The sequence below is a fragment of the Dermochelys coriacea genome, chromosome 3 (assembly GCF_009764565.3).
Source record: "Dermochelys coriacea isolate rDerCor1 chromosome 3, rDerCor1.pri.v4, whole genome shotgun sequence".
In the NCBI taxonomy this organism is placed as follows: Eukaryota; Metazoa; Chordata; order Testudines; family Dermochelyidae; genus Dermochelys; species Dermochelys coriacea.
The window spans coordinates 200,188,322-200,332,500 of record NC_050070.1 but is presented as its reverse complement, the minus strand read 5'-3'; the positions used below and the strand labels follow the sequence as shown (position 1 = coordinate 200,332,500).

Sequence of the window (144,179 nt, the reverse complement as noted above, 5' to 3'; positions counted from 1 at the left end):
TTTTCTTATAAATATGCAAACATATTAAAAATACCTTTGTCACCACAGAACAGATGCTGCCAGTTTTCCCAGGGATTTGTAACAGATGATCTGGATGAACAGAGGCAAGAGTGAGTCTAATAGAAGCGTGTAGGTTGTTTGATTCTGAGTGGAGATCTGCCTTGCTCTATAGCTTCAGATAACCTGTATTTTACTATCATAAGGAATCATATGTAGGGATTTATTTAAAATAGACAGCACAACCTTCTTTAAAGTCAAAAGGAAAATTACATTCTTATGAAGGACAAGACAGGCTGAAGCCTATATTACATTGTGACCTGAAACCACTATCTCTTAAGTAACAAATACAACACCATGAAACAAAAACACACATGAGGTTCAGCTATCTTCTAGGCACTGGAACACTCAATATTAGTAGTGGCACCTAACATTAGTATTATACAGCCAAATGTTTAAAAGGGAAATCAAATCGATTGTTATAGAACTTAGTGTTTAACCTTTATAAATATTAGAGGAAGGGCAGTGAAAGCAGAGCTGTGCAAATATTTTCTGATGATATTTATTTGCCAGTTTCAGGTTGACCAAAACTATTCGCAACTGTAACTCAAATCTGGCAAATGGTTTTAGCCAAAGTGAAAAACAAAATTTTTTGAAAGCCAAAACACTTCATTGCAACATAATCTAAATGAAACATTTCAACTTTACATTGCAGAATGGCATTTTGTTTTGAAATTTAGCTAGATTTATTTAAAAAGAAACAAAGAAACGTGTAAAAAACCACCCCCAAATTAAACAAAATGAAAAATTGAAAAACAATTGTTTGGGGTCTTTTTTTTTTACTGTGCACTAATTGTAAGAAACTTTTATATTAAAGTTTGCTTAATCCCAAAGCCACACCTAAACAAAGACCTAAAACGACAATTCTATTCTGAAACTGTCTATGCACCATAGCACCTTGTGCCTGAAATGCGCTGTTCCTCAGATGGCTTCAGACAGATCTGCTAACTTCAATGACTAAAATGTTTTTACTTGAGGTTGGTGACACAATTGTTTCAAAACTTTTTGCAATAGAAAATGGCTTTTTGATTAAATGGAAACTGTCATGGAAGTTTCCATTTTCATCGAAATTTGCAGGTCCTGATGAAAAAAAAATTGTGGGAGGTTTCACTGCCATCTCCCTTCCCCCTAAAAATGTTTATTTTTCCCTCTAATTTTCAGGTTTGATGAAACCCCCCAAAAGTGAGCAAAAGGTTTTGAAAAACAAAAAATTATTCTGAGAAAAATAAAATACATTTTTTTACCAGCCCTAGTTTTTACCAGCCCTCTAGTTTGTTAGCCCTCTGGTTAGTCACCTTGCATCTCGGAGCCCAAGGGCATGCTGGGCTGGTGCTTAGTACAGGTATCTCTCTGTAACCTGAGCACATTTGATATGGAGTTGCTAAACCATGGTACCCTACTGTAGCTTTCATGGAGTCACTTTTCAGAGCAGAGCAGCACTTTCAGACACAGCCACCGGGGTCTCTCCAAGCCACAATTCCTCCCAAAGCTTCCTCTGAATGGGCAGCCTACCTGAGCTCCCACCCAGTATTCCTGGGTTGCTCCAGGGGCTGGTGGATGTGTGGGGAGGAATGATCATGGTCCTACCTCTTTTCAGCTTCTTTTGGGGCAACATGCACTCCTGGGTTCCCACAAAGGGAGCGGTTCCTGTGTTGCTCCCAAGGGCAGAGACCATGGCTGTGATTTGTCCTTGCACGGAGCATGCACCAGGACTGGGAAAAGGCTACTTTCTCTCCTCTCAACTCCTCTCTCACATACCTACATGATAGCCAGTCACAATCTGGCCCTTTGTTTCCATGTACTGAATGACTGAAAGACTAAGTTCCATCAAAAGCTTCCTTGGAGGTATAAGGAATTGAGAGAAAATAGATCTGAAAATCCTCTTATGTAGCTAAAAGGCCTCCAGTCAGATGTAGCTGCCAACTGCTCTTTCCTTTGCTCTGTTGCAACATGATCAGTCTTTTTTCCTAGCCTTGAACTTCTGGCTCATTACCACACTCTGCACCTAATTTCCCTTCACTGTGTAGGGCACATGATGCTTAGCCTTAAACCTTCTACCCACACTAACCACAGCATCCCATAAATGTAGCTGTGCTCCCTGTCTGCATGGATTTTCACAGCTGCCTATGGAACAGTGATAGGGGATGAAGGGTTTTTTAAAATTTCAGATACAAGCCTCTCTTCCCCCTCCATTAAGCTCTGGCTACTCCCTATGTTGTGCCACTCATTTTATCACGTCAGCTATGACAGCTGGTCTGCTGGGCCCTGGTGACTGCTGAACTGAAAATGTTGACATTTGGGACTATGATTCCCAGAATCAAAGATGGGGTCCAGCACAGAGGCTGCAACAGATCCTTCAAAGGTGGCTAGGGGCTGACTAGTCATTGTGAGGGACTCATAGCCATGTTGATACCAGGAGAGGGGAGAAGAAAGCATCCAGAACTTAGCCAAACCAATCCAAAGAGAAAAGGTTTAGCTTCGCTTTGGAGGACAGGCCACAGCTCTGCATAATTCTTAGACCAGGTCTACCCTAAAAAGTTAGATCTACCCAGCTATGTCGCTCAGGGATGTGAAAAATCCACACCCCTGAGTGATGTAGTTTAACCGACCTAACCCCCCAGAGTATACAGTGCTAGGCCGAGGGACGAATTCTTCTGTCAATCTAGCTACAGCCTCTCGGGGGTGGATTAACTACAGCAATGGGAGAACCCCTCCCTTTGGCGTAGGTAGTGTCTATACTAAAGCACGACAGTGGTATAGCTGCAGCTGTGCCCGTGGAGCGGTTTACGTGCAGACATGGCCTTATTCTCTCATCCTTGCTTCTCATTGATTAATTCATTATGTGTTGTAATAACTGCAATACTGCCCCGAGACCCAACCCAAGAAAGTGCCCCATTTTGCTAGGTGCTGCACAAACCTATAGGAAGAGCCCATCCCTGCCCCAAAGATCTTACCAGACTGACAAATGGTTGGAGGAAAAAAAATATTTTCCCCCCATTTCACAGATGAGGAACTGAGTCAGAGAGAGATTAAGTGATCTGTCCACGGTCATAGAGCCATCCATTGCAGAACTGGGAACTGAACCAAGAACTCCTGGGTTCTTCACCAGATCATCCTTTTTGATCTGAGCATAGTCATTTAGGGCCAAATTCTGCCCTCTGTTACACCTGTGAAACCCCACTGAAGCCAGTGTAATTGCATGCATGTAAATGAGAGAAGAATTTAATCCTTAGTCTGCCCTTTTCAGCCCTGTCAGATTTCTTTGAAATTCACTGTTTTATCTTATTGCCAAACAAAGCTTCTCCAATCTGCAGCCAGCACTATTTAGTCAGGGAGGTTGGGTGAAAATCCCAGCATTCAGCAAAGATTCCTTGGAGTATCTTTAAAATCTGGGATCGCATAAAACAGTCCCCTCTCATAAAAACACACACAAACTTACCATTGTGGAGTGTTTCTTTCATAGAATCAGAAACAAATTTGTGACCTTGTGGCCCCAAAGTGGGAACACCAGCTATAAACTTGCCTAGACATAGAAATGCATTCTGCCTGTCAGTAGGAGTTTGCCATTGAACATGTGCATTCAAAAAAAAAAAGAAGACAGTGTTAAGTTAGGCCAACATTTTTTAAATGCCATGCTCACTTTATATATTTTAAACCTTGTTAATGTTGCTAACAAGAAAGTTAAAGACGTAAACCTATAAAAATAGGAATGCCACTGCTAACTAACTAAATATATGTGTGGATCAAGGGTTCAGATATATGTTCTGGAATGGCTCACGTCCTCAGAGAGGAAAAAGAAAGCTAATCTTTTTGTTATAAAACCTTTTAAGCAATCAACAGAATTGCCTCCCTTTAAGTGTATTTCTTATGGTTTGAACAGAGCACAATGCTTCCAAGCCTTCAAGGTTATGGTGACTGGGCATACTAGCAACAAAAGCCATACCAAGGAGGTGTATTCAACTTGCTAGATTGGCATGGGGTTTCTACATGGGATAGGGTTATTCCTGTCCCACACAACAACAAAAGCTGTCAACGTGGCACGACTGTGGAACATGCTTCCTTCAAATACAGGCCACCTACTTATTCTGGCCTCTATTGCTGGCTTTGGATTGAAGTTAACAGACTCAGCTCTTTGGACTCTTGCATGCAGTCTGGGATTTCTAGTGAACCTTTTCAAAGTTCACAACTCCATAGTGATAGAGGGGCTGGATCACCCAATATTTATTCCTGGCCCTTATACTCTGTCTATAAATAATATATTTGGCATCTCTCATTGATATGGTTTGTCAACTCTGTAATGCAGGAGTATGGATCTATTCCTAGCATTTCTGGGAACAGATGTGCTGACATCAGGGCGGTATGTTGTGTTGTTGCCTCTATTTTGTTAGCATTGGCAGTTCATTTTATATCCCCTGGTCTGTGCTCGCAAAGAATGACTCGCTGGTCCTATTTTTTTCAGCCTTTGAAAAGAATTTACAAATGAAGGTCTCAACACATATGTAAATTGCTCAAAAAACGGACACTTGTTTAAAGATTTTGGAGATGCAAGAAAATAATACACTGGTCAATCAGTGCTCTGCAATGGAAAGCAGCCAGAATGATAACAGAGCTAGGGTGATGTAGTTTCATCTAAAATGACACAGTTGGATGCAAGCCTATCTTTGCTGTAAAGTAGTTTGTCTAGATACTTACTGAATGCTGGCTTGTGTGTGTCCTGGACTTCGTTCTGATGTGCTGTATTGTGCTGTCACTGACTATATCCATTTCAAAATATATTTTCCTGTCCTTAGTACATAGATCATGTCATACTTCGCTAGGCATGGGAACCAGATCTGAGCCTCAACTTGCATGGACCACTCTACCCTGTGACATAACTCCTGTTTTTCTTTCTGAAAATAATGACAAGACTGATCAGCAGAAATCCAACAGGAAGATCTAGAAATTGGAGAAAAGAGCCTTTCCACAAAGGTAGAAGTCATACCCAGTTCTTGTATAAAGTGTTCACTCCGAATGACTTTGGTGCAGAAGGCCTGGTTTTCTTAGTTACATTTTTGCTGAATTGTCATACACAACGTTCCAGCCACTGGATATACCAGGCACGTTTAAGCAAATGCATTTGCAACCACTAGACTGCTAAACACATTCTACTTCAGTTTAAACACACACATGGGGAGATTTATATGTTAATCAATGTACTCAGCATGATAACATCATTTAAAATCTGTTATCCAAGGCCAGTGCCACACTTTAAGTCTAGAATAAATAGTAATCTGTCCAAACCCAGAGCTTGTATATGTAGTATCCATTTTTCTTGCCCATAGCAAGAGGACAGAACACTAATATAACAGTATCATCCTCTTTTCTCACTGAGACCTGGTAAACTCATTATGTAATAACCAACAATGGGAGCCTATTTACTGCCTTCTGAAAGTGCAATAAATGAAAAAGATTGTATTGATTCTCTCATATGACATTCCCAGGATGCAGAAAATACATCTTTTTGCCCCAAATGTACATGGGTATTTTTATATTATTGATATAATCAGTTTGAGTCCACCAAGCTTGTAAATTTTAAAGTTAATCTGATTGTGTATAAAATAAAGATGGTCTGGCACTGATTGATTCATCAAATGGTGTTCGACCAGCCCCAGAATCAAGTCACACAATCTGGTTAATTATTATTTATTCTTGGTTTGTAAAAGTGGGATTGTAAAGGTTTCTTTACCGGCCACAAAGAGAGGGACCACATGCTATACAGACATATCCCCTGGGTTATTTCTGTCTTCATCTGCTGTAGTTCTGGATCTGAACTTGTCAGTTATGCCACGGGAGTATCTAGAGCATTAGGATAGACCCCCCCCCCTTTAGCATGCATAACTCTTTAGAAAGAAACAACACATAAAGAAATAGAGAGGGAAAAAGAAGATGAAATTAATTCAACTCTTTTGTAGCCCAGCCCTTAGCTTCTTCTAAGCAAATACTCAAAGCCATCTCATCTTTTGCAAGCAAACACAGTACCAAGAGTGTGACCATGTGGTGTCATCTTCAGTTTGACTTCTATAAAACAAGTTTGTTTGGTCATTAAAGCCCTGATGCAAAAGCCGTTCCAGTCAATGGGAAGTCTTTCTGTGGGCTTTTGATAAGGCACCAACTACAGTCCGAAGAAGACTGATTCTGTTGCATTATCTACAACTCCCAAATACACTCTCATTTCCAAGAGATTGTTCGGGGTGATATATATATATTAGATATTATAATATAATATATATATATATATATGCAGGGTTTTGCAAAGGGTTGATGTTAGCAATGGCCAAAGTTCAAGAAGTTTGGAATTTGGGTTTGGCTCAGAGAAGCACCCTAGAGTTTGGCTGCTTATCTGAAAGTCTTCACAGACCCAGACCTCTGGAATCTGCAAAACTGGATTCTATCTGCATCCAGTTAGACTAGCAATACTTTGGGAATAGATTCCAACAGTGTTCAGGTGCATTTAGTCATACAGAGCTTTCTTCTTCTGCACTCTGCCAGGCCTCAGCAGTTGGGAGACTTGGGGTTAGCAATGGGGGGTATGGGGCAGTCCCTTCCTTTACTTCCCTGTAGTGCCAGTTTTGGGGGGGCAGGTATGTTAGGGATACACCCTCTCCTCATTCATTGTTGGGCTGTGGTGGCAGAGAGGAATCCTCTCTTATCCCTGTCCACTTATGGGACCAGGTGTGGAGTGGGACTGGGAGGTACCTTTAGAACTATAGTACAGTCCCTACAAGAGAAAGAAGTATCTGTTTGATTCTGATCAGTCACCTGCAGCCTTTGATTCTGGGATTAAAGAGATGAGCTATTTAAATAGGAGTTAGTTTAATGAGAACGCTTCAACCTTGGCAGTGAAAAGTTACCTAGCTGGACTACAGTTGGGGGCTTAAATTGCCAATGGACATGGGTTTCAGTTGTCCAAGAGAAGTGAATATTTAGGTGCTCAAATACCATGGTGATGGGTATTGGTAGAAGAACCTGAAGATCATACTGAGGAGAAGATCAGGGACTTTTGTATGCAGATGCCAGGGGCATGAAGACGCAGAGGACTTTGCTTCTCGCTGCCTGGGGCATGGGAGTGAAGGCATTGTTTGTAGTAGCAGGTGAAGTGGAAGCTTTTCCGTGGTCCAGTAAACACTACACAACATTTTACATATGTAGAAAATGAGGCACAAAGGCGTGGAGGCCATGATTTTCGAACGTAGCTTTGTGAAGTTAGGTAACATTTCAGGCACCTGCAGAAAAGTTTCCTAATTTTCTAGAGGTGCTGAATGACTGCAGCCACCTTTGCTCAGCCCTTCTGGATTCTGGTGACAGACTAGGCACCAAAGCCTAGCCTACATGAGTTGGCAAAAGCCACAGAAGGGATCCGTGTCAGCACTGGGATTAGGGTAGTGATCTCAGTCCCATGCTTAGTCTGCTGGACCATACCATTTCTTGTGCTGTTGAGCCACCTCGCCTATGGCTCAACAGATCCGCTTTGCATCTCCCATTTGCGGCTGAACATCCCTTCCAGTGTCTGGCTGAGATGAAGAGGAGAGAAAACTGGTCAAACCTAAATCCGGATAAAATTGAGGTAGTGGAAAGCAGTCAGACTGAGTGGTCAGATCATACCTGCCCCCTTGGTGGAGGGTGTGTGTGTTCGCCAATGGTTACCCAAGTTAGCCATTTGGGCATCTTGTTAGAGTCCTGGCTGCTTTTTGGTGGTCAGTTAGCAGCAGTGAGTAGGAATATTTTCTCCCACATATCTAGATGGTCATGAGGTTGCTACTCTTTGTCTCATGGCTGCAAATCCGTTCCACCATAATCTATTCCTGTATCACCTTGCATTTTAAGTGCACTACTGTTGCCAGCTTGTAGACAGCAAAGACCAGTGGTGGGGAGGAGTCTGGGCTCAAGATGCAACAATTGGGTGGAGATCCCTCAGGAACCCCTGAGTCTCTCATGCCAGTGAGACCATAGGGCCTGCTCTGATTAAACGGCTGATGTTATTCATATAACTCACAATTTCCTTACTCCTGCCTGGGGGCGGTGAACTAAGTACATCTGAGAAGAAGAGGATCAGGCAGTCCCTTTGTTCTGAAAAGGATCTCTCCTCTCTTGCCTCAGGGTCCAGTCGCTGGCCTGGAATTTTCCTAGAGGTCCTTACCAGCAGTATAGAAGCACGTTGGGTCCTCTGTGGAGGATCAGGGTCTATGTGGCAGTGCCACTCCAATGGGAGCTTTCAGAGGATGATTTAGTAATGCTGGCTGGCTCCTTGGCTTCTCTGGCTGACTCCCTAACTTCAGGGCTGCTTCCCCCTCCCATACTTTTATTCCCATTTCCCCCTGGGGAAAGGTCCCTATCTTTGCGATCACTCAGAAGGTGACCTTTCCTATCCTCCACGGTTCACATTCTGAAGCAGGCTCTCGCAGAACTATCAATTGATGCCAAACCCATAGATCCCTCAGAAGACTTTGAGGGCAGCTTTTGTCCTGGATCCAATGTTGCGTGTGTGGTTGTATTTACTCCATTGCTCTTGGCCCTGTAAGGAAAGGCTGACAGGGTTCATAAATAAATGTTAAACTCCATGGGGGCTTTTGACATGTGCAATCCATCTAATTGCGTGTCTCCCTGACTTGGGCCTCTTGTCAGACCTCATTATTTTCCATCAGAGATCAAACTGCCTAACTGCTACTTAGTGCAAACTGAGCACCTCCCACCGCATCGCATGAACCCACGAAGCCAAACTTCCTGTACTTTGGGCCCAGTCCAATATCCATTGATACTGACCTCCTCTGTAAAGCGCTTTCAGAGCTACTGATAAAAACGCTTCAGGAAAGCTCAGTAGTATTATTATTGAAATGAATGGAAGGAGCTCCCTTATCTTCAACGGACACTGGATCAGACCCTGGGAAACATTTTAAATTTTTTTCTACCTATACAGAATACTTTTTTCCCCGCTCAGCACATTCTTCTTATTGCCGCACTTGGGCCAGGACCAAAGAACAATAGGAAGATATAAAGTAACAGAGTGCTGAAAGTGACATGCTTAATTTGCCCCAAACATACCCAGAAGAGTTTTCATTCTTTCTGAAAGCTTTATACTTCTATCATTCCAACTTCAAGCTCACCTCCCTAACTAGAGAAGTGATGAGATGTTTTATAGTCTCAATCCTGCTCCTTGTGAAATCAACACTTCCCATTAACTCCAATAGAAGTAGGAGAAGGCCTGAAACATATTTAAAGCACTATCTGTTCTGGTATCATCAATGGGAAGGATACCCCTGGCTAGCAGCGTTAGACGATTGGATGGTGCTCTGAGTGGGTAATGCGTATCTTCAATGTATTTCTCACATTGTTTCACTAATCAAAAGCAAACTGCCTTCTCTAGCACTCCAGAGTTATCGTCAAACTTCCAAAAGCATTTTTGTGGCACTGCTTAAAGTAACCAGTCAATTATCCAGAAATCTTCATGGGGGGAAAAAAGAGAGAGAATGAATGTGGGATTTTGAACACAATTACATTTTTCAAAGGCCCTTACTGTAATTCATTGAGCAGGATCCAAAATCCTTTTTTAATATCCATACTAACTGGGATTTATTCAAATACTTAGGCAACATAATCTACTGAGATGCCAATTTTGTTCAAAGAGAAATCTTGACAGTGGCAGCCCACAGTCAAAGTTGCACTGAAACTGTATGCAGCATGGAAACTATCATAATCAAAAAACTTCACCAGTGAAGCTCAGAAACAATTCTAAGGAGGATCATGTTGCTTCTTGTTAAGGGCTGTCTGAGTTTAAGATGTATGTCTAGATAAATAAAATGATAGTACAAGATTTACAATCGCCTTGTTATTTTTTTCCCCATCAAACATGGATAATGTCCAGCCATTTGAATATAAACCAGAATAATCCCCATAGATCTAGTCCTTCAGCAATCTCATTGTACACTGTTTTTGATTCCTGATGTCAGGAACTAAATGCAATGCAGGGATGGCAACGTGTTGTATTATTTCCTGTATTAGCTGAGCTGGAATGCGTAACAGAACTGAGGGTAAAGCTGAGATCTGAATAGGCTAAATTCCAATGGGATGTTGAAGTGCATGAGAATCCCACTGCCCATTCTCATTCTGACTACGGTGGCCAGTCTGACATTCCTTTCTCCCTTCATCTCTGCAGCTAGGTTCCTCCAATCTCCACACTGCGGCAGATAGCACAGGTATATGCCTAGTTGTACGTATATGGCTTGTATCAGGAACCAAGTGGCCTTAACGAGTTAGGTAGAGTGACCCTGATACCATTACCGTTCTGAATGAATTCAGGGGAAGTTCCATGACCAAGCGCTGTATTTTTACACTCCTGTGTATGCAACAGAGGAAATCTCCACTGGTTCGCACTTAGCTCTGAACTGGCTTTCCCATGCTGCAGGACATTAGGAGTCTGTGGGTGTAAACAGCCCTCCTTCTTTTGCCCTTATTTTCACTGAGCTGTCTTAAAATTGCTATATCGCATTTCCTGCCTGTGCAACTCCACTGAGGGAGCGCAGGCAGGAGCATTATTCTAGACCACCTGCTGGCTTTTTTACCACCGTCTTGGATAAATTTACTCTGAGTAAAAGTGCTAGTGGTGGGGTCTACGCTTGCTCTCCTGCCAGACTACCATGGTATCTGCATTAGTGATAGCATGGGAAATTCGAAATAATAATTCAGCATAGAGTGATACAACATTAAAGCCCAAGAGACAGTACTATAATAATTTTTAGTGAAGCCGGCCACGCCAGTGGAGCTTACCTGGAGGGGCAGGAACTAGCCTGCTCATCATAGAATCATAGAATCTCAGGGTTGGAAGGGACCTCAGGAGGTCATCTAGTCCCACCCCCCTGCTCAAAGCAGAACCAATCCCCAACTAGTAATGGGGCTAATGCTGTTTACATGTATGGACTATCCCTGTGATGCATTTCTAGAATGTTCTGTGCCAATTATTGGGCTCCCCGTCCCCCGCCATGATACTAGTAACTGAGTGCGGCTGGCGCAGATGTTCCATGCTTATAGTGACTCCCTATGTTTGAAAGAATATATTCCCCCATCAAGTCAGTCCCACTAAAATGATGTGCCAAAGAGGCCTCGCTTATATCACACTGCCTTGAGGGCAATGACCCAGCGTATTGATTCCCTCAGCAGACCCTTGCAAGTGTAGACAGAACCTACAGGCCACGCAAACTGTAGAAGCTTCGCCAACTCTTATTGCTGTTGCAATTTGATTCCAACTAGAGAATCTCAGCTTTCATTTAAAAAAATCAAAGTTTCTAGCCCTCATCATTGTGGAGAAAAGCTTGAAAATGTTTGCCCCTAAACATGCCAACACCAGCAGGCAAAAAAAGAAACCCCAAATTATTATTTCTAAAACATTGTGATATTTAAGCCAATCTCATGATCTTTGAAGCTTGGTTCCTTTAAAAAAAGGACCCTTTGAACTTTAAGGGACTAAAAACTCAGAAGAACTGGTCCAGTGTGCTGGTGGAAAAATGCTGAAATCATTTCAGACAGTACTTGGAAGGGATTAGATAGCACTAGACTTAATCTCCCAAATAATACTGTGCCTTCACAGTCTCTTCTTGCTATCTGCCAATTTTGAAGGTGGAGGTTTGGGTGCGGGGGAAGCTGAATTCAGCCCTTATCTTCTGTGGTTTATGGAGGAATTTGGTCTGAAAGATTATGCAGGTTTGCTTGCCAGCTTGTTTGCTCCGTTTTTACGAGTAGATGTGATGACCGATGAGGCTCATAAGGGCTGTTACAGTGTGGATTGCAAAGATAAATGGAACATAGCAAAAGCTCTTAAATTCCTGGATTCCCCCACTGCCCCTTAAGCCCTGAATTCTATTGAGTGAAATAAAGTTGGAAAGAGGAGTCTGAAATGCATCTCTTCTAGAAAGCGAATATCATAATTTCAGGACAATTTTCCATTATGAGCCTATGGTATTGCATCCCTATTTATGAAATGTAACTGAAATTGTGAATCACTCTATAAATGCTAACTGAAAACAAGATGGCTCAGTTTTAAATATTTATGGTTTCTGTCTCTTTGGATTTCAGACCTCCAGGACGTCTTGTTCATGAGATTCAGAAGTTTAAAAGCCATTAGCTCTAAACTTTCTTCATAGACTCCGTGTCCCCTAGCGATGTCAGAAACCCTTGTCACTGAGGGAATTGGAACTCAGGGAAAGAAAGGTACTTATTGAGAACTTACTCGGCAAAAGTTAAAAACAGAAAGGTAATATTACAAACTAGCCCAGTGCACTCTGCTCTGTTACACAGGAGTAAATCCGGAGCAGCTTCTTTGAAGCCATGGATTTTCTTCAGTTTTAAGGCAGTTTAACTAAGAGCAGAGTTTCATCCGTGGCAAACGGAGAACAGCTACTCGCTAAAAGCATTTACAAAGAAGTATTTTAAAGCTCTGATATGCAATATTCTCTTTATATCAAAGCTTCAGTGGGTGGAGTATTCCTCTCCAGTCTCACAGATAAAATATTTGTTTCTTACAGTGAGTCACACAGAGATTATCTACTCAAGGAACCCGCCAAGGTGAAAGGATTTGTTCTGCCTTTTTTCTTCATCTGTTAAATATGTTTGTTTCTAAACAATTTGCACATGAAGCCGCGTTTACAGTACCTTATTTCTATAATCTCCATTCGGGTTTCTGCAACACAGTCTCTGGCAAGTGATTAAAAAGTTTAAGTGACACCTAATGCTCTGTTAAGTTGCTATGTCCTGAAAAGGCATCTGGAAATGATTTCTCTCTCTCTCGTTAGATGGATTCTTGGAAGAGAGCTTACATTTAGTGCATTTCTCCCCCGCCCCTTTCCCCTGAGAAGTTAACAAGGAATAATAAAGGCAAGGTGAAGGGTAACCTCAATAAAAACTCTGAGCATGCAGAACTGTTTGATTGCATGGTGCATTTATGAAAGCAAGACAAAAAACAATGATGGGAAATTAGCTGATAGGGACATCTGTAACTTTTTATTTTACCCGAGTTGCATCTGGAGTTTGCATTACTAAGAACAAAATGCAGGTGACTGAAATCTTAATAATGTTAATGAATCTTGAAGATGCATTCTCTAGGTAAGTCCTTAGAGAGAGAAGCATCCTAGTTGATGGATGAGTCTAACTGATTCTTTGGAAAGGAGGCTGACTTGATTAGCATAATATTACAGACAAAGATCATTATATCCAGCCGGGGCCAAACTTTAAAGCCAAGGCTTTTAGAAGTGATGTTTACAACATTACACAAGAGACACATGCACCAAACTTGGCAATCTCCTCCTTATATCTTTTGAGGGCTAGTTGAAGATAGGGAGCGATAGTCAATAAATGGTTGCCAATTCATTTTGTGTGGTTCTGAGGGTGCTCAATTCTCCAAGATTGTCAGAGGAATAAAAGTGAGCTTGGCGCTTGACATTTTGAATCCTCTACAGCAGTGGTTCTCAACCAGGGGTCTGGAGCCCCTCAGGGGGCTGAGAACAGGTTTCAGGGAGTCCGTCAAGCAGGGCCGGCATTAGACTTACTTGGGCCCAGAGCAGAAAGCCGAAGCCCTACCACATGGGGCTGAAGCCCGGGGCTGAAACCGAAGCCTGAGCAATGTAGTTTCTTGGGGGTCTCTGTGCCATGGGGACCCATGCAATTGCCATGCTTGGTACCCGTTAATACCCCTGTCTTTTATATGCAGAAAATTAGCTGTTGTGGCACAGGTGGGCCATGGAGTTGAGAACCCCTGCACTACAGTTCAGTGTTTCAGGAGAAATGACCAGGAAAGCTATATTTGGCAATTTACAGCAGTGAAGAGATGAGTGGGAGGGCTAGCGTAACTCATAGTAAGTCACCTTACCATTTGTAATATATTCTATACCCATATGGATATACACAAGGTAAGAGGCACCCCAGCTCTCACAGGCCTGGAAATATCTGGAGACTCTGATTCTATCTTAAGACATGGCATGGTAATTTGTAGACAGTCGTCCAAAACAAGGAAATGTGACTCCAAATCAGACTCCAGGGCAGCTGGCTTAAGGAGGGTGATTTTGTGGCTGAGGGCATAATGGTGGTTGGTGGTATTTTTATCATGGAGTGGCAGGAAGTAAAGCTAGCCTGTTTCTCAAACAGAACCCTACGATGTACCTATAGCATCTCTATTTCCTATGACCTGTGCAATCTGACTGCAAGGGGGAAATCAAATATTAAACATGCAGCCCCCAGCATTAACATAGCCAAACTCCATGTAAAAGCACACGGCAACCCAGCCTCACCATGGCCAAACCACATGTAAAAGCAAGCTGTAAAGCAGACTGAACTTAGCCAAACCACATGTAAGCAGCATGTGGAAAGCCAGCCTCAGCATAGCCAACTACAGATAAATCTAGTGATAGTGGAACATTCAGAGTCTGGCTGTTTATCTGGACTATGCAAAGCTATGGAGAGCCCCAGGATGCTCTCTGTCTCCACACACTATACCTCCAAACTTACTTTATGTTGTCTCTCTATGTTGTCTACTCTAGAAAGCCCACCCAGCTTCTTCAGTGTCTCCCCATCCAGTGTCTTCAGGGAGCCACTGGGCAGATCTACCAGCTCCTTAACATGCTAGATGGTTTTCGCAGGGCTGATAAGCAGCCATGCCCTCACTTTTTTAGCAGGGATCAGCACAAAGCCCATCTCTGGAGATGCCCAAATCAGATGTTTTTCCCTGAATGATTTAGCAGAGTCCACTAAACTCAACCACACCTTCTGACCAATGAGTAAGGCTTCCACTAACCTTCCTGACCAAACTGGGGTATGCTAAGCCAATCAAGGAGCAGAACAAAACCATGTGACTCTTGTGACCAATCAATCCACTTTGAAAAGACAGCGTAACAAAAATTTATCAGCAGCGTTTTCAGCCGTCCTAAGAGCAAAAATATTGCGCATGAAATCTCATCAGAAAAAATTGGAATTTTGAAATAAAATAGTTTTCATTTCACAGATGGTTCATGAGTAGAGCCGGGTGAATAACTGATTTTCAGTTCAGCCAGCAGACTGAAAAATCAGATAAATTATTTGGGTCAGCTCCAAACCTGTTCAGAATTTGTCAGTAAATCGAAAAGTCTGCTTCAGGCCAGCAGCCTCCCTGTCTGGGTGTGTCCCTGGTTGGGGCCTTTGCCTGGGCTGTCACTCACTCTCTGCTTCTGAAGTTGTTCCACTTCGTATAAATGCCCATTAGGCCAACGAGAAAAATTCTATAGCCTGGTGATTAAGGTATGCCTGTGGGAGGTAGGGAATGTGGCTTCAAATCATCTCTCTGATTCATTAGCCCACTGGATATTTAAATATGTGAAACTGCTTCAGGAGGAGAGCTTGAGCACAGAATAGCCTCCAGCCTGGTGGCAAGGCTGCTCAACAGGTGGGTATTCTGACTGCAAGGCTCTGCTCCATGGTGGAGATTCAAACATGAGCCTCGCACAGCCCAGGCAAGCGTCCAAGCCACTAGACTAAAGGTCACAAAGGGAGCTGGGTGCATATATGTTCAGTAGCCTGAAAAAAGGGTTTTCCAGCTGTAACTAATGTCATATTTGTAAACAGGGTTGGAGCAACCCAAACTGCATTTTTTGGCAAATAAACTGCTCCCCCAAAACATTTCACCCAGGTCTATGTATGAGAAAAAGCATAAGCAATTTTTAGTTAGAAGGCTTTTCATTAGAAAAATATTTTATCCACTTACAATCTCTGCATTCAGGGCCAGATTCATAAAAGGGATAATGGGTAGGTAATAATAATAATGTCTAGCTTTTATGCAGCCCATTTCATCAGCAGTTCTTAAAGTGCTTTAAAAACAAGGTATATATCACCATCAGATGGGGAAACTGAGTCACAGAACGGTGCAGTGACTTGCCCCAAATTACTCAGCAAAACAGTGCTGGGCATAGCTTCCTGAGCCCTTCTCTCTAGCGTTCTAGCCATTAGGTCAATTAATAGTATTCATATTTACCTATTTTAAGGAGAAATGTTTCAGTAATAACTGTGTTGAAAAGCAGTAGTTTCTTGTTATGTTAACAGAAAGGTAGCACATCTGTACAGTATGCACAGCACCATCAATGTACATGTATGAAACGCATCAGTTCTGTGGCATACTCAGAAGGGTTAATTTGAAAACAGTCACTTGCAGTAGCTGCTAGAAACAGCTCTTCAGGGTTTGCGCACGCCAGGAGACTTAGTTTTGCTTCCGATTTATGCTTTATTATTTGAACATGTTTAATATGCCATTGGAGAGATTGGGAGTTGACTTCTGTTAGATAACCCGGGGTCCCAGTACTGAAGTCCTTTTACAAGCAATATATTCATTGAACTCATAGGCCACATCTTCAGCTGGTGTAAATCAGCATAGCTCCACTGAGTTCAATGAAGCAATGCCTATTGGGGATCTGGCCGAACAAGCCAAATTCAGTCTCAGTGTAAGCAAGCACAGCTTAATTAAAGTCAGGTCTGAACTTTGCCTGACTAAGAAGCCAAGTAAGCAGCTCAGGGCTGAGTAGCAGAAGCTTTTCTTCTCCACATGTAGTTCTGTTCAGCTCTTATTAAACTCAGTTTATTTTTCCAGTTTGCTTTGAGACTAGAGCAGGTCATGTAGTGTATTAGGCAAAGTTTCCAATATTTAAAAAAAAATAAAGATCAATTATTTGATAAATAGGTTTTTCCCCCCATTACCCACTCTCTGGTCGAATAATTTGGGAGGCTATCCATACAATAGTCTGCACATGTAGTTGAGTTTTCCATATGGAATGTATGCTGGATAGATTTTTTTCTCTATTATTTACGCCACACTCATCTTTGCTAACATGCCAGAGAACATCTCCCATAAATGTAGAAATGTGGGCCCAAGTTATGGCTGTTCCAAGCATGGGTGCAAAAAGAATTATGGGGAGGATGCAAGCTGCCTCCCCACCTCTGCAATAGTAACCACTGATTAGTCGCAGTGGGTGTGACATGTTCCCCATGGTATCTGATCCACAGCGGATGCGAGTTTGTTAGTGTGCTGTAGCTCAAGTTGTAACAGTGCTTTTCACTCTAAAGAACCCTAGTTCAATCCCTAGTGCATTGACCAACATGGTAATTGTCACACAACCACATGTGGGGTCAGCCAGCAATATCTGAACACAGGGATTGCCTATGGGAGGAAAGCCATCCTGAAGGGGAAGAGAAGGGCATGAAGGCAGTACAGCCAGCCACAGAGGAGAGTGTACAGTGCATCCCCTAAAGTAATACAGAAGCTGATGCACTTCTCCTGTATGCCTAAGAGGCATGTATCTTCGTGGGACAGAGTGGTGTGATAGAATGTACCCCTGTGTCCACAACCTACACAGCGTTGTAATAATCTTTGTACAAAATCTGCCTTGTGAGGTATCATCTGAAAACTCAGAATCTGATGGTCAATATTGTCCTGATAAAACGTGTGGCAGTGGCAATAGCAACACGGTAGGTGAAGTTATAAGATTTCCCTGTATAATGTTTTTAACACATGTTCCAAACCACAGCAGAAGTTGGCAAACAGGTCTGTCTCAAACAAAGGACTGTGTGCTCTGTTTAATTTGCATTTTAGCAGGAAACAGAGTAGTCAAGCAAGAAGGATAGCCAAAGAAATCTCAAACTGGTGAGGAAAGGCAGCAGGGAACATCCTTCCCCATAGACTTTTTGTTTCCAGAATATCAGAGCTGGAAATGTTTTCCAAGAGGGGGACTGACACTCTAAAAAGCCGGGCAAACACTCCACGGCACCCCTTCTCTCTCTCTTTCTCTCTCTCTCTCGATCCATTCATTGCATGGTAAGGGAAAAAGGAGTCCTGACCTAGAAGGTTTGGTTAGTAAGAAACTTTGCTTGAATCTAATCTAGTTTGTTAAATTAGGCACCAGTTGCATTTTATCTTTATTTTTCTTGTAACTATTTCTGAATTTTGTGCCTCATTACTTGTACTCACTTAAAATCTCCCTCTTTGTAGTTAATAAACCTGTTTTATTGTTTTATCTAACCCAGTGTGTTTGAATTGAAGTTTTTGGGAAACACCATTTGAGGTAACAAGATGTGTGCATATAATTTCTATTAATAAAATAATTGACTTTATATAAAATTATATTGTCCAAGAGAGGGCTGGGCAGTACAGAATATATATTTCTGGGGGGATATATTTCTGGGGGGATAGGACTGGGGGTGAGTTGGAGTCACCCTGCAATATAACCAAGGCTGATAAGGGCCAAGGTGTGGCTGTCTGGTGGAAGTACACACACAGAAAGAGCTGGGGATGACTTGCATGCTGAAGGCTGTTTGTGAGCAGTCCAGACTTTAAACTACAGCTACAAAGCAGTGTAAAGGGCACTCCAGGTTAGAGAGCAGGGGTGACATAGCTACTCATTAGTCTAGATTGTACCTGGATATGTCCCAAGTGGCTATACACTACCACTTATACAGATGTCGCCTGAGCCCTTATTATTTCATTATCCTTAATACAAAAAATGAAGACTCTCTGGACATCTAACACTAGGTATCTAATTAACAGAAGTAGCCTTTCTTATGTGTTGCAATATATTTTAAAAAGCCCAGTATCTCCGTAACAAGTCCTGTCTATTATTTACACAGTAACGTTCTGGCTGTCTGTAACATGAAACATGCTTCCATTAATATAAATGATTTCCTCACTGATGATCCCAGTGAAAATGCACATATATGGTAGTACACATGGTAGAATACTGTAGGCTTCAAAAGCAATTCTATAAACCTCTGTGATATTGTGGTGACTTAGCACAGCAATAAGCCCAAAGTGAGGGAAGAAACAGAGACGCATAACAACAGAAATAGGAAAGGGAAACATCACTATATAGAGTCTGTAAAATCAGTGGGTGAAATCCTTGACACCAGTGAAGTCAATGGGAGCTTTGCCATTGATTTCAACAGGGTCATAATTTCAACCAGGGAGTAGGAATAGGCCAAAAGCGATGGGATATAAAAAAAGAGGATCTACAAAAATTGTTAGACATGACATGTGAAAGACATGGGATGTCTTCAATATAATTATGGCAGCTGTGTTCATTGCTAAATGGGAAAGTAACTTATGTCCCGGTCTTTCTTTTTCGTTCCATTGGAAGTTATAATTTGTACTTCTCCTTATCTGATGTACTTTAATAAAATATGTGAACTTAAGAACAAAAATGTCAAACATGGCCCATACTCGCAGATGGCAAGTCTTATCTCTATCTCATATATGATTCACTGTTCATGTGATTTTGAAATGTACACACACACCATTAAAAATAAATAAAAGAACCCTTCTGCCCTCATTGAAAATGCGTACTATAATCTACATTTTACCTAACTCCACCACCGCCAAATCAAGATGTGCTTGTGCATTTCCAGTGTTCACAATGATGGATGAGTGCAGATCATGGAATAGATTAATTTCTTGCTAAACACAAGTCAGTTCCAAATTCTATCAGATCAACGTGGATGGAATTAGTTCTTCCCACTGTGGAACTTGTTCTTAGGGATAGACAATCTCTCTGCGCACAGGGGCATCTTTAAGGAATACTCAACTCAAAATTGCTTAGTTCTACCAAAAATCTGCAGTGGGGAATTGATGCTGCCGTATGAGATAGAGTTGGTCATAGAGGAAAATTAGCTGGAACTTAGAAACTGAGGTCCACTTTCATCCTCGTTTTCTGTAGTAACCATTCCTGCCATACACTTAATAAATGTCCTTTCTTTTATTAATCCCCTCACTAAGATGGTGGATTTTGCTAGGGTTGGGAGCTCCAAAGATTTTATCAGGGTTCCATCTACTCCTGCCAGTTGCAGCACCTGATCTGTACTTGCACTTGCTCATTCTTAAGGCAGGAACCAGAGGAGGTGGAGATCTTCAGGGCACATGTCACAGAAGAAGTAAGGTTAGAACTATGTCTGGACATGCTGGGGCATGCTCATCTTCCATGACGACCAGGAAATGTTTGAAACAGTTGGAGCCAGTGAGGGATTGACCACTGCAGGTCATGTTGTGAAAGGGGGCTCCATCACACCTCATCTTCCATGAGGCCAGGCAGAAAAGTAGCAAAGATCTCTCTCTACATAGGACACTGATAGTATTTCAGAGTCAATATAGCTATGGAAGAGCAAGCCCAGTGTTATTTGCCTCACTCATCTAAGTCCTGAGTGCAGAATCTTCATGAGGACATCAGAGGCAGAAAGAACACAACTTGATATCCACCTGACAGGCTGAGTTTGCAGAGCTGGCACTTAGAAAAATTGTCTTTTGACTTGTGAACTGGACAAATATAATGTAGGGAAAACTTGGGAGAAAACAAATAGCGAACTCCACAAAAGACTTTATACAATCACTTTTCTGACTATCTGCAGGTCAACAAAATTAGACAATCCCTGACAAACTATTGTCTAATTCAAAGCCCCATGACGTCAGTGATTCCCACTGATTTCCATTGGTATGGGCTCAGGCACAAGATCAGGTTGGTAGGTAGAAAAAAACTAAAACTCTTGATTTTATTTTTCCAGTTAAAGAAAAAAATTCTAGCAACAATGACCTTGATACAGAGAATTTCTTTCACCTTGAGCCTTCAAGTTTCCCAGCCAGTTATTAATCCAAAGGAAATGCCCTTTGCCTCCATCCTTATTGCTTAAACAATCCATCCTATTTCTGTTCTAATGGTAATCTACAGGCCGATAACCCTAAGTATAAACCCAGGAGAAAATCAGAAGGGTTTACTTTAACAGGGAAAATGCTGTAGCCAAAAAGTAGTCCTTATTTACTGTAACAAAGGCCACATCTCATTATTACCTCTGCATTGGATTCCAAGTCTTAATATCCTGCTGATTTTTTAAATAATGAACCAATATATTTCTAGAAATCTTTAATTGACTCATTCTGATGTTAAATTATTTTACTTTTCAGTGCTGCCTAGGGCAAGTATTACAGGCAGTTTCAAATATGACTGTCAGCTCCTTGAAGAAGAAATGTTTCTTTTGTACCTTAATCAATTACATGCATCCTTAAAAGTTTGCCAATGGGCCCATGGTACAAAGACTTTAGAGCAGTACTCCATTAAGGTATTTTTACAGTATTTTCCAACGCTATCTTTATAGTATTCCCCAATGGTATTTTTGCAGCAATAAAAAGTAATAAAGAAATTAACATCGATCAAAGCAACTAATCAGAACAAAATGCTGATCTCAGTCTCATGTTCTGTTTCTTTTTGGATAGAGTGGATTTGCCGATATGTATGTTAGTCTTCTAATCCTTTAATGGGGGCACAGTCTTTTGAAGACTCCCTCTCAGAGGTGCTATTACCAAATATATGCTTCTAATTTAACTTCCCATGCCGTATTACAGTAGCCTGAGGCAAGCATAGGTGTTGGGTTTGTGAGAAAAGCCCAGTGTTGATGTTTATCAGATGACCTTTTAAAGGGTAATGCGGGGGTTATCCACTGAAATGATTAAGACCACATGCAGGTCAGTTTTCCCAGGCGTTCTTTACTGCTTTTCAAAATCCCAAGGATTTTCCCCTAAATTCAGCCAGGTACCATCCATCTCCGATATTTATAGGCATCACATTGGGGTTGAGCCAAAGTGATCTCCGCTTTTGAGCAGTCACCCATTCAAAAACTAAGAAACCCACATTCACACATGTATTTTGATTAATAATAGTGATGGTATCTACAGGTCCCAAGCAGGATTAGGTGTAGTAGGTGCTGTACAAACAAAACCAAAGATACTACTACCCTTGTCTTAAAGAGTTTACAGTCTAAGAAGACAATTGGCACAAAGGGCTGTGGGGTGTGTGTATGTGAGGGATATAATCATATAATTACAGTTTTAGATACATAATGTCCAATTTCTTTTCTTTTCTTGATCATTATAAATAAATATAGTAACCACTACTGCCCGTCTTGATTTATTACAGAAATCACAAAGGAGGTTTGTCTTTTGTCTCCTAAGATTTCACAGGAAAGTGTTGTAATGTTGAATCTGGACTGACACCAACAACTTAAAACATTAGCTAGCTAGACACGCTCATTTTTTAATCTGCTGTGGTCCATTACAACACCCTTCAACGATCAGGGGGATTTCGGTTCTGAGCACTGATGGAAACAATCTTGCAAGAAGGTCCAGTTATGCAGCTGCTAGGACCTCTTTGGCCTCATCTGAGTACAGCTTGGTGGCAGACATAAATTCAGTTATTCTAAAAGGGATGGAGGGAACCTGTCTCCTTTAACTTCCGCTGTTTTCCCCCCAGCCTCACCCCTCAGCTTTCAGCTGGCAGGGGCCTGAAGAAGGGATGCCTATTCTGAGGGTGCTGATGCACATGGCAGCACTCAGCAAACTCCCTGTTGAACTGATTGCTCAGTTGGCAGGAGGCAGCTGGAGTCCATCTTCCTGGACACTCCGGCTCCTTGCTGGACAAGTAGGAAACTGCTGCTGGGATTTCTCTCTGGGCTGAATCAGCTCCCATCCTGCCTGGACCTCTCCCATCCTCCTCTGCCCAGAAGGAGAAGGGGAGGAACCGGCTAGGGCAGGAGGGAGCTGAACCAGCAGAAGAGGAGATTCAGCATCTGGACCCACCTCTGACTCTGTAGCAGCAGCTGTCACCCCTTCTGTCCCCAATCAAAATCCAAGAAAAGGGGGGACCGAGGCAGAGAGAGAATTTGAGGGGCTCTGGAGAGATGAAGAGTCAGAGGCTGGGGGAATAGGGGAGCTGGGGGCTGTGACCAAGAAGAGTGTAACAGGGAGCGGCAGGAGCAGATGGGCACAAAGAAAGTGGCAAAGGCTGGGGGGTTGGGAGCTGATTGCGGAGGGGAACCTGAGGATGGCCTTGGAAATCTGTGCGTCTAGTCTGGGGAGAGGTCGATGAAGCTCGAGAATTAGGGATAGGGAGGGGCATTTGGAGGGAAGGTAGAAGAGACTGAGGGACTAGACAACAAGAGAGGAGAGGACTAGAGTGGGGGCCTTCTGCACCATTCCCATAACATGCCCCAAACATGGTAACTCCAGGACAATTTAGTACCCTGCTGTGCTGGAAATGGGGTCTGGCTGAGGGGCAGAGAGATTGCTGGCTCAGACCATTGTCTCAATAGTCAAGCAAATCTCCAAATTATGGGCCAAATCCTGCCAGAAGCTCCCACTGGCTTTAATAGGACTTCAGGATGCTGAGTGCTTCATGCTGTCCCACCCTGTTGGATGACCTGGCGACTCAAAGCCTGACCCCGAGAGGTGCTGAGTAAAGCTAGGCACATAATGGATGTTTGGAGTTCTCTGGCAACTGGGTCATGCAAAATGTTTTATTTCAACAAAATGGAAATGTTTCCATTTTATTTGGAATTGTGGCAGGGACACACCCATGAGTGCCTCGGGTATGATGCTACAAACTCTCCTGCACCAGACCTCTCCCAGACCAAGGCTGTTGACTTTACTAGGTGGGCCTTCAGTGATTCAGCCCTCTGGCCAAATCACACAGTCTAAAATGGATAAACCCTTCTGGGGTATTCAAGTCCAAAACAAACACAAACAAAAAAAAGTCTTCCAATCCCTGGCTCAAGCTGGAGTGAGGCCCTCCTTCCTGAGGGTTCCTTCTCTCTTCAGCCCCTCCTGGGCTCCCTTAAATCCAGCCCTCTACTCAGGCTTCTAAAGGAAACTTATCCCCTTCTTGGGGCTCAGTAATGAGTCCCATTGGGACCATGAGTCTACCCGCACCAGGATCTGTCTCTGAGCCCCTTTAAATCTAGCCCCTTTCCCTGAGCTTTTAATCTAGCTGTGTCCCCTTTCCAAGGCATAGGCCAATCCAGCACTGGCTGGAGGGGGGGGGGGGAGCGCACCTTGGCCCACCCACTACTCCAGATCCCAGCTTCCAGATTTAGCTAATGCAGCCCATCGAGCTCCCTCTAGCCACAGTGGACCATCCTTCCTTGCCCCTTTGGCCCCAGCCAGGAACTGAGCAACTCAGCCTAAACAGCTCCTTTTATCTGAGCCTGCTGGGCTCTGATTGGCTGCTGTGATTCAGCCTCCCTAGGCAGGCCTAGAGGACCCAGCTCTGCAGCTCCTTCCTGGGGTGAGGTGGTAGACGTAGGGCCTCCAGCAGGGGGCATTGAGGGCCAAGTACAACCCATCACATGACCATTTCTAAATGGTTTTGATTTATTTGAATCAATATTAAAGGACATTTTGAAGCAAAGGCCCTTTTTAATTTAAAAAAAAAATTTGTTTTGTTTCAAAAATGTCAAAACAAAACACTGATTTTTTTTTAAATGAAGTGCTTTTTAAAAGCTGAAATAACATGGCAAAACCAACATGAAATCATGAAACACTTTGGTGTTGCTATATCTAGTGCTGAGCGCTCTGGCAGGGTGCTCCGCAGGCAAGCACCAACAAGAACTGAGGGTGCCTGGCACATTGCAGGCTCTTTAGCTTGCTGCAGGTTTCTGAAGAAGTTTCCCTGTTCAGCAGCCTTTAGTAAAAACAACATCTTTTCTATGCAACTTTAATTACACGTTTTATGTGTTAGGAATGTAAATGTTATTCATGGATAAAAGCGGAGGGGGGGAGAACCCATCAAAGAAATTTATTAGGCCTTTACACTTCAGAGATCACTTTTTGGACATGAAGATGGAAACAGTAAAGTTCCTCGCTGAGATAAACTGACTGTTTATATTTTATTTTACCAAAGGTACCAACTCATTGAAGTTAAATGTCTCTCTTACAGCAAAACATGCCCTGGAGGATGCAAGCCCCAAAATGTCAATTATAAATATGGTGACACCGCCTGTTAGCAGACAACTACAGCATTGGAATGTCAGTCAGATCTGACCTCCCACGGACTCATTTCATTCCATAGGAAAACTGAACCCAACACAACGGCAAGTTCCTGCAAAGTGCAACATGTCTCTGGCTTCCATTTTCTTCAGTGGAAGTTCAACATCACTGCATTGCTCAACGCCTAGGCAGAATAATCTGTTGCTTCCTGGAAGTCTTCGAAAAACATGCTATTTTGAAACAATTCGGTTTCTACTTGCCATAATGTCTACCTCTCGCTTTCCTCATTTAATAATAAGGAGCACATTTGCACAAAAATCAGAGCTTGGTGTGATTACTGTCTCTGCTTTCTGCACTGAGTAGAGTGGTAAAACCGTAGACCAGAGGTCCCCAATCTGGGGTGCGCCCCCTTAGAGGGGTGCTGAGGAATGTTTGGGGGGGGCAAAGCTGGGCCTGGGCCAGATCCTATGGCAGGACACAAAGGGAGTGCAACCCTGCTCCGCTCCTGGCCCCCGGGCACCAGCCCCAGCTGCCAGCCCCACGCCCGGGACTCTGCTCCCAGCAGCCGTGCCTGGGGCTTTGCTGCCGGCCCCGCACCCAGGGCCTCGGCTGTCAGCCCCACACCTGCCCTCAGATGTGGCCCCAGCCATGGCCCCCTTATCCCTGTCCATGGCCTCCCCTCCCAGAGCCATGGCCCTGCTCCCAGACACAGCTCTGGGGTTGAGGAAGGCACAGATGGGGTGGGGAGAGGCACGAGGTAAAAAGTTTGGGGACCACTGCTATAGACTGAGAATTAGAGCTGGCTGAAATATGTGGTGTGAACCCTTTTTTTCATTCATAATGCTTTTTTGTTTAAAATTGTACTGAAATTTTACACATTTATATATAAAAAAGGTTAAAAGCCCTGAAAATGAAATGAAAATGAAAAGGTTTTGTTCAACCCAAACCCATTTTTGTTTCAGCTCAGCCGCTGACCTGAAAAATCAGTTGGCACAACTGCACCTGGGATCAACGCCAGCAGAGCAATGGAGCCACACGTGATGCCTAGGGGCAGCCCAGAAGCGCATCTAAAGGGACACAGGGATTCTATACAGATGCCACAAGCTCAGTTTTAACTTGAAATGGGATAATTAGATCCTAAAGTATTTGCGGCAAGGATTGAACTTTAACGGACCTTACCAATGGGCCTGCAGTCCCTTACTCATGCAAGCAATCCCATTACTGTGAGTATTATTTCTAGGGATCAAAACGAGACGACGCATAGGACTAAATTTGCACGATTGGTTCCTGCATTTGTAAAACTCTGCATAAAGGTCTCACATTATCCAAAATACTTAACGTCATCAATAAATACAGACTCTAATTAAGAGTGAGAACCTGCTTATGCTTCGACCCCCTTATTTTACAGAATTTGCATTTCTCTAGTTGAGAGACATTGTTTCCACAGCATCAGCAAACCCTAGAGGTTATAACTTCAGGTGGGAAATAAGATGTAGGAGAATCTGAACTCTTTAGAGATAGCTCCAATGTTTATACATGTGTCAGTGCCAGTAACAAATTGGGAGAGAAGAGAAATCCTGGACATATGTGCCATGCAGGCCGAATTGGTTCTCGATACTGTTGAATGCCATTGAAGTTCTTCCTGTAGGTGTCAGAAGCTTTTTGGGGATTTGTCTGTCTGGAGTTGTTTTAGTCCAACACAAGTTTTCAAGCTTAGTACAGGGTTAACTGAGTGAAACTGAATGGCCTGTGACATGCACAAGGTCAGACTAGATGATCGAATGTCCTGTTCTGGCCTTAAAATCTATGAATCTGTGGAGCTTGTAGATTGAAAACTACAGCACTTGTTCAATTGGAAATGGCAAAGTAAGCTGTAAAAAAAAAAAAGAGGAGTACTTGTGGCATGCAATGGAAAATACAGCATCCGATGAAGTGGGTTTTAGCCCATGAAAGCTTATCCCCAAATAAATTTCTTAGTCTCTAAGGTGCCACAAGTACTCCTCGGTTTTTTTGCTGATACAGACTAACACGGCTACCACTCTGAAATGTAAGCTGTGTTCAACTACATTTTCTAGCCAGCAGGTGGCACTGTTACTTTACTCTGCTCTCCCGAAAGCAGGGAAATAGCTCCATTGGCCAGTGCTAAAGAAATCCATGTTTTTCAGGAAAGCACTTTGCAGCATCTCATGCCGTCATAACTCATGACATGCCTGTCACCTGCTGCACTCGTGGTGGCTTAGGAGATGGATTTACTGCACACAGGAACAAAGAACATGGAAACCACAAATTCTCAGTTTCTGCCCCATGACAGGTAAAACTTTGGCCTCTGTCCTGCTTCTGCATTAAGCACAGAACATTCAGAGTCATCACACCATACCTTGTGGACTCCACTCATTTGCCACATCTACACCGCAACAAAATACCCACTGCACGGCCATGGCTGGCCTGGGTCAGCTGATTTGGGCTTGCAGGGCTCAGGCTGCAAAGTAATAAAATTGTAGTGTAGATGCTCAGGCTCTGGCTGGAGCTGGGACTCTGAGCCCCAACCCCCTCGTGGGGTCTCAGAGCCCGGCTCCAGCCCAAACCCAAATGTCTACACTGCAATTGTATAGCTCCGCAGCCCGACCCCCACAAGCATGAGTCAGCTGAGCTAGGCTCTGACACTCAGTATTGAGGGGTTTCAGAGTAGCAGCCGTGTTAGTCTGTATTTGCAAAAAGAAAAGGAGTACCCGTGGCACCTTAGAGACTAACAAATTTATTAGAGCATAAGCTTTCGTGAGCTACAGCTCACTTCATCGGATGCATTTGGTGGAAAAAGCAGAGGAGAGATTTATATACACACACAGAGAGAACATGAAACAATGGGTTTATCATACACACTGTAAGGAGAGTGATCACTTAAGATAAGCCATCACCAGCAGCAGGGGGGGGGAAAGAGGAAAACCTTTCATGGTGACAAGCAAGGTAGGCTAATTCCAGCAGTTAACAAGAATATCAGAGGAACAGTGGGGGGGTGGGGGTGGGAGGGAGAAATACCATGGGGAAATAGTTTTACTTTGTGTAATGACTCATCCATTCCCAGTCTCTATTCAAGCCTAAGTTAATTGTATCCAGTTTGCAAATTAATTTATAATTTATAAATTATAATTAATTTATAATTTATAAATTAATAAGAGTACCCAGAAGTCACCTACTACAGGACAGGCCCAACAAAGAAAACAACAGAACGCCACTAGCCATCACCTTCAGCCCCCAACTAAAACCTCTCCAACGCATCATCAAGGATCTACAACCTATCCTGAAGGACGACCCATCACTCTCACAGATCTTGGGAGACAGACCAGTCCTTGCTTACAGACAGCCCCCCAATCTGAAGCAAATACTCACCAGCAACCACACACCACACAACAGAACCACTAACCCAGGAACCTATCCTTGCAACAAAGCCCGTTGCCAACTCTGTCCACATATCTATTCAGGGGATACCATCATAGGGCCTAATCACATCAGCCACACTATCAGAGGCTCGTTCACCTGCGCATCTACCAATGTGATATATGCCATCATGTGCCAGCAATGCCCCTCTGCCATGTACATTGGCCAAACTGGACAGTCTCTACGTAAAAGAATGAATGGACACAAATCAGACGTCAAGAATTATAACATTCAAAAACCAGTTGGAGAACACTTCAATCTCTCTGGTCACTCGATCACAGACCTAAGAGTGGCTATACTTCAACAAAAAAGCTTCAAAAACAGACTCCAACGAGAGACTGCTGAATTGGAATTAATTTGCAAACTGGATACAATTAACTTAGGCTTGAATAGAGACTGGGAATGGATGAGTCATTACACAAAGTAAAACTATTTCCCCATGTTTCAGAGTAGCAGCCGTGTTAGTCTGTATTCGCAAAAAGAAAAGGAGTACTTGTGGCACCTTAGAGACTAACAAATTTATTAGAGCATAAGCTTTCGTGAGCTACAGCTCACTTCATGCATCCGATGAAGTGAGCTGTAGCTCACGAAAGCTTATGCTCTAATAAATTTGTTAGTCTCTAAGGTGCCACAAGTACTCCTTTTCTATTTCCCCATGGTATTTCTCCCTCCCACCCCCACCCCCCCACTGTTCCTCTGATATTCTTGTTAACTGCTGGAATTAGCCTACCTTGCTTGTCACCATGAAAGGTTTTCCTCCTTTCCCCCCCCTGCTGCTGGTGATGGCTTATCTTAAGTGATCACTCTCCTTACAGTGTGTATGATAAACCCATTGTTTCATGTTCTCTCTGTGTGTGTATATAAATCTCTCCTCTGCTTTTTCCACCAAATGCATCCGATGAAGTGAGCTGTAGCTCACGAAAGCTTATGCTCTAATAAATTTGTTAGTCTCTAAGGTGCCACGGGTACTCCTTTTCTTTTTTCAGTATTGAGGGTTTTTTATTGCAATGTAGACATACCCTCTGTCAATACACTCGGGGGTGGGAGGGTCCTGGTTTGACTGAAGTCAATTGAAAAACTCCCATGGATTTCACAAGGGCCAGGACTTCATCCCAGGAAAGCCCCCTCTCACTCCCAGCCAGCCCCAACATGCCCCCTGCACCTGGGTAGAAGGAGCTAGATGAGAGTGAGGTAGATATAGCTTATGAACCCTCATTGTGAGCTGGGCAAATCCTTAGCTGCCCCTGTGACAGAATGCCCCCCTGTATTCACCCTACACGCTACTGTAATAATCTTTACACAAAATATGCCTTGTGAGATATCATTTGAAAGCTAGTAACTTGATAGTCAATAATATCATGGTGACATGTATGTAGTAATCTTGTGTGAAAAGTTATGAAATCCCCCCATATGTTGTTAAAGGCACATGTAGCCCCAGTTAGGTAGAACTGATCAAACAGGCCTATCTTAAAAAAAGGAATGTGTGTTTACCTGAATTTTTGTATAAGCTGTGAACAGAGTTCTCAAACAGTGAGGGGGAGAGGGGGAAGAAGACACAAAAAAGCTGCATTTCAGCATAAATAGGTGAAAAGAAACAGCACAACACCTCTTCTCCACCAGACTCCACGTCTCTTTGTTCTCAGCTCGGAAGAACTTTGTCGAGGGGTCACTCTCAGGAAAATGCATTTCAAAGGGTGACTGACCTATAAAAGTAAGAGGCAAAAACACCCCAATTTTTCTCTCCCTGTGCAACTCTCTCATTTCACCTACACAGACTGAAGAAATAGCTTTTGGACTTTGGGAGCAGATCCTGACCTGAAACTTGGCCAGAAATGCTACTGAAAACCTGTGATAAGAATTTCAAGTTGAACCAAGTCTAGTTTGTTAAATTAGGAAGTGTTTTATCTTTGTTTTTCTTGTAACCATTTCTAACTGTAATGCCTCAATACTTGTATTCACTTAAAACCCTACCTTCTTTTGTTAAATAAACCTGTTTTATTCTTTAATCAAAACTAATCCAGTGATGTGAACTGTGTGGGTAACTCCACTGAGGGTGGCAAGTTGTTATATATTGTTCCCTTCCAGGGACAATGGACCTAAAACTGTCCAGGAGGGTTTGAGTGCATTGGGGTCACCCTGAATGTAATAACCAAGGCTGGTGGGAGCCAGGATGTGACCTGCATGCTGTCAGGATGTTTGTGAGCGGCTCAGATGGGGGCTACAGCAGCAAGGCATTACAAGGCACCCAAAGTTGCAGGGCAGGGGTGACACAGCCCCACCCGCCACTGGTCTGGATTGCACCCCGGAATGTCATAGCTCCTTTATTATTATTAATTTGTATTACTGTAGCACCTATGAGCCCCCATCATGGACTGTTGTGCTAGGTGCGGTACAAACACAGAATAAAAAAGACAGTCCCCATCAGGGCAGCTTTAAAATTATTATGTGCTGCAGTGGTAATGCAGTAACCAAAGCAAGAGAATCCCACATTTAGTCACATATGTGATTTTGCATTTTCCTTTACAGTGAATGCAAATGGGGCTACTCAAGGGAAAAAGGGCTGTAGAAGTCGTCACATTGCTCGGCAGTGCTCGTGGATTGCCATTTAACTAGACTTAAAGTTTGCCCAACTAGTGCAGGGATGTTGAGTTATTTTTACAACTCTCTGTGATTTACTCTGCCCTGAAATTGAGGATGAGATTTTTTAATGGGACTCGGGTTTCTAAATACCATAGGCAGCTTTAACTGCCTCACCCTTAATAAATAACAAAATAATAAAATGATAAGCTTAACCCACTCTAATTTCCTCCCTCAATACAGCTACCTCACTACCACTTCCATGGCATTTTATCTCTTTACAATGGGTGTGGAAATTGTCCTCTTTGTTGCAACATAAGCCAGGAAGCTCCTACGCAGTGTGATGCAAGGAAAATGTATTATTTGAAAACACATTGTGTCATTTGCTTTGGTAGAAGGTGGTGAGATTAACTATTTTTAATCTGTAAGTGGGTAATAGTGAGAAAATATTTTAACACTTGAATGTTCCTCATCATAGCAAAAAACACAACAACCTGGCATATCCGCTTTTCATCATTCAGTTGTTCAGCCTATATGTAGGTAAAAGCTTTTTTTAAATTTATTAATGGATTTGCCACTTTTTCTGCATAAATAGGCCTAAGAATAGCTCATGGGTGGCAGGACCAGTAGCCATGAATGTTTGAGGCAATTTAGATCAATTATTTCCCACTGCACCGCTTGCAAGTGAAAGCCGCTGCATGAGCACTTCCATGATCATTCCCCTCTATTTGACATTGGTGAGGCCTCAGCTGGAGTACTGTGTCCAGTTTTGGGCCCCACACTACAAGAAGGATGTGGAAAAATTGGAAAATGTCCAGCGGAGGGCAACAAAAATGAGTAGGGGACCGGAACACATGACTTACGAGGAGAGGCTGAGGGAACTGGAATTGTTTAGTCTGCGGAAGAGAAGAATGAGGGGGGATTTGATAGCTGCTTTCAACTACCTGAAAGGGGATTCCAAAGAGGATGGATCTAGACTGTTCTCAGTGGTAGCAGATGACAGAACAAGGAGTAATGGTCTCAAGTTGCAGTGGGGGAGGTTTAGGTTGGATATTAGGAAAAACTTTTTCACTAGGAGGGTGGTAAAACATTGGAATGGGTTACCTAGGGAGGTAGTGGAATCTCCTTCCTTAGAAGTTTTTAAGGTCAGGCTTGACAAAGCCCTGGCTGGGATGATTTAGTTGGGGATTGGTCCTGCTTGGAACAGGGGGTTGGACTAGATGACCTCCTGAGGTCCCTTCCAACCCTGATATTCTATGATTCTATTAGCCAGTTGTCAGAACTTTCTCTCTTGTTTCCGTATCAGACTTTGCCCTGTGAAAGGGGTGTGTAGGCTGAAATGCACGGTGGAGGAACAGAAGCCATTGCTTAGCCAGAAGAACCTCCCGAGTGTAGTTCTATGAAAATGTTTAGTTCCTTCAATTTTCTGTCCTAACAAATCCCTGAGTGCCCTCACACAACACTGCTGGAACCTCAAGATGGTAAGATTGATTCTGCTAGGAGGAAAAAAGGTCCGATTCTTTACTGCTTCACCCCCTAAATATGCAATAATAATCCTGAACTTTTACAGGACGTTTTCACTGTATGCTCTACAAACATTCACTCATAACAGCTGTTTGAGGTAGGTATTTCTTTTTGCGTCTCTTTTACAGGCAGGTGAACCAAGACCCACAGCTCCAAATTTTTAAAAGGACTCAGCCCTGGAGCTAGGTGGATAATTGATTTTTTGGTTCAAATTAAAGAAAAAATTGGTTTAGGTCACCCCAATGGACATTTTAGTTTCTCACTAAAACATAAAACAAAAACCAAAAAAAACGTTTCTGCTTCATGGTTTTTGATTCTTTAATCCTTTTTTTTTTTTTAAAAAAAAGTTCAATCTAGCTCATTTTCAAAGTGAAACTTTCACGCTGAAAAGTGAAAAAGTTTGAAATATTTCACTGACATTTTAAAAACAATTTGGGGAGGCTGAAACTATTCAGCTAATTCAAGCAGAATTAATGAACAATTGTGGTTGACCTGAAATTTGAAAAATATAATATAATAATTCAGCCAGCTCTATTCAGCTACCATTTAGCCACCTATGAACTTAGCTCCCTGGCCACTCGGGCTGCAACACAAAGGGGCCAGATTGTCACAAATGTTCAGTGCCCTTAGTTCCATCTCTCTCCATTGGAGTTGCTGAGTGCTGATTGATCATTTCTGAAAATTGGGCCACTTCATTCAGGTGTCTTACTGGGAAATGCGTTCTTTTGAAAATCTGGCCATAAGATTAACAACAGGAGCTTCTGTGTTCTGACTGCTTTTGAAGCTCTGGCTCTAATTTAGGTGCTTAAAATGAGAGTTGAGGTCTTGCCCCACTGATGAATCCTGAACACTCCAGAAATCTGGTCCAGAGAGGTTAAAGTGACGTACACAAGGCCACAAATGAGTCAATGACAGGCCTGGAATGGCAGCCCAGACCTATGCTCTTATCATCGTACAACATTTCCTTTCATCCCAGAGCAATTGTGCCTCCAAACCCAAGTCAAACGCTGTTCTTATTTAAGGCTTTCAAGGTGTGGAACTTAGTGGGTAAAGATTTTTTTTTTTAAATAGAAATTTGCCTTTAAAGAAGCGATAGCTGAAAAATCAAGCGTTGTGGTTTTTAATTTCCCAGTTATGTTACTGTTCACAGGGGTTTTCTCATGTCAAAATCTCCAGCCCTGTTCGGATGGCTCTGGGGGTCCACCAAGGCCATTTGTCAATTAGTGGGCACTCAAAGGTTTTGAGCAGTGATTTTTCAGTTACAAAAATTGCAAGCCGTATGCTCTGGAAAGCCTGTGGGGATTTCTTCCTTTCGCAAGTTAAAACGAGTTAAAAGTAAAACTGATTTCTGCAAGTGTAACCCACACACCTCCTGGATGTGGTGTTCCGTCCCATCTAGTGGCACCGAGACCACTTAGAGAGAGTTAAGTGAGTTTTCTCTACAGCTTTAGCCAACAGCCAGTTGGCTTTTACCTCATGCGGTAGAGGCTCATGCACTAAGCTCCAGAGATCCCCGGTTCGATCCTGCCCGCGGATGACCGGGGTTTGTCGGTGTTACACAAGAATTACACAGTGAGCTCTCAGAGGGTGTAAACTGAATATGCAAGGTAGAGTGCTATTCACAGAGGTAATGAGCTGTATGCAGAATAGATCCAGAGTAAACTAACTATAGATCCCAGAAACGATGGTTAGAGCATGGCCATAACAGGGACTCAAATTTCCCAGTTTCTACTCCTGGCTCTGTGATTCACACATTCTGTGACCTCCGACTAGTCACTTACCATCTCTGTGCCCTCACAGTTTAGTCAATTGTAAAATAGAGATAATACTATCTACCACAGACTTAATTAATATGTGTTTATAAAGTGCTTTGAGATAATAATACTTAGTACTCACTACATACAGCTTTCTAGTTCTTCAAAGCTCTCTACAAAGATTAACTACCCCTTTGATGAAAGGCACTACAGACATCAGCTGCTCTCCACCCAAATCATCGGGGATCCACATAATGTTGTCTTTTTTGCTTCATGTAGTTTGATATTACCTCGTAAGTCACTGTGGGATGCTTGGATTTCATGCCGACAATGATAAAACCACAAAATTGATATCCAACCCAGTCTTTGCAGCCCCTCTCTCTTTTTCCTTTTTCCAGTGTCTGTGCACTATAGTTATTTTCTTTGCTTGCCTATGTCACACTCAGAAGAACTCACCATTTCTAAATGACTCTGTCAATAAACATCCAGAAGTAGTTATGCCACAAGTTTAATAGGGGCAATCTGGGAAATGTTCATCAGATCTGCTTTCCAATTTTTCCATCATATTTTTGTAGGAAACCTCTGATTATTTTCTATTCCCATCTTTTTAGGGTGCCTTGAGCCAGGCTTCCAAAAATGGAGACCCCCCCCAAATCACTCGTCACTTTTGAGAACTCTATTCAATGCCAGTTTTTGTGTCTAAACTAAGCCATGCCTTTCCTTTGGCTGTGACCATGTTACTGGATAATGCATTATGGGTGTGATGTGTTACATGAAGCATAGATTTATTTACACTTCATTCATCATCAGAGCTATTGGCTGTGACGCTGTCACACTCTGAAACAGAGCAACGAAGTATTCCCACTATAAAACCTGAAAGGAACCCATTAGAGAGATAAAAGGAGAGAATCTAATCTCAGATAAGCACTGTGCTTTGCTGCGTGTCTCAGAAAATGCCACTGTTGTACTTGTACAATGGGATCTCTGTATAGAGCAGGTTTGCCTAAAGAAGTTAAATGTCATAGATACTCAAGCGCCTATCTGTCTCCCCAGGTAGATACATACAATCAAATCAAACTTTCTGAATTGTTTCATCACTATGAAAAGTTTATTTTAAAGGGGTGGCAAGCTTGGAAGGAGGATTATGGTTGATGCTTCCAAAGCTTTTAAGAATAACATTAACAAAATTAAAAAATTAACCTGTTTTAGAGGGGAAGTGAAGGCAGCTGTAAAAAAATAATTAAAAGAAATAAGAAATGGAAGAAAATGGACATTGATGGTAAAGGTAATAGTGTTGGCATAATAGATCTGGATTGCTTGGTAAATTGGGCACAAGCAAACAATATGCATTTTAATATGGCTAAATATTAATGTACACATCTAGGAACAAAGAATGTCGACCACACTTATAGGATGAGGGACTCTGGCCTGGGAAGCAGAGATTCTGAACAAGATTTGGGGATCATGGTGGATGATCAGCTGAACATGAGCTCTCAGTGTGATCCTGTAGACAAAAGAGCTAATGCAATTCTGGGCTGCATAAACGGAAATCTCAGGTAGAGATAGTATAGAGGTCATTTTACCTCTGTATTTGGCATTGGTGCAACTGCTGCTGGAATACCATGTCCAGTTCTGGTGCTCACAATTCAAGAAGGATGTTAATAAATTGGAGAAGTTTCATAAAAGAGCCACCAGAATCATTAAAGAATTAGAAAACATGCTTTATAGTGATGAGCTAAAGAGATTGATCTCCTTGAGTTTAACACAGTGAAGGTTAAACGGTGACTTGATTGCAGTGTAAGCATCTGCCTGGGAACAAATATTTAATAATGGGCTCTTCAAGATATCAGAGAAAGGTATAAATCATCAAATGGCTGGAAGACAAAGGTAGACAAATTCAGTCTGGAAATAAAGTGTAAATTTTTAATGGTGAGTAATTAACCATTGAAACAATTTACCAAGGGTCATGGCAGGTTCTCCATCACTGACAATTTTGAAATCAAGACAGGATGTTTTTTCTACAAGATCTGCTCTAAGAATTATTTTAGGAAAGTTCTCTGGCCTGTGTTCTACAGAAAGTCAGACTAGATGATCACAGTGGTCCCTTCTGGCCTTGGAATCTATGAAATATGGACAGCTAGCCAGCTCCTTGGCTACAAGAAGAGAATGCACATTGCAGCCCAAAAGGGGTTGGGTGCAAACCTGCCCTTTTCATTCTCCCTGTCCTGATCCTTCTACTTTCTGGGCCAGTCCTACAGCATAAGTTAAGAGCAAATTCTGGACTACTTGGTATCATAACTAACCTGAGAAACAACCACTCACCAATTAAGCATATCATTCTGGAGGCAGAAATGCACAGGCCCAACCAGAGACTCCAAGGTACAATGCCATGGAAGGTGTACCAAGAGACCCTGCTCTGAGAAGAATGATACCTCATCCCAGCTACTACTGGCAAAGAGGGGCTGTAACCAATGTTCCCTCTAATTTTTGACAGGCCATGTGTGCAAAAGATTTCTTCTGTGCAAATTTTTGTGCGCGTGGTGTTTTGCCGTGTGTGCAGGGTTTAGGATCTGTGTATGCGCACAGCTTAGAGGGAACAGTGACTGTAACCCTTGGCTCCTTAACAAGGCCTTTGCTCTGAGCAAAAGCCTCAGCATGCCATGCTTGGAGATGTTCTGGGCCTCTTCACATTGACATTGCTGTAGATGGGGGCCATACATTGACTTCTGTGCTTCACAGCATTTGATGCATCCTAATCCCTCATGGTCATGCCACACTGACAGGAACACAATTGAGCTGATCAGGATGCACTGAGGACAAAGCTTCTGGCATCGGACAGTGCCTGCACAATGGGTCATCTGTGCGGTGGTGAATACTGCCGAGTCCGGCTACCCAAGGCAGAGGGTTGACCAAAGGCCAGCTAGGTCCAAAATCCCTTTGACTTCAGAGTGCAGCAGAAGCTATCACAGAGGAGATATCACAACAAAGCCAAGAGCCATATGAAAAGCAAAGCAGCTCAGCTAGGAAAACTAACAATGCAGAAAGGCAAAAGGCGCTTCTTTGAGAGGGCAGATCATCTCTACCTCTCATCATATGTATGCTCCTCTTATTTGAAACTGGCAGAAGAGAACCAAAGATACTGAAATAATCAGTTAAAATACCAGGGGGAAGCCCTGGAACAACAAAAATAGGTATACGGGAGTCCCACACCAGAATAGCCAGAGAGAGATTCTTAGTGATCAGTAGGCACCAAAGATACTGACAGCTAAAGGCATCAGTGGCAAGACTGGAATGTTCCATTTGATGACAGCTCATCAAACCTCTTTTGCTTCAGGAGTTCTGGTGCTGAGGGCTTGAGATTCAAGAATGAGTTTGCTGCGATGGTGTCCTTAAAGGAATGGACTTACCCATAACTCTGATGGGTGCATGGTTGCACCAAGATCATATTAAACCTCCTCACACCTTCGTGTTCCAGCCTCATAGGCCAGTTCCAGCCACTGTAAAAAAACTAGTGCTTTTGGAATAAGGGCAAAGGTGGAAAGAAATGCATGGAAATACAGTGGTCCACAAAGCCTGAATACCTGTAGCTAGAGGATAAAGCTTGTTACACTGTGATGGAGAAATAGGACGGTTTCCTTGATAAATTGTATCAATAATTTGTACCTCTCAAGACCTACATCATGCTACCTAAAAGCCTCAGAGTAAAAAATTGTTTTTTAAAAAATCATTTCTAATCACTTTCTTCTTTGATTATAGTCAGGAGTTTAGCAGAAGGACTTTAAGATGACAAAGCAGAAGTTGCATACATTGAACTATAACTTTGCCTGGTCAGATCCTGCATCTATAAACTCAGATTCCAGAGGACATGCTGTGCACATTAGAGATGTGAGGATGCCAGAATCTTTAGCCATCAAAATGAGGTGTAATCAGTGGCAGAGCATGAATTTGCCTATTGCAATGAGCCTCGTATCTTAACATTGAAAAACAAACTCTGATTTTGAACATATGGGTGCTTGTTTAAACCAGCCTTCCCAACCTTTTGAGACGTCCCTATCACTAATTGTTAATGCAGAGCAACACAAGGGGAGACAGAAGTATGGCTGGGATAAAAACCAAACTGAAATCTGTCAAGCATGTCACCTCCTCAGTAATTTTAGACTAAAATGAAAGACAAGAGACAGGTAAATGACTAGTAGAATTTTGACTAGTAGAATTTAGGGTATGTCTACACTGCAGTTAAAAACCCCTGGCTGGCCCATGCCAGCTGACTCAGGCTCACAAGGCTCATGCTAAGGGGCTGTTTAATTGCGGTGTAGATGTTTGGGCTTGGGCTGGATCGTCTAATCATCTCTGTTGGTCCACTGGGAACAGAAGAAATGGACATTGCAGGTAGGTAACAGTAACATCAAAACTGACTACATAATCTTAAAGCACAAGGATCCAGTGACCTGTTGGAGGAATGTACCCTCTTATCTTCCACAATAATTTGATGACTTCATTTCTCATTGTTTTCTTCTCAGAGTGAGCCAATGGAGATGACTGGATGATCAGAAGCAATACTGAAGAGATGGTGAACATGGTGAACAAGAGATGTGAACTGCTAAGCATGTCCACAGGCTAGTGAAGAAAACATTTCTAGGATTGCCTATGTTATCATCACCTAGGCATGTAATTGTCTTTCATGTTTAAAAGACAGTCACTTAAAAAAAACAGGATAAAAAAAGAACCCTACTGCCTGATATTAAGTTCTGTTCATTTGACAGTCTAGCTTTAGCATCAAAATATTCCTCTAAATTTGTATAAAGGTCTGGATCCTCAGCACGTGTAAATCAGCGTAGCCCTTGGGGGTCTGGCCCAATGCTCTTCCAATTCCAAAAACCACCACCAAAATATCACCAACATTGCATAAAGCTGCATCCAATCCCTTTGTCTAACTGAGCTCCGCAGGCACCTAAAGAGGCAATTCATCCTTGTAATGATTCTTCTCAGCTACTGGGTTACTTGGTAACAATCCTTCCATTAGGGAACAGTTGCATCAATAAGGCAACTGAAGGCGGAATAGTACAAATCAATCTGCCCCTTATTAGAGGAAGGAATAGAATGCATAATGGAGAAAGGAATTGATGAAAGAGTGACAAGGTGAGTTGAGAATTGGTGAAAAGCAGAAGTAATTGAAGGAGAAAAGGGAAAACATTTATGGTTTCAAACTGTAGTTCTTGCTTTTCAGATAGTTTAAAATAAAGGAAAAAAAACTCTAAACAAAAATACCTTGCCTCACATAAACAACGTTGCATGTGTCATACATGCATTTATAGAGCTTATTTTTCATATCAGATTGCTTATGTGATGTAAAGCTCGCTTTTTTGTTTTCAGAAAATTAATAATATATTTTAGAATATAAGAAACATTTTCTATAATGTATATTTTAAAATTATACATATGTACACCCCACCTCCATCAAACAAATTATTTTATCTCTGTACATAAAATGTGTATAATAAATGAGGAGCTGTTGCCTGATCTATGGATTGTGTATTAATTATATTGATTACTTAAGAATTCCCAGTTACCACACTGAGCTTTGATAGGTTCTTGTCCCAAGATCGGGCCCAATATTATTAAAATTACTGTTCATTTGGGCACCCCGTTGTGCACAGTTGCAACACTCTCACTTAGGAAAACCCTTCTGTATTTGTAATAGTTTTCTCGGCACAGTTAGCGAAGTTAGACACTCTAATCCAGCAGGGAGAAATAATACAGAATGTGCATTTGAGCCTCCTCACACCATCCCTTCCAAAAGGACACAAAGTGTTATTCATCCTCACCATTATCATCACCAGTGGTCATCATCCCGGCATCTCCCCAGAGTTACATCTCCAAAGGCACCCAGGTTGGGATACATCTTTTATAATGTGTTACCTTGACACCACTATGCCCCATTCTTATTAAGCATATATTTCATCCTCTTTTCCTTATCTGACTCTCCTCTGCCTACTAATGTCGGGATGCCCTTCTTCCATAGGTAACTAGGCCTTTTACCTGAAGGTTATTAGCATATATGTCATTAGTTACCATGGCACTCTTGTGGTCAGCCATCTGCTGATGTTCCTAACTTAAAATATCCCAAGTTGGTATAAACTAGCATCTTGTGGTTATCTGCCAGCAGTTTAGTCATTACACCATTCTACGGGCAGGTCTACGCTACAGCCAGCTTCAACGCTCTGAGATCAATCCACTGGCGGTCGATTTAGTGGGTCTAGTGAAGACCCGCCATATTGACAGCAGATCACTCTCCAGTCGACCCCTGTACTCTACTCCCGACGAGAAGAGTAAAATAAGTAGATGGGAGAGTTTGTCCCGTCAACCCCCTGCGGTAACTCCACCTAAGGTACATCGACTCCAACTACAATATTCACGTAGCTGGAGTTGCGTAGCGTAGGTAAACTTATCACAGTAGTGTAGACATAGCCTATCTTGTGATAGCTTATCATCTAGGGTTACTCCTGGTTATCTGCTTATGCGAAGGCTTCGGGGCCTAATGCCTTGTAGGCTCATTACATTACTACCTTACCTTATACCCATGTCTCTTACCTAGCAAATACCTACAGGCTCCAGAGCAGTTTCAAAGTATTCACTCATCTTTTCACTCCTCTATATAATATTATAGATTTGAACAGTTATTCCCCATACTTATGATGAGAACTACTTGCTAGACCCTCTAGTGTCCTACCTATAGGTAAAAAGGCAAAAGAAAACATTTTCATTGCACTCACTAGATATGTTGCCCCTCTGCCAAGTTGTAGCAAATTTCTAGGCTTCGCTGGTCAGTTTTGATCAGAGGAGAAATCAGTGACATGGAGTCTGGATATTTTCTTATTGTAATGTCTTCTCTTTACACTATATTCACCAGTCTTTGAACAGAAGTGGTCACAGAGCAGGCAGGCTAGCCATCTCTGTCAGCAATCTCAGCCAAAACACCAATGCCCAGTTCCCAGGGAGCAATTCTGTCCCAAGAATTGACTTTCATTCGAGGGAGATTAAGGTAGAGCAAACTCTCCTACTTGTTGCAGCAGCTCCCCATGAAACATCACCACAAAACTAATAATGCAGCATGTTCTCAAATAATGAACAGGGCTTGCACGCTAAGAAAAGGAACTTTTATGAATGTATGTAACAATGACACCCAGCAACTCCTATCTCAATATATATTCAAAATGTTTTAAGATAGAGAATGGGTATTGCAAATTGTTCTCATAAATACATCTACTTTCCATGGGTCTGATTGTGTCTGACTGATCTGTGGATACATAAGAAAAGAGGAGCATATAAGAAACCTCTCCTGGGTTTGTGCCCCCTGGTCAGTGCTGGGCATAATCACAGTTCGTGGGCTCCCTGAGAACAGCAACTGCTCCCTTAAATACCCCCATGGCTTCCCCAAGAATGGGTTGGGAAAGACAAGGAGAAGTTTAGCTGTTGCCCCATTCCACATCAGCCCGTGGGTCTTGCCAGGTGCACAGGGGAGTACATGTGCCATGGAACCTTTTAGGTTCTCTCACTGCCCATGTTAGTTAAGCAGCACAAGGTGTACGTTTTCCATTGACTGCAAAGGGAGTTTCATGCCTATTTGAAAATGAACATGGTCTAGAGGAGAGGACACTGGATTGGGACTCAGGAGACTCAGTTCATTTCCACCTCTGACACTGACCTTGGTCAAGTCATTTCTCCTCTCTGTGATTCTATGTCCCCTCTCATCCTTTATGAATCTTGTTTATTTAGATTGCCACCTCTTTGGTGCAAGGACTATTTGCAACCAGAAGTCTGTACAGTATTTAAAACAATGGGCTCTGATCTTACTTAGGGCTTCTAGGTGCTATTGTAATACAAAACAAACAATAATAATTTAGAACTTACATAATAGAAGCAAATGTGCTCTTCTATGCTGAAGTTCTCTAGGGAGAGGAAATCTTTTAATCATAGAAACATAGGGCTAGAAGGGACCTCAATAGGTCACCTAATTCATCTCGCTCTCACCTATACCTAGACCACCCCTGACATCTGTTTGCCCAATCTGTTATTAAAAACCTCCAATGATGGGGTTTCCAAAACTTCCAAAGGTAACCTGTAACTATTCTTATAGTTAGAATGTGTTTCCTGATCTCTAATCTACATCTTCCTTGCTTCAAACTAAGCGAATTATTTAATTTGCAGAACAATTGATCACCATAGTCTTTGTAACAACCTTTGCCATTTTACTGCCTAGCTCCCTAAAGTCTAGTGATTAGAGTTGGTTAGCATTCTGTGGCTGAAAAATTTCCTAGGCAAAAAATAGGATCTAATCCAAAAAATCATTTTTGGCTGGAAAATGTCTTGATTAAGGGTTTTGGTTTGTTGTTTGAAATGTTAATTTTGGCTTGAAAGGAAACATTCATTTAGTTTCCATTTTGAAAATGGAAATTTTTTTGAAATGTCAGATTTTTGTTTTTTCCTGTTCTGCCCTTTTCCCCTCCCCTCACCCTCATTTTGACACTAGCTGCAATAGATATTTAGATTTGGGGAGTTTTTTCCTCCTTTTTCCCTTGTTTCACTAATCCTTTTCCCACTCCAACTCTTCAAAACTTCCTCATATCAGGAAATTTAATAGTGACAGAGTTACAGGATTGATTGATTTAGATTCAAAATAAAGACACCTATCCAAAGCTCTAGGCACCCTAACATAATGAATCATATAATAAGTACAAATCTTCACAGCATTAAAATCAAGTTTCATTTTTCCTTTTGATGCATTGTCAATTTTCCAAAGTTAGAGAAGTTTTGTAAAGTTACCGCATGGGAAAAAGAAAAGGGGTGTGTGTGTTAAACTGGTCATTATTGAACTCAGCGAAAGGGAAACAACTTCAAAATTCAATTCTTTCCTTACTTTTCAACCTGATCTGCTTATGACTTGTGTCCGGTGTGTGTGTGTGCTGGAGTAGATAGAGGGACAAAAGGATCTGGACAGTCTCCTTCTTCACAGTTCACCTGTGCAGGAACAACTGGACTTTGTTTCTGTAAATCTCTAGTGGATGAGAGATGTTGGCCCTTAGAGCGTATATCAGAATTTTTGATCAACTGCAAACCCTACATTGGAACTTAAACATCTCAAGTTTCTCTGCTTCTAATGAAGATTCATTAGCAGATAGTGATAAAAGTGGTTAATTTCCCTTTTAGATACTTTTGAGAAAACTGAATCATTCTGAAATGTTTCTAAAATTAAAGAGGAATGCTGTTCATGGAAAGAGACACAGATCTGATGACAAATATTTATATATAGCTAGATTTTCAAAAGAGCTCAGCTCCCATTTAGGCACATAAATAAGGGTCAGATTTGCATCAGTGCTCAGCACCCAGAATCTCCCATTGTGACATGTATGGCTAGCACCCACTGTGCTGAGAGCTGTTTGCAAATCTGGCCCTCTGTTTTTTATATTATCATTCATATTATTTGCATATTGTGCAATGAGCAGGGCCACGACAAACTGCAGCATGGGAGAAAGGTTTTATTGTCCATAATTATAATCAATTGACATTTGTCTAGCAATATAGTCAAACAAACAAACAATGGCTGCTTGGGATTTTACTCTTTCTATGATTACATGGAGCAATCCAAAGCAACATGGCTACACAGCACAGAGTGTCTGCAACAGGCTTTCTGTAGCGTTATGGGTGGAAGAAACATGGAACAATCTGAAGGAAAATATAATCCAAAATAACAAACCGGCCAAAACAAAGAAGGTCAATGCTTAAAAGTCACTGTTGGGGAGAAGAAGAGACTCAGTGACTCTGTGGGCCCAAAGAATTCCTCTTTTGTGAGCAAAACAATGCGCTTGAACAATATATCTACTTGTAGTGGTTTCGAGGCAGAAGATGAATTTTGTTTCATACTGAATGAAAATTGGAACTGCTTCCGTAAATAACGAACACTAGCCAGAGAAGAAAGCATGAACTTTCATAGGGACTTGAAAATAACCCAAAATAAGGAGTGCATTGGCAAACTGTTCTGTTTTCTCTCTCTGCAGCCCAGAAAATGCAATGCAGCCAGGAGAGTTAATGATGAGAAAGGCTGAGAAGACAGATTAGAAGATATGATGTAGTTATCTTTAGCATGTCAACTCCTGTTTTATAAACCAGCATTTGAGGACAGTCACTTCTTGATGGGGATAAGGAAATTGATGAAAAGTTTTGCCAGCTCTTTTTCCAAAGATTTCAAATCTTACTTTATACTGTACCCCAATAGACTGGTTTATTCAGACCAATTAAACCAGCATTTATTAGACCCTCCTCCCCTGATTCAATATGGTGTTTAAAGCATATCCCTAACTTAAAGCACATGATCTTTAGGGCAGGGATCCATTGTTCTCTTCTGTGCCTGTATAGCCCCTAGCATTATAGGGCCCTGGTTCTTGAGTAGGGCTGCTAGGTGCTAGAGTAGTACAAATAAATAATACTGAGCCCATTGACCTCAACAAGACTACACACATTCTTAGGCCATGTCTACACTAGGGCCACGTTGTGGCATAGCTATACTGGTACAGTATACCTCCTAGTGTGGTTGCAGCTTACCCTGGCAAAATGATACTTTTGCTGATATAGTTTATTCCAGCCCTCGTTGTGAAATAAGCTCTACCAGCACAAGGGCAGTTTTACCAGTATAACTGTCTGCACAAGAGGCTTTTGCTGGCACAACTATGTCAGTCACAAATCACACCCCTGAGCAACACGGTTATGTCAGCAAAACTCTGTAGGGTAGACCTGGCCCTAAAATAAGGCATGTAGTTAAGTACTTTGCTGAATCAGGCCCTAAGCCTTGGTCCAAGCTAAAAGGGTTATACTGGTATAACTATGTTGGTTAGGGAAATGGTATTTCACCAGTATAGTTATACTGGTACAAGCCCTAGTGCCTTAGCCCTGGTCTACACTAGGGGGAGGGATCGACCTAAGATATGCAACTTTAGCTAAGTGAATAGAGTAGCTGAAGTCTACGTATTCAGGTCGCCTTACCTCAGCGTCTTCATGGTGCTGAGTCGACCGTTGCCACTCCCCCATCGACTCTGCCTCCACCTCTCAAGGCGGTGGAGTACCAGTGTCGAAAGGAGAGCGCTTGGAGATCGATTTATCATGTCTAGATTAGACACGATAAATCGATCCACGATAGATCAGTCACTACCTGCTGATCCAGCAGGTAGTGTAGACCTGTCCAGAGAGTAGTATAGTTTATTTTGTTTACCCGCACTTTGGTATAAGTGCCTTTAAACTAGTATAACTGCATCTACACTAGGGGAAGGTTTGCTGCTTAACTATATTGGCGTAGTTAAAGCAACAAAACTTTTTAGTATACACAAGCCCTAAGAGAAGTCACTCCCAAAAATGTTGAGGAAGAAGAAACACTTGTATTTTTGTGACTGCTACCTGACCTAATAAATACCAATTTAATTATTTTATACGAGTTGGGTTTGAAATGAATATAGTATAGCCGGGGTGGGGGGGTGTTCCTATTGGAAGCACAGCATTGTTGAGAAACAACTGTCATTTATAGGATCACCCTTGTTATTATTTCAGAGTGGTAGCCATGTTAGTCTGAATCAGCAAAAATTTGTTAGTCTCTAAGGTGCCACAAGTACTCCTCATTCCTCGTTATTGTGAATCTTTCTGTTAGCTATTTTAGAGTACCAAGAACTTCTTTTTTATTGTCTTTGAAGCTGAGCTTTGTAACTGTATTTAGAATGAAAATGTCTTTATATATACACAGTCATAGAGTTTAAGGTCGGAAAGAAAGACCAGAGCACCTACTTTGACCTCTTATACATCACAGACCACTAAATACCACCCAATTACCCCTGCACTGAGCCCAATAACCAGAATTAAATGAAACTATTACAGCCCTCTGGAGACTGAACTACTGAGGTACACCGATGCCCAAAGCCCTTGCAATGGCAGCGAATTGATTAAGTGAGATATACCCAGGTGATTCTATTAAGTGACCCAGGAACCTTCCTGCAGAAAAAGGTGAAAAACAAAAACAGGAAACAAAACCCAAGGTCCTTACCAATCTGACGAGGGGGGAAATTCCTTCCTAACCCCCAAAACGGTAATCCATTTGACCCTGAGCAGGTGAGCAAGAACCCCTAGCTGAGCATCTCAGAAAGATTTCTCTGTACTGCTTTAGATCACCAGCCCCTCCACCTGGTGACCCATTTCCAGCTAGAGCCTTCTTTGATGCTTCAGAGAAAGGAGACAACAAAAAAATGGAAAAAAAAAACCCCAACCCCCAGAATACATTGTGGGAAAAGTTTCTACTTGACTCCCTCAGGAGACTGGCTGAAGCATTGAAACATGAGATTTAGGAGTTAAGACACAGGGCCAGAAGGGACCCCCATGTGCCACCAATCTCAGCCCCACCATCCTAGGCAATCCAGTTATGCAATCACACTTATAAATTTAGCAAGTTCTATCTTAAAACTAATTAGGTTGTTTGTCCCCACTATTCCTATTGGGAAGCTGTTCCAGAGCCTCACCCCTCTGGAAACATTTTTTCTAATTTCCAGCCTATGTTTACTCATGGCCAGTTTATATCTATTTGTTCTTCTGCCAACATTGTCCTTTAGTTTAACGAGCCCTTCTCCATCCCTGGTGATTACCCTCCCACCCCCGATGCATAGAGAACAATCATATCCCTTCTCAGCCTTCATTTTGCGAGGCTATTTAGGCTCCTCTAATAAAATAGGCCCTCCATTCCCTGATAATTCTAGTAGGCCTTCTTTGCACCTGTTACAGTTTGAATTCATCTTTCTTGAATGAGGATGACCAGAATTATACACAGTATTCCAGATGAGATTTTACCATTGCTTTCTACAATGGCATTAATGTGTCCCACTCTCTACTGGAAATACCTTGCCCGAGGATCGGATTTGCCTTTTTTGCAACTGCATCATATTGATGGCTCATAGTCAAACTGTGATCAAATCATACACCTCCTCTGTCCTTTTCAAGTGATAAGCCCCCAGTTTATAACAAAAGTTCTAATTAGTCCCACAGAGCATAACCTTGTACATTGTACTGTTAAATGTAATCCCATTTCTGTTACTCCTATTGTCTAGGTCATCCAGTTCTTTCTGTAGAACATTCCAACCCTCCGCTGTATTGACAATGTGTCCCAACTTTGTGGCACCAGCAAACTTAATTAGCACACTCCAAGTTTTGTCAAACTCATTAATAAAAACATTAACTAAGATAAGATCAGTCCCAAGGCTGATCCTTGAGGAACTCCACTAGTAACCTCCCTCCAGCCTGATAACTTCCTTTACAGCACAACATCTTCTCTCCTTACCCACCTTAAAGTTCTTGTACGAATCCCCATCTTATCCAACTTATCTACTAATTCCCCATGTAGTGCTGTATCAAAGGTTTTCCTGAAGTCCAGATAGATTAGATCTACTGCATTTCCATTGTCTTAAAAAAACAATTCTCTTATCAGAGAAGGATATCAAGTGAGATGGCATAATCTACTTTTGGTACACCGCATTGAATTTCATACCATTTTCCATTTACCTCCATGTCTTTAAAACAAACTCTGAAGGAAAGAATAATTAAAGCCTTGAAGGCTATTGTAGTCACAGTAACAGGTGCATACCTGCCCAAAACAATCTCCACCCCACCTTCTTAAATATAGCTATTCTCCAGTCATAAGGCACCATCCTTGAGTTGATACGTTTTTTCTCATGTTTCTGCAGGCAGTAAACTCTAAAGCAGCTGCTGCACCATCAAAAGACTTTCTAACTAGCAATAATCTGCCATCTAAAAATACTCTAGAAACCCTAAATCATAACATGGAGGATCATAATGGACTTTCTTTAACATAATCCATGGGAAGCTAGATAGCAAATGGGATACAGATACTTCCACCTATAAATTGCTGCTTGAAATCTAGCCCAGCTTGGTGGGGAACATAAGAATGGCCATACTAGGTCAGACCAATGGTCCATCTAGGGCAGTGTCCTGTCTTCTGACAATGGCTAGTGCCAGATGCTTTAGAGGGAATGAACATAACAGGGCAATTATCAAGTGATCTACTCCCTTTTGTCCAGTCCCAGCTTCTGGCAATTAGAGGTTTAGGGACACCACAGCTCAGGGTTGAGTCCCTAGCCATCTTGGCTAATAGCCATTGGTGGACCTATCCTCCATGAATATATCTAATTCTTTTTGAACCCAGGTATACTTTTGGCCTTCACAACATCCCTGGCAATGAGTTCTACAGGTTGACAGTAAGTGAGAAGAAGTACTTTCTTTCTGTTTGTTTTAAACCTGCTGCATATTAATTTCATTGAATGATCCCTGGCTCTTTTGATATGTGAAGGAATAGAATAACTCTTCCCTGTTCACTTTCTCCACATCATTCATGATTTTATAGATCTCTGTCTCTTTTCTAAGATGAACAGACCCAGTCTTATTATGGGTACTGGTGTTAGGCTTACCAGCCTGTAACTACCAGGCTCGCCTCTGGAGCCTCTCTTAAAAATTGGCATTCCATTAACTAACATCCAGTCATCTAGTATAGAGGCTGATTTAAGCAATAGGTTATATGCCAAACCACAGTTAGTAGTTCTGCAATTTTATATTTCAGTTCCTTCAGAGCTTTTGGGTGAATACTATCTGGTCCTGACTTATTACTGTTCAATTTATCAATGTGTTCCAAAGCCTCCTCTCTGATACCTCAACCTGGGACAGTTTCTCAGATGGGCCATCTAAAAAGAATGGCTCAGGTGTGGGATTTCCCTCACATTCTCTGCAATAAAGACCGATGCAAAGAATTAATTTAGCTTCTCCGCAATGGCCCTATCTTCCTTGAGAGCTCCTTAAGCACCTCGATCATCCAGTGGCCCTACTGATTGTTTAGCAGCTGCCCTGCTTCTGATGTACTTAAAAAAAATTGCTGTTAGCAAATGACACAAAAGCTCATTGCTCTTCAAATTCTCTTATGGCCTGCCTAATTAAATTAAGGACTTAAAGTTGTTGCCTTCTGACAGATGGCAGATGTTCAATGGTGTGGATGGAATGATATCAGTCCAGTCCCTAGTGGACAAAGCCATCAGCACTAACTGGCACCCTCAGCAAGATTTCACATTTTTTAATGGAGACAGAACAAACCTTTGAGAAATAGAAATGGTGTCTTCAGGTTGGCACTGAGGCACATTGGCAGGAGCCTGCAATAGCTGCGCTCTAGATAAATAGAATGTTTGATTCTCCAGGGTTGCCAATCTTGCACCTTCCATGAACTGTGAAACATCAAAGTAATAACCTTTGTCCTGTCAGTACAATTAACTTCCCTTGCATTTCACGGTCTTTGAACAGAGGCGGAATTATTTTACCTCCATAGTCAACAGGAAAAACTTGCTTTTGTGAGCACAATGCCCTAATCAGCCACCTCAAAGTATGTTTTCATATATAGGGCAAGAGTTCCCAAACTTTTTCATTGCACAGAAAGCATTTAGATACAGAGATTGCCTGACGAACCATCTCTCATCCCATTCACAATTGTACGGACCACTACCTCTCATTCACAACTGCATTACAAATTTTTGGAAACTATTATAAGTGTTTACATAGGAAAGGAACATTAGCATTTCATGTATACAGAGAGATATTTTAATCCAGGTTAAGGCAGATAAGACAGCACCTTGTGACCAGCTAGGTTTGCAGGCCTCCAGTAACTGCTCTATGGAAAACAAACATAGATCCTTCCCCTACAGCTCATCATTGAAGACAACCTATGTAGCAAAGGAAAGCAAAGCATTTCTGTGCCCAACAATGTGACATCCTGCTGTCTACTGAGCCTTGAAGGCAGAGGACTATGTTGGGGACGGTGTAGTCGCACAGCCCCATTGGAAGCACAGGGGAGCATTGTACCTCTGAAAGACAGTACACCTGCTATGCAGAAGGAGCATGTCAACTGCCCCCCTCGTTAGGGGAGTGCTGTGTACTCCATTGGCCAGAGCAGGAGGGTGGATCTAATGGGGATCCACAAGGGTCAATGCTGGGTCTAACACCATTCAATATTTTCACGAATGACTTGGATAAAGGAGTGAAGCATATGCTCATAAAGTTTGCAGAGGGCACCAAACTGGGACACTTTGGAGGACAGGGTTACAATCCAAAATGACCTTGACAAATTGCGGAATTGGTCCGAATTAAGAAAGACAAAATTTCAACAAAGATAAGGGCAAAGCACTTCCCACAGGAAGGAAAAATATCCAATATGCAAACTACAAAATGGGGGAATAGCAAGCTAGCTGCTAGCATTGCTGAATAGAATCTGCGGGCTATAGTGGATCACAAATTAAATTTGAGTTAACAATGTGACGTAGTTACAAAAGAGGCTAATATTCTGGAGCGTGCTAACAGGAGTGTTGTATGTAAAGCACAGGAGGTAACTGTCCCGCTCCGCTCCACACTGCTGAGGCCTCAGCTGGAGTACTGTGTCCAATTCTGGATGTCACACTTTAGGAAAGATGTGGACAAACTGGAGAGAGTCCAGAGAAGAGCAACAAAATAAAAGGTTTATAAACCTCACCTATGAAGAAAGGTTAACTCCCCCCCCCAAAAAAAGAAACAACAACAACAAACTAGGCATGTTTAGTTTTGAGAAAAGAAGACTGAAGGGGGAACTGATAACAGTCTTCAAATATGTTAAGGACTGTTACAGAGAGGATGGCGATCAATTAGTCTCCATGTCCACTGAAGGTAGGAAACGACATAATGGGCTTAATCTGCAGCAGAGGAGTTTTAGGTTAGATATGAGGGGAAAACTTTTTAGCTGTAAAGGTAGTTAAGCTCTGGAACAGGTTTCCAAGGGTGGTTGGGAAATCCCCACCACTGGAGGCTTTTAAGAACAAATTGGACAAACGTCTGTCATGGGTGGTTTAGGTTTCTTTTGTCCTGCCATAGCACAGGGCGCTGGATTTGAAGACTTTGAAGTTCTTTCCAGCCCTACATTTCTATGATTTTATGAAAGAGGCTAGTTATTACCATCTAAGAGATTTTTTTCCCTTCTAAAGCCTCCCTCCAGCTAAAGGGAAAGAAACCAAGTGATGTTGTTAAAACAAATGCCTTATTTAATATTTTACATTTCAAATGCTTTAACTGTTTTCCCTTCTTTTTCTGTATCTTTACTAAAAGGCTACAAGATTTTTAATGATATTTGCATCATGGTACTGGGATCTCTGTATACCAAACCTTGAACCTTGTTTAAAAATGTTTAATGTTGTACAACGATGGGGTTATATTAACACCTTCAACTCTTTGAGCCGACCTGAATAAATACAACTCATACTGCAGAGTTATAGGTGACACTTTCTCCAAATCCTAGAAGGGGCAAATTTGAATGGCTGATGGAGGGTGCTATTAGTCAATCATCTAATTAGCCAAAGTTGCAACTGTTACACATGTAACTCCTATTGAAGTCAAGTTCTTCACGCACAAGAACTGTAGACTAAGACCCCCAATGCCGCAATTCTATAGGTCAGGGGATCCAGAAATGTTATCATTGAGAGCAGCAAGTATAACCCACACACCTTCTGGGTGTGGTGTTCTGTGCCATCTAGTGGTACCAAGACCACTTAGAGAGAGAGAGAGAGAGATAAAATGAGTCTATTCTACAGCCTTAGTTAAGAGCCAGTTGGCTTTTAGCTCATGCGGTAGAGGCTCATGTTCTAAGCTCCAGAGGTCCCAGGTTCAATCCCAGTTGCCGATGACCTGGTAGCATTATACAAGCATCAGTCTTGGAGGATCTGTTCTTCCTACTGCAGCTTCTGCGCCCAGTCAGTCTAATTACTCCTGATTTCTTGCCCATCAGGTTACGAAATGCTTCAGAGAAAAAGATCAAAATGCGGTCTAAACCTCAGGAGGAAGAAGGCATCTGTCAAGACAAGCTCCCACTAGAAATGGTATCAAGCATTCCTGTTCACTAAATCTTTCAACTAGTTCAAAGACAATTCAGAAGTCTCATTAGAAGGGAACACAAATAAAAAGCCCTCAAAACAGCTAATTAAAAGAAATTGCCAGTGTTGTGGCTTAGCAGAACATTATACCTTATAAATCCTTAAATGCCATAACCTGTGTAAGACAAACTTTGTTCAAGGAGATCATTTTGGCCCTATGCTAAGATGTCAAATGAACAAAGTGCAATGGATAGATTCTTTGTTTGCTTCTGAGTTGCTCTCATCACCTATAAAATATGTTACCGTACAGAAGACTTTAGACATCAATATTCACAAGGAACACAGTCAGTTCTTGTGTGTGTTAACATGAGCTATAAAGATCTAAAAGCTCTAAGAAAGCTGTTTGGATTTAAAATAATACTAGCTCAAAACATTCTGGATAAGTTTATGAGAAGAATTAAACTGGTATTGCAGTCTACTATGTATGAACTGGATATACACAACAATGCAAATCCCAGCTAAAACCTAGAGTTCAAATACAGTGTAACTGAAAATCAAAAACAAAGCAAGGATACAGAACTTGCCATGGTTTTTTGTACTAGTTTATTAAACAAGTGAACAAGTGATCCAGATTACCTCCTTCTCTGTGTAAACCAGTCAGAAGGGAATGGAGGAAAAACAATTTGCAAGTAGGGGGTTATAGATTTTGAAAGCTCCCAACAGCTTGGATCACAGAGAGCCTGATCCAAAAATCTATTGATTTCAATGGGAGTTTACATCAATGAGCGTTGGATCAGGCTTAGAAAGCAGAACTATGTTGCAAGTATGGTCTAGGCCAACTTGAAACATAGCTCCTTCAAAATCTTTTTTACAGAATCCCTGCAAGAATTTCATGACAAACTCATACCCTCCATTCTCCCCCCACCATACCCTCCATTCTCCCTTCCGTCATCCACAATCTCCAGGTTTTCCCCAGGCCACACTTTTCTCCTGGATGGTCATTTGGAACCTGACTGTGTCCTCCATGCTCAAGGCAAAACCTTGACACTCTGCTTGAGTTTAGAAGTGCAAGGCTAGAGCCATTTTGCAGCATATTTTCTTCCCCACTGCCTGTGTTATTCTTCTTTAAAGCCCTTTCACCTTACACTCTGCAAGTAATAAAAAAAGCATTGCCATATATATAACAATACAGCTCCCATAACAACTTAACAACATTGGACAGAAATGATTATTACTGTATATAACTCCTCCTTGTCCCTAAAGGCACAGAAAGAAAGGAAGAGGTTCAGTTATGGAACCTCAGTGTCATTCCCTTTGTGATCATACAAGAGATATCAGCATCTGTGGTCTAATACAAAAACCTCTTTGTCTAGAGTCTGAGAGTCGAGCCTACAGTTTCAAGCACTTTTCAGAAACAGGCAACAGGCACTCCTTAAGAGCAATTGTTTGAGATGGACAGGAAGCAATGAAAAGAATGCATGGTTAAACTTTTGCCCATACATCTGGCCTGTGCTCATCATGACCAGGTTATCTTTTGATAATAAATTAGTCAAGTGCTTCACCTGTTTTGCATTGCATTTATTTTTGTTTTGAATCTAATTACCAGCTACATATTAAATATAATCCTAGTTCTATGGAAAACCTTAGTTGTTAAATCAACTAAAGGTTTTTTTTTTATTATTAAAAAAAAAAGGCTTTAAAACATAGTTAGATCAGAGGGTTCACACTGCCAGTTATCTACAGCTGTGGTTTCTTCCATGCCTATGTTTGTTATTAACTTTGCCCCGAGGTACTAATCTGACATGTTAAAGGGAATGAAAGATATTACATTTGGAGAAAGTGGTGCTCAATCAATCACCGAGAAGCCCAGAGAAAGCTCCCTACAGCCATCTCTGGAAGCTAGTGTGCACAAACTGATCTGTTGTTGCCATCTGCTGGATGCCTCCTTGCATATTATTAGTTCCTTATTATGAACACTCTCCCTTTTGCCATATTTGAATGTGGATATCACCAGCACATGTGGTGTTTATATACGTGCACATATATTCACTGCTTTAAGAAGGTAGCATAGAAACTTCAGTGAAACAGCTTGTATTGCTGCTGTTCTTTCTGTTCATAGTAGTTACTGTACCAGTCCCTGACTTTGCAAAGTACTTAAGCAGGTGCTTAACTTCTACAGCAGTGCAATACCTTCATTATATGACCCTTCCACCAATGCTAACTCACTGCTAGATTTAAAAATCTTCTGTGACCTGCTTTTACCATCTATAAAAAGCCTGATTTCATTAAGTCGAATAGCTCTTGAATTGTGCCTTCAGGCATAAATAATTGTTTGTTTTCCTCAGACACTCATTGTGATATCGCTAAGGCCCACAGAGAAGGACTTGGAAGTACCGGTCAGTCTGTTTTCAGGCTCCTGCTTTGCGCTGGAATAACAATGTGTGCATATGAATTCTGACTGACTTTCAAAAATCTTCTCTCTGCTACCTTCCAAGCAGGTCTAGTTCTCTGGTTCAAGATTAACAAAAGGTTTTCCACTGAACTCTTAGCACTGGGCTACTGAAATGCGTCAGTGGAGAGCAGGCTTCAAGCTTCTCTGAATAGAAAAAAAGTCTCCTGAGTTTGTTGTGCAAAGATAGAGGCCCCAATTCCGAAAAGCACTTAAAACACATGCTGCAGCGTTTTGCTGAATACGGATGATGTAAGCATGTGTTTAAAAGTTAATCATGTCTATAAACACATTGTTGGATCAAAACCATAATTTGCAAGCATGACAAATAGTGCAAATGTATAAGACAGGAGGCAGAGTCATTCTTTTTGCACTTCTGGGGATGTGCTGATCCAAGAGCTGTTTGCAAGCACTGATTTATTCCTTTGTGTGTTTATTTTATCAAATGTGCCCCTCAGTCATTTTTGCCCCATTTATAACCAAACTAACTGTGCCTGTGTATGATTTATAGCAATAAACCCATCAGGATGATATGCCAACTGCATAAGAGCTGATTAATGCAACAACTTGACTCCTGAACCAACCAAGACTTGTCCCAGTCCATCAAATACGCCACTCAGAAAGACTAGGTAAATAAATACAAGTTTTCATCCACCCATATGTTAGTATCAGCCTTGGCTACTCCACCAGCAGCACAGAGAGGAACTTGGTCAGTTCAACCAGGATGGGGTGGCCCGTACAGAAGCACAATGTGGAGTGGGAGACTCCTACATGTAAGATCAGACACAGCCAGCTCATCCACATCACCTCCCTGATGCTCCCATCTTTCATACTGTGACTGCAATATCACCCAGCCAAGTACTGGTCAAGGACATCATCCATGATCAAAGCACAGATGATGGTAACTTTCTTAATCCTACCAAGAGTGCAGGGGATTGGCCTAAATGACCTATGATTTTATGATTCTCAGCATACTGTAATAGATATCAAAGATAAGATCAGTGAGACTCGTGTAAACACAAAACACCTAGTCTATGCCTTAAATATGACTTTCCTTGTGTCTACCCTCCCTTGCTCATCACAACAGGGACCAAAAAACACAAACCCCTGCAGCTAGTCCTTCCACCAGCTCCACATCTCCCGCTCATGGCAGTATTGGTCAATCAACTTAGCAGTCCTAACGTGACCACTGAGTAAACAAAACCATTGCAGCGGGGTGTATGAGGAAGGCTGTCTCTAAACTAAAACAAAGACAGCCTTACAGAAAATAAAAAATAAAAGAAGATAGTCCCAGTCCACAACAAGCTCTCGACAGAAACCTAAATCCCACCCAAAAATAAAACCACTGGCCCACCTAGCAGTCCACAGTCCAATCAGAGTGCTGACATGAGCGTTATCCAGGAAGATCCTAGATTCCTGCAAATTTTTACACTTGCTGACCAAAGTGTGTAGCTTTAAATTGCTTTAGCCTTGGTCCTTCACTAACCTGCTGTTCAGTAGTATCTGGTATTAGAACTTTACACATAATCAAGCCATTGACTTATAATGTCCTTCCATTGACTTCAATAGGCTTCGGATCAGAGCCGTAGGGCAATGTGGGAGGAGATGCTTGAGTCCTTCTGAGGGCAATGCTGAAAAAGCCCAGTCTGTTTGATGTGTTGGAATTCTTATTCTAGAAAAGGATTTTTTTGTTCTTGCTGATAGTTTGCCCCACCAATTGAGCCAGGCTGATTAACCGCTGTCCAAAGCTATACCTTTTCACATCCAGTCCACAGATGCGTGGCCTGTAGGAGGATATCAATGGCATGGTGAGGTGGAAGCACACGTAAACTAGTTACAACCACCTACAAGGACAGGCATAGTGGTCGGCGCTTCATCGTGAATATCCCATTGCTATTTGCAGATTGTTCCTACCGCATGTAAAACTGAAGTTTAGCCTTTGTGGCATGGAGAAGTCTGCATCTCCATTCATCGGAATTTCATGAGATTTCAGCCCAGCTTTGGAGCAACAAGGTACATGGGGCAAGCGAATCTCATGCTGAGGAGAATGTCAGAGTGCACTACCCTCCGAGCCACCTCCTGGGATCTCGTCAGGTTTAAGCAGTCCAAGGCCAGTTAAAGGGACCACCAACCCAGGAACCTATCCTTGCAACAAAGCCCGTTGCCAACTCTGTCCACATATCTATTCAGGGGTCACCATCCTAGGGCCTAATCGCATCAGCCACACTATCAGAGGCTCCTTCACCTGCGCATCTACCAATGTGATATATGCCATCATGTGCCAGCAATGCCCCTCTGCCATGTACATTGGTCAAACTGGACAATCTCTACGTAAAAGAATGAATGGACACAAATCAGACGTCAAGAATTATAACATTCAAAAACCAGTTGGAGAACACTTCAATCTCTCTGGTCACTCGATTACAGACCTAAGAGTGGCTATCCTTCAACAAAAAAGCTTCAAAAACAGACTCCAACGAGAGACTGCTGAATTGGAATTAATTTGCAAACTGGATACAATTAACTTAGGCTTGAATAGAGACTGGGAATGGATGAGTCATTACACAAAGTAAAACTATTTCCCCATGTTATTTCTCCCCCCCACCCCACACCACCCCCCACTGTTCCTCAGATATTCTTGACAGGTTTCAGAGTAGCAGCCATGTTAGTCTGTATTCACAAAAAGAAAAGGAGTACTTGTGGCACCTTAGAGACTAACAGATTTATTAGAGCATAAGCTTTCGTGAGCTACAGCTCACTTCATCGGATGCATTTGTTAACTGCTGGAAATAGCCTACCTTGCTTGTCACCATGAAAGGTTTTCCTCCTTTCCCCCCCCTGCTGCTGGTGATGGCTCATCTTAAGTGATCACTCTCCTTACAGTGTGTATGATAAACCCATTGTTTCATGTTCTCTGTGTGTGTATATCAATCTCCCCTCTGTTTTTTCCACCAAATGCATCTGATGAAGTGAGCTGTAGCTCACGAAAGCTTATGCTCTATTAAATTTGTTAGTCTCTAAGGTGCCACAAGTACTTCTTTTCTTTTTGCGAATACAGACTAACACGGCTGCTACTCTGAAACCTACAGGGACTCAGTTTATCACCACTAGAATTGGCCAAATACTGAAAGAAACCTGGGTCATGAATATATTTGCAAATAAATGACACGCATGCCATTCACTACAATTTGTGGGGGATCGTTATTCACAGATATTGGGATAATCGCTCAATGTTCACAAAGCATTCCTGGATCTGAAGTGTTTCACGTATTTCTTACTGGGAGTGTTATTACCTGTTATTCTTTTGTTAAAATTAGAGCTCAGCGAAATTCCGCATTTCCATCTCATCATAAATAATGACATTTCAACATGTTGTCATCACAAATTGGGACAAGTTGAGATTTTGAAAGATTTTAAAGGAACAAAACACTCCATTTTTAGTGAATTCAGTATTAAATGGTATTTCTCTATTAGCACATTGCCTTATAGGAGTTGCAGTTCTGGTCCTATTCTCCCCATAAGCCAGGCTATTTCTCCCATTCTGCACCCATAATCGTGTGACACATGAGGCACCATGCATAGGCCAGAGGGAAATCCACATTGCACTGTGGGAGATGTAGTACTTCAGGGAACCTGGCCCACTGGAAAGAATGGAGACCTGAATTACAATGTCAATAATGCACAGAGACAGGGAAATACAGTTGAATGTTATATTGAACTGATACAAAACCAAAACATTTTGGGACAGCAAAAAACAACCAACCAAACCCAAAAAACAAAACAAAAACAAATAACGCCCCCAGAATGAAATGTTTCAGTTTTATTTTCTTGATGGAAAAATCAAAATTTTTCAGCATAATCAGAATTTTCCCTTGGAAAATTCTGATTTTGCAGAAATTGCACTTCCATTGAAAAATCATTCCAACAGAAAATTTCCGACCAGATTTAGTTCAAATATTTGTCAGCCAATCAGGGATCCAAAAAAATACCATGTCACCAGACTCTGTCACCAGACTCAGTCCTGCTCTCATTAAAGTCCATGGCAAAATTCCCATTGGCTTTAGCAGAAGCAGAATCAGGCCTGTAGTGAACTGGAAAGTGAACAACACATAGTCCGAAAATTATTTGGCCTGATACTTATGCATATTAAATATTGTGCGTGTGTGTCACACACACACACACACACACACACACCTTTGCTTGACTAGCTATGGGGTTTGCTTTAAGATTTTAAAGCAAATGCCAGAAACATTTCTCTTCTCCTTGATTTTCTTCCCTTGGCTGCATCTCACCACAACAGTACAATGCACTGGAGAATCAGACCAACTATTGTGTTTGTGCCTCTGAAAAGGTAAAAGCCATAATAATTCCCAGCTCCCAACCTCTGCCCATTCAGCCTATTTAGATTGTAAGCTCTTTGGGAGCTTGTCTCTTACTATTTGTAAGAGACTCTCTTTACTATTTGTATGTACAGCACCTAACACAGCAAGGCTCCAATTTCATTTGGGGCTTCTAGCTACCGATGGAATAAGAACTCTCACACGTAATTCACATATTATATAACTCACCACATCCAGCACGTGAGACATGAATGCCCTTTCCACAGAAAGGCTAAACTCTCTAAAAAATCCATGGCAGGAACACTAGAACAATGAGAATCCAAAACAACTCAGTTATCCAAGCAGAATTAGGGAGGAAACGTTGGACGAGCAGCAGCACTGGATCCATGCCAGGTCTCTGCATGCTGCAGAGATGTAGGAGCAGAGATAACACATCTGTTTGGCTGAAGGTTTTAAGGCTTAAAAAAAAAAGTTACACAAAGATACTCCTTAGAAGGCCAAAGGTAGCTGTTGTCTTAGGGCAAGGAGTCAGGAAGAGGCAAAGCAGACCAAAAGCATCAGATAATGCCAGGAAAAAGAATGGGCTAACCCATTCTCTCTCCACCCCTTGTACCTCCCCCCCCCACACCCACCTCCCAATATCTTTAACAGCCAACTTAGAAATGCTCTGCAGAGTTCTGTCTTGGAGGAAGTCCAGAGCCAACCAAATAAAAACGATACCCACCCTCCAAGCAGGGCCACTTCACTTGTTTGATTTCAGCAACAACAACTTCATAGTTCTCATTCCCTGCCCAGTGGTGCTACTTCCCTGCTTGGCCAGGCTTCACTGAGGTCTATCAGAAGGTGAATGGCACCCTGCACCTCCTAGTTAGTGAGGGGATGCTCAGATTTTCACAAGGTTGCTCTGGAGAAACTTTACCCCCTTTAAAACAAATGTAGCTTGTCATAAACAGCATGCCAGAATGGGGTACTTGCTAGGGGAAGTGTATCTTTGGCCTAGACAACAGAAATGGGGGGGAGCAGCAAAGTGCTGTTCTCCCCAGCCCCACGTGCTTTGGAGCCCCTGCTGCAGGACCACACTCACCTCTCATAACCCTAACCAAGGAAGGAGGAGCTTCAATTGAACTGCACTTGAAAAGCTAGAAATGTTAATTTTTTGTTCTGGGGGCGGAGGGGAACCCTCTCAGATATGAGAGGGCAGCACAGTGTTCATCTTGCACCTTCGAAGAGGAGGGCTAGTGGGAAGATCTGACGAGGAGGTAAAGGGTTTCCTCTTCAGCAAGTGAGTTTTTGTTAAAAATCTTCAGTGCAGAGCTTCACTGCAATTCCGCCCATTCTAAAGGCCAAAAAAAAATTTGCTCTTCAGAAATAAATATTTTCGCATCGTCCCTGGCAGAGATGATAGGCCTCTGGAAAAGGCCTCCAATGTGCTTTGGCCAGGACCTCAGCTCAGCGTTCCCTCCTGCAGGGTGGTAGAATTATGACAGAAAAGGGGCACCTGGGGAATTAGCTGCCAAAGGCAGGGTGACCATATTTCCCTATGCTGAATATGGGACACCTGGTAAAATGACTCTTATTCGAGCGAGTTCAACGGCAATCGATCAGAACAATGCAGTACAAACATTCAAAGTAACATCAAGTTGACCGAGCCCTGTTAAAAAGAAATATTGCGTCGTTGGATTCTTTTTATCTACCTTATCTTTAAGGCTCCAGGGTTCACATGGGGAGAGGTGACACACGCACACTCCCGTACACCTCTCTCACATGGGGTGGGGGGGCGGGTGACTGACGGACCCGACTCTCCCCGCCTGTCGCTCTCTTCCCTCCATGCCTGGCTGGGCCCCCAAGACAGACTTGCCTCTCCTGGTATCTGGCTGCGCCTCTTCCCGAGGCAACACGTGGGGGCATGCAGGGTCAGATGCCCCCCTTCCCAGATTTCTGCCAGAGGTCATACCAGAACGTGGCCAGCAGCAGCCTTTTGGCACTGTGAGGGAGGAACAGGAGCTGCTTCCAGCTGCGGGGGCCTAGTGTCTTTGCAGAGTTCACCTCTTCCCCCCTCTCCTGTGGCTGGAAGCAGCTTGTCCCTTCCTGCCCGCACAGGGCTGAAAGGCAGCAAACACCTCCAGGCTGCTGCTGGCCACAGACATAGCCCAGCCGCCTCCTGTCCCCCAGCTACAGCGTGGGCAGGAAGGGGTTAACCCGTAAGGATGCATTGTGCACCAGGGCCCAGGGAACCTCACTGCAGGGGCTCCCGAGAACCTGGCCACAGAGGTGGCTCAGCAGCGGAGGCTGCCTAGGGGATGGAGCAGCCCCGCACTCCCTGGGGGCAGGACCTGGGGGGGGAAAAGGGGGGATGAAGAGGGTGCTAAGCCCCTGCCTGGTGGTGCTGCTGTGAAGTCTGCAGAGCCAGGGTGTGAACAGGCTGGAAATCGTTCCCCCCACCCAACTCCACAGCTTAGCTGGGGGATGGAGAGGCTTCCCCATGCCAGAGCTGTGCAGGGCTTTGGCACATGCAGGGCTTGGCTCCTCCTAGCCAGCAGCCCAGGCCGGAGGGTCTTGGGCTTTCCTGGGGCGCCTGCGCAGCCAGAGGCAGTGGCTGGGGGAAGGAAGGAAGGAGCCTGCTGGCCAGGCTGTTGGCGAGCTGAGTGCTCCGATCAGGGGCTGGTTCTCTGCACAGCGCTGGAGGGGCTAGGGAGGAGCAGCAGGGCTGGAGGGGGAAGGGGCAAAGAAGGGAGAGGACAGCGAGAGGGGGAGCACGGAAAGGGCCGATGGATGGGCAGCAGAGGTGACAGTAACTGGCCGCCTCCTGGCACCTGCCCACACGCACCAGTCCCTGCAGCTCAGCTCGCAGTGCGTAGCCAGTGCCAGCCAGAAACAGGACAGGGCCCTGCTGGCCACAAGCTGGCCTGCAGCAGGTGCTGCGCTGACGGACCAGCAGGGGGAGCTACCAGCCCTACGCACTGCATCTTCGCCCTGCCTCCAGCCTTGCACACTCAACCCCCGTCAATCGGCCACTGGATCCCCACACTGACCCCTAGCGGGCAGGTGATTGGCGAGCCAGGATCCGGCCGGCAGCAGGACCCACCAGTACTTATCGGGAGAGGCATAATATCGGGGACAATTTGCCCCTTTTAAAGAAAAAGTCGATACACCTGCAGGAGGGCTTACATACAAGATTGTCCTTTAAAAATGGGACATTTGGTCACCTTAGCCAAATAAGCAATTGATGAGAGGGGAAAAAAGCTTTAACAGGCTTTGTGGTGGGTTGGGTCCCCACCAAGCCACGATTTAAGTTTTTTGCAATGTTCTTCTGTTCATCGCACACAAGGGGTTCTCCAAACAAAAACAAACTAGCAAACAAAGGTCCTTTCCTCTCTCTTCCCCTTGAGAGAGAAGGAACTCGGAGTAAAAGAAGAGAAAGGCCGAGATGGTCTATCTATTAGGCAGTCTTTTGGGTTGCCCCATTGGGGCTTGTCTTATCAGCAGGTACAGTGTCTAACCATGATTAGGATCTGCTACCAGCCTCTCCTCTTGGGTTATGCTGCTTTATACCTGGCCCATGCAGTCTCAGGGGTAGTGAGATCTGAGACTGTCTCCCTCTTGGCTGATCTGTCTCGGTGGTTCAGCAGCTTTCTTCCTGTTCACCCTCCTTCCTGGGCCAGGCTTTCCCTTTTTAAGCTTCGCCCCCCTCCAGGCAAAGCAAGACTTGCAGGTGTGCCTGGTTAGTGCTGGCTGAGCCAAGAAAAGCTTGTTAGCCTCCTCTTTGCTGGAGTGAGGTTGTGTGCCCACAGTACCTTTCCACTTGCAAAACAAACCCAGTATGCAGTAGAAGTTAATTTTTGTTATCTATTCCCCCCTTAAATACGATTATTTATGTAACAAAAAAGTGTAAAGTAAACACATGACATAAAAATCAGGCTTGTCGACATGAGAACTTGGCTGATCTGTCAGCGTGTAGGTCGCGGAATTCACATTGGCTCTGAGTCTAGGGCTCTGGCTACACCCAAACTTCCACAATTTTCACTAAACATGTGCTTGAAAGTGATCTAGCTAACCCAGTGCAAGTGTGGGATACCCTTATTTGGGTTTAACTTCACCCTTGAAATCAAAGTCAACCAGTGACACAAAAGGTTGCAGGGGCCTTTAATATAAAAGGGGGGGTTGCCATTTCAATTATCTACCACAAGGTGGCGAGGAGGTGAGGCTTTCTCCCATGCTCAGACCACCCCTTGCCCCCAGCAGGGTACAGTCTGTTAAAAGTCTCTGCACTTGCCTTATTCTTAGCTAAAAATACAAGAGTACCATCAGGAAATAGTTATTTTCTTTTAAAATGGCCCTGGGGTGCAACTCAAAAGAGAGAAGCATTATTTTGTTGCTTAAATATCTTATTGATTCACAAAACAAACACAGCTCCGTACAGCATGGAAGTAATGCTGCCATTAGAGAGGGGGAAAGTTTGGCTTCGTCTATCCTATAATAGAGTTGGATACTCAAATTTTTACCCACTGCTGTTTCTTGGCTCTCACTCCACTTGCTTTCCTATGTCACAACCAAGCGTCATGATGTCTAAGAAGCAGTGAGACTTTCCATCTCAATTTGGAGGGGTCACACAGCAGCATAGGGTGGACAATTTCCCCTCTTCTCCCTACCCCTGGATGAAGACTGAGGAGTAATTAAATTTTGTAGCTTTAAAAAACCCTCTCCCTTCGGTAATGCAAAAAATTGTCTCAAAAATAAATGAGCCAGGCCATTTATTCTCTAAAACAAATTTACTGCATTGAGTTTATATAAGGAAATGTCTGCACACATGGACAGGACCATTTTCCTCATCAAATACTTCCCTGAGGGTGAGTTCTTGCAATTTTATGGTACCTAGTTTGAGAAACCACAGGCTACCTTGGGTCTGATCTACAGTCCATTGAAGTCAATGGGAGGTTTTCAAAGTTTTTCATTTAACATTTTCAAACCAAAATCTAATTAGCAAAAGTATATATGTATTTAGTTGTACTTATATACTAATAACATGGTAATAATTAGCTGTTAATGAATTACTTTGTCATGAGTGTCAGAGCAGATCAGTCATTCATGGGTGGTTTGCCTGACTATTGAGAGACACAAACATGTATTTAATTTGTTTATACAAACATAATAGGAGATTATATAGGTAACAGTCTATATCTGTAGATGTCGAATCCCTGTAAAGCACCAGGAGTACAGAAAGAATTGCTGACATGCCTGTTAGCTTAGCATAAATGGCTTTGTAAAATGCTCGCAACTCTCTAAATAAAAAGAAAGAAGAAAAGGAGTACTTGTGGCACCTTAGAGACTAACAAATTTATTAGAGCATAAGCTTTCGTGAGCTACAGCTCACTTCATCGGATGCATCCGATGAAGTGAGCTGTAGCTCATGAAAGCTTATGCTCTAATAAATTTGTTAGTCTCTAAAGGTGCCACAAGTACTCCTTTTCTTTTTGTGAATACAGACTAACACGGCTGCTACTCTGAAACTCTCTAAATAGTAACCAGACCCTCAAGAACTGATAGGATTTTATAAGGAAGATGATGGTAACAATGACATGTGGAAAATGCCCAGAGCAGGGAGAGTATGAAAAAAATCAGCTCAAAATGTGTGCTCATTGCAAAGCATTCCTCTCACTGGGCACCAGGTAGTGTCTGAGAAGGACACGTTTTGTGCTTTAACTGTATTCTCCTCCTGTTGCATAACTGGGATCTGAGATTTGTGATCATTTTTGGAGACATCAGCCAAAGTTTCAACAGAGATGAGTAAGGAGTAATTTGAAGTCAGATGAAATTTTCCCAGTATGCTACCTTCCTACTGAATGGAAAAATTATGCGAAGCCCAGGTCTGGTAAACCACATACACCTTTTGTGGAGGCTCCAACTAGGAATGAAGCCCTCCCCCATCCAAAAAATCCTGCATCTTGATGGGGGTTAGACTAGATGACCCTTGCAGTCCCTTCTAACCCTACGATTCTAACATTTCAAAGTTCTCCAGGAAGGAGAATGGAGTCCTGAGGCCATCTGCTCGCACTCTGCGATTCCTGACTCTGGGGCAGTCCATGTGCCCCAGAACTGTGGGCCCTCTAAATTCAGGCACCCCAGCAGTCTGCCAGGTAGGCTCCCGTGGAGATGGGTGAACGAGCTGGCAGAAAACCAGGCAAGGAACTTTGGTGAAATCAGGTTATATCTGCAAAACATTCCAATTTCTCCAGCTCAGCAATTTCTGAAGAAACAGTGTTTTGTCAGAATTCAGCTCTACTTAGCATCAAAGGCTTGTGTTATGCACAAGGTCAGACTATGCTGGTCCCTGCAGGCTTAACAGTATTAAAGTAAAATCATCTCTGAAATTCCATGTGTGGCTTCGACTCTTGAGGGAGGGAAGAAAATCCTTTCCACACAGCTTGTAATTAGACTGTGGAACTGATCGCCACTTGGTGTTATTGAGGCCAAAAGCTTAACAAGATTCAGAGAGCAGCTGGACATTTTAGGTGGATAACAAGAATAGTCAGCATTTAATTGTTAAGTCAAAAATGTTTTTGAATCGATACTAAACCTCCTGCTTCAGGACCTAATCCAATCTCTATTTGGATTTAGGATGAGGCCTTCCTGGGGGCCAAGTTATCCCACATCTGCTGCTGTGGGGGTTCTTGCACCTTCCTGTAAACACCTGGCACAGGGACAGGGACAGAATATAGACTGGAAGTACCCTGGGTCTGATCCAGTCTGGCAGTTCCAGTGTTGCTATGGGTACCACCTAGTGGCCTCCCTGGTGATTTAACGAGACATCTCATGGGCTCCCACTAAGGTGTTTGTTGCCCAGGCAGGATTACACTTCTGAAGAAATCACTCAAGTTGACCTTTGAAATCTGCTTCCTCCTATGCACCCGGCAGACAGGTGGGAAACCCTCCAGTGATGTCTGGCATCCGTGGGAGTGGCCTCCCGAGGCCAGAAGAGGCCCAAGGAGGCAAGCTAAGGAGAGGTGAAAGGCCACGCATAACTTCCCTGCCCAACGCTGATGGATGTTTGTGGGGCAGCATAGGCCTGTGAAGACTCCCAGCTCTCGAGACATATTTTGAGTATCAAAAACTCTTCCCAATTCAAAAGGAGGACTTGTGGCACCTGAGAGACTAGCAAATTTATTAGAGCATAAGCCTTCGTGAGCTACAGCTCACTTCATCAGATGCTAAGGTGCCACAAGTCCTCCTTTTCTTTTTACGGATACAGACCAACACGGCTGCTACTCTGAAATCTTCCCAGTTCAGCTCAGATTTCATTTCTTCTTTATGACTGAACATTAACACCTCCTGGTATTTGCTCCCACTGCCCTTCTCCCTCTATCCAATTTCTAGCCATATGAATTCAGACCCACAGACTAAGGCATGCCCCATATCAGATACTCCTCTCTCTGTGTGACCCATTAGCCAGAACAATTGATTTGTTTCTCTGAACCAGTGTTCTAACCTACAACCAAATGTCTTTATCATACAGACTAGGCTACCAAGGGGAGGCCATGAACAAGCAGACCCCACAGAAGTGAAAGCATCAGATTCCACCCTCCAGTAAAGGGAGCAGATATGACAGAGAAAAGCAGGAAAATCTAAATGCTGCCCTGACAAAATCCCATTTTTATGGGGAGATTTTCCACTAGAAGACGGAGATAAGAGGCGGAGACAGCAGCAGATTAGGCTTTGTGGTTTGCCTTGGCGTCGTGTGACATAAGCCCTCCTCTTCCTCTCCCCCCATTTCACATGTCAGATTTTTGCAGATACCTGTACAATTGAGAATTCCTCTAGCAAGCTCAGTGACTTGGACAGACAAGCAGCTGAGATGTGTGTTGATATCCACATAACATGTCAAGTTAAGATAGCCTTGCAAAGCTGAGAAAGATACGCCATTTTAGAAGAAAAAAATTTATACATACAGAGCACTAGGAAAGATAGCATTGCTCTTTTCCTTTGACAGTGTATGTACACTAGGTTCCTTTACTTTCACATTTCCAAAGCTACATTACAATAATCTTGAGGGTCAGACACAAATTCACAATACTAAGGAAATTCAGTCAGTCTGCCTCTTCTCAAGTAAAGATGCTTTTTCAGCACTTGTCTAACAGCAGTCTGTAGCTTTTTACATCTACAGAATACAAAAAAAAAGGGGCAAAAAAGGTTTTTCATTAAAATCTAGGGAAATAAAAATGCACTCTTTAGCTGAGATCATGTTGCCACGTTTCAGCCTATGGCTATTTGCAGCTGGGAAATAAAGCTCTAACTACATGGTTTATAACGGAAATGCTGACAGCCCCACAATTTTAGCTATATACAGAGAACATTAATATGTATATTCCAATTAGAGAAGTCATTTCATAAACTATCCCCCCTCCCACACACACACACACACACACACACACACACACACACACTTTTAAAGGGATACAGATGAAAATATGGGTTTCAGAATAGCAGCCATGTTACTCTGTATTCGCAAAAAGAACAGGAGTACTTGTGGCACCTTAGAGACTAACAAATTTATTAGAGCATAAGCTTTCGTGGGCTACAGCCCACTTTATCGGATGCATAGAATGGAACATAGTAAGATTATATACATATTATACACACACACACACACACACACACGGGGTCTAATTCACCATTGCCCTGCACTTTGTGTGGTCATCTACACCTTTGCAAACTGAGTGTAGAGCACTCCCAATTCAATTTGGTACTGGTTTATACCCATGTTGCACTGGAGTGAGTGGCTACACAAGGAGAAGTGTAACACATTGGTCATTGTGTGGTACAAGTGCCTGAGCCACAGAGGATGTGAGCCTGCTGCTGCTCTAAGCTAGCAAACCTGGTTCGTTAACTCATGCTTTTAGCTCTGGAAATCTCCAGTTCAATCCGAGATGGCAGCTGTCGCACAAGGCCATGGTGAATTTTCTGATCTAAAGCCAACTGATGTCCATGGAAAGGCTCCTATTTGGATCAGGCCCATGATACTTTTCAAAAGTGCTGGATGAACAGATCTGGAGACCATTGTCTGCTGAAGGACAGATACAATATGGGCACATGACAGGGTCCCCAGGTGCAGTCTGGACTGTGGGATTGCTGAGCCCTCTGTCCCAGCAACCTTGGCTGGCCCTCACACTGTGTTGCTGATGTCAAGTTACACACTTCTGGCAGGTGCTGCACTTAGGCCTCGTCTACACTACAGAGTTTTGTCACAAAAAAGTTATGCCGCTTTAATTAAAGCACTGTTGCGTGTCTACACTATGCTCCTTGCGTTGGCAGAGCGTATCCCCGCTAACAGCTGTGGCATTGACACAGACAGCCATGCACTGTGGGTAGCTATCCCACTGTGCAACTGCCCACAGGGTGCTTGGGAAGGGTTTGCAATGCCTTGTGGGGCAGGTACAATGTCACATGATGCAGGTGTCTCAATCCCATTGTTCCATGGGCATCCTACTAGACTGCCAGCTCCTTTTCAACTGTGTGGGGGAGAAGGGGGAGAATGTGTGGGGGAGAGATAGAAACAGCATGTGTGTGTTGGTGGAAGTGTGTGTTGGCATGTGGTCTCTAATTTCAGACAGCAGCCTGAGCAACCAATCCTGAGGCAGGGGGAGGGGGACACCCCCCCACATCATCCCCCAGCTCTGCACAGGTCTTCTCCCACCCTCCCTTTCCCCCCCCAGCAGCAGCCCACTCTGCCTGCTTGCCAATTCCACATGGATGGTTCTGTGAGCTTTGAAAGCCTTCATAGCTTGATGCAGGGCAGCAGAGTTCAAAACAGTGAGCTGAGCGGCCACTGGAGGCCAGTTATGTCAGCATAAACTACAGCGTCTACACTGATACTTCATCTCTTTAACTTTGCTGGGAAGAGCACTATGCCTTTTGTCAAGGCAGTTTTACTTTGTCAGCAAAACAGCAGAGTTTTGCCATCAACAGTAGCTTTGTAGTGTGTATACCTCCACTGTTTGGGTCAGCAAAACCATAGAGACAAGGCCTTACATAGCTATTCACAGGCAGGGACACACCCAGCTGAGTTACATGAACGTTCTCCCAGCCACTCATGAACCAACAGAGAGGTTTCAGCCAACTCCCCAGTCTTGCACCCCAGAACTCTACCATCCTGCTCTGGTCAGAAGCCTGGCCAGCATAAGTTCATTAACCAGTTCGCCTCTCCCTCTATATGGAGTGGACACACTAGATTCTGTAAACTGAGCCGATTTCCCCCAAGCACTTCAAGCAAAACACATTGGTTTTAGGGAAAACATAAAAACAGGTTTATTAACTACAGAAAGATAGATTTAAGTGATTATAAATAGCAGGCATAGAGATTAGCGTTGGGTACTTAAGAAATAAAAAGTAATGTGCAGTCTAAGTTCTACAGACTAAACCAGATTGGATTCAAGCAGGGTCTCACCCTGACAGATGGTACAAACAGGTTACAGATCCTCCATACACAGACTGGACTCCCTTTTCCAGCCTGGGACCACCCTTCCACAGTTCAAAGTATTTATCCTGCCGATGTTCCTCCAGGTGTTGAGTTGGGGCAGGAGAGAGACCAAGTGATGATGTCACTTCCCCTCTTTTATATTTTCTTCCAGCTTTCTGGGAAGATCTTTGCTGTGACCTGGGGATCAGGTAGTCCCCATTGGTCAATCAGTCTCCATTGCCTACATGCCCTCTCTGAGAAGTCTCTGGGATGGCCAGAGTTGGGAGCGTGGATTCCTTTAATGGCCCAGCAGCACACACATCTGGCTGGTTCTTTGTTGCAATTGAAACGTTGGTTGTGGGCATCTCCCAAACTCACAATGTATTTCAGTAACACATAGAGCAATGCTTCATATCTTCACCTATGACGACAGCACATACAATCCGACAGGACATAAATGTTCAACAGATCGAGACATTTCAGATAATACCTCACAAGGCATATTCCATACAAAATTTATCATAATTTCACCATGGTGATTATGAGGGTTCCAGGGTGCTACTTTGAGGCGCAGACTGTCACAAGGCAGTAGCAGGATAAGCTACCCTGGTGCGGTCCCATCAAAGTGCTTCATCCTGGATGGTAGGTTCCATCTTCATGCCCATTCAGCCATTGTCCTCTCTGCTGAGAAGCATTCGTGGGTGCCTGTTGTGATGGAGATTTCTGTTACGTAGTCAGAAAATAAGCTATGCTCCTACCCTGAACAACCAATCCCCATGTTATAGAATGCAGCTATTATGGGCATTGACTTGCTTTGGAACAGCAATTGACATGTTATTTCCACGGTTTCCTATTCCTTCCGTCACTTGAAGTTTGCAAAACCAAGGTTGGATTAAATTGGTCTAGATGGATATTGTACAGCCAGAGTAGTGAATAATAAGAAATGACAGCAGAATTTTGTTATGCCAGACATGTTCCATCTTTGTATGTTATACAAGATTTCCACCCAAATGATCCCAGCTGCTGTAAATACCCCATAAGAACGCTGTGATCCTGCCACAAGCAAGTAGCCTTTTTAGAAAGGGGTGTGGAGAAAGGGCATCTTTGTGGGTATGGCACCAGAAGGGGAGTCAGGGAATCTGCATTCTATCCCCAGCACTGCCACAAACTTCTTATGTGATCTTGGTCAAGTCACTTTTCCACTAAATTGCATGGGTTCCCCATCTACAGAAAAAAAAATGGAGAGAACAAATACTTCGCTTCTCCAAGGAGGAGCTGCAAGGCTTGATTGGGGTTTGTGAAGTGCTAAGAGATCCTCCTTGAGTAATAGACACAATGGAAATGCATCCTATTAAATTAGCAGCATACATATTAGGAACATTTTTAAAAAATTCTGTATTTACTCATGAACAGTGTCAAATTAAAAGCCACAAGAATCTTTTTATCAGCAAAAGTGATGCTATATTAGCAACAGCAGCTTCTCCTAGCTGATCTGCTAACATTATTATTAGTAGTAGTACTGAAATAGCACCTAGGTGACCCAGTCATGGATCAAAGCCCTACCATGTATAGGCACTTTACACATCGATAACAAAAAAGATAAGCTCTTTGGGGTGGGGCCTACAAAATATTTTATTCATCTTATGTGTATCTCAACCCTGATCTGGAGAGATCATCTTTAAAAATGAGAAAGAAATTCAGTCTGCTATTCAACCCTTTAATTGAGATGGATGATAAGGATTTCAACTGCAGTGTGTTCTCTCTGTCTCTTTATGTCACGTACTTGCATGGCCCCATTGTGAGGCACTCTGATTCTACAGCAATCTGCAAAGCATTTACTCTCAGAATCTGCCTGTGAGGCAGGGCAATCCTATTATCCGCATTGTAGAGATGGGAACCTGAAACACAGAGAGACTAAGTGACTTCCCCAAGATCATAGAGGTAATCTGTGACGGAGCAGTTTTGTGATGCAAACACTTGCCTATTCAGAATGAAGATCATCAGATCATTTCACCCGGGCCACTGAACACTTATCAGAATGCAACATATTTTAGCTGCTGCTATTGTTTCATTAGCAAACAATTGTATTATGGTAGCACCCAAAGGCCAAACCAGATTGTGCCGCTTGTACTAGGTACAGTTCAAACATATAGGAGAGCTTCTCCTGTCAGCGTAGTTAATCCACCTCCCTCAAAGGTGGTAGCTATGTTGACAGGAGAAACTCTCCCATCAACATAGTGCTGTCTAAGTGGGTGATTAGGTCAGTATAACTATGTTGCTCGGAAGGGGTCTGGATTTTTCACACCCCTGAGCATTGGAGTTATAGTGATATTGGTCTGTAATGTAGACCTGGCCTTAGCCAATCAGGAGTGGCGATCACAACTGGCCACGCCCTAGCCTTTATCAGATTGCCATTGGTTGTGAGTCTTACAGCAAAGGAGAGTTCTGAGGAATGACCTGAAGGAAGACATGGTGGGGGCTCTTATGGATTTTGAGTCGGAGTTTTCCCCTGGCAGTTATTACCAACCTGGATTGCACTTAAAACATGGAGCAAGAGGCGAAAGCCATCATTTTTCCATTGCCAACACCTTGGGCTATCCCAGTCCTCTATTCTGACACAAGCCAGTTTAATATTTAAAAAAAATTAATTGGCTGTGGTTCTCCTTTTAAAACATACCGATCAGCTAATACAATTTACTCCTGTTATTACATTAATGGGGATCTCCTTGGGCTCATTTTGACTTTCTCTGTCTGATAGATCAAACCCCAGTGCAATTAGTGCCATTAATTCTTATTCACTAAGTGCCCACCGCATTCCTTGCCTTGGATCCATCACAGAATTCATACAGACCCTTTCTTGCTGTGCGGCCTGCCTGGCTGTCTTGTCTCAGACCCTTCACTACTGTCTCTCCTCAGCACTTATCATATGTTGCAGTGTGATGCTGTAAGGTACAGTTTTCACAGCTTGACTTTGAACAAGACAATGGTTTTTACAGTGTGCCAGGGTCTGTGTTTCAAATGCTCTCCTGCTTTTGCAGCTAATGAAGTCTGACAGGCCCATCCAGATTACGCAGAGATTTTCAGGATACTGTATCTGAGGGACATTTTGACCGAATATACCTTTAAATATGGTAACATCGAAAAGAATGATAAAATTGTGGTGTTCATTTACAAAGTAAACAAGCGTACACTACAGGCAACACAAAACTACATAGAACATGTTATTTCATCTTGCTTATGTAGAGCAACAGTGTTAAACTAGGATTTTGTTCCTGTTGTCGGAGCACTTTGCTGCGGAGAAAGATAAACTCAAACTTACCCAAACCAGTCTAGAGTTACCTCTCTGAGCCCTGATGTTCCCCCAGCTGGCAGGCAGCTGGGGGCAAGAGTATGACTGAAATTTTACCACCCTTCTCTCTCACCCAGAGACACGACAGCCACCCCACTTGTGTAGAAAACTGAGAGGAAGATTGTCTGGATCCCTTGACCTTTTTGCTTTATGTAAAAATCATTGTACCATGGTCATCTTCTAGTCCATCTACGAGCATGTGAGTGCTCTTACTGTAGACTTAGGGTAAATGCACTATAGGCAACCCTCTGCATGAAAGCCCAGTGTTGAGGTTTGGTTCCTCTCTAGCCATGGGAGTGCCCAGTCAGTGCAGGAGTGAGCATCATAGAATCATAGGGTTGGAAGAGACCTCAGGAGGTCATCTAGTCCAACGCCCTGCTCAAAGCAGGACCAACTCCAACTAAATCATCCCAGCCAGGGCTTTGTTAAGCCAGGCCTTAAAAACCTCTAAGTATGGAGATTCCACCACCTCCCTAGGTAACCCGTTACAGTGCTTCACCACCATCCTAATGAAATAGGTCCTTTGGTCCAGTGGTTACAAAAAAATCAGTACTCACAAGAGGACCATTGAGGTAAGCTCTTTTCTTCCCATCTTTGGAAATGGTTTCCTGAGATGGTAAACTCAAAATAGTTATTTATCTATCTATCACTATTATTTGTATTACAGTAGCACCTAGGAGCCCGTCATTGACCAGGCCCCATTGTGCTAGGTGTGGTACAGACAGAGAACACAGATGGCCCCTACCCCAAACAGCTTCCAATCTATACAGCATTATAGGTGTGCATGGGGCTTTACCAACAAAGAAAATGTTAGCACCTTGCTCCAAGGCCCTTACAAACAAGATTCCCATAACCTAAAAATCTATTTGCTTCTGAAGGTGCAAAATGTTAAAACTTTATAACTCTTCCTTTTTTTAAGAGGCCTCAATTCAGCAAGCATGCACATAAGTTGAAATGCATGAGTAGACTCATTGAAATCACGGCAACTACTCTCTGCTTAAAGTTATATATATGCTTATGGACCCAGTCAAAGCCCATTGGAAGAGAAGAATCATGTTGATATTTTGCTACAGGATGGATAGCTCTCTACTGCAGATGGAGTGATCTTCAGTTTGGATTTATCAGGAGTTTATTCTAAATGACGGTGATTTACAAACCTGTTTTGCAATCTAGTGATGGGTGAATATTCTTTGACTGTCCTTTGCCCCTAGTCTCCTCCTTCCCACCCAGCTGACCCCGTACACAAAGCTTTTCAAAAAGTGAAACCTGGAAACACTCTCTCTTAACATAGCCGAGTCATTTGGAAAAGGCATAGAGGGAGGGAGGTCACAAGCAAGAGTCAGTTGTGGTAAAATGCTCGCTAATGCATCAAGACATTTTGATACCGTCATCAATGCTGGTGCCAGTGAAAGCCAACAAGCGTATAGAAAACAGATGTGGTGGTATGAATACCAGTGCCAGAATTCATTGCACAAATGACTCAATCCGTCATTGAAATAAGAGTCTGGAAATGCTGTTCACATCAAAAGAAAATGTACATATTTGTGTCCCCTGCACCCCATTGGTAAGCATGTGGTAAGTGAGCGACTGACATCTCGTAATTCAAAGAAGAGTTTGGCATCTGTCATGACTCTGAATGACAACATAATATAGTTAAAAAAAAAAAAAAAGGACTTAATCCTAGGTCGTCTACACTTTATATTTCCCGACCACCACCACCAAAGACTCTGGCACTTCAGACAACCTTAATTTTCAATCGGAGTTCTCAACGATAGATGAAGGTGGTTAAATGCCCTTTATGCATGATTGGAATTATTGGGATTGCCCAGCCAGAGTTTTGGAAAGGGTTCCACACAGCTGGCCAACGAAACATTGTAAAGAGCGTTAGCAAAATTAAAAAAAAAACATTCAAAATATTTTTTCTGCAAGTAGCTTTTCAGTTATTCAAAATTATCAAAAAGGTTTTGTTTTGAAAATTTAAGGGGGTTGGGTCCCCTCCCCCTTCAGTGGTAAGTTGGAAGAAGGGGTGTGGGGGGGAAATGGGGAAGAGAGGAAAATGAAAAACCAAAAAACAAACAACAACCGGTTTTATACAAAAATCATTTTGAAAAATATGAAAAAAATATTGGTAAAAACTCCCATTTTCAAAAAGGAGCCATATTTTAATGACTTTTTTTCATTCAAAACATTTCAGCCAGCTCTATTCAAGAAGAAACACAGCGCAAAATGCTTCATATCAAACAAAGACACACTTGGTCTCCACAAATATTGCCTTGTTACTTGAATCAAACCTTTCAAGGGTTGGGAAAATGTTGGATTACACACACGAGGAATATCTGTGCGCGTGTGTATATATCTGGTCCCCTGTGGCTCTATTCTCCCATTGTAGGATATTAGTACAGGTACTCTAAAGTGGCATTCAATATATTCCCTATTTTGTTTTTTCTTGAATATTTTTACCTAACTTTTCATTGAAATGAACATCTGTCTTTTTCATTTCTCCCCTTTTTTGACCACCTGTGTTTGTGTCCTATAATTTGTTTCAAATTCAAAATGTCAGTGAAATAAGTTGTACAAATTTGAGAAACGTCAGTCAGCTCTAAATAGGAATAATTCCAATTGAATTCCATGAGAAGACCTCATATAGAGTAGATCCTCCAGTTTACCCGAGATAAACACCACAAGACCAGGTTCTTACCTAGGAAAGGCCGCTCAGGTAAATATTTGTCAGCCATCTAGTCTTATGGGTGTTGGGAGTAGTCCGCCATCATTCATTTGAACAAGTTATTCTCTCTATTGGTTGTTCAGTTACCGAAACCCAAGCTAAATTCTGCCTTCCCACATATCCCTGAATCTCTGATTGAAGTAGACGGGCATTGGGAATGGCTCTCAGAGGGTGGATTTGATCCTGTTATCTCTCCGCTTTACTGAGATATTGTTGATAGTTTTACCATAATTAAATAAGGATTTACCCTGACAAAATTACAACCCTAATGATACCACCACACAGAACTCCAAGCCATAACTGCTTGTAGGAAACAACCCTAAATTACAAGATATACCTCAGGAGCCACAAATGACCATGTTCTCATGCAGTACTCTAATAACATACAAACTTCAACCAACTGCAAGTCATCTTCCAACCCTGTAATAAGTAAATATGGAAATCACTGGATCAGATGTCTCTGCTTACAGAAAAAGATGGACTAGAAAATTAGCTTTGGAATGCGCTTCCCTGCTTGGCCTACCACAGCCTCAATCTGGTGATCTTTAGGGCACCCACCATACTGCATGTTGTTTTGTTAATCTTTCCCTGGCTTGGCAAGGAGGAAGGGTTAGTGGAGGATGAGTGGGGGATGGCTAGGGCATGCTGGGATGAGACATGTTGCTGGAGCTGGTATGTCAGGTGGACTATCTTTCTTGGTATTTGTGACAATAGTCTGTTGTTATGAAGGTAGACATCTTATAGATTTTTGAGCTACGGAATTGTACTGGATGATCAGTTTATAACGGTGATCATTATTCATATTTAAACTAGAAGGCTTTAAATGCTTCTGCTCAAGCAGGGAGAGTGATTGTAATGCCCTTGCTTTTGTGCTATGAAGATTATCTTGCAAATGGTATGGGAGACAGAACCACAAAGCTAAGACCCCTCTAAGCACTGTTACTGATGGTCATTCAAACTGTACCATGAGCAGTTCTAACACATGTTGCTCTACCATGTCATTCTCTTATTTTTGCCAAGCACTTCTAGCACTGCAGTGAAAATTCACCAGCTGAAACTACGATCATGGAACTTTCCATTGTGAAAGACACTATCATCCTCATCTAATCATGTTTCTCAGGCAACACTACTTGGCTAAATAAGATCGATTCAGCGTTTCAGTGAATCCTGGAAGGAATCAATGGTATAGAAAATACAGAAACTGGGTTTAGAGCTGGCTGTGAAAATAATTGATTTTTTGGTTTGCTGGATGATCCGAGTGGGAGAAAAATTGTTTCAGGATAATTCAGAATGACAATTTATTTTCTTCCAATAACCACAAAAGTACACAGAAAATTCATTTTTGGCCAGACAAAACATTTCAGGTGACCCAAAATGAAGTGTTTAATTTTATTTAAAGAAAATGTTAAGAATCAAACAAAATGAATTAGAATTCAAAAAGGAAAAGTTGTTCTGAATAAAAAAAAATCAAAATATTTCATTTTGAAAACAATGAAATGAAATGTTTCAATTGTTTCATAATATATATATATATTTTTGGCAGTGGGAGGTTATGATTGAAACTAATTTAGCAAGTTCAACATGAATTTGCAAAATGTTTCCGTTGATCCAAATCTGTATTTTTCAGTGAAAAAGGTTTTGGATTAAAATTTTTGCCCAGCTCTACTTATGTTTACACATGTCACAGATTGCAAAACACAGAAATTGCAGGATAATTACTAACCCAGTAAGTAGTAAATATTGTGCCATCACAGGGTAATAATTATCTGGTTATAGCTGTCAACTCCACTACAGCCTTATCATAAGATCTGAAAGCTTCCAGAAACATTTAGTAATGTCAAGTATGAGTGCCATTCTTCTGCCAAAATCACGTATAGTGTTTACATGGAATTGTCATGTTACTCCAGTACAGGCTGTTTGTATGATGTCCCCTGTGAAACAGTGAAACCCATCATTTATCTATCAATTAAAATGATTAAAGGTTAATCTCTTGAGTTGTTTTTAAAACAAACTCTTAATCCACAGCTGGGAAGAATAGTGGGAGTATCATGTACAGGCTTGAGGAGGAGATTGAGAATCAGGAGATCTGGTTCAATTTCCAGCTGTGTCACAGTCTTCCTGTGCAATTTTGAACAAATTACCTGTTCCTCCTCCCCGCATCCAAAAGATGAGGAGAACACTAAACATTGATGTGGGTGAATTGGGAAGCTCATGTTAAAAAGCTTTAAAAAACTGGCTGAAAGTGCTACAGAGGTGCAAAGCATTAGTATTAGACCTGGCTTAAATTTTTCCCCAATATTTCCAACCATTTTTGTTTTGTTTTGTTTCCCCACTTTAAAAAAAAAAACCAAGGAGAAATCATATTTTGTTTGTTTTTCAGAAAAAAACAAAACAAAAATACGTTTTTGGAAAAAAAATTGGGGTTCGGTGAAAAACTGGGACACTGTGACCAAATGTACTTATTTAGTACGTCTTTCAGATGCCTTGGAGAATGCTTTACAAGTCATTAAATGCTCACGGCAAGCAAAAGAAAAAAAAATCGACATTAAGCAAAAGTTACAGCCCTGCTCTGCATTAGCTTATGCAGTCAGGGCCATGAGGCAGAGACTCACGACCTCCTGTCTGATGCGTGTGTACATGGCAAGTGCATTAGCACAGTTGCATGCTCAGAGCAGGCAATTGTTGCACTTGACCAGGGCATGCTTTAAATGGCTCTTCGTGGGTGCAGTTCCCTTGACCCCCAGTCACAGATGCAGCTGCACATTTGTGTGTACATTTTGGCTCTGCCACTACCATCAAAAAAGTGCAGGGTCAAGCTCTTTCCCACATGGCCTTCCCATGAATGCTACAAAAATATTGTATCTGGATCTTTTTAAAATTGTGCTTATGGGACCTCAAATCAACAAAGTACATTAGCACAGGCCTAATGGTAGGCAGGTAATTAATTCATTGACTTTGCATGCTTGAAGTTAGGACCTGATCCAGCACAATGGGCCTTAGTCCTCCAGTTTAAAACATGGCATTGAGCAGTAACACAGGTTAGCCATCCACAGTTGCTAATAGTCTTTAAATAGAAAAGGAGAATACCTAAAATACGAAGGGTGAATTCTATTAAACTTGAACATACCCACCGCAAACACCAAGAAAAAAAAATCTTTGCAAGTTCTTTTCAAGGTTGTTGACAAAACTTCAATCCTCTAGTGTAAAGTTCCATTCTCACATAATACCCCACAAGACAAAGCATGTGATACTTCTGGCTTTGTTTGAACCTTTGGCCTTTTTGGGGGGCAGCTGAAATTCTTATTTCATCTTGCAAATGCAACAGCCATAATTAGCAGCAGAGCTGCTAATTTTTGTTATGCATATTTATTTTGTTATGCATAACCACAAGCTGTTAATTAGGCAACCATAGCAGAACAATAATTGAAAGTGTAGGAGGGGGAAGGAAACTAGAAGATGAACATTCATGTTTTGTTGTTATCCTTGTAAACACCTGAGGAATAAAGACTGAACCGGGAGGGGGGGGGGGGAGTGATGGTCCCATGCTAAAGGGATTTCTAGCCTGTGTATTTAAACCTGGGAAACCCAAGTGCAAAGCCAAGGTAGCTTGTGCCTTAAAAATCTGCCAGCCTGTTTATCACTCAGGATGAGAATTATGTTCAGCTCAGTTTGCAGTTTTGTTTATTTACTAGGTGGTCTGCTTTGATCACTTAAAATCTATCCTTTTGTAGTTAATAAAATTATTTTATGTTTTAATCCAAACCAGTGTGTGTTTGACAAGGTGTCTGGGGAAAGTCTCAGCTTGGTTACCACAAGCGTGCATGGTCCTCTTCTCATTGAGGGAGAGGCAGACTGGGAGTTAAACCCATATATTGGCCAGATTTGACCAGGGCAGGATGGTACTGCTCTGGGGTCCTAGACTGGGGGCTGGTGGTTAGAGAGCCTGCATATGACTGCAGCTGGGTGTGTCCCTACCTGTGTGAATGCTGGTGGAAGTGCAAGCTGGGAGGGCTTTGCAACTTGTCACAGCAACAGTGTGAGAGGGAGCCCAAGCTGGCGGGTCAGAGGGCTCAGTGGTACCCCAGTTCTAGGTGCCACCCTGAGCAGAACCAGTCACAGGAAGGATGCATGGTTTTTTCCCCCCCGATAAAAATAAAAATCATGTTCACAATTTGTATTAACAAATAAATGTAAAGAAAGAAGGGGTGACCTAGGTCCACAAATGCCCACATCCTTTAAACACACAGAGGAAATCAACTATTATGATTCATTACTGTAGCACGTAAAGGCCTCAATAAAAATCAGGGCCTTGTAGGTGATAAGCACTGTACAAACATTTAGTAAGAAACAGTCCCTGCCCTGAGAAACTGAATCAAGATAGACGAAGGGATGGGGAAAATCAGCATTAACATCCCCACTTTACAGGGCAGAACCAGAAGTACAGAGAAATTAAGTGACAGGTCCACAGTGAGACGGGGAGACTGTGGAAGCCAGGAACTCAACGGAGATCTCCTACCTCCTGTCCTGTGCTTAATCACGAGGTCATCCATCTAACCATGGTAATAGATGTTCACTTTTCAGTTTTCACATGATAACTGAGCTCTAGAGAAAAATTCCTGCCCATATACTGTGGGGGTAAAATTCCTGCAGGATTCCAAATCAAAACTATCCCTGGTGGTAAGTGCTCCCAACAGTAGTCAGTGTTTGCATAAGCTGCGCTGTAGGGAGTGTTTCAGCACAGCGCACCAGGGCTCGGATAACAAACATTACATTTGTCAGCAGTTTGTTATACTCTAATTTAGTTTGCAACTAAAAGAATGAAAAGAACAAAACCAGCTGGTCTCTAGTGATGTGAAAGCAGGGATCACAAAGCGTTGCACTCAGTGAACTTTTAACTCAGACCCATTAACAGATGGCAGATACCATTCTGAAAACAAGAAATGGAATAAAATGAATTTCATCTAACATTACACTGAACCCACAATAGATTTGTGCAGATTTGTACTAATGTGACATAGCTGATGTGACAGAATATGTGAAAAGTGCTGACATAGAATAGAATCATAGAATATCAGGGTTGGAAGAGACCTCAGGAGGACATCTAGTCCATTCCCCTACTCAAAGCAGGGCCAACACCGACTAAACCATCCCAGCCAAGGCTTTGTCAAGCCGGGCCTTAAAAACCTCTAAAGATGGGTTACCTAAGGAGGTGGTGGAATCTCCATTCCAGTGCTTCACCACCCTCAAAGTGAAGTTGTAGTTTTCCTGCCCCATCCTCTTAAACACACACACACACACACACACACACAGGCTGGCGCAGGAGACAGGAAGGAAGGACTACAGAAATGGGGTTAGTAATACTTGCTACCTCAAGGGGATGTTTTGAATTATAATTTCTATTTGTAAAATGCTTCACAATCCTCAAATGAAGGCATGAAATCTGCTAATAAAGAACCTGGAAAAGGTTTTGCTTTGGAAGTGTGCCATCTGAAGCATTTTAGCTGATTAGCTAGTTCTGGTTATCCATAAGAAGCAATGTTTTTGTGCCACAGCATCCGCTATCAATGCGAATATATCCCCACCCTACTTCATTTAAGACTTCAGCTGACATTTTCCAATTGTTTCTTCATCTGTATATTTGTGTGACCACCATATAGTCTATGCCTGCACTGCAATCCTAACCCCTCTTCCAGCTATACACAAATCACTCTAATCCAGGGCTCGAATCCTGGGTCCGAGGACCCCACAAGGTGGAGGGCCCTAGCCTGAGTTAAGCTGGAAGGCAGGGTTAAAGCCCTAGTGGTTTGCAGCATAGATGCACCCCTCCTGAACTCGTGCTCTGGGAGTCTGCTAAAAGTATCCCTCAATCTCACAGGCCAACTTTCTTTGCCCTCTGGACAATCAAATTTTCCCTCACTGCACCACAAACAAAGAGCTAGGGTGCCTGCATTTTGGGAGGGCACTAGCAAATCTGGGATATGGGTGGTTGGACTTAGGCCTGCATAAAGCAGTGTAGACCCTGGAGCCCCAAGTAGGGACCCAGGGTTCAACAATTCTTAACCTGGACTTACAAATGAGTATGGAAGCTCAAGCCCTAGGTTAGCAGACCCTAGATTTGTTAACTTGAGTGTAGACATATCCACAGGGTCTGATTCTGCTCTAACACTGATGAGGTTCCTTTTAACTGCAGCTAAGGGGTCTTCAGGCAGAGAAGCTGGTGCATACGTGCTGGGAGTGTGGAAGGACAGGCTGAGGCTGAGAGCAGTGCCAAAGAATTCATTGCTCTGTGTGCGTGTGCGCGCATGCACACATGCGCATGCACATTGCAGAAGATACTTCAGCCAAGAAGATGCCTCCTATCCCCATAGACATATGCCCAAGCACCTGGCTGGGCTAAGCAAACATATGGAGTCCAAGGTATTCTGGAACTCAGCAATAATCTCAATGACATTTTTCGCTGTGGGCCATTAATAAAAACCCAATATCCCCAATTGCTCTAACGGGATGCTAAGGTTTGACTTAACTATACAAAGAGAGAGCCTTTTTGTGCCTTCATATCAGGAGTCACCAGATGGTGCTGCTATGCATAGTTTGACAATTATGGGTGAGGACAAAGTCACAAAGTTCAGCCACCAGGTTAGCCGTGACATTAATCGGGGATACTGTTCCTGACGGCTTGTAGTCCATCTTTGTGTGGAATGTTGGTGTAGAGGCTTCTACATCCATAGTGGCCAGGATGGTGTTTTTAGGAAGATCACCAAAGGACTATTTCACATTTGGGGACAATGTATACCTTCAAATCAGCGGCACTGCGATGGGTACCCGCATGGCCCCACAGTATGCCAACATTTTTATGGCTGACTTAGAACAACGCTTCCTCAGCTCTCGTCCCCTAATGCCCCTACTCTACTTGTGCTACATTGATGACATCTTCATCATCTGGACCCATGGAAAAGAAGCCCTTGAGGAATTCCACCATGATTTCAACAATTTCCATCCCACCATCAACCTCAGCCTGGATCAGTCCACACAAGAGATCCGCTTCCTGGACACTACGGTGCTAATAAGCAATGGTCACATAAACACCACCCTATATCGGAAACCTATTGATCGCTATTCCTACCTACATGCCTCTAGCTTTCATCCAGATCGTACCACTCGATCCATTGTCTACAGCCAAGCTCTACGATATAATCGCATTTGCTCCAACCCCTCAGACAGAGACAAACACCTATAAGATCTCTATCATGCATTCCTACAACTACAATACCCACCGGCTGAAGTGAAGAAACAGATTGACAGAGCCAGAAGAGTACCCAGAAGTCACCTACTACAGGACAGGCCCAACAAAGAAAATAACAGAACGCCACTAGCCATCACCTTCAGCCCCCAACTAAAACCTCTCCAACGCATCATCAAGGATCTACAACCTATCCTGAAGGACGACCCATCACTCTCACAGATCTTGGGAGACAGGCCAGTCCTTGCTTACAGACAGCCCCCCAATCTGAAGCAAATACTCACCAGCAATCACATACCACACAACAGAACCACTAACCCAGGAACCTATCCTTGCAACAAAGCCCGTTGCCAACTCTGTCCACATATCTATTCAGGGGACACCATCATAGGGCCTAATCACATCAGCCACACTATCAGAGGCTCGTTCACCTGCGCATCTACCAATGTGATATATGCCATCATGTGCCAGCAATGCCCCTCTGCCATGTACATTGGCCAAACTGGACAGTCTCTATGTAAAAGAATGAATGGACATAAATCAGACGTCAAGAATTATAACATTCAAAAACCAGTTGGAGAACACTTCAATCTCTCTGGTCACTCGATTACAGACCTGAGGGTGGCTATTCTTCAACAAAAAAACTTCAAAAACAGACTCCGACGAGAGACTGCTGAATTGGAATTAATTTGCAAACTGGATACAATTAACTTAGGCTTGAATAGAGACTGGGAATGGATGTGTCATTACACAAAGTAAAACTATTTCCCCATGTTATATCTCCCCCCACCCCACCCCCCACTGTTCCTCAGATATTCTTGTTAACTGCTGGAATTAGCCTACCTTGCTTGTCACCATGTAAGGTTTTCCTCCTTCCCCCCCCCCCCCGGCTGCTGGTGATGGCTTATCTTAAGTGATCACTCTCCTTACAGTGTGTATGATAAACCCATTGTTTCATGTTCTCTGTGTGTGTATATAAATCTCCCCTCTGTTTTTTCCACCAAATGCATCCGATGAAGTGAGCTGTAGCTCACGAAAGCTTATGCTCTAATAAATTTGTTAGTCTCTAAGGTGCCACAAGTACTCCTTTTCTTTTTGCGAATACAGACTAACACGGCTGCTACTCTGAAACCTGTCATTATGCAAGTTGCTACTCTGAAATCTGGCCCAACTAGAATAGCTTCCCAGGACCTAGCACTGGCGGGTCAGCTGAAAGAGGGACTTGCCCACGTGCTCCTTGTGACTGCCTCCCTTTCAGGAGAGTTGTGTGCGCCAATAAAGCAGGTTACCCGAGAGCATACCCAGACTCACTGATCTTGGCACAGGGAAGCTGACCAGCAGGACCCCAGAATTCTGTCTCCAGGCTGCAGAGGGTGATGGGACACTGGTGTCGGAAGCGACAACACTATATTTCTCTGGCACTGAACTTGGTTCATTTGCCCATGTTGTGCCTTTGATTAAAAGTTTCCCCTGTCTTAGTGCGTTAAGAATCCACCTTCTCTGCAGTCACTCAACATTTTTTCTGTGCCACCTCCCCCCCTTAGCTGTAGGGCACCTAGGAAAACTTTTGAAACAAAAAACCCCATGCAGTTTTAAGAGTGACTTTCACTTAATCAGCCAACATGATACATGTGTGAGGTGTACTGTCTATTTATGTTGAAGCTCTTTGGGACAAGGACCACTTCTTTTCTGCATTGTATAGTGCCAGACACATGCATGGTGCTTGATAAATGTAACACAAGTAGATCAGGATAAAACTCCATCCTTAATCCACCTCATTGTGCTTAAAAATTGCAGCGGTCTCCCATCATTCTGCCATCTGTATGTCATGCTTAAGATGACACAAACAGGATGAGAGAAAGACAAGGGTTTCAGACAGAAGACATGATTCTTAGTTTTTGTGGGATCAGATGGTTCTGGGGTGGTAATTTAATTAGAGTATATATACAGGCGAAGCAGATTTGTTAATATTGCTTGCATTACAATGCCACCTAGAGGCTTCGACCAAGACTCAAGCTCCATTGTACTGGGTACAGTCCCAAACAGTTTACAATCTAAACAAAGGATGATAGTGGGCAAGCAGAGACACAGAAATGAAATGATTGGGATTTGGCCCAGGGTCATACAGCAGGTCAATAGCAGAGCTGGGAATAAAATCCCTGTTTCATGACTCCAGTACCCTATCCTCTAGCCCACACTGCCTCCCAAGTGTCAGTATGGCTGGCAGTCGCCGCAAGATAATTGGAGCCTAAGTTGCATTTCCTTTCCTGTACTGCAGTGGATATGATGGCTCGCTGTAATGCAACCCATTGCAAAAATCTCAGAGCCATTGGTAAACATCAACACAAATCACGAAAATGGCCCCAGTAGTGCAGACATTGGCCTTGCTACAGAAAGAATACAGAGATTGCAGGAGATCCCTTTCACTCCCCTTTCTCCCTCTGCAATTTAAAGTCACATCCCATCTCTGTCTCCAAACAATTTAGACATGGACAGCTCCTGGGCTTTCTACACCTTCCTGCAAATGAAAGTGAACTAAACATTTGTGAAAGGCAGATTGAGTTCTGCTGTTGGAGAACAATTCAGACACATACAGTCAATAACACCAGCTCTATAGTGATTTGGGCATCTAGCCAGACCGTGCTGTTGCTTCACTTTATTTTCTATAATGAATATGCTGTTGGCAGGGTACCAAATGCCTTATCTTCTAAGGAAAGAATTCCTCGGGAAGCTAGTCCACAGGCCCAGCTAGGTCTGTGATAACTTCTTCTGGTAAACGGGGCAAGCTGAGATGCAAGATACCTAAAGAGGTAAAGCTAGAGTATCCTTCACTTTTTGGGAGTGCACACACACAGTGGTACTGCTGGGTAGCAAATTAGCCACGGGATGTTTTCTGCTATCTGTTTTAATTAGGGTGTAATAAACTGTAACACTGACTCTCCCCTACATTTATTGGCATGTGTTAATGGTATTTCAATCAATCATTCTCCTTCTAGTATAACTTAAAGACTATGGGCCTGTCCAATTCCCACTGATGTCAATTTCCATTGTCTTCAGTAGAAGCTGGATCCAGTCTATTATATTCTTGCTTCTTCTCAGAAGCAGAACTATTTCATAGGTGCAAATTCTACAATACTTAGTCCATCCCCTCACTGGCAAAATTCTCACTGGCTTAAGTGTATGTGCATGTACCTACAAAGCAAAATTTCTGCACAGAAATCAATTAATCACATTGGTATCTCCATATACAGTCCCCAAATATTGGTTTGCCTTTGGAAATGTAAGTGGAGATCACTCTCGCCCTTGAGATGTAGATATGAGTCTACTAGGACCAAGACTGACACAGGTAATTCATATCAGATGAGTCACTGAGTGACTTCTGTACAGTTACAAATAGAGATAGGCCCAGGGGAAAAACAAAAAACAAAAAAGACACACACCACATACCTCTGGATCTCAAGATTCCCATCTCTTAGTGAGAGAATGGATTCAAAGTGAAGATCCAGACTCAAAGGTATGCCCATTTCTACTGGTGACTTTGGGCTTCTATTAATCTGGGTCACTTTTGAACCAGTCTTCTAGAGATGCAGGACTTATTACCACAAAAATATTTCAGTGAATGTGACCTTGTCTCTCCTGGCATTATGCATAGTAGGAAGAAAAAGAAACTGAATTTCCAGTGTTATACAACTGTCAGTGTACAGTTGTATATAAAAAAATAACCCTTTGTCTTTGGTAAAGCCGTAAAAATCCATATTCATGGATTTATGGAAACCCAAAGTGTTTTGTATAGTTGATCCCAGGTGCAAATGCAAATGAATATCTGCACATTCTTTTACCGGTTATATATGTCTAATGTTTCCCCTGGTCTAGGGAAAACAAAGTAATATTGAGTAGAAGCAGAAATGTGTCATTGTCACTATATGCAGCTTTAGCAAGGCCATAATCATGTCTAGTTCTGTTGTCTACAGTGTAAAAAGGTTCTTGATAAATTGGATAAGGTTCATATTATGCAACAAGAATAATAGGAGATATGGAAAACCTGACTTACAAGGTGATACTAAAGAAGCTCAATCTATTTAGTTTATCCAAGAGAAGGTCAAGAGGTGATTTGATCTTGGTCAATACATATGTTTGTGGAGAAAATCTTTCTAATAGCAGAGGGCTCTTTGCTAAATTAAAGGCATAACAAGATCCGATAACTGGAAGCTGAGGCTAGACAAATATGATTTGTAATAAGGTGCAAATGAGGATAAATTAACCATTGGAAATTACAAAAGGATGCAGTGGACTCTTCATCATTTGAAGTCTTTAGATGGAGACTGGATGCCTGAGAGATAAGGGCGTGATGCTGGAATTACGTTGTATATTTCTGTGGCCTATATAATGCAGGAGGTCAGACTAAATGATCATAATAGTCCCTTCTGGACTTAAAAATCTATGAATCTCCAAAACAAAAGGCAGTTCTTGCTGATGAAACCTTACTGTTAAAACAAACAATACAAAATTGTGCCCCAGAGCAATATGAAGAAGTTTATCAGTAGCAAAGTTTTGTCATGCTCATCAGAAGAAATAGCAACATATCCCTCCAGACTAAGGAGAAGATGTTCAAGAGTAAAAATGGGAGTTAAACATCTAACTGCCTTTTGTGTTGGTAAAAAGTCTTCATGAAGGCCTTATCCAGTGCCCATTTGTCCATTAAAACCAATGGAAATCTTTCCATTGATTTAATACACATTGCAAATGTAGAGCCAGAATCAAAGTCTTGTAAATGATCCTGAAACACCTGGAGTTTCACTCACTATATGAAAATTAGTGGTTTCCCATAGCTGTTACTGGTAACACTCACCCCTCAGGCTAGAAAGTCACAGTCTCAAGAGTCCAAAATTTAAGGCTCATTATCCTCTCCCACAAGATCTTGAGGCACAGAGTTAATGATGATGTTCTCGTACACTGCATTTCTAGATGTGCCTGCCTCAATATAAGACACTAAAATGAGCTCCATGATTTAGTCCCGTGGCTGGATGTGAGGATTATTGCCAAGCACATGAATTATTGCTGCATTTACCTGCACAGTCCCTGCCTCAGCACTATCTGCATCCTCATTTTGTCACGTTTCTGACGTGTCCAAGGTGCTATGGAAAATTTAAACTATTTTATTTCACATGGGGAACATCCCTCTTGGATAACAGTGCTTGGTTGAATGATAACTTGCTTGCTTTCGTTTGCACAAAATTGAGATTTTATTCTGCAGACTGGTTTTGCAAGCCCCAGCTTCCGAACTGAAGTTGAAACCAATTACAAAGTATTAAACAAACAACTTTTGGGTATTACTTAACGCTCTACTTAAGTCTCTTCTTAAATGCTTATACAAGCAAACTAAAGACACACACTGCTAATGTAATTAGTAATAAAAATAATTGCAAAGAACAATTACCTCATTAATATGCAATGAAGTACAAATTACACAAAAGCAAGCGTGCTCACTGGTTCAAAGCTGGTGCACATTAATAGACTCAGACTTTAATGTCAGAAGGGACCATCATGGTCACCTAGTCTGACTTCCTGTACATCACAGGTCACAAAATGTCACCCACACCACTCCTGTAATCCATCAGCAACATCAGCTAGTGGTTAAATCCTCAAATCTGGATTTAAATACTTGAAGTTACAGATAATCCACATTTACTCTAGTTTATACCAGGAAGTGACCCACGCCCCACACTGCAGAGGACGGTGGAAAAAAAACACACCAGGGTCTCTGCCAATCTGACCTGGGGGAAAATTCCTTCCCAACCCCAAACATGGCAATCAGTTGGATGGCAAGACATACCAGCCAGACACTTGGGAAATAATTTTCTGTAGTAACTCAGAGCTCTCTCCATCTCTGTCCATTGGGGATATTTGCTCGTAGCGGTCTAAGATTGTCTACAATGGCACTTGACCCAACTCATCAAACCACCCCCTCCATAAACTTAAGCAGCTCAGTCTTAAAGAAGTTAGGATTTTTGCACCCACTACTCCCCTTGGAAGGCTGTTCCAGCACTTCACTCCTCTGATGGTTAGGAACCTTTGCCTAATTTCAAGCATAAAATTAGTAATGGCCAGTTTATATCTGTTAGTTCTTTTTATCAACATTGGCCCTTAGATAACTCCTCTCCCTCCCTGTATTCATCACTCTGATGTATTTATGAAGATCATATTTCCCCTCAGCCTTCATTTGGTTAGCCTAGACAAGCCAAGCTCCTTGAGGCTCCTCTCAAAAATAAGTTCTTCATGCCTAATAGTCCTTCTCTGTACCTAATTCATCTTTCTTAAAAGGTGGGAGACTAGAATTGCACACAATATTCCAGAGGAGGTCTCACCAGTACCTTGTATAACGGCAACAACACTTCCATTTCTCTATTCGAAACACCTCGCCTGATGCATCCTAAGATTGCATTAGCCTTTTTCATGACCATGTCACATTGGGGGCTCATCCTCTTCCTCTGAGCAACCAATACACCCAAGTCTCTTTCTCCTCTGTCACTTCCAACTGACATATCCGCAGCTTATAGCAAATATTCTTGTTGTTAGTCCTCACATGCACTATTACAGGATACGGCAACCTTTGGCACACAGTCCACAGGGTAAGCCCCCTGGCGGGCCGGGCTGGTTTGTTTACTTGCCGCTTCTGCAGGTTCGGCTGATCACAGCTCCCACTGGCCGCGGTTCGCCGTTCCAGGCCAATGGGGGCTGCGGGAAGTGGCACAGGCTGAAGGTTGTGCTGGCCACTGCTTCCCGCGGCCCCCATTGGCCTGGAGCAGCAAACCATGGGCAGTGGGAGCCGCGATTGGCTGAACCTGTGGAAGCGGCAAGTAAACAAACCAGCCCGGCCCGCCAGGGGGCTTACCCTGCAGGCTGTGTGCCAAAGGTTGCCAATCCCTGAACTATTAAATTTCATCCCATTTCTATTACTCCAGTTTTTGAGGTCATCCAGACATTCTTATATGATATTCCGGTCCTCCTCCATATTGGCAATATCACCCAACTTTGCATCATCTGCAAATTTTATTAGTACACTACCACTTACACGGCTGCTACTCTGAAATATGCCAAAGTCATTACTGAAAATGCTAAATAAGATAGGGATCGGTCTTGGGAGCAGAGGAACTCCACTAGTAACCTCCCTCCAGCTGGACAGCTCACCTTTCAATATGGCCTCTTGGAGGCTCCCTTTTAACCCCAGTTCCTTATTCATCTTCAATTCTCATTTAATCACCATCTTCTCTAATTTCCCATATGGAACTGTATCAAATGCTTTTCAGAAATCCAGGTAAATTAGATTTCCTTTGTTAAACAAAAAAAAAAAAAGCCGCAAACTATTGTCTTCTCAAAGAGATCATGTTGGTCTCATATAATCTACTTTTTGTAAAACCATGCTGTATTTTATCCCAATAGCGGATTACTTCTATGTACATAACTACTCTCTCTTTCAAAATTTGTTCTAAGACATTGCATATAATTGAGATCACACTAGCATGCCTGTAGGGTTCCCCCCCCCTTTCTTAAAAGTAGATACTTTATTAGCAATTCTCCTGTCAGAGTATGACCCCCAAGTTAATGGATTTATTAAAACTCCTTCCTATTGGGCTTGCCATTTCATGAGCCAGTTTGTTTATATTGTGAATGGAGATTATCCAGCCCCCCAGTTTGGTCCCATTACACTTTTTCAGTTTTTACTTCCACCTCAGATGAGGTAATTTCTACTTCCATATCCTCATTTCCATTTGCCACCCTGCCACTACCCTAAACTCCTCATTACCCTTATTAAAAACCGAGGCAGTGTATTTATTTAGGTGTTTCCTATATTATCTTTCATCTCCACCCCATCTTCACTGCTTAATGGTCCCACTTCATCTTTGCTTGTTTTCTTTTTATTTAGATGGCTATTTCTGTTTTTTCCTGAACAGCACATACCCTTTAATACCTTTACTCTAGTCATGACTACTGTTCCACCATGTTTCTGTTATAAGGTTTCACTTCCTGCACCAGTAGTTCTAGTTCCTTCACTTTGTACACCAGCGTGAGGAGCCTAAGTAACAGACATCTTAGTTGTTTCTGCTTGGCTTCACCCAGATTCCTTGCTCAATTAGGTACAGTCATTCTACTGCCAATATCACCTACCTGTTAGCATCATTGGACACCAAGAGGAAAAAGACAGTGCCACTGCCATTCTATACATTCTGTCATTCCTTTCTCAACGGCTCTATCCTTTTATACTTGATTTTCCTCCCGCTCAATATCAGGAGGCATAGAAATTACATAAGCATCTCCCTCCCTACTCAGGTGGAATCCATCCCATGAGTACAGTCCTCTGTCCTAGAATGCCTCCTAGTGGTCAAACACTCCGAAGTCCTCCTTATAGCACCACTGCCTGAGCCTTCTGTTGATCATCATAATTTTGACTTCGTTCTCGTCCTCCAGGCACTGGTAGAATCCCACTGAAGGTCAAGTGACCCTCTTTCTTTTAGAGTCTTTCCTAGCCTTGCACAATCTCCCTGGATGTACTCCAGTGAGAATCTAGCTGTATCATTTGTTCCTACATTTAGGGCAATCAGTAGATTCTTTCCTGCTCCACATCTTCTAGCTGAACTCCTGGCAGACAGCACACCCTTCTGTTCTCCAGATCAGCTCTGGTGACAGGCCTGTCTGTTCTTCTTAGTAGGGAGTCCCCAGTCATGGAGACCTGCCTCTTGGTTGGTGCGATTCTCCAGTCTTCTTCCTTCTGTTCTTTCTGACTGCAAGTCCTTGTCTTCAGTTCTTCCTTGCAATCTTCTGCGAGTCATCCTCTAACTCTGGCTATTTCCATTGACTCTTCCCCCTCTTCCTGTAGGGCTAGCCACTACTCTTTTCTTCCTTGCCCTCCCATTTCCTGTAACTGCCTCCTGGGCCCCTTCTTCATTTTCCAACTCAGCAAACCTGTTCCTGAGCTCTATTTCTCCTTCACTAGCTGGTTTTTAACTCTGCCTAGTTCTCATAGTCACATACTTCCACTAGCCTCTTTCCTCACCCATCAGTCTATCCTCAAAGTTCTCCAGTCCAGCTTGCATCTGTGAGTCTTGAGTTTTCCCTTCAGCCTCCTCTCACCTTCCTTCTATTATCTGCTCAAATCCCCTTCAAAACTGAACCATATAGTTTCTACTTGCATCTCCAAACCTCAGATCTTCTGGTCCATCAGGTGACACTTCATACAAACGAAGCACTTTTTAGTACCTACTCCAGGATAATGTACATGCCTCAGCTTCCACATCCAGTCACCTTCATTGTCTCTTTCATTCCTTGGGTCACTACAATGGCTGCTTCTGTAGCATTCATAGCCTTCCCTGGAAAGAAAGCACCTGGACTCTCATCACTAATCATAGGGCCTACCTCATAACAAATATATTTGGTTTTCACAAGCATCAAACCTGATTTTCAGGGCTTTGGTGATATTGAAGTGTTCTGAGATTTTTCTATAAAAATCTAGCTCTGTATAACACTAATAACTTTTCCTTATTATCAGAGTCTTTCCCATAGCCATACATCTGACTGCCTCTTTTACTCCATTGAAGTATTCAACAGATTCCCTGCCCCCTCCAGAAACAATTCCTGTCGGTCATCCTTGAAAGCAGTGCTTTTTGGTGATGGCAGCATCCAGTAACTAAGCAACAAAAGATAATCCCTGAACAAGAATTCAAGGTGGATCGAAGTATAAGCCCTATTGCATTTATTCTGTTGCAATCCAATCCAATTTGCTGCATCATCATTTTTCTCACTTTGCAGTAATTTACACCAGAGACTTATAGTCTGCAACCTTAAAATATATATAGTTATTTATATAAATTCCCCTAAAATCAATGTTAAATTAAAAAAAAAAAAGACTAATTGGAGCACAAATTAAGACCAAGGTTTCCTCTAATGCCACCAACAGGCCCTAAAGCTGGCAGACAGACAGACCCCTGAAGGAATACGCAGTGTAAAGGGATCCTTTGTTTAGATCAAGGCTCCTAATCCCTGCTCACTGCAATTGGGGAAAAATGGGTGTGGTCAGAGCTTCTCTATGCTTTGGTAATCCTTGGCTACATCTTCCCCCTCTAAGATCATGGTGCATCCTGGGAGCCCAGTCTATGGAAGAAAATGGGGAGGTACGGTCAGACTGCAAAAGAGCCCACAGCAGCAAGTCTCAGACTCAGGCTCACACTCCAGGTCTAAAAATAGTAATGTTAACTTTCCCGCTTGGACTAGAGCTTGGGCTTTGAGACCCACCTTCCTTGGCTGGAGCCAGGGCTCGGAGATCTGGCAAGGGAGGCGAGTCTCAGAGCACAGGCTCCAGCCAAGCAAGAATGTCTACACTAAGGAACTTTGTGTACACCAACAGCATCTATTTTTAGTGTGAGCCCAAGTCCGTTGACCCAGGCTTTCAGAGTCACTGCCCTGTTTGTTGTTTCATTTTCTGCAGGGTCAGGGAGGGGAAAATGTACCCTAGGAGTATAAGATGAGGTGCCGCAACAGCATTTCTAAACCAAAATCTTTTTGTATTCAGATTCACTGAAAATCTGAAGTTCCCCATGGGAAAGCACCAAACCATCTTGCCACCTTTGCACCACCTGGTCCTAACCTGCATTGTTCATTCCTTGGCTGAAGGCCTGAGCCAATATATACATTCTTCTTGTAAGTGATCACTTCAAAGTCCAATACAATTTCACTTGGATTTAGTTAAGCATTTTTTTTAAATTAGGCACACAGTTTTAACTGGTCCCTGGGTGGTAGCTTAATATGGGATTCATTACACAGGCTATAGTAACCATATATACAGTGTACATTTTGTTTTTAATGCACTTGTTAGTGAATGCACATAAACCCTGCCATATGAATGTGATAAGAGCACCTAAGAGCACAACAAAATGCATAATCCAGTGGGTAGATGTAAGGGCTAATATAACTGGAACGTACTAATAAAAAAGTATAAATAACTCATTCGTATCTCTCAGGATAGGTTTTCCCCACTCATTCTGCAGAAAATATGAAGATTCCTATTAACAAGAGGCTGAGGTTTAAAAACACAATTAGCACTGATTTTCATTCTGGGGAGCTATGTTCAGAAACACAGAGGGAGTAGGTAATTGACTGGGATCAGCAGGTAAGGTGACCAATAAGCCAGCAACATTTAAAGGGGACACTGTGAATCAACAAATAGATGTTACAATTGCCCAGGGACATAGACTGCAGTTCAGAATTGAGCTTACGAGAAAGAGAGCCATAAACGAACCTGTTTTCTATTAAATGGCCTGGGTGTGAGAGTCAGTCAGCAGAGTTTATTAAATACTATACTCAGCCAACACATTTATTAAAGGAGAGAAATGTCACTGGAGAAATTGCATCTATACTGAAGAAAACTATATATGGAACAACAAACATCTATCAAGAGACAGTTGGCTTAATTGCTATGCTTTCCACAGTCTGATATTCCCCTCCTCCATTAATGTGGGAAGAGGGAAGCAGACTCAGGGGAAGTCAGCCAGCAGCTGCAGAAGCATGAGAGAAGTGAGCTGTAGCTCACGAAAGCTTATGCTCAAATAAATTTGTTAGTCTCTAAGGTGCCACAAGTCCTCCTTTTCTTTTTGCGAATACAGACTAACACGGCTGCTACTCTGAAAGCAAGGGCTATGCAGCATGCTCCTCTTGCACCTGAGCTTGTGAGGGAGCAAGGCGAGAGGCATTTTCTATTCCTCAGTACTGCAGGGACGTCTCTGTGGATGATAATACTGTGTTACCTGTGCACACCTCTCTGTGGTCTAAGGGGTGCTGGAGTAACAGCCAGCCAGGAGGATAACTATAGAGACATTGTGGCCCAATTCTCCAGTCTCCCCAGTTTTTACCTTGGTGTAACTCCACTGACTTCGGTGAAGTGGCTCCTGATTTATACCAGAAGGCGAGGAGAATCAGGCCCTTTGGGTTACCCTGCCCTGCTTCTTTGCTTCTTCCGACCCTGGCTGTGAATTCTGCCTCTGCTTAAACAAATTCAAAATCCCCAGCCTTTTGTTGACAGAAAGACAGACCTTGTAAGAGGCTGATAATGATAATCCACTGCTGAACATCAAGAACCACAGGGCTCTTATCAAATGTACATTGGCATTCAGGAAAGGAAACCTTTGCCCCAGCTTTTGAACTTAGCGCAAACAACTCTATACGGCACTCCACCCAGCTTCGTCTGGCATCCACAGCCTTCTGGAATGCTCTCCCTCTCTGAAATCAAGCCCACCAGAACTATCCCCTCTGCGGGTGATGGTCTCACTGCCAATTCAGCCTTCACACAACTAATTAGACACGAGGTGCTTCCCCCCTGTTCATGAGAGATCTGTTCTCAGGGACGCTTCAACCAAGGCACAGATGTCAGAATCCCAATTCCTGGCATAAAATGAGCCTCCTGAGAACTTGTCCCTTTCTTCCTCCCCACTCAGAGGCCTACTTCTGTGTTCCACCTGTGAGGAGATGCTCATCATATCACACAGTCCTTCACAGAGGGCCAAATCCTGCTGGATCCACACATGGATCCAAGAACAATCACTGGTATGGTGTGTTTCACCCCATTTGCCAGAAGGGAAACCCTGCCCTCCCGATGTAAACAGTGAAGGAAATACTGTGAATTAAAGCTAAAAGTTTCCTGGTCCCTACATGGACTTTCCCCCCCATGGAGGCCCATAGACACTAGGTTCTTGTTACTTACGTTCCTAATGTTTTTGCTCTGGCAGTATTGAGCCACTCTTAAATTTGTTACTTGGTTCTTCTGCACTCATTGTCATCTTGCAAAGCCAATTTGTGTGTGAGATCTTGAAATCAATAATAATAAAAAGAAGAGGCTGCTCACTTGAGTGTGAGGAACCTACATCACATTCAATACCTTGGAGGGGCTGTTCTCCAGCACTGTAATAAAGTACAGTTTGTTAAACAAGCTGGCCGCCCTTCCTTTCTCTGGGATGTTGCTCTTGGAAATTGAAACAAGGGGAGAGCCATTTTTTGCTGTGCAGAAGCTTGTTCTCTATTCTTTTTAGGGCCAGATCCTGAGCCAGTCCAGCTGCTTGCCAATCAGTGGATCTATGCCAATTTACACCAGATAACAATCCGGCCCTTAAAATATAAAAATAATTTAGGAAACTGGTTTCACCTCTAACCGGCTTCCCCCCCACAAAAAAAAAAAAACAACCTTACTCTGCCCTTCACAATTTCCAGTAGAGACAGAAAGCCACTTGTTTGGCTATGTACTAAGTAGCTTCTTATAGCAGAATCTTCTGTTTCTTTGCTGGATTTTTCTGAAGGCCGTCTGGGGGATTTGTTAATACCAGCATTAGTGGCCAAATTCCAATTTGGAACACTCTATTTTACCTGCTTAAATTCCCCCTGTCGCTTCAACTGGATGATGCATTCTTCACCACTTTCTTGTCCTCAAACTACTATAAGTTATAATGGCTACTGTGTTCTTTCCTAGAGACTGCATTTCAGCGCTGGATGAAGTGAAGAGACTCCTCTGTAATTCTGTAATGAACCTACCTGCTTGGAAAAAAAAGACTCTGTATAAACCAGAGCACCCAATAAAAGCTATAATAATAAAAATAAAATAATAATAATACTCCCCCAATAGTAAAGACATTCATCCTAATTGTCAGTTTCACCCAGCTACCAAGGCCTCTTTAGCAAAGCTGCTTTTCCCATTCATTGTGTGCGCTGATGCCTTTGCTTTTTATTACACTTTTATTTCATTGCTCTGCTCCCTTGGAAGCTCTTACTTAATTGTTCCCTGCAGCTCAGCAACCTGAAGTCACCTACAGAATGCGTGTGGCTGAGTCACGTAATATTTTTTTCCCTACCCCTGCATTCTCTCACTTAATGAATTTGTTAAAGCTGCAGCACTTACAGGTCAAGAGGCCAGTTTGGAAGCGAATTTGTCGTTGGATTTGGATCACGACTTGGCAAACACTCAGTTGGCTTCTTAAGCAACTCCAGCTGAAAAGGTACAATGCTACTTTTCAAACCTGTTTAAGCCAATGGGAATCTGTTGACTTCAGTGGGTTTTGGATCAGGCCCTTAGTGAATTCTGGTCAAGGATATCAAAGGGCCCTATTCAGCAAGGTACTTAACTTTAAGCACACAAGTATGTATTAACATCAGTGGCACTAATCACATCGCTTAACAGAGGCCTTATAACACCCTTTGAGGAAGGGAAGTACATTTTACAGTGGGGGAGTGAAGAGGGGACCATAGAGGCATAGACTAACATTTCTGAACTTGAGTGCCTAAAATTAAACACTTAATTTCATATTTAAGCACTTAAAAATCTGTGGCAGAGCCAGAACAGAATCCAGGTCCTGTAACCCTGTCCTGTGTCTTACTTGGACCTGGTCAGAAAAGAGAAAACATTTTTCATGGAAAAATGTGTTTTTCTCATGGAAATTTTTTCAAGAGTTTCTGATCATCTCTAGTTTTAACTGCAAAACCATCCATTCAGGCAATTCTGCATTTAAAAAACAGACCTCTCCAGAATTTGTACCAATATGTTTCCACTTCACACTACTAGAGATTTGCAGCATTTCTGGTACATCTAACAACACACCAGAACATCCACTAAGTATGACCATTTTGCATGTTTTCCCCTATATAATAATAATTTTAAAAAACCATGACTCATTTCCAATGGTGCCTGATGCAACAGCATATGCTATTTGCCCTGGGCCTTGGAAACTGTGCGGATTGCTGCAAGGTGACATTTGAGGGAAATGTGCCAAAAAAGATTTTTCTTTCAGAAATATCTTGTCGTTTCAGACCACTTTGCTCCATTCTGGGTGGATAGACAGCTCTTGTGCTCTAGGGTGATCTCCAGTTTCTCTTTCTACTACAAAAACAGTAAGTAATTTGCAAGATGGGGGAGTGGGGGTGGAAAAGGATAAAGTTTGTCCAGTGGGACGTGCTGATGTCTTTTCCGGGGAAATCTCTCTGGAGAATCAGGTCAGTTGGTGATTTGCAAATGCAGGGGAAAATGGAAGAATGTTCAGTAATATCCTTAGGAGCTGGGAATAAGTTCTCTCTAGTGAGGGTTTTCTTTTACCATTAGCACAATGTGACTCTGATCCTGACTGGGGGCACGCAACACTAAAATGTTACAAATAAATAATAAGCCAGAGAAGGAAGCAAATTGCAGTAAAAGGAGGAAATCTCCCTCCTACACTCCAACTTTACACTTCACTTCACAGTTGTCTGTGTATTAATAGCTATAGTCAAACACTATTTGGTTTTATTTCATGCTCTTTAGTATTCAATCCATGCATTTTAAAAATCATAGACTGGCATTTTCAAAAACATGTAAGGTGCCTAAAAGACCAGTTTGCCTATAATTGGGCACTTAAATGGAAGATCAATGGGAAGATGAGTTTTCATTCCCAAGATGCGTCTCCTCCGCTCTCCACAGACTGGTTTGGGCTGGAGATGTGGCTTAGTCCTCCAGACTAACTTGCTACCTCAGAAAAGGGTTAAGAGTCCCAACAAACAAAAAGTTTCTTCTGCCCCTCAGGGGCTTCTCTTCAGGCCATCCCTCTACTGGGCCCTTTTTCCAACCCCTTTCTAGAGTACTTGTGTGAATTTGTCTGGCTTTGGTGCAGAGCACTGGGTCCCCAGGTACATTCCTCTGAAGCAGCCAGCGTCTTTCAGACACTGGCTCAGGGCCTTCCACAGGATCCTGTCCACTCCCTGTAGATCCAACTCCAGACTGGCCTCACTCTCTCTCCTTCCTCCCTCCCGCCCCCCCAGGCTGGGAGGTAGCTAATCAATAATGGCACAGGGTGGCTGGCCCCTGCATCTCTCCTTAAAGGGGCCAGTTATACTGTGATAATGGAGACTGGCACAGGGTCTCAGCCCCTCACAATCTTTAGTATATTTGTCCTCCAGACACACCCCTGAGGTAGGGAAGTGCTGTGGTCCTCATTTTACATATAGTTAAATGACTTGCCACAAGTCACACCGAGTCTGTAGAAGAGCAGGGAATTGAACCAGAGTCTCTCAAATCTCAGGCTTGCACTGTAACCACTGGATCATCCTTCCTGCCCAATGAAAGAAAAAGGGGGTGCATAGACCTTTCAAGTGTTATTCCCGGCATGCAGCAGGATCATATCAGGGTAATGTAGTGGGGGCGCATGCACACCTTGGCTAGTCAGGAATGAAGCCTGAAATTTCTCTTACCCTTTGGCTAATGGGACAGGGGAGCTGGCTGAGCCCCACACAAGAGCTAGTCGAAGGCATTGATCCTTTGGTGTTAGGGTTACCATATGTCCATATTTTTCCAGACATGTCTGGCTTTTTGGTTCTTTAAAAATTCCTCCTGGACGGCGATTTAATATCTAAAAATTTTTTGACGGGATTTTGCCACATCAGTTGGGACATCCTTTGTCCCGATATCGGGAACTGCTCACCTCACCACGCGCACCAAAGTCCCAGGGCTGGCAGCGCTTCCTGGGGCAGCTCCCGGCGCGCACCCGCCCACCGGCAGGAGCCTGCAGTGCGGACAGCCCCAGGTACAGAGGCAGAGGGGGTCTCCGTGTGCTGCACTGGCTCCCTCCTGCCCTCCGCCCCCCTTCCCCTGACCTGACCCGATCCACCCGATGCTTCCTGGGAGCCGCCCCAGGTAACCACTGCCAGGACTCCCCACCTTGCCCCCCAGCAGGTCCCTCTAGCTCTTAGGGTCAGGGCGGGAGGCTCTCTGCACGCTGCAGGTACCTGCAAGCCCCGCTCCACGGCTCCGGCAGCTCCCATTGGTGCTTTTCCCGGCCAATGGGAGCATGGAGCTTGCGCGTGTGGCGGGCACAGCATGTGGAGACCCTTTGGCTGCCCCTGATCCTAGGAGCTAGAGGGACCTGCGGCAGGAGGGGCGAGTAGGTGAGCAGGGCAGGGGGTGGTGAAGAGGCGAGCAGCGAGGGAGCCAGCAGCGAGCGGTGAAGAGGCGAGCGGCGACGGAGCCAACAGCAAGCGGGGTCCCATGGGGCAGGGAGGGGGCATGAGCAAATCCCCCCTCTCCCCTCCTGTGGGGTGTCCTCTTTTTTGAATGTTCAAATATGGTAACCCTATTGGTTTGTGCGCGCAGGGAGTGGGGAGCCAGTTTCCATGAAGTGACTAAAGCACCATAGTTTCTCCAGGGTAGCCAGATGAGGTTAGCGCTATACCCCTACCCGTGGCTGCCCTCACCTACTTTACTTGGTGGTAAACACTACAGTGCTTTGTTGCCTCCACTAGGACTGTACAGCAGGACAGTTCACACCCATCAATCATTCTACAGCAGCTGTCCATCTTTTTGTCTCCATTACATTTCCCCCACTCTATTGCTTCCTGCACTGTCGAGGTCTAGGTCCAATATTCATATATGTTACTGCACATCCTTACCAGAGCACTGCCTTGCAACACTGCGTGGTACAGCATTCAGCCTCAGTTTCCCACCTGGTCTTCCGCTACTCCACACCATCTCCAATACCTGCTGGGCTGCACAGACTTAACCCTCCACTAAGCCTTACACTTACAAGTTTACACCTTCCAGAGCACTCAAAGTCTAAAACAAGCATGAAACAATGCAAACTCTTCCCTTACCTCCAGGAAATCTGCTGACCCTGGCCAGCCTTCCCTCCCACAGTGAAGGCCCCACATACACATTCTCTGCCTGCCCCCTCCACCTGAGATGGGCTCTTTCTCTAAAGCACCTTAGTGAAAGTCTGGCTCCTGCCACAGATGTCCCTTACTGGGCCTTCAGTAGCCATTAACCAATTCCTGCATTCTATGAAAGACTGTTGTGCCCCATAACACCATACATTGAACTCTGAAGTTCAGGGCTTAAATTCTCAGAGTATTTCCTAGAGTCCCCTATACCTCCCTCTGCCATTTGGGGCTTGGGGCTCCAGCCCCATGGGGCCCCACAGATCCCCTAAAACCAACTCGCAGCCCCTTGGGGGCCAAGGACTCCTGGTTGAAAACCAACAGCATCAAACTGAAATCAAGGGTTAAAAACATTGACGAGCACTCCACTCCAGACAGCTTCAGCTGAATTAAAGCCCTGCTGAAGTTACACACAATCCTTCATTAAAAGGAAGAATGAAAAGATAGGAGAACTATTGTCTAACTGATTATGTTCAGCCACAAACACCTTACATTGTTCAAAATAAGTTTGTTGTATAGTACATACAATGGTAAGGGGCTTAGCTGCACAGCACATCCCATAAAATCAAGGGGGAAACCTCCACAAGGCTAAAAATAATGCTTAACAAAAATCTGTTCTAACATATTAAACAATTACATTTTTACTACTCAGCCTGCCACTTTCTAGCAGTTTAGCTCTTCTTGGTTTTTGTCCTTCAGAGTTAGCTAAAAATTGACTCTCTGGGTTCTGCAGCCATTCCTTTTGTGCTGGCAGCAGCTATAATTATGCACCAATTAACCTTAATTAAACCAATTCTTGTATAACTGCACACACAGACAATTCACCAAACAAACAGCTTGACAAATATTGTCATTTAAAAGGCTTAAAAACAAGTCAAATCCTTAATTGGAAAAGTCAGGTTCTAAATTGCTGCATATTGCTAGCTCTTTGCTGTTACAATGATAGAAAAGGAGTGGTGGCCAATCACCTTCCATGCTCCCCAAACCCTAGCAGGAATTAATTAGTTCTGGCTGATGGGTCTGAAACTGATTATTCCCATAGGAAAGCAGGGTAATCAAATATACTTCATTATGGTAAGTGACAGGCTCGTGTGGTAGGCACTGGAATAATTGTCTTGACGCTAGACTGGGAGACTGAAGACTTTGATTTTATTCTCTGCTCTGTGACCTCAGGCAAATTGCTTCATTTCTCTGTTTTCCCTCCCCAGCTTTGCCTGGCCTGTTTATTTAGACCAGGGGTCTCAAACGCAAATTACCAGAAGGGACACATGAGGACTAGTACATTGGCCCGAGGGCTGCATCACTGAAACCTTTCCATACAATGATACAAAAGTATAGTCAAAAATTTAAAAAAAAAAAAAAAAAAAAAAACAACTACAGCTAAGTGAGACCTGGGGGGTCCTGCTGAACATATCATGGCTCGCCTGCCCCATCAGCTACTCTGGAGGCACCAAGAGAGATTTGATCTGAAACGGAAAATGGAGAGCCTGGGCAAGAAACTTGGCTCTCACCTCCTGAGTCTAGGATTTAAAGCCAAACTGATGTTACATGATATGAGTTTGCTAGTCTCAGCTTAGGCTCTGCTGGTCAAGTCTCTTGTGACTCCTGTCTGTTGATTTAAAGGTAGTCTAGGGCTCTGGGGCGAGAGGTATGGCAACATGTGCAGGATGCAGTCCTTGAGACTCCCCCAGCTCTGAGCATCTGCACTGGGGTTAAAGGCAAAGAGGACACTAGCTTCCACAAGGTGATGTTCTGTTGTAACCATTCCTGTGGGGGAAGAGCCTCCCAGTTCAAGTACATAAAAGAATGAAAATGCTGAAGGGGCAGGCAGCAGCCAGCTGCAGTTTATAGGCAAGGAGCATGTGCAGCGTGCGAGCACATGTTTTGTATCAGGAGGTGCTGTCCTGAGAGGATGGGGGATAGAGGTTCTAATTCAAGTAAACAAAACCATCCAACCCCCACCCTGAAGAGAACTTCCCACCCAAATCACTCATCCCGCAGAGCTGCAAACCTTCCACCTTCGGCAGACAGCAGCCAAAGCAGAATGGCAAACCACCTCACTCAAACGACAAAACACGCCCCCTCCCTGCCCCTATTCCAACCCCTTCCCCAAATCCCCGCCCCGGCCCCGCCTCTTCCCCACCTCCTCCCCTGAGCGCACCACGTTCCCGCTCCTCCCACCCACCTTCTGGAGCATGCAAACAGCTGTTTGGCAGTGGGAAGCGCTGGGAGGTAGGTGGGGATGCGGCACACTGCGGGGGGAGGAGGAGGTGGGGCGGGTGGAGGAGGGGAGCTTGGCTGCTGGTGGGTGCAGAGCACCCACTAATTTTTCCCCGAGAGTGCTCCAGCTCCAGACCAGCCACGGAGTTGGTGCCTATGGTGGGCTGCAGGAAATAACTCCACAGGCCACATACGGTCCACGGGCTGCGCGTTTGAGACCCCTGATTTGGACTGTAAGCTCTTTGGGGCTGTCCGTTGCCTAGCATCCTGGGTCCCTGGTCTTGTTGGGGCCTGAAAACCCTACATTAACACAATTAGGGCAAGAGTCATCAGATGGTGATGTTACAAAATAACTTTACTTAGCAGGCAAATACAGGTCAATCTTTGAAGAAATGCTCTGTTGTTAATTTTGGAGTGCAGGGTCTGTCTGAGGGAGCTGTTGTGAGCAGCAGCTGAGTTTGCTCTCTGCCTTGTCTACACTACAGAATTTCGTTGACGCAAGTTATGCCAACGTACAGCCCCCGCTGTTGCGAGTCCATACTATGCTCCTTGTGCCAGTGGGAGCGCATCCACACTAGCAGCTCTTGCATCGACACAGAGAGCAGTGCACTGTGGGTAGTTATCCCACTGTGAAGTTGTCCGCAGGGTGCTTTGGGAAGGCTTTGCACTTTATATGACCAAACTGACATTGCTGAACACTACACAAGAAGCCCACAGAAGTGTGTGTGGTGGGGGGTTGGGGGGAGTGTGTGTGGTGGGGGACAGTGAGTGTGTTGGCAGTCCTTTAAGTTCAGACAGCAGCCGGAAGCAACCAATCCTGAGGCAGAAACTGGTGCACAGACAGCTGGTGTCCCCTTGCTCCCCTGTAGTCCAGGCAGGAGTGCATTTACTGCCAGGAGCCAGCATACTCAGATGGGCAGTAGCTACGTGAGCTGTCCATGCTGCTTCAAAACTTCTTTGGGGTTTGAAAGGGGAGGGGTGCATGCCTGTGTAGCTGGATGCAGGGCAGCGGAATTCAAAAGAGTGAGCAGAGCAGTCACGGTGGGCATTATGGGATACCTCCTGGAGGCTAGTTACTGCGACGTAATGAATGCAGTTCTACACTGAAGCTTTGTTGATCTAACTTTGCTACAAAAAGCTCTACGCCTCTCATCAAGGTGGTTTTACTTTGTCAGCAAAGCTGGAGAGTTTTGTCAATGGGAGAAGCATTGTAGTGTGTTCACCTCCGCTGTTTTGTCGACAAAAGCTGCCTTTTGCCAACAAAACTGTGTAGTGTAGGCAAGGCCTTAACCTCTCTAATTATATCAGTTTTTTAGGGCAGAGGTGCTCCCTGGAAAACAGGCACTGGCATTTGGGCTGAATTTCCTGAAAGAGGGGACTGCCTACGTGCTGTTTGGCCACCTCTGATCTAGGACTTGGTGGAAATAAAACAAGTTACACTAAAAAATTCCCAGATTCTGCATCACTGATTTCTCCTCTAATGGGAAACCCATGTGCAAGGCCTCAAAATCTGTTACTGTCTGGCAAAAAGAGACAATACAAATCATAAATAACACAATGATTTTAGACTTTTATCTTCTATAATGTACTATTTGGTGGCAAAACCTTGACTTGGTTATATTTTAGCAAAGGAATACATACTTATTTGACAGATCCTATCATATAATATTATGGGGTTTTTTTTGCAATTTTTCAGGTAGCCTCTATACGTAGTATATTGGAGTAAATATTCGGCCTTTAGAATACTTTTGTTAATAACAAAAGATAGTGGATCATGTAAATCATGTTTTCATATATCAGTTGTTAGCTTTAGGGAAAGCGTATAGAACAGGGCAATTACAGAGTGATCCACCCTGTCATACAGTCCTGGCTTCTGGCAGTCAGAGGTTTAGGGCCACCCCAAGCCTGGGGTTGCATCCCTGACCCTCTTGGCTAATAGCCATTGTTGGACTTTTCCTCCATTAACTTGTCCAGTTCTTTTTTAAACCCAGTTATACTTTTGGCCATCACAACATCCCATGGCAATGAGTTCCACAGCTTAGTTGTGTGTTATGTGAAATAGCACTTCCTCTTGTTTGTCTTAAACCTGCTGCCTATTAATTTCATCAGGTGATCCCTAGTTTTTGTATTGTATGAAAGGGTAAGTAACCATTCATGATTTTACAGACCTATTATATCCCCCCTTATTTGTCTCTTTTCTAGGTTAAGCAGCCCTAAGCTTTTTAGTCTCCCCTCATATGGAAGCAGTTCCATACTCTTGATAAATAAACACCTTTCTGTATACAGAACTATAAAATCCCTCCTGGCCAGAGGCAAAACCCTTTCACCTGTAAAGGGTTAAGAAGCTAAGATAACCTCGCTGGCACCTGACCAAAATGACCAATGAGGAGACAAGATACTTTCAAAGTTGGGGGAGCAGGGCGGGGTGAGGGGGGAACAAAGGGTCTGTCTGTCTGTGTGATGCTTTTGCCTGGACCAGATCAGGAATGCTCTTCAGAACTCCTGTAAGAAGTTAAAAGAAAAGGAGTACTTGCGGCACCTTAGAGACTAACAAATTTATTAGAGCATAAGCTTTCGTGAGCTACAGCTCACTTCATCCGATGAAGTGAGCTGTAGCTCACGAAAGCTTATGCTCTAATAAATTTGTTAGTCGCTAAGGTGCCACGAGTACTCCTTTTCTTTTTGCGAATACAGACTAACATGGCTGCTACTCTGAAACCTGTAAGAAGTTAGTAAGCAATCTAGCTAGAAATGCATTAGATTTTCTTTGGTTTAATGGCTGGTAAAATAGCTGCGCTGAATGGAATGTATATTCCTGTTTTTGTGTCTTTTTGTAACTTAAGGTTTTGCCTAGAGGGATTCTCTATGTTTTGAATCTGATTGCCCTGTAAGGTGTTTACCATCCTGATTTTACAGAGGTGATTCTTTTATTTTTTCTTTAATTAAAATTCTTCTTTTAAGATCCTGATTGCTTTTTCATTGTTCTTCAGATCCAAAAATTTGGGTTTGTGTTCACCTATGCAAAGTGGTGAGGATTTTTATCAAGCCTTCCCCAGGAAAGGGGGTGTAGGGTTTGGGGAGATATTTTGGGGGGAAGACGTCTCCAAGTGGGCTCTTTTCCTGTTCTTCATTTAACACGCTTGGTGGTGGCAGCATATGGTTCAAGAACAAGACAAAGTTTGTACCTTGAGGAAGTTTTTAACCTAAGCTGGTAAGAATAAGCTTAGGGGGTCTTTCATGCAGGTCCCCACATCTGTACCCTAGAGTTCAGAGTGGGGAAGGAACCTTGACAGTCCCACAAACAGAATTCCCATTGAGGCCACTGGGAGTTGTATACTCAGTTGTATACTTTATCATTCATATTGCGCTGGTGGCTTAGGATTTGATTCTGCACTTAGAGCTGCTTGGGTGGATCCCTGTGCCAGCACAGAGTTTGAATGAAGTCAGTTTAATTGCAGGATCAGGGCATCATGCAAGTCATTTAGCATTTTTTCTGTTCCTTCCACAGCACAAACTCAACATTGCTATTATTACCATCAGCTCTACAATTTGCAACTCATAGGCTGTGCTTGTTAATGGCAAAAGTTGCAGCTTTAGAGTGGCCGTCTTTCTCTGCTCCCCCTGAAATCACTGGCAAAACTCCCACTGCCTTCAATGGGAGCAGAGTTAAGCCAGTGCAGCACACAGTGGAAAATCCTATTATAGAATCATCGGAATGGAGAGCTAGAAAAGACCTTGCAAGTCATTTAGTCCAGCCCCCTGTGCTGAGGCATGATCAAGTAAACCTAGATCATCCCTGATGTCCAACCTGTTCCTAAAAACTTCCATTCTTTATTGTGAACAGTATAGTTAATATTTTTTTCCATTCAAATTATCTGCAGTCCCAAAATTACTAGCTGAAGAATAATTCTGAATACACTCCAGATTTTCCCAAGCTATTCACAGACAGTTCAGGAAGAATGGTCCACTAGTTAGGGTGCTAACCAGAGATCTGGGTTTAACTCCCAGCTCTGCAACAGACTTCCTGGGTGACCTTGGGTAAATCACTTAAGCTCTCTGTGTATCAGTTCTGTGCCTGTAAAACGGGGATAATAGCCCTTTCCTATCTCACAGCAGTGCTGCAAGGATTAATATGTTAACGATTGTGAGATGCTAAGATATGATTATGATGGGGCCCTGATAAGTATTTAAGATAGACAGATAGAAAAGAGGAAATGCATTGAATACTTTTGTTGGGAATTATCCCCTCTAATGTTTAATCTTCCCATACTCTCCATCACTATAATCCACCACTTTTCAAATCTTCATTTGCATTCTTACCAGAGTTTGATCCCTTTTCAATCCCTGCCTCATTTGAGTGACTGCTCAAGTTTCTCTGTCAGCAAATGGCAAGGATTATGCTACCCATCAGCCCTCCTGTAAGGCCTTGTCTATACGGTATGTTAGGTGTAATTTGTAAAGCACACTAATGTGTGCTACCCATGTAGCAGCTCAGATAGCTGCAGCGGCACAGGAGCTAGCAAACAGAGCTCTAAACAGGGGAGTTTGAGTGGGAGTTTGCAAAGGGAGTTTGTATTGTGGTGCTTGTTTGGGGTTTGCTTTTGCTGGGGGGGTGGTCCTTTTGGTGTGGCTTGTGTTTCCCAGATTAACAGGATTTAGGTGGGAAGGCGATGACAGATACAGAGGCAGCTGTGGGAGTGACTCCTGTAGTGGAAGACACATTGAGGATGACTGGATGTGGAAGCTGTGGTATGTACATGATCCTGGAGGGGGGAACCGGTAAGAGTTTTTTCTGCATGAAATGCCGCCTGATAGAGCTGATGGAGGAAAAGATCCGAGGTTTGGAGATGCAGGTGGAAAGTCTCATTGAGTTTAGGAAGGGGTTTGAGCAGATGATGGAGCAAAGATATGAGGTATCTGAAGGGAAAAGCTCAGACTCACGGATGGAAGCAGCGCTGGGAAATTTTGAGGGGAGACTGCATGAGGAAAGTGGTCAGTGGAAGCATGTGACTAAAAGAACCAGGCAGAGGAAAAGACGGGCTAGTGAAGGAGAAATAGAGTTTAAGAATAGGTTTGCAGAGTTGGAAAATGAAGAAGGGGCTCAGCAGGTACTTGTTGAAGGTGGAAGGGTAAGGAAGAAGAGAAGAGAGGCTAGTCCTATAGGAAAAGCGGAAGAGTCAAGGGGGACTACACCAAATATGAGCCCCAGGAGGATACAGGATGGGCTGAAGAAGATTATAAGGGAAAATAGGAAGGGAAAGAACTTGCAGCCAGAGGGAACAGGGGAGAGACTGGAGAATAGCACCGTCACCAGGAAAAGGTAGGTCTATGTGATTGGGGACTCTTTATTGAGAAGAATAGACAGGCCTGTAACTAGAGCTGATCCAGAGAATAGAAGGGTGTGCTGTCTTCCGGGTGCTAAGATACGAGATGTAGACCTGAGGTTGAAAAGGATCCTAAAGGAAGCGGGAAAAAATCCCCTAATTATCCTTCATGTGGGAACAAATGATACGGCTAGATTCTCGCTAGAAAGTATTAAGGGAGACTATGCTAGGCTGGGGAAGACGCTTAAGGAAATTGAGGCTCAGGTGATCTTTAGCGGGATCCTTCCTGTTCCTAGAGAAGGGCAACAAAGGTGTGACAAGATTATGACTGTCAACAGATGGCTTAGGCAGTGGTGCTATAAGGAGGGCTTTGGGATGTATGGCCACTGGGAGGCATTCATGGACAGAGGACAGTTCTCTCGGGATGGACTTCATCTCAGTAGGGAAGGAAATAGACTTCTAGGATCAAGGCTGGCACAACTGATGAAGAGAGCTTTAAACTAGGAATTAGGGGTAGATGGTTGGGAGATGTCCAGGAAATCTCCACGCCAGATTTTAGCATTGAGAGGGAAGAAGATGAAGTAAGAAAGGATACAGCCGTGGGTAGGAGAATGTATATAAGGAGCGAGGGCGGTGTGGATACTAGTCTAATAGGTTATACTGGATGTAGAATGACTGTGCCTAACAGGGTACAAAATGTAAGCGAGGCCAAACAGCAAAAATTAAGATGTTTGTACACCAATGCGAGGAGCCTAGGTAACAAAATGGAGGAACTAGAGCTACTGGTGCAGGAAGTGAAACCAGATATTATAGGGATAACAGAAACATGGTGGGATAGTAGTCATGACTGGACTACAGGTATTGAAGGGTATGTGCTGTTTAGAAAAGACAGAAACAAAGGTAAAGGTGGTGGAGTAGCATTGTATATCAATGATGAAGTAGAATGTAAAGAAATAAGAAGCGATGCAATGGATAAGACAGAGTCCGTCTGGGCAAAAATTACATTGGTGAAGAAAACTAGTAAAGCCTCTCCTACGATAGTGCTTGGGGTGTGCTATAGACCTCCGGGATCTAATCTGGATATGGATAGAGCCCTTTTTAATGTTTTTAATAAAGTAAATACAAATGGAAACTGCGTGATCATGGGAAACTTTAACTTTCCAGATATAGACTGGAGGACCAGTGCTAGTAATAATAATAGGGCTCAGATTTTCCTAGATGTGATAGCTGATGGATTTCTTCATCAAGTAGTTGCTGAACCGACTAGAGGGGATGCCATTTTAGATTTAATTTTGGTGAGTAGCGAGGACCTCATAGAAGAAATGGTTGTAGGGGACAATCTTGGCTCAAGTGATCATGAGTTAATTCAGTTCAAACTAAATGGAAGGATTAACAAAAATAAATCTGCAACTAGGGTTTTTGATTTCAAAAGGGCTGACTTTCAAAAATTAAGGAAATTAGTTAGGGAAGTGGATTGGACTGAAGAACTTGTGGATCTAAAGGTAGAGGAGGCCTGGGATTACTTTAAATCAAAGCTGCAGAAGCTATCGGAAGCCTGCATCCCAAGAAAGGGGAAAAAATTCATAGGAAGGAGTTGTAGACCAAGCTGGATGAGCAAGCATCTTAGAGAGGTGATTAAGAAGAAGCAGAAAGCATACAGGGAGTGGAAGATGGGAGGGATCAGCAAGGAAAGCTACCTAATTGAGGTCAGGACATGTAGGGATAAAGTGAGACAGGCTAAAAGTCGAGTAGAGTTGGACCTTGCAAAGGGAATTAAAACCAATAGTAAAAGGTTCTATAGCCATATAAATAAGAAGAAAACTAAGAAAGAAGAAGTGGGGCCGCTTAACACTGAGGATGGAGTGGAGGTTAAAGATAATCTAGGCATGGCCCAATATCTAAACAAATACTTTGCCTCAGTCTTTAATATGGCTAAAGAGGATCTTAGGAATAATGGTAGCATGACAAATGGGAATGAGGATATGGAGGTAGATATTACCATATCTGAGGTAGAAGCGAAACTGAAACAGCTTAATGGGACTAAATCGGGGGGCCCAGATAATCTTCATCCAAGAATATTAAAGGAATTGGCACCTGAAATTGCAAGCCCATTAGCAAGAATCTGTATGAATGAATCTGTAATGAATCTGTAAACTCAGGAGTAGTACCAAATGATTGGAGAATTGCTAATATAGTTCCTATTTTTAAGAAAGGAAAAAAAAGTGATCCGGGTAACTACAGGCCTGTTAGTTTGACATCTGTAGTATGCAAGGTCCTGGAAAAAATTTTGAAGGAGAAATTAGTTAAGGACGTTGAAGTCAATGGTAAATGGGACAAAATACAACATGGTTTTACAAAAGGTAGATCGTGCCAAACCAACCTAATCTCCTTTTTTGAAAAAGTAACAGATTTTTTAGATAAAGGAAATGCAGTGGATCTAATTTACCTTGATTTCAGTAAGGCATTTGATACCGTGCCACATGGGGAATTATTAGTTAAATTGGAGAAGATGGGGATCAATATGAACATCAAAAGGTGGATAAGGAATTGGTTAAAGGGGAGACTGCAACGGGTCCTACTGAAAGGCGAACTGTCAGGTTGGAGGGAGGTTACCAGTGGAGTTCCTCAGGGATCGGTTTTGGGACCAATCTTATTTAATCTTTTTATTACTGACCTTTGCACAAAAAGTGGGAGTGTGCTAATAAAGTTTGCAGATGATACAAAGCTGGGAGGTATTGCCAATTCAGAGAAGGATTGGGATATTATACAGAAGGATCTGGATGACCTTGTAAACTGGAGTAATAGTAATAGGATGAAATTTAATAGTGAGAAGTGTAAGGTTATGCATTTAGGGATTAATAACAAGAATTTTAGTTATAAGTTGGGGACGCATCAATTAGAAGTAACGGAATAGGAGAAGGACCTTGGAGTATTGGTTGATCATAGGATGACTATGAGCTGCCAATGTGATATGGCTGTGAAAAAAGCTAATGAAGTTTTGGGATGCATCAGGAGAGGCATTTCCAGTAGGGATAAGGAGGTTTTAGTACCATTATACAAGGCACTGGTGAGACCTCACCTAGAATACTGTGTGCAGTTCTGGTCTTCCCATGTTTAAAAAGGATGAATTCAAACTGGAGCAGGTACGGAGACGGGCTACTAGGATGATCCGAGGAATGGAAAACTTGCCTTATGAAAGGAGACTTAAGGAGCTTGGCTTGTTTAGCCTAACTAAAAGAAGGTTGAGGGGAGATATGATTGCTATCTATAAATATATCAGAGGGATAAATACAGGAGAGAGAGAGGAATTATTTCAGCTCAGCAGCAATGTGGACACAAGAACAAATGGGTATAAACTGGCCACCAGGAAGTTTAGACTTGAAATCAGACGAAGGTTTTTAACCATCAGAGGAGTGAAGTTTTGGAATAGCCTTCCAAGGGAAGCAGTGGGGGCAAAAGATCTATCTGGTTTTAAGATTCTACTCGATAGGTTTATGGAGGAGATGGTATGATGGAATAATGGGATTTTGGTAAGTAATTGATCTTTAAATATTCAGGGTAAATAGGACTAATCCCCTGAGATGGGATATTAGATGGATGGGATCTGAGTTACCCAGGAAAGAATTTTCTGTAGTATCTGGCTGGTGAATCTTGCCCGTATGCTCAGGGTTTGGCTGATCGCCATATTTGGGGTCGGGAAGGAATTTTCCTCCAGGGCAGATTGGAGAGGCCCTGGAGGTTTTTTGCCTTCCTCTGTAGCATGGGGCATGGTTGACTTGAAGGAGGCTTCTCTGCTCCTTGAAGTCCTTAAACCATGATTTAAGGACTTCAATAGCTCAGACATAGATGAGGTTTTTCATAGGAGTGGGTGGGTGAGATTCTGTGGCCTGCGCTGTGCAGGAGGTCGGACTAGATGATCAGAATGGTCCCTTCTGACCTTAGTATCTATTAATTTATGAATCTATGTAGACTCTGCAGGTGCGATCTAAAAAGGTACCTACTTCATGTTAAGGCAGACTGTGTTAATCTGAATTTAGCTTCCTTTCAGAGCAGGCCAGTAGCATCTACACAGGCCAGCTAGAGTGTGGTGCTTTAGAGTACTTTTCAAATCACATCCCTCTAGTACACTTTGCCAGCACTGTGTAGACAAGCCTCTCAAAGGAGAATTGCTCACGCTCTCTGGGGAGGATAAGGGTTTCATCTGAGGGCTTGCAAAGCCTCCCTGAATAATGTGTCTTTTCTCTTTCCAGCCTGGTGACACACATATAACAGGGTCTTTCCAGCCCTGCTGACACATCTCACAGTTTTTCACTTTGTGTAGAAGCAGAGACAAAAGACCCTTCTTTTATCTCCCGCAGTTTCATTTGGGTCTCAGTACCAGCCCGCGCACATGGCACGCCTCGTTCTTGCTGATACAACTGTTCTATTTTTCAGCAGTGCAGCTGGCAAGCCTGGAAATGGCAGAAACATGACCCAAGGGCCTGCCATTGCACACTGCATTACATGTGATAGCCAAAGCTGTTCGGCTTTTCGCACCACTAGAAATTCAATAGGGATGTGTTACATTAGCACATGTAACAATCCTGGCTGGTAGCAAGCCTACGGTTTCTTTGTGTTTTTTTCCCCCCACTGCTCTACTGTCTTTGCAGAAGACATTTTTATTTAGTGTGCTGTACCTCCATTTGAAGCAAATGTGCCAACCTTCTCTTCCCCCCGCCCGGAAGGCTTGGGTTTTGTTTTTGTTGTTAGTGGTGATGGTTTGTTTTCAAAGTACAGCCTTCCTGATAATTTTGCCAATAGGATTCCTTATAGCTGTATTAGCAAACACACCCTCGTTCACATACAGATAAGCGTGCAAAATGCACATAATGTCCGATTTATTAGCTTGGGTCACGTGATAGTATCAAGAATTGATGTTAACACTAAGTGGCATTAGCAGTACCTTCCTATCAGAACAACGTTCATTGTCAGTTACACTACTAGAGCAGCAGTTGTGCTACATTATAAATAATTATATTATCCACATTCAGCTTGTATCGTTGTACACAATGCTGGTACTATATCACACTTCATTAACATGCTAGACAGGACAGCTCCCACAGAAATACATTTCCTGACACTTTTCATTTGAAATATTATTCTACTAATTAATATACTGTAGATCAGAAATTACACAAGCCGGGTAAAAATTAGCTTTCCTATATTAATAGAGGAAGAGCATTAATTAAAATCCATTCTCCTGAAAATTATCACTTTACAAACTTACAGAGAAGCTGTCAAGGTTGGTAAATCCCAGATTTGACACCCTTTGTTTTCCTGTCTCTCTCTGCAAAGTCCCTATAATTCTCCGTGTCTTTGTCATCACAAAAACGTAATTGCTCTTTAAAAACAAATCAGCAACCTGGCATATAAGAACAAACCTATGATACCACATCAGTGTGATTATGGAATGGAGGTAACCAAAGAGGTCTTGTTCCTTTTTCCAGAGGGGAGGGGCAGGAAGTGGTTGCTACATTATTAAATATTACTTGTTTAAATTATTGTGCCTGGTGCTGTATAAAACATGATGAGCTCTGCTTCTTTCTTTGATCAGTCCTTCCTGGGTGGGACAAGCTCTGCCAGGAGCCTGTCAAAGGTGGGGAAGAGGCAACACTCTACCTCCTATTCCCTCTGTCCCTTGCTTCCCTCCTTCCAATAGCTCTGGCACCACATCTCTTACAAGGCCAGAGCAGGAGACTTGTGCTGACTAGACTGTGTTACTGATTCCTCAGACTCATGTTGCAATGTTGTCACCTGACAAGTTTGGCACATGGCTTGTGTGAAACATACGCTGGCTATATGGTAAGGGAGAAGTGGAGCAGCACAAAACATTTCACAGTGAGGAAAGACCATGTCTGAGATAAACATTTGTAGTTTTAAAGAACCCAACCCCATTGTTTGATGAGAAGAAAAGCCAGAACCTTTCAGATGTTCTGAAAAGAAGTTCTTAGGACATCAGGACAGCCTATTGTGATGGGGCAAGGCCAGATGGCTATAGAAAAGTAGTAGGAGATAGATATATTAGCTCCAGGCTAAACAAATCCCTGGTACCAGGTTAAGTGAAATGGCAGCTGCTCCAGGTCAATTAAGACCTTTCCAGAAGGCAGGAAGAAGGCTAGGTTGATTGGAACACCTGAAGCCAATCAGGGACTGGCTGAAACTAGTTAAAAGCCTCTCAGTCAGTCAGGTGGGTGTGCATGTCAGGAGCTGTGGGAGGAAGTTGTGCTGTTGGAGAGGCTGAGTAGTACACACCATATCAGGTACAAGGAAGGAGGCCCTGAGGTAAGGGTGAAGTGGAGCTTGAAGAAGTGAGGGCTGCTGTGGGGGAAGTAGCCCAGGGAATTGTACATGTCATGTTTCTAAAAGGTCAGCTACCATATCTGATACTATTAGGGTCCCTGGGCTGGAGCCCAGAGTAGAGGGTGGGCCCGGGGTGCCCCCCCACCTTTGCCCCCGGTTTAATCACTGAGACTGGGAGACAACAGAGACTGTGCAAGGAAGGATAACTTCTCCTCACCTCCCTCGCTGGCTTATGATGAAAATGGCTCAGTAGACTGTGACCCTTGTCCCTAGAGAAAGAAGGGTTACGTGGAGGGTCACAGTGAGCCTCTGAGGCTAGCAAAATGCGCCAGGAAACGCGGGACCCACGGAGGCAAGGACTGAGCTTTGTCACAACTGGTGTCAGGAGTGGGACTTCGTTCACAGCGTGGCGGAAGAAAGAGGTTTAAAAAAAAAGTGCACTGGGGTTTTGGATTTTTTTTGTTTTTGTTTGTTTGCTTTATACCACAATGGAGGAGGTGGTAAGAGCTCTGATACAAGCCACTGCAGCCCAGCAGGAGGCCACCCGGGTTCAGGCAATGGCACAACAGGAGTCTATGCAGCTACAGCAGGAAACCAATCAATTATAGATGAGCCAGGTGACCCAAGATCGTACTCTCTTGAGAGAGGTGGTGGACCAGCTGAAGATCCTCACCACCCAGGCCTGGGGGTCCAACGGAACGTGAACCCTGAGGGCCATTGGTTGTCTGCCAAAGATGATGTCAGGAGATGACATAGAGGCATATCTCCTCTAATTTGAAAGGACTGCTCAGCGTGAGGCATGGCCCCAGGAGCAGTGGGTCATCATTCTCGCCCCTTTTTTGTGTGGAGAGGCTCAGAAGGCCTACTTTGACTTGCCTTCCACAGATGCAACTGACTATACCAGTCTGAAGGCAGAGATCCTAGCACGATCAGGGGTAACGGCAGCGGTAAGGGCCCAGAAGTTCTATGAGTGGAAATACCAGGAGAACAAACCCCCGAGGTCCCCGCTATTCGACCTCATACACCTCACATGGAAGTGGTTACAGCCTGAGGTGTGCAGGCCGGAGAAAATTTTGGAAACCCTGGTCATAGACCATTACGTGCGGGGACTGCCGCCAGATCTCCGCAAATGGGTAGGCCAGAACGATCCATCCACGTACAACAAGATGATCACACTGGTAGAAAGACGGATGACAGCCAGGGAACTGACCCGACTACCCAAGGAAGGCCCCTTTCGAAGCAAGCACCCGACCCCAACCCTTGAAGGTTGGGCAGCCAAACCCCTGGGAAGTCCTAGGTGGAAGAAGGGGGGTCTGAAAACCAGCGGGGACCCCAGAAGGAAGGGATTGGCCTGAGTGGGGGGAACCCCAGGACTAAACCCCCTAACCCCTGGGATAGGGGAGTGATTAAAAGCAATTATAGATGTTATGTATGTGGGGAGTGGGGACACATAGCAGCACAGTGTCCCAGCACCGAGGAGCCTATGCAATGTAACTTGGGGGATTGGGAGGTCCCATGCTCCCTTATTCACCTCGCGGGGGTCGCATTAGCCCCACATAATTACACCAGGCTGGTGAGGATAAATGGAGCAGAGACTACAGCGCTTGTGGACTCTGGGAGTGCTATCACCCTCATATTGGGTAAGCTGGTAAAAAATAGTCAGCTGCTACAAGCCAAACGCATAGCAGTGATGTGCGTGCATGGGGCCGTGAGCCATTACCCCACCATCCCAGTGGAGATAGAGTTCAGGGAAACCCCACTGAGGTGACCATGGGCGTAGTTCCTAAACTCCCATATCCTGTAGTCATTGGGAGGGACTATCCAGGGTTTGATAATGTATTCCCGCCGGAGAGGCTGGAGGGAGGTGGGGACCCTGTGGACAGCAACTCGTCACCGGGGGAATGTCAACCCCTGATGTTCACTGAGATTTCTTAGGATCTCTTCTCAGCTCCCCGAAAGACCCGGAAGACAAAAAAAGAGAGGAAGGCCGCGAAGACCTTGGGAACCCGGATCCTGACCCAGGGCCAGAAGACCTCCCCAGTAGGCAGATTGACGTGAGCAGCCAACAGAGAAACTTCCACCACAGAAGGTGAGCCAGAAGCTGCCCCCAGCCATGACGGTGGTGAGCCATTGGAAGAAGCAGAAGCCGGCCCCTGGGAGCTTGGGCAGGTTAGTCCCGGGAGAGAGATTTTTGGGCGGGACTAAGCGGAGGACCCCAGATATGATAACGCCAGAAAAGAGGTGGCCAAGATCGATGGGATACCCGTGGATGGGAAGGTCTGGGGTCCAGGACCTTACTTTATAGTGAAGAAAGATCTCCTGTACCGCGTAGTGCAAATGCAGGAGCAAGAGATACAACAACTTCTGGTGCCACGAAAACATCAAAAAGCCGTATTGAGTCTCGCCCAGAGTCACCTGTTTGGAGGACACTCAGGGGTAGAGAAAACCCAGGCACAGATCCTGCAGAGATTCTTCTGGCCAGGAGTACATGAAGATGTCCGGCGATACTGCACCTCTTATCCGGAGTGTCAGTTACATAGCCCTCGCCCGCCTTGTGGGCTCCTTTGATACCTCTTCCAATAATAGAGGTTCCTTTTGAACGGATAGCCATGGATCTGGTAGGGCCCCTAGAGAAGACAGCTCAGGGCCACCAACATGTGCTTGTTGTACTGGACTATGCAACCCAGTACCCGGAAGCTGTTCCCCTGCGCAACACAGCTTCCAAGACAATAGCTAAGGAGCTAGTACAGATCTTTGCCCGGGTTGGGCTACCCAAGGAGATATTGACTGATCAAGGGACACCTTTCATGTCCAAGTTGATGAAAGATCTCTGTTCGTTGCTCCATGTACAAGCCCTACGGACCTTTGTATACCATCCGCAAACAGATGGCCTTGTGGAAAGGTTCAATAGGACCCTCAAGGCCATGATCAGGAAAGTGGTGAGCCGGGATGGGAAAGATTGGGATACCCTATTGCCTTACCTCATGTTCGCCATCCGGGAGGTTCCGCAAGCCTCCACGGGTTTCTCTCCATTCGAACTACTATATGGGCACCACCCTCAGGGCATATTGGATATAGCCAAAGAAGCCTGAGAAGAGGAGCCAAATCCCGAAAGGAACATAGTTGAGCATGTACTGCAGATGAGAGATCGGATAGCCCGAGTTACGCCCATTGTACGGGAACACTTGGAGAGAGCACAGGAGACCCAATGAACCCATTATAACCACCAAGCGAAGCTTCAATGGTTCCAACCAGGGGATCAGGTGATGGTACTGGTGCCCACAGCAGAAAGTAAACTATTGGCCCAGTCGCAGGGACCCTATGAAATAATCAAAGCCATGGGAGAGGTGAACTATAAGGTGCGGCAGCCAGGCCTCCGGAAATTGGAGCAAATTTACCACATCAATCTTCTAAAACCTTGTCATGATTGAGAGGCATGCTTAGTCATGCAGGAGACCCTTCCCCAGGAGGATAACTTACATGAGCAAGTGAGGATATCATCCGACTTGAAGCCGATCCAAAAGATCGAGGCAGCCGACATGATTAATCGCAACAGAGATGTGTTCTCTACAAAACCAGGGCGGACGACTGAGACCTATCACCATATCCGCACAATCCCTGGAGCCAAGGTAACATTGAGACCCTACCGAATCCCAGCAGCCAAAAGAGAGGAAATCAAGGCCGAAGTAAAGAAAATGTTAGAATTAGGGGTTATTGAAGAATCTTACAGTCAGTGGTCCAGTCCAATTGTTCTAGTGCCTAAACCTGACGGTACCATGAGGTTCTGTAATGACTTTCACCGACTAAATGAAATATCCCAGTTTGATGCATACCCCATACCATGCATCGACGAACTGGTTGACCAACTGAGTAGTGCCCGATTCTTGACTACACTGGATCTGACAAAAGGGTACTGGCAGATTCCTCTGACCAAAGAAGCTAAAGAAAAGACAGCATTCTCCACCCCGGATGGGCTATTCCAGTACACCGTCCTCCCTTTTGGGCTACATGGGGCCCCAGACACATTCCAGCGCCTCATGGATAAGCTGCTGCACCCAATACTAGTTATGCAGCTGCATACCTAGATGATGTCATCATCCATACGCCAGACTGGGGAACCCACTTGGAGAAAGTTGAGGCAGTACTGCGCGCCTTAAGGCGGGCTGGCCTCACTGCTAATCCTGCTAAATGCGCCATAGGGCTAGCAGAGGCTAGGTACCTGGGATATATTGTGGGAAGGGTCATAGTGAAGTCCTAAATGAATAAGCTAGAGGCAATTCAAAACTGGTCCCGGCTGACCCGAAAGAAGCAGGTCCATGCATTCCTAGGCATGGTAGGCTACTACCGACGGTTTATTCCCCACTTTGCCACTAGGGCAAGTGCCCTAACAGACCTGGTGAAGGCCCGAGGTCCAGACATGGTAAAGTGGACTGACGCAGCAGAGGGGGCATTTACAGATCTTCGGACGGCCCTCTGTAATGACCCCGTACTCATAGCCCCAGACTTTAACAGGGAATTTATTTTACAAACAGACGCTTCCGAGGTGGGGTTGGGAGCAGTTCTGTCACAAATGGTGGGAGAAGAAGAACACCTGATCCTCTACCTAAGCAGAAAGCTTCTTCCAAGAGAACAGAACTATGCAGTAGTTGAGAGAGAATGCCTTGCTGTCAAATGGGCTATGGAGACACTGCGTTATTACCTCTTAGGCCGGCGATTTACTCTTGTGACGGACCATGCACCCCTCCAGTGGATGCAGTGGAATAAGGAAAAGAATGTAAGGGTCACCAGGTGGTTCTTATCCCTCCAACCATTCCAGTTCTACTTACGGCACAGGGCTGGATGCCACCATGGCAACGCTGATGGTCTGTCATGAGCATATTGCCTGGTGACCCAAGTTGCCCAACTCTATGGTGTTGAGCGGGGGGGGTGGGATATGTGACAGGGCAAGGCCAGATGGCTATAGAAAAGTAGTAGGAGATAGATATATTAGCTCCAGGCTAAACAAATCCCTGGTACCAAGTTAAGTGAAATGGAAGCTGCTCCAGGTCAATTAAGACACCTGGGGCCAATTAAGAACTTTCCAGAAGGCAGGGAGAAGGCTAGGTTGATTGGGACACCTGAAGCCAATCAGGGACTGGCTGAAACTAGTTAAAAGCCTCCCAGCATGTCAGGAGCTGTGGGAGGAAGTTGTGCTGTTGGAGAGGCTGAGTAGTACACACCATATCAGGTACAAGGAAGGAGGCCCTGAGGTAAGGGTGAAGTGGAGCTTGAGGAAGTGAGGGCTGCTGTGGGAGAAGTAGCCCAGGGAATTGTACATGTCATGTTTCTAAAAGGTCAGCTACTATAGCTGATACTATTAGGGTCCCTGGGCTGGAGCCCGGAGTAGAGGGTGGGCCCGGGCTGCCCTCCCCACCTTTGCCCCCTGTTTAATCACTGAGACTGGGAGACAACAGAGACTGTGCAAGGAAGGATAACTTCTCCTCACCTCCCTTGCTGGCTTATGATGAAAATGGCTCAATAGACTGTGACCCTTGTCTCTAGAGAAAGAAGGGTTACGTGGAGGGTCACTGTGAGCCTCTGAGGCTAGCGAAATGCACCAGGAAACGCGGGACCCACGAGGCAAGGACAGAGCTTTGTCACACTATGAAAAACAGGAGTTGGTTATTATGTTTCCCAGCATGCAAACAGAGGAGTAGATGAAAACAAATATTCTAGTTTTGAGAATGCAGAACACACAAGAACTCAAAACCATAGGGAGCACGCACACGCATGTGCTCATGCAGGCTTTTCCCTAAGGCAGAGAGGTACAACTCACCCCACCTTGCTTTAAGCTTTCCAGACTGACTCTGCTGCTGGCCTCCTACACTTTGCTACAGAGCCCTCTAGTTTGCAAGCAGGATTAGGAAACCCATGCTCTTAAAGTGATAGTGGACACCTCCAACACAGTCCTCAACACACTGCAATTGTAGCAATTCCCTCACTCGGGGATTGGTTCTGGATGGAAAAACATAGAAATGTAGGACTGGAAGAGACCTCCATAAGTCATCTAGTCCAGTCGCCTGCACTGAGACAGGACTAAGTATTACCTAGACCTTCCCTGACAAATGTTTGTCTAACCTGTTCTTAAAAACTGCTAATTATGGAGATTTCAGAACCTCTGTAGTCAATTTGTTCCAGTGCTTAACTACCTTTACAGTTCGGAAGTTTTCCATAACATCTAGCCTAAATCTCGCTGCAATTTAAGCCCATTGCTTCTTGTCCTGTCCTCAATGGTTAAGGAGAAAAATTTATCACCCTCCTCTTTATAGAATCTTTTAGGTGAAGACTGTTATGTCCTCCCCTCAGTCTTCTCTTCTCCAGATTAAACATACCCAATGTTTTCAGTCTTCCCTCATAGGTCATGTTTTCTAGACTTTTAGTCATTTTTGTTGGTCTCCTCTGGACTTTCTCCAATTTTGACCACATCTTTCCCAAATTGTGGTGCCCAGAATGGACACAATGCTTCAGATGAGAAGGGGCGTTCCTCTTACAGAAGTAGGTGCCTTTGTAGATAGCCTTCAGCTTAGCTCCCAACTGAGAAATGGCTATAAATGTCAACAAGCAGAGGTGGTACAGACACAAACAAACACACACACACACACACACACACAAGTAAGCAGCTAGGAGTCTGAGTGCAGCTCAGCTCCTTTTTTCATCAGATCAATTTACATTGATTTTCTTTTTCAAGGTTATCTATGCAAGGAGATGTGCTAGAAACACACTTACTTTCTCAACAGAAGCTGAGATTTCCCCTTTACAGAGCCCGGAAGCTGGGTCTGTTAAGGCGTTCATGTGTAGAACTGAAGGAATTTTTTTTGATTAATTTTTTCGGCAGATAAATGCAGATTCAGCAACATGAAACAAATTCACCTTAGTATCCTCAAGTCATTTCAGCTGGAGAAAGAGTCTGAAAGAGCTTCTGAAAAAACAGATGTTTTGTTTCAACATTTTGGAAATGAAATCTTTTGATTTTTAGGTTTGAAACAACTTTAAAAAAAATTTGAAAAAGCTTTGAAACAACCAAAAACGTTTTTAAATTGTCATAATCAAAACAAAGTTTATTTCAACCTTAAACAAAGTATATTTTGACTTTTAAATTCATCACAAAGTTAGAAATGTTTCAATTTTGATTCAACACGAACACTTTTTCCCCCCGGAATTATCAGCGAGCCAAAAAAATAACCATTATTTTCTCAGCTATATTCACCTATGCCTCCTCATCAGAGGATAATGTTACTGGCCTGGTAGAAAAACTTGAGGCTCAAACTGCAGCTGAGAAGGAGGAGTGTAGTGCCGTGGCAGGAACAGAGTCCTCTTGTGGGCCTTCTATTGCCCCAGTGTGGCTGCAGGTCTCCCAGGAAAGAAGTCTGCACCTCCAGGGCCCACTGTAGCAGAGCTCTGGCCCACCAGCTAATTGTCCCTCCAGTCTTACTTTCCTTGGTGGGGGGGGAGAGTTGAGCCCCCAAAAGTTCCAAAATAAAAGCAAATCCAACTCAATGATGGACCATCCCCCAGCCTTCCAGTGGGGTGCCCCATCCTTCTCTTTCTCATGCATCGCTTGCTCCTGGCATCTGACTGCTCCTGCCCAGTAGCTGCTCTAGTTAGCAGCACAGAGGCAGAGCTCTATCCTCCTTCCTGACCAGTCAGTCTGCAACTGAGTCAGGCTCTCTCTTTTTATTCCCCCTCCACGCTTGGCACTGGCTTCACATATAGCAGAGACAGGGCTAACTGGGGCCATAGGATCTCCTTAACCCCTTCTCTGCTGGTGTAGGGCCTCTCTGCCCATAACAAGGATGGTGATGGGAATGAAACTTATGAAACTTATAGTGAATATATGTGCAGTTATGTGCAACTTTGTCCTTTCACAGCCTAGCAAGCCTCTTATATTTCAACTATAAGTCACCAGGAGAAAGGCGTGTCAGAAAGACAGTGGGAGATGAAAGCCCATCCTCAAGAGGACCCAGCTGGTGAGAGCTGATTGCAGTGCGCGCCTGCCACCGAACAGTAACTGAGGCCATTTTCATGGTCTCTTAACAATTTATTTTCTGTTTACTCCCTTGCCTCCCTGTATCTCTTCAGGCACACGCGAGTGACACAGACAAGAAGCAGCAGTCTTTTCATGATAAATTGTCCCTGTTTTCCAGATGACTGGGGAAGCACTGTAGATTTTTCTACACCACAGAATTCTAGTTTGCCCTAAGACGATGGCCAGCTCTGAAAGAGTAGGTTTCTGAGATGATTTTTACATCTCCCCTTTAATACCTGTCTCATTTGTCCCCCCCATCCCTCCACTTATCTTCATTAGCACACAATGAAGAGGTGGTCATGGACCAAAGCCCCTTACACATGTAATCAGGGTCTGTAGCTCACGAAAGCTTATGCTCAAATAAATTTGTTAGTCTCTAAGGTGCCACAAGTACTCCTTTTCTTTTAGGGTCTGAATGAACTCTCCCCTGACAGCTAGCTGGGAGGGGGAGAAACTTCAGAAGCAAACTGTATTTACATGAAAAGAAAAGGAGTACTTGTGGCACCTTAGAGACTAAAAAATTTATTAGAGCATAAGCTTTCGTGAGCTACAGCTCACTTCATCGGATGCATTTCACGAAAGCTTATGCTCTAATAAATTTGTTAGTCTCTAAGGTGCCACAAGTACTCCTTTTCTTTTTGCGAATACAGACTAACAGGGCTGCTACTCTGAAACCTGTATTTACATGAACACAGGTACTCTGCTTAGATATTCAGCAGATAGAGTGGTGTTGCTCAAAGTGATCAACGTTGGCAGGTATTGGGTTACAAATTACTTTAGTGCTGAATGCAGGGGCAGTGAAATCCTGTTATCAATGTTCTTTTCTTTATTGTATGAATAAAGGGGAGCAGAACTGTGCTTAATCTGTCCCAAATCCGATGAAGTGAGCTGTAGCTCACGAAAGCTTATGCTCTAATAAATTTGTTAGTCTCTAAGGTGCCACAAGTACTCCTTTTCTTTTTCCAAATGAAGGGATCACCCTCAGCTAATAGGACCTCATTAAGCTAGGGGCTCAAATGCCAGACCCCTGTGAAAGTAAAAGGGTTGGGGACAGATGTCCCAGCCAGAAGGTGTGGATTCTCCCTGTGTGTGCCTGGTCTGGTTTAACCTGTTCCTCTCCACTGTTCAAAGATAGAACTAAATAGGCTTCATGAGGAGGCTTTTGTTACGTTAAGTACTCAATGAGATCTGTAATCACCTGTGGTGGGACAGTGTTTCTGCCCAGCCTGCTGAGAGCTAAAAGTCACTAAGAGACTGACCTACAGAGGTTGCAGCAGGAGGTGACTGATGGGCGTGGCGAGCAGTTAGCTGGTAGGGTGGCCAGCCAAATCAAGTGCGCAAATGCCGGAGCAAGCCAGGTGACTTCTTCCCTGGGTGGGAGGTGAACTCACACAGAGGCACTTCTGAACCCTGTGTCCTCACTGACCAAGGACAACCACTGTGAGTGGGGTGTAGTGAGGGAAGTACAGTAAAGGAACTTTTGGTTGTAGAACTCAAGAACATGAGGCAGAAGACACTGCTCCATGCACCCTGGGGTGGGCATCCTGCTCACAGTTTTAGCTTTATGAATCATGCTTGCAGCATTTTCCCTAGTTAATGTCGGGTGACTTCCCTCCTTTCATTAAAAGTTTCTTTGCTATAGTCAAAAAGAAAAGCAGTACTTGTGGCACCTTAGAGACTAACATATTTATTAGAGCATAAGCTTTCGTGAGCTACAGCTCACTTCATCGGATGCATTTGGTGGAAAAAACAGAGGAGAGATTGATATACACACACAGAGAACATGAAACAATGGGTTTATCATACACACTGTAAGGAGAGTGATCACTTAAGATAAGCCATCACCAGCAGCGGGGGTGGGGGGGAGGAGGAAAACCTTTCATGGTGACAAGCAAGGTAGGCTAATTCCAGCAGTTAACAAGAATATCAGAGGAACAGTGGGGGGTGGGATGGGGGGGGAGAAATAACATGGGGAAATAGTTTTACTTTGTGTAATGACTCATCCATTCCCAGTCTCTATTCAAGCCTAAGTTAATTGTATCCAGTTTGCAAATTAATTCCAATTCAGCAGTCTCTCCTTGGAGTCTGTTTTTGAAGCTTTTTTGTTGAAGGATAGCCACTCTTAGGTCTGTGATCGAGTGACCAGAGAGATTGAAGTGTTCTCCAACTGGTTTTTGAATGTTATAATTCTTGACGTCTGATTTGTGTCCATTCATTCTTTTACGTAGAGACTGTCCAGTTTGGCCAATGTACATGGCAGAGGGGCATAGCTGGCACATGATGGCATATATCACATTGGTAGATGCGCAGGTGAAGGAGCCTCTGATAGTGTGGCTGGTGTGATTAGGCCCTATGATGGTATCCCCTGAATAGATATGTGGACAGAGTTGGCAACGGGCTTTGTTGCAAGGATAGGTTCCTGGGTTAGTGGTTCTGTTGTGTGGTGTGTGGTTGCTGGTGAGTATTTGCTTCAGATTGGGGGGCTGTCTGTAAGCAAGCCTGTCTCCCAAGATCTGTGAGAGTGATGGGTCGTCCTTCAGGATGGGTTGTAGATCCTTGATGATGTGTTGGAGAGGTTTTAGTTGGGGGCTGAAGGTGATGGCCAGTGGCGTTCTGTTATTTTCTTTGTTGGGCCTGTCCTGTAGTAGGTGACTTCTGGGTACTCTTCTGGCTTTGTCAATCTGTTTCTTCACTTCAGCAGGTGGGTATTGTAGTTGTAGGAATGCATGAGAGAGATCTTGTAGGTGTTTGTCTCTGTCTGAGGGGACACCATCATAGGGCCTAATCTATGAGAGAGACAGTTATCCCCCAGTGAGAGTTGGTTGGTCACCCCCAGCGTCCCAGACCAGACCACGCTAGGACGTTTAGGATTTCACTGCCAGAGGACTGGCATGGCTGGATGATGAGACCCCGGAAGCCACAGGAAACATTCTAGGAGCACCTGTCCTTTGTTTGCTCCTTCATCACCACTTTCCTTTTGTCGTGCTGACGCCCTTGTTTTGTTTGGATTTTGTATTCCCCCCTAACCAGGCTGCCAGCTGCTGCTGAGGCCTCTTTATTCATACTGGCAGGAGAAATTGGGTGAGTGCTATATCAAACTTACACCGCTTTTCCACCTGTGTCACTCCCTTCACGTCAGTGGAGTCACTCCTGATTTACACTGGCAGGAGTCAAGCCCAGCGAGGTGAGTGAGAAGAGAGTTGGACCCCCTGCCTCTTGTTTGAGCAGCGCTCTTGCCGTATCGGAGACCAAGCTGAAGCACTATAATACTGCCATCTGTCCTGGGGCTGACAAGCAACAATCCTAGTTATCACCATCTCCACCCAAACATCAGCCATTTCTGTGGCTATGCAGTTTGGGGATGAGTCGCAGCAGCTGGCTCCTATCCCTGTTTAATTCCCCTGCCAATGTCAATCACCAGCTGGGCCTCAGTCCTTTCTAACAAGGGTAACAATATTGTTCTAGGTGCAGCAAAACAAAAACCACCACCAATTTCTGTGACAGGTCACTTGCAGCTTCAGAGAGCCAGCCTGGCTGGCGGGCTGCCCTTTACTGGCTGTCGTGTTTGCTTCAAGATGAATGGAAGACAATTCATTTGCAGATCTCCTCCTGCACTCCTGACAAAATGGGTTTTAATGTACTGATCCGTTAGCTCAGCAGTGCAGAACAGTATTAAGATGCTGACCTGCTGGATCCTCACTGCACTTCTGCTACTCATTGTTAAACTTAACAAGAAAAGGAATGGAACTGAAGACTCATTGTTCTTTGGATGAAGAAAAAGAAATCAGTATATGGGCCTTGGGGCTCTGATCATAGGTATAGCTTCAGGATGCCCTTCACTTAATAGCATTTATACTAACTATTTTGCTTTTATGTGTGTCTTTGCTAAACGGGGTTTCCAGTGGGGTCTCATAGGGATCGGTTCTCGACCCTTCGCTATTTAACATTTTCACCCATGACCTGGAAGAAAACATAAAATAATCACGGATAAAAGTTTGCAGATGACACAAACTGAGGGAGTGGTAAGTAATGAAGAGGACAGGTCACTGATTCAGAGCAACTGGATCACTTGGTAAGTTGGGTGCAAGCAAACAATACATACTTAAATACTGCTAAATATATGTATCTAGGAACAAAGAATGTAGGCCATACTTACAGGATGGGGGGACTCTATCGTGGGAAGCAATGACTCTGAAAGATTTGGGGGGTCATGTGGATAATCAGCAGAACATGAGCTCCCAGTGTGACGCTGTGGCCAAAAGAACGAATGAAATCCTAAGATGCATAAACAGGGGAGTAGATAAGTTGTTTTACCTCTTTAATTGGCCCTGGTGTGACTACTGGTGGAATACTGTGTCCAATTCTGGTGCCCACCATTCCAGAAGCATGTTGATAAATTGGAGAGGGTTCAGAGGAGAGCCATGAGAATGATTAAAGGATTAGAAAACATGCCTTATAGCGATAAACAAAACAGAGAGAGGTCCTTGAGTCTAACAAAGAGAAGTTAAGGGGTGACTCGATTACAGTCTACCAAATATCTAGATGGGGACCAAATATTTAATAATAGGCTCTTTGGTCCAGGAGAGAAAGATATAATATGATCCAATGGCTGGAAGTTAAAGCTAGACCAATTCAGATTGGAAATAAGATGTAAATTTTTGACAGGGACCATCGGAGCAATTTACCAAGGGTTGTGGTGGTTTTTCCATCACTGATAATTTCTAAAATCAAGATTGGATGTTTTTCTAAAAGATCTGCTCAAGGAATTATTTTAGGAAAGTTCTATAGCCTGTCACCCCAGGTGAAGTCTTTTAGCCTCTATGAGAGTCAGGCCCTACCTGTATCCACTAACCCTTTTTTGGCATTTGAAACAGAATCACCCCAGTCTGACAAATGAAGATTCCAACCTGTGCATAGATTCCCTACGCAGGCTAAAACTCATTCATTGCCTGCATAGTTATAAGTTTGTGAAGGCCAAAAGAAATCTTGAAGGCTATTTTCCCTTACTTTTTCAGACCTGGAACGATATTAGAGATGACTCTGCATTTTGGAAACTTCCACTCAAGCAGCTATAAAAGGAGAGAGCATCCGAGCAGATGCGGAAGAGGAGAGTGGGGTAGAATGCCTATTGACAAAAGATGGTTACATTTTAAAAACATTCTTCCTGATGAGAGCAAATTTTTAAACGGAGACATTCTGATTTTTTTTTTATTATTATTATTTCACCTCAGCAGGTTACTGTATACTCAAATGTTGTAAATCAGAGCAGCTCCTTCAATGGAAATATTTCAATTTGTGAATGATTTTTTTCATTCTCCAGATTGCTCCTTTTCGCAGTTTCTATCCAGTCAAAATTTTTTGCAAAACTTTTTTTTTTATTTTCCTCCTTTTTGTCACTGAAAGAGGGGCAAAAATGAATGTTTTCATAGTGCGGTTTCATCAAAATTGGGAAATGGGAATTAAACAATTTTCTTCATGAAAATATTTGCTTTTGAAAAGAGGCTTTTTGATTTTTTTTTAAAAAAGTGTTTAATTCCAGAAGTTTCAGCCACCTCTAAATAAAGTTGTTAAACTTGCTGGTTAATGGGCAAGCCATGCTATACATGGTTCTAACACAGGCTCTTTCCTGTCCACATACGGACAGGAACCATGTTTGAGAGCTATATTTTAGCCTAGGTATCCACCAGAGTTAACCTGCTTTCCCTAGGCCTTAGCCATACTGAGGTTTTTTGTGGAAGTCTCCTCCGTTTCTGAAGCATTGCATTGAGAGGAGTGGCAGTGCAGGAAAAGCCCCAGGAGCTTTACCCATTGTAACATCTAGACCTGCTCTGCGCAGCGACAGCTGACAAGGTGGCAACCGCAGCAGAAGCTGAGCTATGCTATCACAGGCTACCAGCCCAAATATCCATACAATGGGAAGAGATTTTCATAGGATACGTATTGTAGCTCTTCTGTGTGATTTACTGCAGAAAGTAACTGTATCAGAGGAGCCACTAGGCCTGATTCCTGTGCCAGTCTGACTTAGCTTTTATTATGCTCAGCTGCATGCTGTGAACCCATGCTGGGTGGCAGGACCTATCTGTGTTCATCAAGAAGGAAGAGTTTTCAAGCTTCAGCAACTAGTACTTTTTGACTATGTATGGGAGAGGAGGCCTCTCCTGCCCTCAGACCAGCCTGTTAGGCAGTGAAGCTATTAGGAAGTCTACCTGAATTTAATTGCAGACAGGAGGTTACAAAGCCAAGAAAGCTGATGTCTCTCACCATAAAATTCTATCTGGTACCAGGTGCACTGGCAGCCCATGGGGAAATTCTTGCCCTCTGACTTTCTTCAGCAAGCTGCCCTGCATCTTGCTTTCCTGATGCTTATTTTGTCATTGAACAAGCAGTTATAAAACTGCACCTGATGTATGTAACCTGGGGTTTATTTAGGCCACTTTAAACATTTTCTTTTATGTTAATCCCGAACAGAGCATGGTGCAGGAGAAAAGCAGAACTGGCTTGTACAATGTAAACTGCAGAAGAACTGGATCAAGGCAAAACTCCTTTCTAGAGCAGCTGTGTGCATGGATACATCATAGTCTATTGTTTGACTAGTATGCCAATCGCATAAACTTTCTCAACACCACATAGCCTGACTTAAAAGCAGAGAGGGACATAATAACCCTGTGCCTGCCCCAAGATCTGCAACTGCAATAGCAACTAGAAATCATAGAATATCAGGGTTGGAAGGGACCTCAGGAAGTCATCTAGTCCAACCCCCTACTCAAAGCAGGACCAATCCCCAATTTTTTTTTTTTGCCCCAGAGCCCTAAATGGCCCCCTCAAGGATTGAACTCACAACTCTGAGTTTAGCAGGCTAATACTCAAACCACTGAACTATCCCTCTCCCTGGAGGGAGGTACCATTGTTCCCAGGTTGGGTTCTACTTGAGGATAGGGAGATGGTTGTAACCCCCTCATGGGCCTGGGATGGTCCTTTTCCTGAATCCTTCAAGCTGAGCAGGAGGCCAGGGTGTGTCCTAGTGCCCCACAGTGAAAGCAGAGGTTCACCTGTTGTTCATGCTCTCTCTCCTCCAGGGTTAGACCCAGATCGGCCTGCGTGGGTTCAGGACATGGTTCTAGAGACCTCAGTGTGGAGAGCAGGCTTGGGGGTGTTGGGCCACCCCTCCTTTCCTCCTTCCGTTCAGGCAGCCGAGAGTCAATGCACAGGACGAGCTCAATAAAGAAGCCTAGGTACGTAGGGATTTTGACGCAGGCTGGTTCGACTTTTACCTCATCATTGAATCCTCACCAGAATTGGTAAAGTTGGGCTGCCTCATTCCATTCAACATCATAGAATCATAGAATGTGTAAGCGGGGAATAGTCCCGCTCTTGTGGGAAACTTTCCTGGCTTCTGCACTACCCCGGTGAAGTGGGCTAGCGAAAGGATTTGAGTCCTCGCTCCCACTTCCTTTACCCAGAGGCCTCCCTGCCCTTGAGGACTTCCCTTCCACTCTCCTGTCTGGCAGAGTCCTCATAACCCCAACAAGGCTGAGCCCAGGATTCCTGGGGGGCTTGACCCCCAACCCTGCTGTGGTCACCTAGGACAGGGGCTAGGGTGTCTCTACTCCGGGATACTCTCTCTGCACTGGACACTTCTCTGACCCACTGACCATTACGTACAAGTTAAAACAAATGCAAGTTATTTAATCAACAATTAATTTTAAAAAGAATAAGAAACAATGGGAAAGGTTAAAGGAAACATCAACCCTCTCTGTGTCAGGGAACATCATAAACAGTGTCTCTGGAATGTCAGGGCAGTTCACAGTCTGTTCCTTGTAAGTCCCAGGCTTTCTTCTCGGGCCCTGGCTGTGCTGCAGGGATGCTGTGGGTTGGACGCTTGCTCTGGTGGTGGCCACACACTCTCAGGCTCTAAGTGGTAGGACCCTTCTTCCCAGTGTCGCCCCCGCCCTGTCGGGGTTACAATCCAAGCCTGGCCTGCAGAGCCTCTTGGCTGAGGCGTCTCCCTGTGCTGGACCTGCTGCCCAGGATCCCCCTCGGTCTCCCCAGCTGCTCATCGCACTCAGCTCCAGACTGCTCCAGCCCCAGCTGCACCACTCTGTCTCTGCACTGCTGCTGATGCTGCTGCTCTGCCAGCTCCCTGGGCTGCTTTTTGGCCCCTCTGCCTCTGGTTGCTGCAGCTCTGCTCCCACGACAGGTCTGCTCTGCACGCTGCTTCTGTGACTCTGCTCCCAGCACTGACCTGCTTAGTGGGCTGCTTTTCTGGACCCTCTGGCTCTGGTTGCTGCAGCTCTGCTCCCAGGACAGGGTCTGCTCTCTCTGGGCTGCTTTTCTGGTACAGCTCTGCTCCCCAGCTCAGCTCGGGGCCCTGCTTTCTCCTTAGCTCGGCCCCACTCTGTCTGACCCAGGCAAATCCAGCTCACATGGAGGCTGGAACCTCCCTGGCCTCCTGACTCTCAATTTGCCTGCCCATCCTGTCATTCAGGCTGACCTGGAGCATTGGCCTCTCCCCATTGCTCCTAGGGATTGGCAGTCTCAGGGTCTTGATTCCCCATTGACCCTTTCCCCTTTTTAGTACTGGGAGCTAGCCAACCAAAACACCCCCACTGAATGTTAATAAGGGGGCAACAGTCCCCTTACAAATGGTAGAAGATTAGGGTTGGAAGAGACCTCAGGAGGTCATCTAGTCCAGTGGTTCTCAAAGCCAGTCCGCCGCTTGTTCAGGGAAAGCCCCTGGCGCGCCGGACCAGTTTGTTTACCTGCCGCGTCCTGCAGGTTCGGCCAATCGCAGCTCCCATTGGCCATGGTTCGCCACTCCAGGCCAATGGGGGCTGCGGAAAGGGCGGCCAGCACATCCCCTGGCCCGCGCCACTTTCTGCAGCCCCATTAGCCTGGAGCAGCGAACCACGGCCAGTGGGAGCTGCGATCGGCACAACCTGCGGGACGCGGCAAGTAAACAAACCGGTCCGGCGCACCAGGGGCTTTCCCTGAACAAGCGGCGGACCGGCTTTGAGAACCACTGAACTAGTCCACCCCCCTGCTCAAAGCAGGACCAACACCAACTAACGTCAGCCATGAGTAAGGCGAAGATTTAATCATGGGTATTTTTTAGTAAAAGTCATGGACAGGTCACAGGCAGTGAACAAAAATTCATGGCCCATGACCTGTCCATGTCTTCTACTATAAATACCCCTGACTAATTCTTAGGTGTTCTGGAATGGGCCAGCCCAGGGCGCCACTACTGCAGAAGTCACAGAAAGTCACAGGATCCATGACCTCCATGACAGAATCACAGCCTTACCCCTGAGCTGTCAGAAATTGGTGGCATCAGAAGTGGCTAGCCTGTGCCCTAACAAAGCTTCCAGAGGGCACCCTCTGCAGAGCGGTCACAATCCAGGTCATAGAAGATGGTCGCAAAGGCTTGCAGGAAGGCATCCTTGTTGGAGAACACTGGGCTGTTCGTTCTAACAATGTGGAGGCCCAATTGAGCACTTCACTAGAGAACCAGCTGGCTGACCACTAGCACCACCTTAGTCTGGTCTGTGGCATATGCAAAGGGGTGGGGCAGGAAGAGAAGCCTGCATTTGTCCAGGAAACCCCAAGGGCTGGTTCAGGCATGCATTGTCTGTTCTCTCTGTGAGCTTGCAAGCTACTCGCATACAATCTGTGCTTCGGCAGTGAGCTGCATCACCTGAGCCTGTGACCAGTCTAATTGCTCAGGCAAGTGCACACTGTGTAGCGTGCATCTGTAATGTGAGGTTCTCTGCCTGCAGATGCGTGACTAGGTCCTGCAGATCCCAAGCCAGCCGGGAGCCCATGGTTGGAGGGCAGCCCACCCTTTCCATCATCTGTAGAGGGGTTGGATGGATTTGTGGCAGGTCTGAGCAAACTGTCACAACCAGGATATGGGCAGTCAGACCTAGCGGTCAGAGCAGGAGCCAGGCCAAATCAGGTACTGGGAGGTCAAAGTTTGAGACAGGCCAGAGGGCAAACCAAGAGTCAGGTGTCAGGAGGCAGGCAGGGTCTGGTTAACTGGAGATCAGGGTCAGGCATTAGGTTACAGACAGCAATCAAATAGCCAAATCGAGGACAAACCAGAATCGGAAGTTGAAGTCTGGGGTCTGGAGGAGAGACAGGCAGACTGTCTGTATTGTTGCTCAGACAGTCCCCCTTCATGCCTTCCTGGTTTATATACCAGTATCAGCCAATCAAGAGGCTCTGTGGAGATGTCACTCCAGCTGTGCTGGGTGGTACTTTCTGCTGAGCCCCGGCTCATAGGGTCCTCCTGTAGAAGCCTAGCCTAAGCCTTCTATAGTCTCTTTTGTAGCGGAGTTGCAGACTCAGCAACCAGGGGAATGCTAATTCCACACCCACCTTAGGGTAACCAGATAGCAAATGTGAAAAATCGGAATGGGGGATGGTTAATAATAGGTGCCTATTAAGACAAAGCCCCAAATATCAGGACTGTCCCTATAAAATCAGGACATCAGGTCACTCTAACCCACCTGCCCCTGAGTTTAATCAGTTGGGTGTGCACTAGCCCTGTCTAACTTTCAAGCATTTAAGCCTTTCCAGGTCGGTGAAGCCCCAAACTACCAGGTGTCACCCCCGAAGACAGACAAGGAAACCCGCTACACTGGGTACCACTAGTTGCTGAACTACAATGAAAGATTTCACATATGTTCCATTTCTTAAACCTGGGGATTCCTTTGACAGGTTCCTACCTGTCAGACTGCTCTTGATCTGGCAAATGTAAACCTATTTTATAAAAAAACAAAAAAACAAAAACAAGCTTTGTTAACAAGCAAAATATGCAGTAACTAGATGGAAATTTAATGAGAGAAGGTGGGACATCAAAGCTGACAAAACAGTGACCTTTCATCTGCAGCTCTCAAAACAGAGTTTATCCAGAGATGCTGAGCTTAATGAATGTGTGGGTTTCAGATACAAGCTAATGGGCATTATTCATATCACAGGACTCATATATGGTGATGCAAATTTCATATGACTGAACTCCTTGCTGAAGAGAAGCCCTGAGCTGAGCTAGCAAAGGATCATTGAGTTATCTGCTATTCCTAGCAAGCAGACTCCTCAGGTCACAGCTGGAGCAATCTATATGACATAATTTAGCAAAAAACTCATCTAACATGACTACAATTTTTTGTCCCATTTATTTGTATCCGAGGCACTGATGCATCAAATACATTTTAATCTGTTATACTGCTATGTTAAAAAGCAATAACTGTTATAATTTATGTGAAGGCATCCCCACCCGAAGGCAGAGCTGGTAGCACTACATATATTTAAGGTTGCTCAGCACCTCCCATTATACAACCTTATTTTTAGTTGCTTATAACTTTCGACAAATTTTTAACATTTTGGCTGAAGTTCCCAATCCCAGGTGGCTGGCTCAGGCTTAAGGGGATAGCTACCATAAAACTCAGCGCAAGCACCACAATAGGCAGCAGGTTTCAAACAAATAAAAGGAAGTATTTCTTCACACAACGCATAGTCAACCTGTGGAACTCCTTGCAAGAGTATGTTGTGAAGTCCAAGACCATAACAGGGTTCAAAAAAGAACTAGATGAATTCATGGAGGATAGTTCCATCGATGACTATTAGCCAGGATGGGCAAGAATGGTGGCCCTAGCCCCAGTTTGCCAGAAGCTGGGAATGAGCGACAGAGGATGAATCACTTAATGTTTACCTGTTCCATTCATTCCCTCTGGGGCACCTGCCACTGGCCACTGTTGGAAGACAGGATACTGGGCTAGATGGAACTTTGGTCTGACCCAGTATGGCTGTTCTTATGTTCTTATGAGCCTCTCTGTATAGATAAAAAGAAAAGGAGGACTTGTGGCACCTTAGAGACTAACAAATTTATTTGAGCATAAGCTTTCGTGAGCTACAGCTCACTTCATCGGATGCATTCAGTGGAAAATACAGTGGGGAGATTTATATACACAGAGAACATGAAACAATGGGTGTTACCATACACACTGTAACAAGAGTGATCAGGTAAGGTGAGCTATTACCAGCAGGAGAGCGGGGGAAAAAAACTTTTTGTAGTGATAATCAAGGTGGGCCATTTCCAGCAGTTGACAAGAATGTATGAGGAACAGCCGGGGGATGAGGGGGGAAATAAACATGGAGAAATAGTTTTACTTTGTGTAATGACCCATCCACTCCCAGTCTTTATTCAAGGCTAAGTTAATTGTGTACAGTTTGCAAATTAATTCCAATTCAGCAGTCTCTCGTTGGAGTCTGTTTTTTTGAAGAATTGCCACTTTTAGGTCTGTAATCAAGTGACCAAAAAGATTGAAGTGTTCTCCGACTGGTTTTTGAATGTTATAATTCTTGACGTCTGATTTGTGTCCATTTATTCTTTTACATAGAGACTGTCCAGTTTAGCCAATGTACATGGCAGAGGGGCATTGCTGGCACATGATGGCATATATCACATTGGTAGATGTGCAGGTGAACGAGCCTCTGATAGTGTGGCTGATGTGATTAGGCCCTATGATGGTGTCCCCTGAATAGATATGTGGACACAGTTGGCAATGGGCTTTGTTGCAAGGTTCCTGGGTTAGTGGTTCTGTTTTGTGGTTGCTGGTGAGGGTGATCATCCATCCCATTTTTAAAGGACAATCCTGTTTTTTGAGACTTTTTCTTATATTGGAGCCTATTATCCCCCACTCCCGTCCCGTTTTTTCACAGTTGCTAACTGGTAACCCTATCTTTGTACAATGCCCAGCACATTGGGAACCTGTCCTGACTGGGGCTTTGACTGGATCTACCAGTTTCATATTTTAATGAAACAATTTAAGTTCTTCTTGAAGCCCACTGCAATCCCATTAAGCAGAAATCAGCTCTTCAGAATGAAACCAAATGGGAACCAAATAACATAGAGTGACCGAAATGCCTCTAAAATTCTATCTGTGCAATCTGTTAAAAATCTTTGTTTTAATCTTAAACAGGCTGACCACCAGAAAGCCTAAAACTCCTGTAGTGTAAAGCTGCTCAGACATAACCTACTGTCAGTGCAAGGCACATTACAATTATTCACAGATAAGAACCCACACTGCATAGTGCTAAGGCTGTGACAAACAGGCAATTCATAGCTCAGGCTGAATTCCACCCTTAATTTGTCACCCACCGAGGTGTTTTTTTCCTACCTGTTAATACAACTGCAGGAGTGGAGCTCAGCACCTCAGCCTTAATTCTGAATGCTCTGGATGTTGTTATCCTGCTCTGCACTCGGTGCAATTTAAATTGATTGTATGAATGTTATCTTCTTCTTCTTCATTACTGGAAGAAAAAAAATTTCTGTGGAAGGTGTAAAGAACCTCATTGGGAAGAGCATAGAAAAGGTGCTATGAATGCATAGGGCCCGGCAGTGTAATTCACACATTGTGGAGCCCCATGGCCCCAGAAGCAGTCACCTTTCTACTCTGATCTCTTTCTCCCAGCCTGCCAACCCCACTAGGTGGTGTGGAAGGGGAGCATGGCCATATTTACATCTTCCCCTCTTCATCCCCTCCACAACCTTTTGGTGGCCTTGGCACATTAATAGCAAGTAGTACTTGCATTTCACTGAGCTCAGGGATTTCAACTGTGCCCAGCCCTTCCAGGGCCAGATTAACCCATCACTGGGCCATGGGCAAACAAACTTCTGGGCCCTGTCATGACGGAGGAGCGGTCGGGCCTAGCCTGAGCAGTGCTGCAAATCCGCATCATTAAAAAAAATCATCCCCTCTTCCCAATCCACATACTTTGGGCCCCCTCACAAATTTGAACCTTCGGCATGTGCCTAGTTTGCCTACCCACTACTCCAGCCCTGGCACTAGGAACCCCAACAGGGAAGTCTCCTTGGCTGCTCCTCTCATCCCACTGTACACCCCAGGCAAAAGTGAGGAACAAGCTAGTGAAGCTGAGTGCGTGAACGATTTTTCAGTTCAGGGGCTGAATTGGAAAAAAAATAATCAGTTCAGTTTGAACCAAAACTGAAGTTTTTCCAGGTTTTCGCCACAAAAACCACAAAACTAAAAACATTCTGTTTAAACTAAAACTAAGGGTTTTGGTTTCATGATTTTCACCCTTCATTTTTTGACAGCTGGCTAAATTCCAAAACAAACCTCCATCTGGAAACAAAAAAGTAAGTGTTTCGTTTTGAAGGGACCAAAATGAACCAATTCATGGAAGAACTTTGGTGCCCCCCAGAATAAGGAACTTTTGGTGAATTTACTCATTAAAAAAAAATTGCCCAGCTCTACAATTAGCTCCAAATGAGGATGGGTTATGATGATTTAAGTTGTCCTTTTTAATCATCATAGTGATGATCATCTCTAGTGCTCATGAATGGTACCTGGATAATACAACTAGAAACTGCTGCCCTAGTACTAGGTCACTGTATTTTCTATTCATCTTAGGGGGGTTTCTTCCCCTGTGTAGGCCACACATTGAGGCACTGGAAATTTGAATTTCACCAGAGGCAAACACACCAGCTCTTGTGCAGAAATGCGAGGGGATTTTTAGTGATATGCAACCTTAGATTTATGCCCCAATCTGAACCGAAGGAGGCAAGAGGGGAGCCAAGCCTGCATGCTCCTCCAGCCTGCTGAGACCACCAATGCATATGCCACTTAGGATTTGGTCACATGTCCACTAGGAATTGAAATAAGTGCATGAACTATTTTCAGTTACTGAGCGGGTACCAGGTGGTACTTTACTGACTGTGGGCCCAAGCAGTAATGTAGTAAAGTGTAAATCAGGTAAATTGAGTTTACCTGCTTTTCATGTGGGGAATATGGAGTTCAGGTTAGGTTAATTTACACACTCCTTTTTTTGTCACTATACCACTGGCCCCAAGTCACAATTGCCCTGCATCTAGTCAGTGGCACCAGTGCAAAGTAGTTGTACTGTTCTGATTCGGTAGCATGTTTTTCTCACTTGATGCTGGTGTAAGTGACTCCAGAAGGTAGAAGGCAATGGTGAATTGAGCCTTTGGTCTGATTTGGCTCAGTGTCCCAAAGATAGAACACCTCAGCCCCTGAGCTATGCCAACCCCACCACAGTCTTTAAGGAAAGGTGAGGAAATTGGTACAATTTCTTCAGGAGTCTTCTTCAGAGCCCCCAACCCCAGGTCAGCAGAATTTATAGGCTTCATCCTGTCCACAGGTAAATAGCTGCATATCTTGTCAAACCAATTACTGCACTTCTGCATAATAGCTGATTTCACAAGGTATGCGATGAGGAGAGCTATATCTTCAAAGACAGACTTTAAACCAACAGTTGAAATGTCCCATCCCCCCTCTCCCCAGCCTGCCATCCCTAGCATCTATGTATTTGTATAGAGCATAGCCTTAATGAGAGTCCACACATAACAATGAGAGTCCACACATAGCACCAGAGGAGGTAAGCCAAGCAAACCATAATAGTACTAGTCCTGGGTTTATAGCCTAGACTTGCATCATGTTGCATTGCACATAGGGCCTGATCCATAGCCTCTTGGAAGTCCCATGGCCTTTGGATCAGATCCACAGACCGTAATTTCTGTTTTAGTCCTGAAGTTACTGTACACATTCAAGACAACTATCTAAGAACTCCCAGTATTCAAATACAGTAAAAAAAGCCAGCTAACCACAATTTCTCTACTTTACTGATTGTGATGTTCCCCTGGTGTTATCCAGACCGGTGATCGGCTAGGTCTCTCCAATCCTTGACTCTGGGAGCCAGCCTTACCTTGCTCTGCTGTGAGAACCCCCATTCCTGGGTTGTTCGCACACAGCCTCTGGCATGCAAGCTGCTCCTTGGATTGTGCAACCGAATGACACTAGCCAATATCTCCGGTCCCAGACACAACCCTAGGAACCTCCGTCTTGCAGTGTCCAGTTAGAAAGGTAATTAAACATTAATAATGACTATCATGAACTTACAACTTGAGTGTTCCTATGTCATTACTTCAAGACAGTTGTGGCTGGTCAAAGGATACGTTTGCTATTTGCTAATCTAATTTAGCTTCCCCGGGGTGGCTTTGTCACATTTTGGATGTGATGTCTTCAAGATGGCTGCCACTACTGCTGAGCGCTGTGCAGATTGGCATGCAGCCAGATACGCAAAATAGTTGTTTTACCAAGAAACTAGAAATCAGTAACACTATCCCATTGATGGGGGACGGGGGAAATCATGGATGAAGCCAAGTAATTTCAAATTAAACTGACAAACGGTGTGTAAAGTATGTTGGGTGTTGAATGGCTCTAAAAAGGGTGAGTTTGGGCAGAGGGAGGGCAGGCAGGCAGAGGTGGAAGCATGTTCAAAATAGCCTAAATGATTAGTGTATAGATAAGAGTCAGGCCAAGACTGAAGACCCAAAGTCCCAGAAGACTTTAATTCTGGCCTGGTCAAGTGGTATTTGTTCTGGTCCCCTGATTATCTGAGCTTACACCATGTGATCAGTTACATAGCTTTGGTCCATTGCATCTGTTTTGCTGTTGGTGCTGCTGTTTGTCTCCTGATCAAAATATATAGCCCATGACATGAGCCATTGCAACAATACCCAAAAATATTTGCTAATCAAATTTGATATACCATAAGCCTTTGACCAAAATTAAAGGTTTACAGTGTAACAAAGAACATCGGCAGAACCAAGTATAAGACTGATCTGAGGCCTGACTACTCAAATCTAATTTGCAGTGTTTGATCCCCCCACAACATATATATCTAGGAAACAGTTGCATTTTCCTCTTTAAATTTGTTCATATTTTTTCATCCCATCATTCCAAAGAGCAACTGTTCTTCAAACATCTGTTACGATTACAGACTAAGGCTTTGCAAAATTTTCTGTCATTTTTTTTTTAAATGGAAAATTGGGTTTTCAGCTAAACAAACATTGTCCTGGAAGTTTTCAGACAAAATGGTTTTGGTTTTTAGGTTTTTTGGTTGGTTGGTTTGTTTGTTTTGGGGTTTTTTTTTTCTTTTTACAAAAAGTCAAATTTTTAAGTTGAAAATTTTCACAAGTATTTTTTTTCCCCCATTGTCAATTTTTTCCACACAAAAAAGCTACAAACCATTTTCCAACCACCTCTAGTTGTGATTGACATTATTGCAAGCTTAGAGTCTGTGCTATTTGCTTGAGTCCTGGCTCTTAACATAAAGTGTAAGCCATTGCCTTCAGAGCCAGGAAACTGTAACATTGCAATCTGTTTGAATGAGACCTGCACTCTTAAGCCTTGTCTACATTATTAAAATCACCTGTTGCCATCAATTGGTATGGCTGAAACAGAACTGAAGATGGTTTAGGGCTTGTCTACACAAGAAGTTTGCCTAGAATAATTATTCTTGATTAACTCCACATGTGAATCTATTATTCCAGAATAAGAGTGCCTTATTCCCAATTACCTTAATCCACTTGAGAACAAGAGCATCCACAGACAGTATCAATCAGGAATAGTTAATCTACTTTAAACTCACACTCTACCTTATTCTGAATTAATTTTCATGTATAGATAAGCCTTAGATGCAAGTGTAAACAAGGACCATGTTGATAAACCATGACTATATCTGGAGCATTGGGGATTTCTGTAGGGGAGAAGGGGTGGTATAAGAAGGAATATGTGACCCTCCAGGCCACAGGGTTACTGCAAGGCTGTTCTGTGACCACTGTTGAGGAGCAGAGGTGCACCGTCTCCTTTACACTGCTTGTGACTCTCCTTTGTAGGGAATGGTGGCTGGGGAATCGGCACTGTAACAGATCTATCAGTCCCACCCCACGCATGAGAGTAATTAGCCACGGGGACAGGTTCCCGAGGGTCACAGTATATTCTCCATCACTGACCATTTTAGAGTCAAGACTGAATTTTTTTTTCCTAAAAAATCTGCTCTAGGACAGTGGCTCTCAAAATGTTTGGGCTCAGGACCCACTTGTAAATGTTTATGGCCTGCTGTGGTGTAAATAGTTTGGTGGTGGAGACCCTGGGGTGGTTTTGGTTGGCATCCTGCCTGGCACTCACCCCACAATGGTGGCTCCTGCAGTTTCCATGCTGTGGGGCTGGCTGGGCTTGACTCTCGGCTCTGGGTGTTGCAACCTATGGGGTTGCAGCTCCACTCAGGTTTGGCCCTGGACCCCTGACTGGACCAAATGTGCGTGAGTGGAATTGTGACTTGGCTCATGGGGTTGCAGTGCCACTCACTCATATTTAGCCTACCTGGACTCCCATCTTCATGACAGCTGGGCGAAACTTGAGTGGCCCTGGGACCCCAGAGGTTGCAATGCTTGGAGCAGGGAAGTGATCCCTGACAGCATGTGACAGTGATCCCTGCCTCCGTGGGGCAGGAGCTGCCATGTAACCCTTTGACACATTCTGGCGACCCACTTTTGGGTCCTGATCCATAGGTTGAGAAACCCTGGTTTAAGAGTTATTTTGGGAAGTTCTATGACCTGTATTACACAGGAGGTCAGACTAGGTACGAGAGGAACCGCAGGTTCAGACATTTGGTGTATGTGCTTGGCTGAGGAGCCAATGGGGCGAAGCTATGAATCTATGATCACAATGGTCCCATCTGGCCTTGGAATATAAGAATCTATGTTCAGATAGGACAACCTCCATCACTCTGCATTACTTGCCTACCTCTATACTGTGAAACCAAATCCGTTTTAATGTGTATTGGGCCTTGTATATTGCAAGAAGAGGGGCCAAGATTTGTTCCCCTGACAACTCAGTCTGCGATATGAAACAACTGGGTACCAGTTCCTAATGCTCAAAGATTTACAGAAAAACTGGAGCTAAAGGAAAGGATTTCCAAGATGGAAACATTTCAGCGTAAGTGCCTATGGCTTTGTGTTGCATGTCATAGGGCAAGACAGCATTAGACTGCTCAATCTATGCTTCAAGCCATGGAAGCACTATAGCAAAACACTTCATTAGAGTGGAATTAAAGGTTCATAACCTTATTAGTTCCACCACTTGCATGCCTTTGTGATATACCTTGAGGCACTGAATTCAGTGAAGGAGAAAGAAAAGCAACAGTGCATAAACTCATGGTCTGAGCAGGAGGGGGAAGTTGGTAGGACAATCACTTCACTCTTTTACCCTTCTTGGGTAAGCTCTACTTTTAACTCATGTTTTCCTCCAGGGGAGTTATTTTTGTGTGAACTTCCACAAATCGGTTGGCTAGCTGATTTTGCTTTCCGTCACAAAGCCCGGTGGGAATAAGGTAGTCATAAAAAGTACAAGTAAACAGTTAATATTAATGCATGGTGAGTGTCCCTGGCTAGCTGTGGCTTGTTACCGAGGAAAGTCTCCAGTCTTACCTTTAGTTTATGTTGTAGCATCTTACATTAATTGGGGGGGGGGGACGGACAAAGAAACCTTGAACTATGTGCATGCTACCAACCAACAAATCTGATTTTAAAAACTCTTCAGGAACGGGGAGGAGATTTTTAGAAGTGATGTGTATTCCTTCCAGTTAGCAATGGGCCCTTGCACCAGTCCCCACTCCCACCCCCAAATCTAAACACCCCTGAACTTTGGGAAAGTTTGGAGTTGACTCCAGCTCAAACAAATAAAAGAAAAACCACTTTGTGGCTTGAGCTAATCTCTAGCTTCAATATTATAAGGTGTGGTGGGGTGTATAGGTCTGGTTCCTGGAAGGGTGATGAAGGGGTTCAACCCATTAATGGACACAGAGGCATACATCAGTCAAGATAGCTGGAGCTGCCAGCCTGCATAGAAGAGGTGACAGTTGTGGTTTGTTGGGCTGCTAGGAAGTCAAGAAAGCCATAAAAAGCAGCAGAGTGTGCCTGCTGGGAAACTGAGGGATTCTTGAGAAAGGAGGCAAGGGGGCTCTCTGGTCTCCTCTTAACCCAGGAGACTCCCAAACCTTGCCATGACTGGAAAGAAGAGAGGAACTAGGAAACCCTCTGGTTTACACTGAGGCAAACTAAACTAGCTCCCAGGAAGGGCTGTTGTTCATTTTGGATCTTGGGAGGAAGAAAGCTCCCCTTTGGTTGTGCTGGCCCCGAGTACGGGCCCCCTGCAGGAGTATTTTTCTGTATCTTTTGGAACTTGACTTAAAGAGGCAGTGATCCAACTCACACGGTTAGCAGCTATCCCATTAGCTGGGATGGAAGGAGGCTTTAGAATTACGAGTATGGAATGGCATTCTGGAGACCTGCGTTCAAGTCCCACTACCACAGACTTCTTGTGTGGCTTTAAGTAAGTTACTTAATTGGTGTTTCAGCCCCCCCCCCCCCCAATAAAATAAGGCTAAAACCTCCCTCCCAAGGATGTTATGAGGATAGACTCAATTGGCAACTATGGTGATGAAAGCCATAAAGGACTTTTGTAAAATCTTGGAACAGAGCACTGGACCATGCAAGTTAGCTGTAGTAGGATCAGAACCAGAACCAGCTCTGTATCAATTCTTCCGGAAAGTTGTGAGAGTTTCTTCTTCCCCATTTATATTTTTTGTAATATAGTATTTAGCATAGCTATAGCAATTAAACACTAAGAAATCAGCACAGGCCTGGGATAACTCGAAGTATGGTGTGATGAGGCACAGTGACTGGCAGTGCTAATGCAGAAGAAAACCACAATATCCATTCCTTATTGTTTTGAATGATAGTGAACAGGATGACCACCTCCCTATGCACCTATCTATAATGTGTAGGAAAAACTGGGTGATCATGGGACCCTTCAGTTGGAGTGATGTATGCTGAAGGTCTCATGCTGCCAGAACTAAAAGAGCTTTGGAATATTTCAATATTCTAGCCGACAATGTCCTGAAAGAAAACAGAAAATCACTGCTAAAGTTTGCAGATGACACAAAAAATGGCTGAGTGTTAAATAATGAAGAGGACAGGTCACTGATTCAGAGGGATCTAGATCACTTGGTTATCTGAGTGCAAGGAAACAACATGATTTTAATAGGCCAAATGTAAACATCTAGGAACAAGGAATGAAGGTCATACTTATAGGATGGGAGACTATCCTGGGAAACAATGGTTCTGAAAAAGATTTGATGATGCTGGTGGATAATCAGCTAAACATGAGCTGCTAGTCTGACTCCGTGGCCAAAAGAGTTAATGCAATCCTGGGTTGCATACACAGGGGAATCTCAAGTAGGTGTAGAGAGATTATTTTACCTCTGTATCTGGCACTGGTGTGATTACTGCTGGAGTAGTGTGTCCAGTTCTGGTGTCCCCAGTTCAAGAAGGGTGTTGATAAATTGGAGAGGGTTCTGAGAAGAGCCATGAGAACGATTAAAGGTTTAGAAACCTTTATAATGCCTTATAATGATAGACTCAACCAGCTCAATCTGTTTAGTTTAAGAAAGAAAAGGTTAAGAGGTGACTTGATTACAGTCTATAAGTACCTACATGGGGAACAAATGTTTAATAATGGTCTCTTTAATTTAGCAGAGAAAGGTATAAATTTAGGTTGGAAATTAGGAAAAACTTCCGAACTGTCAGGGTAATTAAACACTCGAATAAATTGCCTGGGGAGGTTGTGAAATCTCCATCATTGGAGTTTTTTGAGAGCAGATTAGGCAACCATCTATCAGGGATGATCTAGATAATATTTAGTCCTGCCGTGAGTGCAGGGGACTCTCGAGGTCCCTTCCAGTCCTGTGATTCTATAACAGAATCCAATGGCTGGTAGTTGAAGCTAGACAAATTCAGAATGGAAAGAAGCTATACATTTTTAACAGAGAGGATAGTTAAAAGGAACAATTTTCCAAGTGTCTTGGTGCATTCTCCATCATTGACAATTTTGAAATAAAGATCGGATAGTTTTCTAAAAGATCTGCTCTAGGAATTATTTTGGGGG

At 43.7% G+C, this 144,179-nt stretch overlaps 2 long non-coding RNA genes across 2 annotated transcripts; one reads left to right on the top strand and one right to left on the bottom strand.

Annotated features, from left to right (window-relative positions):
- Positions 1-69,208: 69,208 nt before the first annotated feature.
- Positions 69,209-122,132, bottom strand: LOC122459580. The gene is made up of 3 exons (XR_006280371.1): positions 121,534-122,132; positions 121,053-121,245; positions 69,209-70,089 (listed from the first exon to the last, which is right to left on the bottom strand). It is a non-coding gene; the product is annotated as an uncharacterized LOC122459580 (long non-coding RNA).
- Positions 97,573-113,956, top strand: LOC122459581. The gene is made up of 2 exons (XR_006280372.1): positions 97,573-97,719; positions 112,199-113,956. It is a non-coding gene; the product is annotated as an uncharacterized LOC122459581 (long non-coding RNA).
- Positions 122,133-144,179: the final 22,047 nt, after the last annotated feature.